This window comes from Aricia agestis, chromosome 8, assembly GCF_905147365.1.
Source record: "Aricia agestis chromosome 8, ilAriAges1.1, whole genome shotgun sequence".
Lineage (NCBI taxonomy): Eukaryota > Metazoa > Arthropoda > Insecta > Lepidoptera > Lycaenidae > Aricia > Aricia agestis.
In genome coordinates this window covers 2969819-3113997 of record NC_056413.1, presented here as the reverse complement: position 1 = coordinate 3113997, position 144179 = coordinate 2969819, and the positions used below count along the sequence as shown (strand labels likewise).

Below are 144179 nucleotides of genomic sequence, written 5' to 3'. Positions count from 1 at the left end.
ATCGTCAACGTCGCGAAAACCGTTTATATTCCACGCACATTTCACTAAAGCAATACCGCAAAAGCTTTTTTTTTCTAAATACCTATGGCTTAGCCTTTAGGTTCTTCTGTAATTTATATGACTGGTACTCACGTATTTTTGCCAACACATTTCCCAGTACAACGAAAAACACAATATACAAAATTCGTAACATATTCATTGCAAGTCTTTAATCAGACTAAAATACTTTAAAACTATTTTGAAAATAAGTTATTTTAATAACGTAATGAAGTCCTGCAAGTTAAGTATATATACACTTGCATTTTTATATAGCTATTAAATACGCAAACTTAAGAAATATGGATCATATAAAATAGTTTAATTTATAATATGTTGGGAAAGATCATATCTGAAACAATAAAAAGTATTAAATTAATGGTAAAGTAAAAATAGAATTCTTATTAGTTGTTACCTACAAAGCAGTAAGTACACTCATATAATAAGTCACTATATAGTATATAGCTATTTGACCGTACTTTGCTCGGTATTCAATAAAACACGAATAAAATGACATTTTTTTTTTAATTTTTTAAAAATTGTAAAAGGCTTACTTTTGTCTATTTAATCGCCAGGGCCGTCTCTAGCCCATGTGGCGCCCGTGTGCAAACATTACCGTAGCGCCCCCTAACAAGCGCGCGCGCGGTCAAAATGAAATGGGTACAAAGTAAAAGTACAGTTTGTCCGGCCGCTTAAGGGTAAGGACTCTAAGCGGTGGCTTCTTTCGTTCCACCAGACGAACTATAACAGCACATAAAGTTACCACATAGATACTGTCAAAGAACAATCGGACAAAATATATGGACTCCGTCCCCACTGTTGTAGCAACAGAATGCGATGGAATGAATGATTGTATGTATGAATATTAAGATATGAATAAAAAAAATAATGAAATCAATTTAAAACCCAAGAAAAAGTTATATCATTTTTTTTATGAAAAATGTTCGGACCGCGGCTCTGTTATTGGTGAATTTTGTTTAATGAAAGAGAATAAGAATAAAGGAAAGATATTATAGTAAGGTGCTTCTGTTCATTACATACTCAGTACCCACACTAACACTTTAATATATACTTACTTACTACCACTTGTACGTTAGTATTTACTTTTCAAAGTATCTACATTATGGTTCCCACACATAAACGATGCTGCTTCGTTTCACGATACGTCATCGCGTCTCTTCTGCTGTTAATATGAAAACGTGGGAGAGCCATGCTTCGGCAGGAATTGAATTCGGCAGAAATGTGAAACATGCTTGTATTATTTAAACATAAAAGTTTAATATTTTAGTCTAAGCATGCAGCCATGTGATATGCTATTACATACAATCATATTCGCACAAAATCTTCATTTAATACAAAAATACATAAATCAACATACTGCTTGTTATACATACATACATAAGCACTATGTATACTCCGAGGCACCCAAGGACATTTTGTCCTTGCTTGCTGCACAAAATAGCAACGAAGCAATTAACTTTTTGTTTTGGTCCACATAAAAACTTACGATTGTTTTTGTTATAAATATTAAATCAAATTCAAACGTCCATTTATCATTTTTATTCGATTGCATTCCAAACTTTAAACATGTGTAGTGCAAAAACAAATCATTATCATGTTAATCGTTTTTGAGATGTAAAACAGTTTATTACCCAACGAGCTTTTGCCCGCGGCTTCGCTCAGCTCAGCAGAAGTATTATTATATACAAACTTTCCTTCCGTATTTTAACCCCTTGGAGGTGGAATTTATCAAAATCCTTTCTTAGCGGATGCCTATGTCATAATATTTACCTGCATGCCAAAGTTCAGCCCGGTCGGTCCAGTGGTTTGGGCTGTGCGTTGATAGAACACCATGTCAGTCAGTCACCTTTGAGTTATATATATATAGATTACTACTTACGCTACTTAGTACTCAATACCTGCTTAGTAATAACGATTTAGTACTTAGCAACATAATCCTAATCGTCATACTTTGTAACATGGGCGTATATAATGGGGGTGTCCTGGGGGTCCGGACCCCCCCATTACTATCCATCTTAGGCCCACTTGCGCCAGACTGGGTTAACAGGCTTAACTCTGAGTTAAATTATACTTCGAATTTAAATTCACATCATGTCTTGCACCACCAAGAGTCAGGAGTTAACCTCGAGTTAATTTTTTAAATTTTTAACCCACCGATGTCGGAGGGCTAAATCAACTAACTCTGGGTTAGTAATATCAAAACTGAGATTTTTCGGTTATGACTTATGTAGTTTCTTGTGTTCAGTAATAGGTACCAGTTTTATTTTGTGTTTAACCATGATAAATGATCAGTGGTTGTTAGCTGATGATGATGAAGAAATTATCGAATACATTAGTTCAAACTCGTATTACAGAAGGATTGTAGAACGGGCCGATCTGTTTAGGGTCCCGTATTTACTCACAAAGAGACAAAGATTTCCATCGAAGATATCGCCTAGAAAAAGAAACTGTTCTCTTTTTATTAAATAAAATTGAAAATAATTGCAATATACAAATGAGCATAAAAAGTAAGTCCCTACCAAAGTTTAATAATCATATCATTGGATTAGTGCGTCTTTAGTGAACTCCTTTATAAATAGGTAGACTAGATAATACACAAGTGTTTCTTCCCAATTTTTATAATTTTCCGCTTAATTTATTTGCACAAAATATCACAACACGCACGCACAATGCGACATAGAACCACGTGTCATTTCAATCTGACATAAGGAGATAGCCTTATTTAAAGTACTGTGGAGCGAGAGAGAGCAGTACACTTAAATTATTCAGCATTGGCTCTATCATATTTGGCTGGATGTAAAAAGAATGAATGAACATGACATAAGCCCGGGTTAGTTGACTCTGGGATAAATTCTTCTGGTGCAATATGTAGTATGAGTTAAAAATTAAAAACGTTAACACTGAGTTATTAAGCCCCGGGTTATTTATTAAACCAAAGTTTTGGCGCAAGTGGGCCTTACTTGTCCAATTCCGACAATAATATATGTACCTCGCCGATTAAAATCGGTGCGGTACATGTATAATTTTTTTTAATTTCCTAAACACGTTGCCTATTTACTGCTGCGGAACCCATCATGGGCGATTCCAACTCGCACTTGGCCGCTTTTTTACGTTAGGGAAGCTTATCAAAGCTATATAAACGCCCGTCTTGTAGCACCTTGTATGCCATGCATGATGCATGTAATCATTATTGCTGGTAAATACTCCATTTTAGATTGATTTTGTTTCAAAAAGGAAGGCCAGTAGGAACGATTGTAACGTTATAGTTTGTGCGTTCTAAGATGATATGGGTGACAGTTTTCATGTTCCTTGCTACTGGTTTTTTTACAAGAAAACAAAAAAATCAAAATGTAATAAATTATATTCCATCTACAAAAACAAATGTTTCCTATAATTGTAAATGAATAAAAATGAAAAGATGCTAAATGATAACTTATTAATAAAAATTATAAATATTAACTGTGAAATAGGAGTATAAAATTATTGTTACGAAAACATTTGAAAAAAATGTCATATGCATGAAACGGAACTTATGTCAATAGAGATTGACTCTGTTGAATCGAAATCAAATCGATAAAAAAGAGCAGCCATCTTAAATCGCCGGCACCACTGAAATGTCCGTACGAAATCGATAATTTCGATTGCAATTCCTTTACGAAGTGATTCGATATTTTTAAACTATCGAATAATTTTTGTTAGGTAACTTCCCTACTATTGTCAATTATAATGTGTCACGCATATCATCAAAACGCACAAGCTATAGTTGGAAAAAAAAGCGCGGGAACTTGAATAAGGCGGTCGCGGTATTTTTTCTTAAAATTTTAAAATTATTTTTTATATGTAAATAGTTAATTATATAGTTTATTTTTAGTCATATTTTCTCTTTTTAGTAGTGTAGTTAAGTTTTATTTAGGTAAGTTTTCTTTTATTTCTGTTTCATAAGAATACCATGGAGGAGCCCGACCCGGGGGGACCTGGTCCCCCCGTGGGTCATTATGTGACCATTTCAAACGACTCTAGTATGGATACAGATGCTTCATACTCAACAAATTCACGGAAACGTCCAGCGATGTCTAAGAAGCGCTGTAGGAAATGCATGAAAAAAATTAAAAATGACCCAAGAAAAGCTAAAAAAGATATTAATTGCATGTGTTCTAGCGATTCAGAAAACAACGTAGTTTGTAAAGAAAATGATATAATAACTGAGACACAAACAATTAATAATACCGCGAAAAACCAAAGCTTAGTTGATTCAAGGGTAAGTAGGATAATCTATAAAGACACAGACTCGACTCCATATGTAGTTCACATACAAAAAGTCACAAAATCACCCAATGAAAATGTAAATTTTCACCCGATTGTTTTTGGACATTACTTAAAGAAAAACAACATTCAAAATATAATTAATGGTAGCATAAAAAAGATAGCCAGAAATAGATTATCTATTTCCTTTTCTGTTTATTTGGATGCCAACAACTTCATAAATAGTGAACAATTAAGTGCAGATCAATATAAAGCTTTTATTCCATCTTTCCAAGTCAGTAGAATAGGCCTAGTCAGAGGGATTCCCGCTGATTGGTCCGATGAGGACATTATTAATAACATAACAGTTCCCTTTGGCTGTGGGGAGATTTTAAAAATCAGAAGATTAAAGAAAAAAACTGTTGTCAATGGAACATCTCAATTTAATAATACTGAGTCAGTTGTAATAACTTTTGATGGACAAGTACTACCCAAAAGGGTATTTATGTGTTACAATGCTCTGCCCGTAGATCTGTATATATTCCCTACCATACAATGTTATAACTGCTGCAGGTATGGTCATGTAAAAAGTCAATGTCGATCCACACCTAGGTGTTATAGGTGTGGTCAAGGTCATGCTGGAGAAAATTGCTCAGTGGAGGAGGAATCTGTGTACTGCTGTATTTGCCATGGTTCTCATATTGCTACAGACAAAAAATGTCCTGAGTATCAACGTCAAAAGTCCATAAAAGAGTCAATGGCTCATAATTGCTTATCATATTCTGAAGCCTCCAAACTCCATCCAACTGTATCTAAATTATATTCAGATGTACTTACATCTTCCAATTATTTGTCAGCACCTGTAAATATGCATAAATCAAGCACTGTAAATAACAATATTAGAAATAATAGTAGTTTAGCTCAAAAATCATATAAAAAAACAGTTTTTAAGCAACCCAAATCTCCTCGTAGACAGGAGTATGGGTATGATAGACAAGCTCATAATACTTTAGTAAAGGAATATAATCCTCCATCAGGAAGTAATGGTTCAGCCTATCCTTCACCTAATTTTGATGTAAACTCTATCCAAGAAACCATTTTAGCCTTAAACAAACTAATAACATCGCTATCTACTTTTTCACCGTCCAACGTAGCTTTATTGAATACAGAATCAAATAATAATAATACATCCAATAATGGACCATATAATACAGTGGAATTGCCGAAGTGTAATTAGTAAAAAACATGAAATCTTATATCTAATTAATAAATATAAACCTTCTATTCTTGCCTTACAAGAGACATGGCTAAAACCGGAATCTCCCTTCAAGATTTCCGGGTATACCTGTCTTAGGGAAGATAGATCTGATGGGCATGGTGGTACAGCTTTGCTCATCAAACATCATCATTTATTTCATCACATCTCTCTCCCTCCACATCACTCAGACTTTTCAATCATTGCTGCATCTGTAAATAACATATGTTTCGTTTCATTGTATATACCTCATCCTTCATACAGTATTTTTTCTGATATTCATAATTTGATTGGCCAACTACCCAAGCCAGTAGTTATACTGGGAGACTTAAATGCACATCATCAATCATGGGGTAGTCATAAAGACAATCCATGGGGACGGGAATTACTAGACCTTGTAGATTACCACCAACTGTGCATACTTAATTCTGGCCAGCCAACCCGTCATACTGCCCCTCACGAAGGTTGCAGTGCTCCAGATTTATCCATCTGTTCTCCCAATCTTTCTTCTATTTTTCACTGGCATGTTTTAGAATCTAGTCACGGAAGTGACCACTTTCCTATCATAATATCATTTCCAGGTAGAAAAACTAATAAACCATCCAATCATAATCAATCATCTATAAAATATCATTTAAACAATAGTTCAGACTGGGATAAATTCAAAAATTTACTTTTAGATCAGTTGCCATCTCTCCCTGACATAAAATCTGAAAATGAATCCATTTGTGCAGAGGCCTTGGCCTCAGCATTTATTCAGGCAGCTGATGATTGCTTTCCTAAAAAGATTTCTTCATCTAACCATAATATACCTTCTCCACCTTGGTGGGATCACGAATGCACAGTTGCTATTAGGGACAGGAAAGAAAGTGAAAAACAATATAACAGAAACCCAAATGTATTTAATTATCAATTTTATCTTGACTGTGTTCGTGAAACAAAAAAATTGTTTAAGAGAAAAAAGGCAGAAAGCTGGAAAAAGTTTTGCTTATCTTTGAGTCCAGATGTACATCCTACCACAGTGTGGAACAATATTAGGCGATATAGGTCAGCATTTAAATTTTCCTTCCATCCTATTCCTGAACCTTTGTCTGATAATTTTCTTGATAACCTAGCTCCTCCTTCAGTTTCCCGTCTATCTCCATCTCCACTAGAAGATGCAAGTTTCAAGGATTTAAACTCTCTTTTTACTTTAGAAGAACTTAAAGGGGTAGTAAAAAATTTAAAAGACTCATCCCCTGGATTGGATGGCATTCCTTATAGTTTTTTTCACCATGCAAATGACGACATTTTAGAATATTACCTTAAATTAATTAACCAAATTCTATTATCAGGGAATATACCAACTTCATGGAGAATGCAAAAAGTAATTCCTATATTAAAACCCAACAAACCACCTTCTTCTGCTACATCGTATCGTCCCATAATATTATCTTCAGTATTATTAAAAATTGCCGAACATTTAGCCAAAAATAGGTTAGAGTGGTTTGTTGAAAAACATAACCTCCTGTCAAATTCACAATTTGGATTTCGGAAAGGTAGAGGGACCATAGACAACATCGCCATATTAACCACAGACATTCGTATTTCATTTACAGACAATAAATTCGTCGTTGCATGTTTTCTGGACATAAATTCTGCATATGATAATGTGAATATAAGTATACTAAAGGAAAAGTTAATTCTCTTAGGTGTACCAACAATTTTAGTAAATTTTATTATAAATTTATTGTTAGAAAGGATTATAGTTTTAAATTTAGATGACCGTACACTAACAAGAGTAGTCCGTATAGGAATACCGCAAGGATTTGTTTTAAGTCCTTTATTGTACGACTTATACACTGCTGATATGGAAAAATGTCTGGACTTAAATATAATAAAACTATTACAATACGCAGATGATAAAGTTATTTATATAATTTCTCATTCTTTACGTGATGCTTGTAGATCTGTCAAATGCCTTAACAAAACTAAAATCCTGGATGGACAGGAATGGCCTGGAGTTGTCAGCCAATAAAAGTTCGGTAGTTTTATTTTCACGAATGCGTATGCCACCTCCCGTAACAATTCTTTATGATGGAACTCCAATTCCTGTAAAAGATAATGTAAAATTTTTAGGGTTATATTTAGATTCAAAATTAAATGGTAACGCACATTTTGACTACATCTATTCAAAATGTGAACGAAACCTAAATATGTTAAAAAGTCTTTCCGGTGTTTGGTGGGGATCCCACCCATTTACAATGAAACTAGTTTACAATGCGATGATAAGAAGTGTATTAGATTATGGGACTTTTCTTTTAGAACCATGTAACTTGAGTGGATTACAAAAAGTTGATAAAATCCAAGCCAAAGCTTTACGCATAATCTGTGGGGCTATGAAATCATCTCCGATAAACGCTCTTCAGCTGGAGTGTTGTGAACCCCCTCTTCAACTCCTGCGACAATACCTGGCAGATAAATTTTTCCTTCGCTGCTACCAATTTCTTAATCATCCTTTAATTCCTAAACTTAAAACTCTATATCAACTTTGTTTCAATAATAGTAAATACTGGCTTCACAAATCTAAACCCCCACTCATTCATAGCTATAGTAAATTTTTGACTTTGGACGCTCCTACTTTTCGCTCCCCATCTTTTCCTTTATTTGAATCATCATACGAAGCTCTAACTCTTATACCCGATGTTCGTTATGATATCGGTATCAAGAAGTCCGATAAATATTTTGCTAGTAATATATTTCAATACATTATTAATAACAATTGGCAGGGATGGCATCATTTATACACTGATGCATCAAAGAATGCTGCAGATAGTCATGTAGGAGTAGGGATCTACCATTTACAATATAATATTGTGCAAAAAGTTAAATTTCCTCCTGAATCCTCCGTTTTTACTGGAGAGTGTTATGGTCTTTTTAAGGCTATTGAGTACATTCTACTCGGTAGGCTTGAGAGGGCACTAATATTTTCAGATTCCCTAAGCGCTTTACAAACTCTAAATAAATTTCCTTTCAAATTAAAAAATTGTTTTCCTATCATCATTCAAATTCGAAATCTTCTATATAAATGTAAATCTAAAGGTTACTCTATAACATTTGTATGGATACCTAGCCATTGTGGTATTATAGGCAATGACGTAGCTGATAAATTGGCAAAAGATGCTATTTTAAGTGGGGATGTATTCCCCTTTCAAAATTACAGTCACGATTTGGTTTCTCTTGCCAGGTGCTCTCTCGTGGACTCATGGGGTGAGTCATGGAGACTGAGCAGTCAAACAAAAGCAATTCATTACCAAAAAATTCAACCCGTGATCCCAACTAAGCCTTGGTTTTCCCGAATTAATCTTTCAAAAAATGTAACAACATCCATTATTCGAATGAGACTGGGTCATTTGTGCATTCCAACGCATCTCATGAGAATTGGCGTACGACGTGATAATTTATGCGAATGTGGTGAAATTGGTGATTTAAACCATATAATTTTATCCTGTCCCCTCCATGATCATTCCCATTTATACCACAGTTTATCATCTATACCTATCCCATTTCCTACTTCTGTAAATATATTGCTAAGTTATAATAATAAACATGTATATATTTGTTTAAGTAAATACTTATCTTTAAATAATATTAATATTTAATTTTTAAAGTTGTATTATATTACTTACTCTTTTGTTTTTTAAATTTATGTTGTATTTTAAAAACTATAATAATTAACTTTTCCAAATTCCGTTCCTGTTATTCCTTCCGCTAGTTCCTTACCTTTTACTCGTCTGTGGCACAACATACGCAAAATTGTGTCAAGTTGCCAAGAAAAAAAAAAAAAAAAAAAAAAAAAAAAAAAAAAAAAAAAGCTATAGTTGCTACTAATTTAAATGTCACGTAACCGAAGAGTAGAAATGTCTATAGCACATAATCAACAAACTCGATTAAATAATATTTTGAACTAAACATAAATATGGGGGCGACTAATCCAACATTTTCGATTTTATAATTCATTTTTATACTTTAAAATAAGCCCCGAATGGGGATTGTCCATTTTTTTTTAAATTTGCTCATTACAAAAACATTTGGAGGGATAAGGTCAGTGATCGTTTTTCTGTATATGTCGTAGGATGATTTGATAAATCCGTGTTTTCGCGAAATCCCTAGAATTTTCGCGAAAATTCGATTTATCAAATCATCCTACGATGTCGTAGGATGATTTGATAAATCGAATTTTCGCGAAAATTCTAGGGATTTCGCGAAAACACGGATTTATCAAATCATCCTACGACATATATAAACGAAAAAAATACCCATTAGTTACTTATATTTTTGAACAAATATGTTTAACCTTTGTTTGACCTTCAATGGCGTTAAATTAGCAATAAATTCGACCAACATTACGTTTAGAACTTTTGGTAAGCTTCTCGTATCAGCTTTCACATAATGAGAACTTGCATTTGACGAACCAGCCATTATAAATAAGATTGAAAGGAAATTTAAAACATACTGCAGAGGTCAATTGCGGCCGATGATGACGTCACAGCGAAACTTTAAAAATTTATTGAGAAAAAACTAGCCAACGAATTTCAAAATTATTTAATTTATATTCTTAAAATACCCTATTTTAACGAAAAAAAATATAAAAAGTGCATGTGATTTTTTTTGGACAACGCCCATTTTCTAAAATTAGATACTACATTATATTTCCAAGAATTCGATCTGAGCAAAGACACGATATCTAAAAATTTCTCGATACACAAAAATCAGAAAAATGCTATGCTGTAGTTGCAAGTAAATGGACACAGTAGACTCTACCAAGATGCCTTCAAACATGAAAATTTATCTCTACATAGTGAATATTGCATACTTCAGAATAGTATTGTATGACATTATTGTCAATTTACAACGAAAGCATCTTGGTAGTCCATTTACTTGCAACTTCATTTCTCATTTATTGCCATAACCGTGCATTGAACTAAGTTCATATTTTAACACGTTGTATAAAATCTTCGAGAAACCTAGCTGATTTTTAAATGTTGTATATTTATCGAGTCATTGAGAAAAAACTAATTTGGCGATGAATCCGCATCGTTCTTTTTCACCTGGCATATGAAAGACGGGCGTGAGTGTGAAGAGAAAAGAGAGTAGGACGATGTTTGATTTTTTTGGTTAGTCGCCCTCTTGAGGTATGGCATGTAAGACTGTAAGGATGGAAGGTAAGATTTACGCCAAAAGTCAATAACTAATTATAAGAACTATTTTTAGTAGAAAATTATATTTACATAACCAGATCATGTATGCAGTATGATTAATGCGTTTACGTCATTTGGTTGCAGAGGTTATATGAAAAAGTTCAGTCAAAAACTTGATTGAAAATAAAGATCGGCTACGTAACCATTCTTCTATTTTTACCGACTTCCAAAAAGGAGGAGGTTATACGTTCAGCTGTATGTATCTTTTTTTTTTGTATGTTCAACGATAACTCAGCAGTTTGTAATCCAATTTTCAAATTTTTTTTTGTGTTGTATAGGGTTTAACTCGAATTTGGTACCATGTTCACGAAAGTGGTAATCTGATGATGGGATCCTGAAGGAATCGAGGGGAATCCTTGAAATTTGTATGGAAACATATAGTGATTTCAATTTTTTCTGAAGTATTCGTATAAGGTAAATGCTACCAAAAAGTAAGATTTCGCACCAGGTTATACCCTGGATCCGAAGGTACTCAACATAACTTTTGAATCCTTATAGATACAGGTTCGGGGATTTCGGCGTTATTTAAACAACTGAAAGCATAAGCCAACACATCAATTTATTTGAACATCATCATCACAATCATAATTATGCCATGGGTCATCACATTATAACCCAATTATTGATGCTTTTCGTGATATTTTGCACCGAAGCAGATGTTTTTGATGATTATTTCGCAGTTTGTGGACCGATTTTCACAATTCTTGTGTTGTTGTATAGGATATAATCTTGATTTCGTATAATAATTACGAAAGTGGTGAGCTGATGATGGGATCTATGAGCAATCGAGGGAAATCCTTGAAATTTATCAAAAGACTCATAGTGGTTAAAATGTTGTTTCTAATAACTTAAACATATGTTACGAATAAGAGAAAGTTCATACGTCTCTTGGTCCAAAGGCAGTGAACAGAACTCCTGAACCTTTAAAGATAAAAGTTTTTAAATTGCAGCATCGCTTAAATAACTGCAAGCATTTAAGCGATGCTGCAACGACGACCTCTGTGGCTCAGTGGTGAGCGCGTCGGTAGCTCAAGCCGGGGGTCGCGGGTTCGAATCCCGCCGACGGAACAAAAAGTTTTCAATGTTCCCGGGTTTGGATGTGTATTAAATATATTTGGACTTTGAACTTTGAAGTCGGTACCAGTCCCAAAAGCTTCAGATAGTCTGACATTGACTGAACTCACGATAAAATTAGCTGGTACCGACTTCAAATAATGAAGACTGTAGTATGTAGAGAAATAGTTGAGATTTAGACGAATTCTGAAAAAGGCACTAATAAGGAGAAAGAGTTATTTAATACTTTTTAGTTCATATTATTATTGTTTTTACCTTGGAAGTCGGTTTTAATTTTTTGTTAAAAATAATAATTTCATGGAGTTTAGAATTATTATTACTATTAATACAGTGCTAACAAACAATTTGACTGGCGAAGAGCACATGACGTCTCTACGCTCTACTCGATAGGTGTAACAAGGCCTTTAGCCCGGCCGCACATTGTCCGAATTCTGATCAGAAACAGTTGAATTTAGCCGGACCGCCACCCCGCACACTATCCGAAATATGCTTCCGGCGAGTTCGAGCTCACTCGGCTCAGTACAAAATGTAAGAGACAGCGTGGACGTTCAACTGTTTCGTATCAGTAGGCCTACTACGAAACCATTTTGAGACTCAAACAATTGAACGAGAATGCCGCGTCCTGCTCTAACAACGTCATTTCACGTTTGTTAGAGTAGGATGCGGCATTTTCGTTCGATTGTTTGAGTCTCAAAACAGTTTCGTGGTACGGCCCCAGAAATTTCGGACAATGTGCAGCCGGGCTTAAGGTGAACGCACACTTATCGGAGCCGAAAGAATGGAACGAGCCGAAAGAAACAAATTTTAGAATTCTATATATGAAATCCTATGAAACCTCGCACATTTGCCCGCGTCGAATCGGTCGAATCTGGCAGGATCCCAGTAAGGCCTTATGGAAATTCGATTCGTTCGGTTCGGCTAAGTGTGCATTCACCTTTAGAAAGAGTAAACAACCAACACGGAGTAAGAGCGTATTGTAATATCCAGCTCTATTTAAACGGCGCTTTGAAAATATACGCCTGCTGCCACTATTTAGTTTTCATTGCAACCGGCATTTCCGGAGCGCAACGCGTTATTCGAATTTCAGTTTGATCCAATAACATTTGAAAAAAAAAGAACCTTCTACTTTTTCAAGTCGGTTAAACACAGTGACGAGCATTTTGTTCGACAATGGTCAATGATAATAATGGTATGTTAAACACGGTATAACTAATTACTTGAAAATCCCTCGCGTCACAGCTTGTCACAGGAAGTTGTGTTTTTGTAAACTTTAAAATACACATCATTAGAGGAAATTGAAAAATCACTAGTAATATTTAAAAGAAATCAAACCGACTTTAAATTTCCTGTCTCGAAAACAACTGAACTGAAAGTGGAAATTTCATAATGGGATCCATGAGGTATTGAATAAACTCCTCGAATTTTAGAAAGTGTGACTAACAGCCCCCGCTTATTGTTTTTTGGATATCTTTAATGTACAGAATTGTCATTTCTACAGTTTTATTATATGTATTGATTTTGCTATAGCTTAGTAGTCACAATTATTATTATTATAGTTTATTTTCGTGGTGCTTCCCCTAAGTTATTTGAAATTCGGTCACTGCAATTTTTTTCTGTCTCCGCTTTGAATAGAAAAAGGAATTACAATTCTTCATACTTCTATTTTCTTCTGATGAATTTCGTTGCGGGTCCCAAACCATTTTGAGCATGTCCTTCATTCTCCATGAGATCATAATATCAAAGGGTTTTCGTGGTTGGATACCGCTGTCGATCCTGGTGACAGAGGAGATACAATAGTGGGAATGTGTGGAGGCCGGTGGGCCAACGCCCATAAATAAATTACCTTTTGGGTAAGTAAGTAAACAACTTAAAGCGTTATTTTATTCTGATTTAACTGTAGGTTAGGAATCTGAGAGTAAGAAATAGGTTAAAGAGGGATATATGCCTACATTAAATCCCGTCTTCTGTAGTCTATCCTCCATCTCCGTCACATGTTCCCTGTCCTGTGGCCCCCATCCTCTGTTCACGCCAAGCGGTCTTCAAAGAAAGGATTTTTCAAAACGTATCTGTGGTTCAAGATTCCTGGGTCTTTGATGTAAATTAAAAATGTTGTGTGTAATATTATAAATCCAAATAAAATAGTCGTAGATGGGTGTTCAATTTTATAAATCTCGATTATAATAACATACATTCACGCGGACGAAGTTGCTTCAAGGTGAGACTGCACAAAAGCGACACTTCACGTTTCATAGAACTGAGGTATTGCAAATGTCATAATTTCCTGGCTAAACGCCATCAGGAGACCCGTTTGCTCGTTTGCCCCCAAATCTTATATTAAAAAAAAGTAAGGACAGTGCGACAGATCGATATTCGACTAACTGTAAAGGGATCATACACATGCGCCCACCCTATAAATGGAAAAGGCGTAAGCGACAAAATGGTTTTTGTCGCGTAATTTAAAAACCATAAATACATTTCATATAAGCTATGGGAAAATTAAATTAAATTGAACCAATTTATGTACAAATTTTGGAAGCTTAAATCACTCCTCTATTGGCAAAATAGGAGTCCCTTTTTTTACAGAGGTCTTTTTGATTAATTATTATTATGTGTTATAAAAGTTGACCAATCGTGTTATGCTATGGGTAACAAAGACAAAGACATGATGAATACTGACAATGAACTTTAATTTCTTAGCTTTAGTCATTGCTGAAAAAAATCTATATCGCTACAGCCAAAGTATCAAGGCATCGCCTACACATTTTGCAAAGGCGGTTGAAGGTATATTCGAACATTTTACAAATATGTACTGAATTACTTATACTTTGTCTGTATTTTAATAGTTACATTATTAAAATAGATAAATATTTAAATCATTATTGAATATTAAAAGCAGTGATTAAAATACTAAATAATTTATTTAATGATATCCTCGTGGACGCCATAGAATAGATATATTATTATGATGATCACATGTTGTTGCAAAAACCTCAAATTGTTTTCATATTACCTGTTACAAAGAATTGTGAATAAAACTTTAATGCAAAATAATTACCCAGATATTTAAAGTTGCAGTTTTAGTATCGAAGGATAAAGTTATAAAGCACTAAATGCTAAATAGCCATTTAGTAAATAATAAAATAAAACAAAAATTGTTTTATTTCTGAATAAATTTGAAACAAATGTTATTTTTTCGGGAATTAGCCCGGCGAGAAGAACCGGCGTTAGAAACTCGCACGAGGCCACCATTTACCAAAAAAGTGGAAAATAAAAAAAATTACACTAGATAATATGTAAAAATGTGGTACATTTTTATAAAAGCGGCCGATGTTTTGTTAGCTTATTACAATACATAATTGTAAGTCATAATATAATAATGTAGAAGTAGCCTTGCAAGCAGCCATCTTTCTCCCATGATGTGCCATCGTTCATGAAATAATTATTGACCTTGTAATAGGCTTTCGCACACAAACGCTCTTTGACTACTTTTGTTTTATGAATGGAAAGATTTCGAATGTTTTACGAAATAGCTACTAAGTATTTAGTACAAAAACTAAATCATAGATTACACATTGGTCTCGCTTTCAATTCGTCAACGATGCACCTATAATAATTAATCTACAAAATTTTATTTTCATTTCCGCTTAATAAAATTTAAATTAAACCTTTGTTTTAACCATGTGGTTAAAACAAAGTTTTATGTAAAAAAACAAAGCGTTCATAGCAATGATTTTAAGAGGGCGACTAACGCAAAAAATCAAACATCGTCCTTCTCTCTTCACACTCACGCCCGTCTTTCATATGTAACCAGGTGAAAAAGGACGACGCGGATTCATCGCCAAATTAGTTTTTTTTCAATAACTTGATAAGTATACAAAATTAAAAAAAAACCGCCCGGTCAGATTCTCAATTATAGAATTTTATACAATGTGTTAAAATGTTATGGCAATATAATATGAAAAATTCGTGAAAATTAGATGCATCTTTGTGATTTTTTTCTATCGAAAAATTTTTAAGATACCGTGTTTTCGCTAGGTCGGATCCTTGGGAATTGACGGTCTTAACTCTTACCACAAAAGATAAAACAGTTTACATAATAGTAAACATATTCTGTTGAACAGTTGTTTTGAGACCATTTTGTATTGTCTCTAATCAACTGTTCAACGGGTGTTTAAATATTTTGTAGTAAGACCGATAATGTTGTATCTATGTTTAGAAAATAATACAATTCGGTGCTTAATATTTTCAAGCATAAAAATGAATTATAAAATCGACAATTTAGGGTTAGTCGCCCCCTTAAGTAATAATTGATGAACTTATAAAACGAACAGAAAGTTACGAGACTGCCGATGAAAGCACCTGTAGAAGTGATTATAGACATAGAATTGCATAGGCATTCCATTAAAGAAGAATGTTATTGACACACCGCCAAAGTTGCTGAGCTTGAGCTTGGTGTTTACGCTGAAAATCAGTAGCCTTTCAAATAGGGCACTAAGGGCCAGTTTCACCACTTCCTGATAAGTGCCGGATAAGCTATCCACAACTTATCTGACAGATGAGTAATGCAGCGGCACCGCCGCAGCACCGCCGCGGTGGCGCGAGGTGCCGCTGCCGCTGCGGCGCGTGTGTAAGCACCCTTAGTTAAGTACTAAACAAGATAATTAAAATTTCGTCTATTTTAAGTTGGCAGCATAAAGTTTTTTTTTTTTTTTTTTTTTTAATCTACTTTCCACGTGTCGTGAAACATGGAATTACAGACAACAGTCTATAATAATTATGATGATATGCTGTGCTACAATTATTAGTTATAATACCCAAATCCAGCAAAACTACGCTATCCTGAGGTACACACACATACGGTAAGTAAGTACATTTTGTAAGAGCCTTCTTTCTGATGGAGGATCTTACTGCTTACACCTTACTAGTCTTATTCTAATTTTTACTTCTTGTTTTAGCACCCATCTTAGGAAGCTGGAAGATTTGGATGAAGTTGCACATGAGTTATGACTTGAGGTTATTCATGAATACTACTTACATATTTTATTATCCTGACCACTACAACAAAGACATTTTAAACTTTCGCGTTGCATTATAATTAAACTTTTTAATCGGGACTTAACGCGTCCCGTAAAAAAAAAAAAAAAAAAAAAAGTATGTACTCGTAGTAGCATTACTACTTAAATAAGTCGCGTTAAGTCCCGATTAAAAAGTTTAATAACAAAGACATTGATGGGTAAATATGAGTTATCCACTAATTTTTTCATAAATTGTACACCTATTAGTAAACTTAATGCTAAATATTAAATGTAGTAAATGTTAATATACTTTATGGTTGGCAGGCACTTCAAATTAAGTTGAAATTTAGTTGACTACCTACATATCTTATATCTTTAAACGAGCAATTCTTGTATATATATATATATAATTGAAATATCGGAATCGGCTCCAACGATTTTCATGAAATTTAGTATATATGGGGTTTCGGACTTTCGGGGGCGAGAAATCGATCCAGCTAGGAATCATTTTTAGAAAATGTCATTTTCATCGAATACCAAGCGAAGCTCGGTCAAATAGCTAGTCAACTTAATACGTGTAAGCCGGCCATTATGTGATATCCCAATTCCCATCCTTGACAATTTACATTCTGACCTACGACGAAGCACAGACGAAGTCTCTAGAGTCTAGACTATAATGACTTGATTACACCTACCGAGTAGAGTGGTGAGAAAGTGCAAACAGACAATTTGATTCGCCGAGAGCGTACTGAGCATAGTGCATACCGAGGCCTAGGTCACTGTCACGCCAGTCGCCACTCCACTCGGTAGGTGTAACAGCTGTAGCTGGAGATTCGAATTTCGAACACAATAAGTAAATCACCTAAGCGAGGTTCCTTAAAGGTCGACGTCCGCTCTTGACGAAATATTTCCCGGCCTAAATGTCGCGGTCTCGTTTTAATTACGCCACCAGTGTCAAGTCAATGAACTTCAACTTGATTTTGCGGTGAGGAAGTGAGCGCTACCGGGAACTTTCGACAATCCTTCGCTTGCGGTGGAATTCTCAAACGGACCTAAAGGGTCAGCAGTACTACCGGGGGCAAATCCCTCCACCAACCCATGGCCCTATCAACCGTCATGGTTATACGGGCCAAATCAGGCCAGAACTACCGGGGGCAGAAGCAAACGACAATTCTTCAGTTGTGGCGGAATTTCCTTAACTATTAACCATAGAGTACGGTTCTTGGGCGAGTTTCGCCGCGCCGGTTCATCTCGCCGAGTTAGTTCCCGAACCGGTGGTAGCCACCAGTAGCACCAACATCCTGAAAGCATTTGTTTCGAATCTATTCAGAAATAAAACAATTTTTATTTTATTTTATCACCTTTAATGACAAGAATGTCACGGGTTTGAGTGCGTCTTTGGAACTTAAGTGTTAGAGAATTCTGGCAGTAATCATCAGACAGGGTTGAGAAATGGACATTAGACACCTATGACACACATGACGTGATAGGAAAGGAAGAAATAAGTTAATTAACGCCTATTTTGTACTAAGTATCTCTCTCATCTCTTTGAAATGTACGGTACATTTCAAAGAGATGAGAGAGAAATGTAAAACTAAATACAAGTCAAGATAAGCTTTCTTCTTGAGCTTCTGATCCAAATTCAAACCGCCTGCCGGAAGAGCATCAATATCTACATTACACATGTTTTTTTTATCAATGTTATTCATTTATTCCGTGTAATGAAGACAATTATTAATTATGTAGAGGCAAAAAAATCCTCACAAATATTATTATAATGTAACATAATCTGATACAATATGTGTATTGTGTAGTAACAAACTAACTATAGTGCCTACCTACCTCGTTGTCCGTTGAGTCATCACGCTTTGTGCTACATTACTACTCTATTAATTTAAATTATTTATTCGTGTCTAATTAACCAAGGATTATTCTAATTTTTAAGTTTGTTGTTTATAGTGTGGCTATTTTAAACTTTTCTTGTCTTTTGCAGAAGTCTTTACATAAAGCTAATGCTCGTATTAAAAAAAGTATTACATCTATTGTGTAACCATTCAACTATAAATCTTTTGAAATTAAAAAAAAGATTTTTATAATACTTTATACAGTAAGTTACTTTCATATTTTCATTGGAATAAACGTAATAATATCATTTTAGTACTTATATATTTTCTATTTTGTATTATTTACAATTTGATTAAGAAATAGTTTACTTTTAAAGGCAAATATGTAACTTTGTCATTTATTTTAATAACGCTGGGGCGCTTGCCCATACTATTCACAAAAAATACTCCTTCAGCCCTGCCACTTTCACAGTAAACTCCAATGTTAAACTCTATTTAACATACACACCCTTTAAAGTAAGTTTAGTATTATCACTTAGTTTTGTTACAGCCCTGTATACTTTAACTGAAGTTCAGTCTGATGCATAAAGTTAATATACCTTCCGCTAGGTACTTATATTAACTTTATGGTCTAATGATGATGTTTTGAAGGATTTGCGTCGGCTACCAACAAGAAACTACTAGGATGTTAAACCGCAACTATTATTATGTAAAGATTTGTTATAATAGGATAATACCCTAAGGGATAATAAAACCGATTAAATAGCAAATTGATTGACTGGCTAACAGTGTAATCGACCTCTATTATTATTGGTTGCTGTGGCTATACACTATATAAGTATATACAGAGTGAATATTTACTGATTCTGTATAGAGATTTTGCAGAAAATATATTTTTAAGCAAAATCATTTTTTTTCATGGCAGCATCATTCCAATTCAAAAAGTTAACACTAACGCCGCCTCAACACGTACGTAACAAAATATTAATGCTATGATGTATGTATTTAGGAGTTTTTTCACTCTGCAAGGTCTCGTGTATTTTATTCAGTGTGTTTATTGTATTATCTTATTAGACAAAGAACTGACTAGTCAGGAAAAGTAGACGATGATTTGACCTAAATTTTGGTCACATGCGCAAAATTAACAGAATTTTATCTAATCACAGCTGTTCACTACAAAATGCGCTAGGAGAAAAGGTCAATAGTAATCTAATAGTACATTAAAAATATAATGGAGACTAGTTTAAACACAGATTCTGCTACTCTATAGTCTGTCAAGAAAATGAAGAAATTAAAAAAATGGCAACATCGTAGTGTCATCCCTTTTTTCTTTAGATTTCGTTGCCACTTTTTAATTTTTATCACTTTCTTGACAGACAATACTTTAATTTGATTCAACTGTAGGTAGTTTTTTTTACATTTTACATAGTACCACAGAATAGATAATAGTACAAGTAATTGTACCTAATAAGAATTTATGCATGAAAAAACTTGTATCAGCATTCAGCGTCAACTAAGCTTTCGTAGGCGTTATAAACTATGAAACTTTTACATACTTACCTAATAAGTATTTACTTATGCGTACAACTAATGTAAATTATATTCTGTGCTTATGCATGAAAAAACTTGTATCAGCGTTAACTAAGCTTTCGTAGGCGTTATAAATATGAAACATAACATTCTAATGAATCGTTTCCGTAACAATAAAACTAAACCAGGAAGCTTTATAATTCATTCACGTAAGGATATCTCATTTCGTATGAATTAATTCAACTGCCGTTCAGAATAGTTTTACGTTCATACGAAAAGGATCCTTATGATATTGGCAAAAAAGTTTTTATTTGTAAAACTAGATGACGCCCGCAACTCCGTTGCGCCAAAATCAGTTTATCGCGCGGGAACCGTACGATTTTGCCGGGATAAAAAGTATCCTATGTCCTTTCCCGGGACTCAAAGTATCTCTTTACCAAATTTCAGCCCAATTGGTTCAGTCGTTTAGGCTTGATGAGGTAACAGACAGACAGACAGACACACTTTCGCATTTATAATATTAGTATGGAAGTATGGATATCTAGAATCACACAATAATAATAATAACTAGAGATCGCCCAATGATCGAAATTCGACCTTAGTTTCAACGACATTAGGACTACTACCTATATTTTGTAAAAAAATATTGACTTTATCAACGAATAATAAAAACTAAGGAAAAGTAACTCCGTCAAAAAACATGCTCCACAATACTTGTCAAAAAAGTATACCTTAAGAGGCCCATTCACGGCAGGACTGCACGGCAGTCCTGCAGTGAATGGGCCCTTTAAGGTACACATTTCAATACATTTGCAATATTTAGGTGACCTTGAGCGGTACTAGGCTGACGTTTCATGACAGATCAAAAGGAACCAAATTTAAAACGGTAATAGTATGGGAGTTACGATTCCTTAGTTTTTATTATTCGTAGGACTTTATCATATTTTTTTCAACTCTTGTCTCTGGGACTCAGCTGATCTCAGACTGGCCGTGTATGTATTGTCTGATCCAATAAAATAACTATAATCCATTTTCAATTTCTCACCTTGTTGTCAATAAATAAAAGAGTATATTCGTATGTATAGGCTGGTCACTCAAAAATCTGTCATTTTTCCTAGTGTGTGTAATGTTTTATTTGTAAAAAAAAATGTATCATAAAAGCATAATTTTAAAATAATATTAGCTCGATGCACTCCTTCAGAATATAAATACTATAATAACTGTGCAAAATTCACCTACGTTTCCCCATTTTTCGTCAAAAGAGATACAAAGTTTTTGGCTCACGTATATAGGGTGTAACAAAAATAAGTGATAATACTTTAGGGTGTGTATGTGTTCCTTGTAGAGAGTTCACTGTGAAAGTAGCAACGCTTAAAGACCAAAATATTTTTTCACTTTTGTATGGGGAAACTCGTGACGCTCGGGCCCACCGCCCATGCCCATACAAAGTGAAAAAAAATATTCGTTTTTCAGCGCTGCTACTTTCACAGTGAACTCTCTACAAGGAACACGTACACACCCTAAAGTATCATCATTTATTTTTGTTACACACTGTATACTGTATAGATAATAACTCCCGCACCGGTTTCGGTGCCGCGGCCGGTGGCCGGTTACAGAAAAAACTAGACCAGAACTTACGCAGGAGTAATTTTATAGTGCCAAATGCCAATTCAGTTGTGTGCGCAGTACACAAGATACTCCCTATTCCTTTACTCTCATAACCCAGTGGGACGGACGACCGATACGACCGGCGAGAGATCAGGCGCAGGATCGACTTTTTACAGGCCCATCGGACGCATGGATCATCTTACTTGACAGACAATCAGGTGATCAGCCTGCATTGTCCTAATCAAACTTGGAAATAACATGTTTCCACGCGGGAATCGAACCCACGACCTCCGCGAGTCAAGAGCCACGCTCTAAACAACTGGACCACGGAGGCGTTATTCACACATTATAGGCTAGTGAGCAAACCAGAATATTCACAATTATTATTCTGGTCGCAAAACAAACCTGAGGAATGTTTTATAGCGTTTTTCATTGCTCAACAGTAAACCAATAAAAAACGCTATTGAGAGGATAAACGACTGTTAAAATAACTTTAAAAACTGGGTATGACTCATAAGACGTTTAAACCTTAATGAACAAACAATTATTAAACAATAATGTATTTTACGCTCGTTTATCTCCGGTTCTCATAAGTTTTAACATGTCGATGTATATCCTCGAAGGTATACATTTTAAAAATATAATTAATAGGTAAAAAAATTATTTCTTAATTGAAATGTCGGCTAGTCTTTACAAGGTAAAGGCTAAGGTTGGCTGTCTTTCTTTACAATTATGTTGCTAGCCATGGCAAATGATGGACAATTTTAGGCTTTGTTAGGCCATGATGGGTAACCACGATTGCCAGCAGGTCTTTAGAGGCCTCACGGCGCTGTGACCAAAATGAATTATTACTTCTTCGCATAATACTTATTATACGTGGGAGAGCCATGCTTCGGCACGAATGGGCCGGCTCGACCGGATAAATACCACATTCTCACAGAAAACCGGCGTGAAACAGCGCTTGCGCTGTGTTTCGCCGAGTGAGTGAGTTTACCGGAGGCCCAATCCCCTAACCCCTACCCTATTCCCTTCCCTACCCTCAACTATTCCCTTCCCTTCCCTACCCTCCCCTATTACCCTATTCCCTCTTAACAGGCCGGCAACGCACTTGCAGCTTTTCTGATGCTGCAAGTGTCCATGGGCGACGGAAGTTGCTTTCCATCAGGTAACCCGTTTGCTCGTTTGCCCCCTTATTTCATAAAAATAATAATAATAATAGAGTATCATCCTCCATTGCACCGAGTCTCCGAGATGGTGACGCACCGCACTGTGTTCCTGTGCATCGCGATATCAACGAATATGATCGGCCTATGTTCAGGCTAGGGGGCCACTGAAGACTTCCAACAGCATGGGCCTGCTAGGGGTAAGTAAGCAAGCGAGTGCCGGTGGAATCACGGAAGCCATGTAAAAGCGCTCGTAACTCCGTCCAGCGGCTTATGTAGGGCTGCCATGCGTCCGGGTTTCCCCGGATTTGTTTCCTAGTTTGAAGGGCGTCAGGGGTACATCAGGCCGGGTTTTTGAAAAGTGTCCGGGTGAAATCAGGAGACTTTTTTTGAGAGAAATCCAACAGGAGGCAATAAACGAAAGATAAAAACTCGCTAAGCATTCACACAATTTCTTGCACGGACTTAAGTTAGTCAGATTCAATTACAAATTACAATAGACAAATTCTTGTTGGAAAAGCAAAAATTGGCAAGACGTTATCGTAAATACTGTTTAAAAGAGGTGTCCGGGAAAGTAACCACATTTCGGCCAAATGTCCGGGAGTTTTGTCGTGCCTGACCGGCGAAGGTAATTTGGGTAATGGCAGCCCTAAACAGTATGGAACATCGTCGGTTTTTTGCCCTTTTTCTGAGGTTTTTTGACAGGAGTTTATCTTTTCACTAGCGTTGTTGATTGGTTAACTTTTTGACGCTAGCCAACCGAAAGCAATGGTAGGAAGATAAACTCCGGTAAAAAAAATTGTGAGGTAGCCCCGGGCGACTCTAAATGCATAAAAATGTTTCCAGACGATGCGATGTGATCGAACATAAAGGGCCCCACACTTTAACAGTTCGCCGGCAGTTAATCGGAAAATATCACAGTCTCTCAGTTCCCCTGACAATTTTGTAGATTCTGTATCGACGGTCAATGACTGTCAGGCAGCCTGCCGGCCAGAGTCTGCAGGCGGACTGTTAAGGTGTGTGCCCTTTAGTGCTACGAATTTTCTCTGTATTAGGCTCAGCGCAGACGTTTTATCCGTGTCGCACTTTTAAGTCCGTGGAAATAGAACCTATACAATTATAATATGCAGTAACGCACACGACGCGCGCGAGTGCATCACGGATAGTCTGTCATTTGCGCTGTGCCTAAGGTATTCGTGGCGCCAAAATTTTCTCCTGTTTCTTCTGTATTTGTCCAGATTATTGTGCCTATCGCCTTTAGAATTTATCACCTTTTCGGCGATTCGTCGTAGAAGTATTTTTTTTAAATAATGCTACAAAATTGGAAACAAAAAAGTGTTAGTAAGTTATTGCGGAATATTTTTAACAAATCCGCCTTTTGCGCGTTGTAAAGTTTTGACGCCATTGTTGTTCTGATCCTGAAGTGAATTCGTTCAATGGATTATAGGATAATTATTTACGCCTTCAAAAACTGAGTTAAGTAAAATGATACACGGAATAAATCTGAGAAAAACACATTAGTTAAATTATTTTATTTTCAAAAATAATCTTTGCACTTTACAACAAGTTAACACGATAAGTGGGTACGTAATTAAAATTAAAATGCATTAAACAAGCTATTTTTTGTTTCGAAATGTGTTTGACTTTTAAAACAAAACAACGTTTTTTTTTTCAAATACATGGCTAAGCCCGACTTGTTTTGTTAATTAGGCCTCGTAATTAAAGTAAAATGAGAACAAAGAAGCTTGTTGACTCAAGTATTACCATCGTGATTTACAAATATTTTTGAAAAATTTAAATGATCAAATTCTTTCCTACTACCGTTAGTAGGAAAGAATTTGATCGACGACCCCGTGGTCGCAATTAGTATATTACTAGCTGTGCCCCGCGGTGTTACCCGCGGTTTAAGTGATATATCATAAAAGACTATGAAAATTACCAATAATAGGGTCAAAACGGGACGACACATGGTTCTATAACGGTTTATGGTAATGATGATTAAGATGAAGGTAATTTGCATAGTAGCATATGCTTTCCTCTCTAACAACGTCGAAACTCCAAAATTTGTATTTATAAAGAGTCAGGAGTTCTCTCAGCACCTTCCGAACCATGGTATACCTTGGTGAAAAATCTTACTTGTTGGTAGCATATGCTTAGAATACTGCTCACGAAACCGAAGTCACCACATATTTCCATATACATTTTAAGGAGTTCCCTCGATTACTTATGGATCTCTTCATCAGGTCACCACTTTTGTGAATATAATACCAAATTGGGATGATACTCTACATACCAAAAGAAAAATTTGAAAATCGGTTAACAAACGGCGGAGTAATCGTTGAACATAAAAAAACGCACATAACACCTCCTCCATTTCGAAATTCGGTTAAAATTGTAGCCTATGTGTTATTCTGATGTATAAGCTATATTATTGTAAAGTTTCATTAAAATCCGTTCAGTAGTTTTTGCGTGAAAGAGTAACAAACATCCATACATCTATACATCCCCACATCCATACGTCCAAACAAACTTTCGCCTTTATAATATTAGTAGGAAGTAGGATTATGTAGATCTGACGGAGGTCATTGATCAGCCATTGAAGGTTATTGCCGTATACGCCTACTGCCCCTCTAATTTCGCTTAGCGATCTAAAACTTATGCTCTTCCTTTGCATCGATTCAGACAGTAACAGAAGAACTACTAGTCTGAGACTGAACTGTACAGTTACATCGCTACGTCTGCAGTTGGCTCACTAATTCGTGTATTACATTAAACAATAAGCAATAACAACAAATTACTAAACAATTCCCTAAATACGTAATGAGGACATTATCAGTGGCGATAACCGGCGGACCCCTGACTTTGGCCGGACGCGGGCGATCAGTCACGATGTGGGCAGCCGTAGTACTCGTCGCGACCCTCGCGCTCGGACACTGCCACGGTACGTCAGCAATCAATCAATCAATATTGTAGTGCGCGAGCTCCGACGAATTAAGGTGGAGTGTCACTAGTGCTGAGTAGTCGAGGATTGTGGGGAGTGCGGAGTAGTCGAGTTACTCATAGTGCGGTGTAGTCATAGTCGAGATAGTTGAGTGCGTGTGACGATTCGCGTCAGTCAAGACTCAATAGCACTGTCTCTTCAGCCCCCGATTCCTTGGAGCTCGCGCGTAACAAGACTCGTATTCTTTTCTCGCGACAAAACGAGAAGGATGCGATATCACTAATCACAATGAGGTGATAGTATGGCGGGTTATTGTTCAATATCAGGCCAAGTCAAGACAATCTTAAGACAGACCATCACCATGCAAAACACATGACGATGCGCACACTTGAAAGTTGAAACAAATATTTTGTATTGGAAAAATATCTCATCGTAAGCGAGTAGACTGTAGTATTCGACCATTACACTGAAATCACTTCACGTATTAATAAATACGAAATGCCCTTAGTTATCTACTACAATCTACAGTAAGTGGAAGTGTGTACGAAATTATTGTGATGATGTAGCGCATGTGCAGTGTTCTAGTTCGGTCAATAACATGATACGTCACAAGTCACAACATAATCTAGACACGCGGTAGCGCGTCAAGCCAAGTTCCAGCATAACAGAACTGGCGAGCAGCACCGTGTGTAATACTAATTACATTATTATTACACGATCATCAGCGTTTAAACTATAAAATGTAAGAAGTAAAGTAATCACTAGTCAAACAGAAATTTGCAGTGCCGACTTTTGGCAAAATTTATAGTTATTAAAGAAACAGCATAAATAGATTTTTACTTAAATATAGCGCACGCACTTGAAATATTTTGGTTATGAAGCTCAGTAGACACTATATTCTGAATAAAATGCAATATAATTAGATACCTGATATTAGTGCGTCGTTCAGTTTATAACCAAGTACCTACTAAATTTACGTTTAGTAAAAACGTGTGATTTTGTCAAAGCAATCGTCAAAATGAGGTCATAATATTATGTACAGAAAACGACATTAAAAACACAAAATTATTAACATAATATTACAAATTATTATCTTTGTCGTCAGCCTGGAAACGTCCTAGTCTGCTAGTATAGCTAGTCAATAAAATAGCTCTATTTACTATGAAGCACGATTTTCAGATGTTACATGCCAACCAATATGAACTAATAAACCCAATTTTCATATACTACCCAAAAGTACCCGATCCAAAATAATCTATGGCACCTTATTTCAGATGCGACGCAAACACAACTTGCTCACGGCGAGCAAAGGATGAGCGAGTACATAATGCAAGTGCTGGACCACTTCAAGCAGCCGAACCCTGAGGGGTTACCAGGAGCGGAGGTGCCTGACCCCTACATGGTGCCCAACATGCAGCAGTCCATCACAGTTGCAACACTCTACTTCAAGAACACAACCCTGCACGGTCTGAGCAAATTCAAAATACTGTACGTGAACGCTGAAATATCGTCGATGAAAGTGAGCGCCTTATACTTTTTAATAGTTTATCGTGTTTTGTAAGTGAACAAACAAGTGAAGGAACTTGAGATTGTTGAATATTTTTATGATATGGAATACTGACGATTACAAGAGGAAATTTTATGGAAGATAATTAGCAATTTCTGTGTGTTCTTTCTACAGTATATTTATCATACGCTACATAAACCATAGAAGGACTGCTCAGTTTTCTTTTTAAATGCACTGTATGAATAAAATAGTAATAGCAATAACATAATCATGCACATTTATGTACTCTGTAAAATAAAATATTTTCTTTATTTTTTCTAGTCTGACATATTTTATAGTGAAAAGGTTTTGGAAACACATTACAATATACAACTGTTAAGTTTAACTATAAGGAAACTTACTCATCGTTTAAACGCATTGCTATAGGAAATAATTTATAACTTTCAGGTGGTTGCTGGACTCGCGATAGATCACCTGGAAGCAGTAGGCAACTGCACCATTAGCACTTGGATAAGTAGAGTGAACAGTCCATACACAGTTAATATAAAGGGCATAAAAGTAACAGCAACAGCTAATCTCGGAGTAGAGCGTGATGGAAAAATACGAGCACAAGACATGAACATTGACATAGCTTTTAGCAATATTGATATGAACATAGCGAACCCTGGAATGCTGGGAGGACTCATACAAAACGCCGTGAACACTATGGGAAGTGTCCTTTTCGATTCTATAAAACCGTACGTACTTAAAGAAGCTTACGTAAAGGCCAGAACAGAAATTAATAACAAACTAGATGAGTTCTCCGGGGACATGGAATTCCCAAATTCAATATCGCCTTTGGACATGGTGATATCGGACCTCAGGAAGAAAGTGAGAGAAATGAATTTCGACCCGTACAAAGTCAACGACTATAATACCTCAGCGAGTATATTTACCATGACACTCAGTAACACCTGGCTGACTGGAATATCGTCCTTCCATCGGGTGGGTAACATTACACTCATGTTAGTCAACAACACCGTTTTAGCCGACTTCGAAATTGGAACACAGAAACTTGAGGGCATGACGCACTGGGAAATATCTGCGCTGAACGGCATCACGTCTCGAGCAGGCAGCACATCATTCTCCGTGGAATATATCAGTGGGCGAATAGTGCTCGGCCAACCACTAGACACGAGAAAAAAACCTGAGTTCAGAGACTTAGATCTCGACGTTGGGAACATTCAGGTCCGATTCGATGGAGCGGGGACCTTGGACTATGCCGTTGAATTCATCATTAACATTTTACCGAATCTCTTAAGATATCAAATAGTCAATGCTCTAGAGGGGCCAATTCAAGATAAAATTCAGCAGGAACTAAACAGTATAAACGTGGAGGAGATGATTATAGATGAATTACCAAAGATAGATGAGCTCCAAGAAAATGGATTTAAGTTGGATGCTCTAAAGCCGACCGCATTGAAAGAAGATATGTATGGAGACGATGATTTTTTTAATTTTTAGATAATAAATTTAAGATAACTTTTAGTAAACTTTTATTTTTGTGATTTAAATAAGATTTTTCATATAGGAACTGTAAATTAAATTTCTGTAAATATTCATAAATCAAGGTGACTTATTTTCAAAACAAATGTGATTTGGATTATTTATTACAGTGTGTAGGTACATAATTTTAAAACAAAATAAGAAAAAAAAACCTTAGTATTTTTCATTTGGTCTCGTTATGTCAAAATCCAGCCACGATTTTGACATAACAGATCACAACCATGACCACAACTAACGTTGAATTGACATAATATTATCATAAATATTATGTTTATCGACCAAATTACGTGGGAGTTGGGACTGCCATCTGCCTATGAATTAACTTCTCTGAAAGTACATTGAAACACTAACTTGTAATACGATAAAATATGACCTATGGGCTATGAACTATGCACGACCATCTACTGAGTACATAGACCTATAAACGATAATAGAAATGTCCGATATTACGTTATTTGGAAAACTAAAAATATTTAATATGACCAATTTAATCCTTCGATGGTGGATTCTTGGAAATATATTGTTATTCTATTGTGTCTCGCTCACCTGTGAGCTTATGGGGCTTGATGGGTTAAATACTACTTTGTGCTACCAATTTAGATTTTTATTAAAACATCTTGCATAAAAAGTCCTTTAGCTACATTGTAAGTAAATTATGTAAATTATAAAATTATTATATAAATTATTTGAGGAAGACATCTTTTTCAAAATTGAAGTTTTGCAAGTGAGACAATAGGAAATAATATAAAATATTTGAAATAAAGGTATGGGATGCTTAGCGTGTCTGTATAAAAGATTTAAAGTATTTTGCTACTTTCAATCTTATATACAGACAGTATAGGTATAATATGCTACCACAAAAATTACATTTCAAAACACACTACTACGACAAACGTTCAAACATTTCTCGCTGATCCATGGTTATTCAGTAATCTAGATTAACTGCAGTCAATGTCTAACACAGTAGATAATATTACAGGTCACTCATCAATGCTTAGAGTGAATGTTAGTTAACACTATTATAATTTAAAATAAGTGCGTATTTCTAACACGTTAATATTGGACCTTAGTTGCTTCAAAATGTGGAACCAGATTGTTTTTCTGTTGTGTTTGTTTATAGCTGGACAATGTCAAGGTAAATTGCTTATTTTTTGCTTATTTGCGCTTTTGTTCTCCTTTTGATGTGGGAAATGAAAAATGGATTTTATAGGAATATAGAATTTTTTTAGAAATATATAAAGGAATTCCCAATATTTTAATAAAATATACATTTTTAGAAACACCCCTAACGCCCGCAGAAGTTTCCCAAATTTCGAAAGGGGAAGAGAAGATGAGCGAATATATCCTCCAGCTGTTGGAACATTTTAAACAGCCCGATCCTGTGGGGCTCCCAGGAGCAAAAGTTCCTGATCCGTACATGATCCCAGATAACAAGCAGTCAACTTCCTTCGGAACGATGTACTTTAAGAAAACTGGAGTTCACGGAATTAGTAAATTTCGAATTTTGTACGTAAACGTTGACATAGCGGAAATGAAGGTATCTTGTCCAATACTGTAGTAGTTTCAATTAATAGACTACTAATTGCTCGGAATGGTAATTTATTTTTACATTTTATAGGTGGTGGCAGGCTTGTCGATGGATAAACTTCAAGCTCGAGGCGATTACACGATGTCCACCTGGCTAAACAAAGTGCAAGGACCCTATACAGTGGACATAACAGGACTAAAACTAAGTGCTCTTGCCACGCTAGGTGTCGAAAGAGATGGAAAAATCCGAGCCCAAAATATGATCATCGATATCGGCTTCAACAGTATCGTTATGGATTTTCAAAATGCAGGCTTTCTGGGCGGGATGTTACAAGGCCTCGTCAATACTATGGGCCCCGTTCTCTTCGATTCTATTAAACCGTTCATCCTAAAAGAGGCGTACACAAAGGCGAGGGAAGAAATCAATAAGAAAATAGAGGAGATATCTGGGGACATGCAGTTTCCAAATTCTATATCGCCCTTGGACATGTTGATCGTTGACGTTAGGAAAAGGGTAAGGGAAATGGACCTGGATCCGTACAGAGTAAAAAATTATAATACCACCATGAGCATATTCACGGTCACACTCACCGACACCTGGATAATCGGCATCTCGTCCTTTCAACGAGTCGGTAACATAACATTGAAGTTAGTGAATAATACAGTAATAGCGGACTTCGAAATAGGCACCCAGAAACTGGAGGGGATAACGCACTGGGAGATATCGGCGGTCGGTGGTCTAGTGTCCAGGGCTGGAAGTTCTTCGTTCTCGGTCGACTACATCAGTGGTAGAATAGTTCTAGGGCAACCCTTGGATACACGAAAAAAGCCAGAATTCAGGAATTTAGAGCTAGACATAGGAAATATTCAGGTTCGCTTCGACGGAGCAGGGACGTTAGATTATTTAATAGAATTTATAATAAACGTCCTTCCAAATATATTAAGGTATCAAATTGTAGACGCTCTAGAAGGTCCCTTACAAGAAAAAGTTCAGCAGGAGCTCAACAGAATGAACGTTGAAGAAATGATTAAAGATGAATTGCCCAAGGTGGACGAAATGGAGGAAGCCGGCTTTAAGTTGTCAGCTCTTCAGCCGCAAACTGTCGAAGAACCTTATGACGAAGATGAATTCTTTAACTTCTAAATAATAGGCCAAGTGCGAGTCGGACTCACACACGAAGGGTTCCGTACTATTTAAAAGCAAAAATAGGCAATACGTTGTATTTTTATGGGAGCCCCCTTAAATATTTATTTTATTTTAATTTTACTATTAATTATTAAACTACAAATACTTTTAAGTATTTTGTGAATATTTCTTTTTGTCCCAGGATGTACATGTATGTGTGTAAATGTCCGGTTCTCGCGCGATGAACGAGTTTTGGGTCAACGGAGTTTCGGTCATCATCTAGTTTAAATTGATATAAAGCAAAAAAGGAAAAAAAATACGTTTGTTGTACTATGAGAGCCCCCTAAATATTTGATTTATTTGGTTTTTAGTACTTGTTGTTATAGCGGCAACAGAAATACATAATCTGTGAAAATTTCTACTCTCTAGCTACCTATCACCGTTTTTGAGATACAGCATGGAGAGAGAGAGACGGATACACAGACGAACAGACAGACATTGAAGTCTTAGTAATAGGGTCCCGTTTTTATCCTTTGGGACGGAACCCTAAAAAAGAAAATTTAACCAATTTTATAGGTCTACACATATGAATAACTAGCTGTTGCCCACAACTTCGTCCGCGTGAATGTATGTTATTAAAATCGAGATTTAGAAAATTGAACACCCATCTACGACTATTTTATTTGGATCTAGGTATATTACACACGAAATTTTTAATTTACATCAAAGACCCAGGAAACTTGAACCTCAGATACTTATCGTTTTGAAAAATCTTTTCTTCGAAGACCGCTTGGCGTGGACAGGGGATTGGGGGCCACATCCCACAGGACAGGGCAAAGGAACATGTGACGGAGATAGAGGATATACTTCAGAAGACAGAATGTAGGCATCTATCCCTCTTTAACCTACCTCTTATTCTCAGATTCATAATCTACAATTAAACCACTATTTTCGAGGAGTTTCTTCAATTCCATTATTTATCAAGTGACCGTTTTTAGGGTTCCGTACCTAAGGTAAAAACGGCCGGGGCTCTATTACTAAGACTTCGTTGTCTGCTCGTCTGACTGTCTCCAGGCTGAATCTCAAGAACTGTTACAGCTAGAGTTCGGATTTTTTTACAGATTGTGTATATCTGTTGCCGCTATAATAAAAAATACTGAATACAAAATAAAATCACTATTTAAGGGTGGCCCCCATACAACAAACATGATTTTTTGGCCTTTTTGCTCGATATCAATAATGACAACAGGCAGGCAGTTGAAATTTTACAGAATCCTTAATTATATGTGTTATTTAATAATTAATAATAAAATAAGAATATAATTAAAATTTAAGGGGGGCTCCCATACAAAAACACAACTTTTGGCCTATTTTTTCTCTAGAACGGTACGGAACCCTTCGTGCGTGAGTCCGACTCGCACTTGGCCGATTTTATTGTAAACATGGTATCAAATTCGGGCAATCTATACAACAAAAAAAGAATTTTGAAAATCTGACCACAAACAGCAAAGTAAACATTAACTCCTCCTTTTTTGAAAGTCGGTTAAAAAAAAGTATCTAAGATGTTGACCAGGGATGTAAGGTATCATCATGCCAAATTTCATTTAAATCGGTCCAGCGGATTCAGAGATTAGCCTGTACAAACAGACAAACAGACAGAGAAACAAAAATTTCAAAAACAGTTAAAATGTGTTCTACTACTCTTCTAACATGCACCTGACTCGTTTTTTCAAGTTTATTTTCAATGTACAAAAATTTTACCTCTACGATTTTATTATAAGTATAGATTATTAATTATATTTTCGTCTTTCAAATCTTAAAAAAAATATATAAATAGTAACTCAGGACAATTATTTCTAAATTTTATACTTTATATATTAACTTTAGGACTTTATTGGTTGTCCTTACATAAAATAATAAAACACTTTTAATTATTAAGGTATTCTGTTTTTTTGTATTCTTACAACAATAACCAATTTGATGTCTTTTAACAAATTATTTATTTTCTGTTCAATTCATAACAAAATTTTCCGTCCTGTAGAATATTTCTGTTTGTATGTAGAAGATCAATGGGTCATGTACACTCAAGATAAGCTATAAGGATAAATGCAATAAGAAAGACTACTGGCGTGAAACCTAAAATAGTAAATAGTGAAATAAACATCTATTACTTATAAATTATGATAATAAGCAAAGCATTTTGATCCTATTGAATAATTTCGGCTTAACTAACCACAACAAAACAAATCATAATAAAGAATTCATTTTAATTTTAAGAATTATAATTTCATTGGTAAATTGACGAACTTAAGATAACTTAATGCACTAATTCTTCCCCGAAACGCACGTCTATGTCGTAAACTTTTTCTCTTGGTACTAATTTAATATCTCCGTCATCTTTAGGGCAAAACTGCTTTTTATCTTCGACGAAAGGGATGATGATGACGACGCTGTCACTAACGTAATTCCACGTCGCCCGGCCGACATCGGCATTCATCGGTAGGATCCTCAGGTCCCTAAACTGGTCTCTGTCGTTGACGGACTTCTTGGCGATGGTCTGTATGACTCTGCCCTTGATCACCACGTCGATGTAGTCCACCTTATACTCCGGCAGTTGATGGTTTATAACAAACTTCTCGGCCTCGAAAATTTCCGTCGTGCGATCGTTGTCGCAGGCGGATTTGAGGATTTGGTTCAGTCGGCTCATCTGCTCGGTGACGTCGTCGAATACATCGTTATCTCTGAAGAGGTGGTGGCGATGCCATCCTTTGTGCTTGTGGTGGCAGAAGCCGCTGGCCACAGTCAATGTCACGAGTAAACACAGGACTCGATACATCATCTACGATCTCTCCGCTCGGTAGTATTCGGACAACTAAAAGTATACAATACACATTATCTAATTATATTTATATACATGTCCGTTCGTCGTGCTTATCATTAAAGTTGCGTTGGGTTATCCCCTTTAAATGTATCATCAACAACCTCGACAGCTAACTTATAATTTGAAAATTGCCAGGAAAGTCCAGTCGGAATTTTTTATCCGACTAGGTTCAAATGGGTTTTTGGCAGGTTATGTATGTCATCAGTATGTTTGTTAGAGAGTAACTTATATATCTCGATTAACGCATGTCGCATAATATTATAAAGACGCTACGAAACTACAAGTAACGTAACTATTTTTATTTATACTACTAAAGTGATACAATAACTAGTAATTAACTTTTTGCGGTGCGAGACGTCAATCACCTCATCAAGTATCTTCACGTCACGTTCACGTTTTATTAAGTTTACGTCTCGTCTCGATGCATGTGAACTGACCCTAAAGAAAACATGCCATTTTGAACGAAACGGTAATGATTCGTCTCTCGAGTAGCGACAACTTTTACTATGGATGTGGATTGTGGATGTGGATATAAAACGGAACTCGGTTATCGACGAACCGGTCTGTAACGGTTATTTCATGTCGGCTCAGCTGACGGAGACTCCGTCACTATTGAGAACCAGATGGGTACCGAGTACATTCTGCAGTTTCAATAACGGAGCTAGTAACCAAAAATGTATGGGGTTGGGGAGCGAATATACAGCACTTACCGTCCGTGCTGTCGACAAGTGCCGTTCGTCTGTATGCGCTCTAATTTCAAAAATTGCGCTCAAAAATCGAATGACCATTTTAATAGAAGTAGGTACCCTGAAACATTACTTAAATTACGTAGCACAAAAAAATATTATGTGCTGATTGTCGCTGCAAGAAGACACGTAAATCCTAAGTTTTTCAACAATTTCCCGTGAAAATCAAATTTAACTATTCTCCCTATTTAGAAGATTGAGGCATAGAGAAATTATACAATCACTTAGGGTGGGTTGCACCAGAGGCGTAGTTGTAGTTAAGGTTAAAGTTATCGTCAAATATGGCGTCCATTATGGACTTTTACTAGGGATTTGACAGTTCATTTGATATTTTGTTATGGTTAAAGTTAAAGTTATAGTTAAAGTAAGTTGGTGCAACCCACCCTAAGTCAGTAGTCTATGGTTGATATGGTTTAGTTAGGGAAACTTATTTAAGGGTGGAAAAGTCTCATATCTGCGATACAAAAAATAAATTTTGTCTTGGCTCTTGATTAACAAGAAAATGATAAAAATTTTCTTGGTTGACATGAGTAAATAATTGTTTTATCCTCAGTATATAAATAACATAAACTTAGCTCAACTTTATCTGGGGTTTAATTTTATTACCTTAAACGTACTGGTAATTTAACAAAGTAGTAAAACGAGGTATATTTTTAGCTCTACATAGAGTTATTCGCAGGAGTTGAGATGTGACAAAAATACGGATAGTTTGATATCATGGGTAACCTTCAGTGGACCTTCCAAGTACAAGGTTTTCTTCTAATATTAACATTAATTTGGATGCAAGTGAGATTAAAGATAACTAGCTGTGCCCGCGACTTCGTTCGCGTGGAATAGTTACTATGGGCAACATAATATATTTATTTTGGCGAAAAACTTCCTCCTTTATAAATTATAGCTGTTATCCACGACTTTGTCGGCGTCTATTTCATTAATTGCATTCATTTCGACCAAATTTTATTCTTAGACCACTGCATAAAAACGATTATAGTGAGTTAATCTTATAAGTAAATCACGAACATTTTTTAAAGAGGAAAAATTCTTCCATACATATTTTTTTAGTATCTTGATTCTTGGACCGTTTTTGCAGCGCACGCAACGGAAGCTCTTAAAGATGAATAATTTTCCCCGCTTTTTCCTACACTTTCCTGTTTCTTTGCTCCCAAAAGTCACAGCGTGATGTTATATAGCCTATAGCCTTCCTCGATAAATGGCGAGGTTATCTAACACTGAAAGATTTTTCAAATCGGACCAGTAGTTCCTGAGATTAGCGCGTTCAAACAAACAAACTCTTCAGCTTTATTATATTATATAAGTATATATGTCGCAGCCGACTTGTTTAAATAGCCGTTCAATCAAACAGCTAGCCCATTGACTGAACAACGCCACTCAATCACACGTCTAGCTTTTAGATTGAATATTTTAGTCGCTCAAAACGTTCAACACTACAGCTGATTCAAAAGCTAGACGTGTGATTGAATGGCGTTGTTCAGACAAAGGGCTAGCTGTTTGATTGAACGGCTATTTAAACCAGTCGGCTGCGACATATAGATAATCGCGAATTTATACCGCATACAAAAAGGATAGATATAATGAATAATAATTGGAAGAGAAGCTAATTAATAGAAAATAGCACAAGTAGGAATCGCAAAAGAGAAACAATTATTGTACAAATAATTTTTTATTTTTTATGTATGTTACCTCTTCACACCCAAACCGCAGAACCGATTTTGCTGAAATTTGGTATCGAGATACTTTGAGTCTCGGGAAAGGATATAATTATTATGATACTTTTTATCCCGGAAAATGTACGTGTCCCGTGCGATAAACTAATTTTGGCGCAACGGAGTTGCAGGCGTCATTTAATAACATTAAAAGGTATAGTTACCTGTCCACAAAGGTAATATGGTGAGTGGTCGTGTGGGCAACATCTCAGCCCCATTGCACTCTCCAAGCGCGCGGCGGTCGAACGCTGCGTCAACTCGTGACCAGTTTCTTTTTTTTTTCTTTTTTTTCCAATTTTTTTTTCAAATATTCAAAATGAAGTACCAAGTTTTGTTAATTTGTTTGGTGGCTTACATCGCGCCGAGCTCGTCGAAAACAAGTGAGTAAATGTAGAGTTTTAAATGTAATACGAAATTTTCTCCTTTTTGAAAATTGCAAGCAAATCGTCAACAACTACTGAAGTATGCTTAGAAGAACATATAGTTCACAATCCTATTTTTTACAAACAGAAGAAGAATTAAACAAGAAGAACATACTTAAATCCTAATGTTGCAAACTCTATCTATTTTCTTTTTGTACAAAACGATCGTTTTTTTCGTAAATTTAATCGTCACTTGTCAGAAACCTATCTATGTGTATGTGTAACTTACTCTCCTGTATAGGAAATTCCTAAAATTACTGTTTAAACACCACAAGGAAGAGATTTTCACTTTCACGGGTAAAAGTGATTACATTTCTACTTATTCCATAATGACAAAAACACGCAACTTTAATAGCTATTACAACTGTCTTTACTGTGCTATTTGCCACTTGAGTTCTAATGAAGGAAATAAACATTCAATAAAAACTTTAATGTGAATCAATGATGTGAATGTGCCCAGATCAACAGAAGATAGACAGAAGCGCCATATAGATCTATACTAAATCAACAATGTATTTAAAGTATTTAATTGAACAAGGATTAATGCCGTATTTGTTGAAATCGCTTCAAAATTTCGCCATTATTTGTAGTAAGTAAATGACAAAAAAATGTTATTATGGGATTTCTGTTGACCTTTTCATTATGTACAATACTTATTTTGATAAATCTCGTAGGGTTGAGCCTGCGTTTGCAATGTAAGCGGAAATTTTTTTAATTATTTACGACATCAGATTAGAAACCTCAAAAATATCAGTATTTTCCTCTATTTAATGACTGTTATTAATTATTATAGTTATAAATCTTCCTCTTTAATTACTCTATCTATTAAAGAAAACCGCATCAAAATCCGTTGCGTACCGACAGTTTTAAAGATTAAAGGTACATGAGAGACGAAAAGGCAACTTTGTTTTATACTATGTAGTGATTAGCCCAAAAGAATATTTCCTCCTATATCCCTTAATTTAACCAGCATACACATTTTAACAAATTTTTAAAATAAGAAATTACAAATTTAGAAATTGTTTTCAAAACAAAAATCCTATTTTTGGGTACAGCGTCCGAATTTTTCTGATCAGAAATTCGGATAACGTGCGGCCGGGCTTAAAAGTAAAAAATAGAAAATAAATAAAAAGTGACAGCCGTGAAAGTCCTTGAATCATCATTCGAGCACTTTCTTCTTTCTTCGGTGCAGTGTGACTTGTGAGTAATATGGCCGACATTGTGTACGACACTTGATGATTAATGTAACAAAATTATAATATTAAAAAATCCATGGGCTAGGTCAGAAGACTTCAATAGACTAATGAACTGGCTGGACAAGAAAGATCCTCACAGAAAACCGGCTAACGTGGAGGGTACGATATTATGATATGTCACGAGATCGGCAGAACAAAATCGTCCGACACCCGCAGAACAAGTAAAATTTCGAGAACTTTTTTTCCACTACCTTACCTGATTTATTTTAAAAATCGGTTGGCAGAAATGCTGCATTTAGGTTAATAAAAAATCCTATTTTCGGGTACTAAGCATAATCTTAAGCTGGAGTTGATCATGAGAAATAACTAACTCCACCTACCTAAACTTTCGGTCTCTGCGACTTGCTTTCCCGTAATGATGCCGTGAAGATCATGGGAACGCATAGTTGTAGTATTTTTAGTGAAGTTTTATTTGATGTGTACTACGTTAGGATACTGTTTTCATAATAATTAATAATTATAAGCCCGGCCGCACATTGTCCGAATTCTGATCAGAAACAGTTGAATTTCGCCGGACCGCCACCCCGCACACTATCCGAAATATCCTTCCGGCGAGTTCGAGCTCACTCGGCTCAGTACAAAATGTAAGAGACAGCGCGGACGTTCAACTGTTTCTGATCAGAAATTTCGGACAATGTGCGGCCGGGCTTAATCATCCAAGGTTTATTCTTCAATTGGCCTCTTTTCAACTCAAGCTTACTTCAAACCAATAGACGTTTTCTCATGCCTCTTTGCCTCCTTTCGATACAAGCCGAAGCCTACCTCTATAGGTAATGCTAATGTCATCAAACGTCAGTAGACTTATCTTATAAGTTGCCTCCATTGTCCTGTTTGTTACAAGCCGAAGTATGTCTCTATAGGTAATGCTAATGTTATCAAACGTCACTAGACTTCTCTTATAAGATAAGTTGCCTCCATTGTCATGTTTGATACAAGCCGAAGCCTATTTCTATAGGTAATGCTAATGTTATCAAACGTCGCTAGACTTCACTTATAAATTGCCTCCATTGTCCTGTTGATACAAGCCGAAGCATATCTCTATCTTAAAAGTTAATACCTCGTTATCAAACGTCAGTAGACTTCTCTTATAAGTTGCCTCTATGATTGTCCTGTTTGATACAAGCCGAACCATACCTCTATCTTAAAAGTTAATACCTTGTTATCAAACGTCAGTAGACTTCGCTTATAAGATGCCTGCATTGTCCTGTATCATGTATGATATAAGCCGAAGCATATCTCTATCTTAAGAGTGAATGCAATTGTCGTCAAACGTTGCACAAACTACACACGGTACGGCACTAACCCGGAAGGTCTACGAACTGTGATATAACACTGATTAATATACATGCCGTTTACTAACACTACATTAGCCGCTAACGGCTTTTAGGACACACTTTTTACCTAGATTACTGATCACCGAATAAACAATAAGATGATGATACTCTTGCGTATTTGCTGATGAAAGAACGAAAAAAAAATCCTAATATAAAAAATATATATCTAGAAAAAATAAGAGAAGAAGCGATTCATGTTTTTAACATCAACGAATCGAAGAATTTTAAAAAATAATTGTTCATTAAATTTATATGGAATAAATTCTATGTTGTAAAAACTCCATGCGTGCGGCAGACAACACCTAAATATTTGTGGCTAGGTCCAAGGATATATTTTTTCGCATGTGATATATTTGTATACGTATGTACGAACATATACAAATATATACTTTTCAAACATGAAGCCGAGAGTCTGCAAAATATTTTTTAAATCTTCTACGCATTTGGAAGTTGCGTCGTTAGCATGTATAATAAATAATTATTATTTAGAGGTATTATGCTGAACTTCTTGTAAAGAAGTAAAGATGCCCATGTAAATGTTTAATTTTCGAAAGATTTACTACCACGGCTGCTTAAAATATTAACACCTCTCGTAGACTCGTACATTGAATACGCTTTTAGAATACAAAATGAGTTGTAATGAATTACCATAAGAACTAGCTATACATCTCCTAAGACCATATGCTTTATTGCCTCACACAGGTAACATATGAGATAGGTTGATTCTGACTATAAACCTTATTTGATTTTCAGTGTTATGTAATCTCTTGTATCCATACTAATATTATAAAAGTGTCTGTCTGTCTGTCCCTTGATTCTCAATGATACGATTTTGATGACATTTGGAGATACTTTTAATCGCCGGAAAGGATATACTTAGGGCCTGTTTCACCACTTCCTGATAAAGCTATCCACCATTTAACTTGACAGATAGAATATGGAGAATCTGTCGAATAAGCCTATCCGGCTCCTTATCAGGAACTGGTGAAATAGGACCTTAGTGTAGTTTCTAGGAGAGGAAGAAAGCTTAATTATTCGCGTATAAGTCCGCTCAAGTAACATCTAGTGATATATAAAATGTATGATACCTGTTACGACTTACGTATTGGCACAAAAGATTTTAGTTTTTAGGTTTTATATTATAGTGTCAATTTCCAAAAGTTTAAAAAATAGAACGACAAGAAAAATTTGGGAGAAACGACGTGTCTGAATGTAATGTTGGTTTTGAACCTGAAATAAATAAGAATAATTATTATATGTTGTGTTTATTCTCAACAATACCTATATGAAATGTATGGTTTAAGTCAGCCTTTCCCAAAGTGGGCGATAACGTCCCTTGTGGGCGCTGACGGTCTGAAGGGGGGCGGTGTGGGACCCAGAAAAAAATGGGGGCATAGAGGCTTGGGGGTGATTTATTTCATCAAGATGCATTTTAAATTGAACCAATGGGGGCGCTAAAATATAATTCGTTCTTAATGTGGGCGATAGACAAAATAAGTTTCGGGAACCTCTGGTTTAAGTTGTCCAGAAAAATAACTTAAATAGGCTCTAAAATCCGCAATATTCCTACCTCAAAGTACATCAGCTTTGCTAAATGATTTGACCCTGAAGATGACTTACCACCTCATTCTTACCACATTTTTTAATATCGTATGAATGTTTGTAACTTTGTACTGCATTGTGACAGACTTGCCAAAGTTATAGTGCATTCTACAATCTAACTTCTACAATATTGGATAGACTAAAGAGAGTGGTTAAGCTAAACTAAAAAAATAATGTGATAATATTATTATTTTAGTAATAGTTATCTCTAATCTTGCTTTCACTGTATTACGTATTTTCAAAAAAAAATAACTAATTATAGATAATGGTCTTCGTAGCAGCGCCCAGTCGTCATATTATCATCATTACTGAATTTTTTTGTACGAACAATTTTTCAATCTCTTTCTCTTACTTTAATCTCTCGTTTGCAACTTAAGGGCTTTAGCTTCTCTTAGGAATAACATTGACATTTGAGACGGCTTATTATTAAGCTATTGCAAGCTAATCGAACAAGGGAGCCATCTTAGATCGTCTTTCGCGACAAGCTCGGCCATCGACCTCCGTGGACCGTGACACAGGTTCGGTTTTTATAATCAGCCGGCCTGTTTGGATCGAACTTCTCAGAATCCATATTTAGTACTTACTAATATTATAAATACGAAAGTGTGTCTCTCCGTTACCTCTTCACGCCCAAACCGCTTAAGCGCGCGTTCAGACGTGCGCGTTTTCTGCGCGTTTTTTTGCTCGCGCGGATCAGCACGTGTGAAATTGCAATACTTACCTATATAGCGGTATTTGGAAAAATACGAGACGCGCGCTGAATGATGAATCCGCGCGAGCAGAAAACGCGCGCCGATTTTGCTGTTTGGTATGGAGATACTTTGGGTCCCGGGAAAGGACTAGGATACTTTTTATCCCGGAAAATGTACCTACGGTTAAACGAATTAATGAATTTCGACGAAACTCATCTAAAGTTCCGGGCGTCATCTAGCATCGTATAAAAATATTTGATCGTATTCCATATCCTTATTACTGCACTAGAATTTGAACGTGACATACATTTTAGCTTTTTGTGTCAAGGCTTTGTCTCTCAATATCTAATCATAGTTTCTACTTTCTTCTTCCACAACAAGAATAGTTCTTGCTCCTTCTTGGAAAACTTGAACTACATAGACATGCTGAGAAGAAGGTGTTTTCTGGATTCTATGACCCAGGAAAAGTTGTTTACTATTAACTAGTTACCCATGTGTACCCTCCCAAATTCCTGATTCTTGATCAGGCTGTTTTTTGGAGAAGGACTCAAACTAACGAAGATGACTCTACAAAATGTTTTGGCATTTTATTGTAACGGCGACAGGCCGAGAACTTGTCAATCTAGATTATATTTGGGTCTCGAATTCTTATAACTGTACTGCCCAAGTGGCTTCCGTAAATACTCCAAACATTTTCTGATTACCTGGTAGTTTACAATTTTAAAAATTATTGTATCTTCAATAACATGAAATAATTAATAACATCATGTATATTCTCATGAATTGTATAGAATGTGGATTTTGTTTCTGTGTCAAATTAAATTGACATCATTATGCTTTGGAAAATAATTATTATTAGTCTCCAAGTACAGATGGGTATTACTTTAATAGCTCAACGAACTAGCCCAGTCAAGGTCCTATGTAAAAGGAGACTAAATATAGGCTGCATTCAACAGTTATCTAGGCTTCCATCATCACTTTGAATTACCTTTAGGACGTCGCACAATATAAAAGATTTAGATAGCAAAGGCACTATTGTTCTACCTTAATCCTTGACGTTTTCGTAGATTAAGATAAATTAAGGTAATGCTACAAAATTTACCAAACTTTCTCGCATAGAAAAAAAAATGAACGCCTTTAAAAGAGTACCTGAAATTGTATTTTTAAGTATTTCTCAGCATACGCGTACCTTTAAAAACATTAGTAAGTTTATTTCAGTCCATCCACGCATCCACTTTATCTGACAAATTTCACATTCCTCCGTAGGCTCAAGTTTATCGCTTGCTTACCTTTTATAATGATACTTTATTGTGTTAATAAACAAAGAACATGATAGTATCTGACGAGACACGCAAACTTTGAAAGGTTTGAATCATTCCCATACGTCCCGAAGGCGAGTCTTTGTTTCATGTCAATGTCTTGGTCACCGTTATGCACGGCTCCTGCATACTAAACAAACACCTGGAGCTTTGTTCGATAAATCGTGGTTATTGACTCAACGCAAATAATAATTCATCACTGGACCGCGTATTTCTCTTGAATTGTTTGTCAAAGTTCGAGGGCATTGGGCAAGACAACGAATTGTTTGAAAGGAAGAAGTCTACATACGAAATTAGTTCAGAAATGAGATAAGGGCTTGCGGCATTATAAAATACTCCAAATCTTTTTTATGTCCCGAATCTTTAGTCATGTCTATTTACAATAAATCTTACTTTTCTCAATTTACGCTTGCCATATTTTATTGTTATTGTTTTGCGACTTCGTCATACAGAGTCTGTCAATACTGATAACGCTTAATTTAATAACATCGCCTGATTAGGTATACAAATATCGCAAAACCACAAAAAACACCATAATAAAATATTGTTTCCGTTCCACATTTCATTGACATAAAGAGTTCGCTTAGTTTAATGACAATGGATTCCTTCGTGAACAATAATAATAAACAAACAGGGACATCATTGATCGTGAAATATTCAGACATGTTGTGAATAAGCACAGATTTTAGAAGAAATGAATAAGACAATGACAATGGATTCCATCATAAAATATTAAGACACGTTGTGAATAATTAAAACATTTTGGTCAGATTTCTTCGGCGGTCGGTGTTCCCAGCAGGACCCTGAGGTGGATGACTGCCTACTGCGGAGCTTCAACTCGCTCGTCGACCATCTGAAGAGGGGCACTCCGGAGCTGGGGATTGAAAGAGTAAGTGTTTCCTCTAGGTCTAGAAGGTCTTCTCGATTCTTAACAGAAACTTCTAGCTTAAGAGAATAGGCATGATGACTATTTTTTTTTTCTTATCGGTAATTGAAAGACACTTAAAAAATAGAAACATCGTTGAAAGAATGACTCTGATAGCTTAAAAATTCACCAAGGTATGTCAATTCAAATATCTCATAAAAAAGACCTGCCCGAAACGCTCCATACAAAGTGCTACGAAAGTATGACGTCAGTCTTTCGTAGTTTGTACGTATCGGGAGACAACTTTTTTCGACAGGTATTTTAAATATTGCGTTTATGAAAGTGGTTTCATAACAAACAAGTAATCGAATTGTATACAAATATTAAGAAATTTAATTGAAAAAAAATTCGACTTGAAGATCCAACTTTGAAGGCGCATAACAAAAAAAAATACAAATGCTATCAAGCTGAAATTTTGGGAACACTTATTTTTTACCGTGATTTCTTTATTTTATTAACAAAATTCGCTAATCTTTGACCTTGTCATCATCCCTATTCTGAGCTTCGGTATTCAGGGTCAGATCTTTGGTAAGGAAGAAAGAAACTCTTTCTTGCTCTACCCTAAACTTTTAAAGGGACCATCCATGTGTGACCTTTTAAAGTTACATTGTTGCCTATAACTCTACATTAGATATGACTCGATAATAATTAACTTTGCAACGCATAACGACGTAAAGCCAAGATTAGAACAGACTCCAAAAACAAACACGATTAACCATTGAGATACTTCAAGGCTTCATTTATTTTTACAGTTACCAATGTTTTAAGAAAACATCAGCTACCTTCTCTACCACTCTACCTATCATCCTCTGTTTTCAGACGGAAACACTCGTGATAGATGAGCTGTCCATCGCCCTGGGCAGCGGGCCCGACGGCTACCGCGCCACATTCAAGGACATACATGCCACTGGTGTGGAGAACATGACCATCACCAACGTCAGGTGGGTAAAAAGTTTTCCTGTAGTAGACATATTATGTTTAAGGAAATATTTGTCCTCTTTTTATTATCAAACCTAGTAATTGGAAATTGAGTGTCAATTTTGTAAGGAAAGTACAATGTTTCTGCCCGTGACGTCATGATTAGCTATGGACAAAATATCATGGGAGTAACATACCGTGCCGTCACGTGGATGGAGAAAGAAATAGACAATAATATTTTGTCTTACGAACTTTAGTCGCGTTAACTGTAGTAACTCTTTCAGGTCTTTCTTTTAAATTTATCACTCGGGGATTTAAAAATTCAGTTTTTAAAAAATCTATAATATGCAGCATCTCTATTACTATGCAAGATGTTGCACTCAGCTGTCTGCAATAAATGTTAGGCAAACTTTACGAAATGTTAAATAATTTGTTTAAAAATATGTAAAAGTTGTGTTTTAGATATAAATATGTTTTGAAATGCACTATTAGCATAACATAGTCAATATTTAACCTTAAATATTATGGTACAAATTACAATACGTCATGAGTCATGAGTCATGACTCTTGACTAATGATTTGCTGTTTAAAAAATTATAGAAGTGTCATTAAAATAATATCAATATAGTAATGGATTAATTAACCCATAAACTAACTACCGCACTCACAGAGGAACATTGATTTCTTAACTGTAATTAAATGAAGATTTTTGGGATTTGTGGTGGTAGAGTCACTTCTTGATCGAAATTCATGTTCAGTCAGGTGTACCGATTTTTGATGACTTTTCCAAACCGGTCGTGTAAGTATATAATAATTTTGTAATAAATCTATTAAAATAAAGTCGAAAAAGTGCAAGGAAAGTGTATAATTATTTAATTGAAGATTTTTGGCATAAGCCCCGAAACTCTATCTGTCAAATTCTTAATTAAATTGAAGTTTAATCAATGTCTCTGGGGCAATTAGTGCTAAAAGCCAATTAAATTATTAAAAATATTAGAGTTTAGACAAAGTATCTTTCCGAAGATTTTGTGATGTTTAATTGTAAAATCTTCGGACTACGAACTTTATCAATATGCATTCGTGTCAATAATAAAGCGGATCCGCTTATGAAAGTGGTGAATATGTTTAAGTTGTGTATGGGTACGGGTAACCTACTGTTCTCCTTTCTGACAACCGGCTGACTGTTTGTTCGCAAGCTATAACTTAGAAGCAAGTGGATTGACAAAATATAATTATTAGGCTATTGCATGGCTTTTATTGATGCCTACAAACTTGCCTCTCAACGCCAATTTTTAAGAATACTCGTTAAAGTAGTTAATCGCTGAAATACTAATTACTAAGTTGTCACTGTCGTTCTTCTTAACAATTAAAATATAAAGATGAGGATATCAACAAATAAAAGACGAACAAAGTGTATTCTACTTTGCTAAGTCGCTTGACATTAGACTAAGTGAAGATCAATATTTGCCATATAAAAATATCTTGATTTTTAATCTTGTTATTCCAATCAGCAGTTATACACAAAATATGGCGCACTTTGCCACACTCGGTATATTATGATCTATTGTGGTATAGAAATAGCTACTATATATATATAGTAAATATTGATCTTAACACTATATATATATATATATATATATATATATATATATATATATATATATATATATATATATATATATATATATATATATATATATATATATATATATATATATATATATATATATATATATATATATATATATATATATATATATATGTCAATAAAAAAAAATTTAAAAAACATTTCTCATAACTCCCCTAAAACTAAGTTTTTATTTAAACTTCTTCAGTCCACAGAAAATTCCAGATTGTTTCTGTGTGCCACTGCGTAACCACCAAATAGCTTCCCAGCAACAGTTACAACACTTTGCCATTAGATGCGGTTTCTTCACCATACTCCATCATATTCAACACAATACATATTTATGAACTTTCAGTTAACTTGTATTCTAAATTCTAATGGTTATTTAATTACTGGGATCTATGTTTTGGCGCAAATTTTGGGGCTAGAATGTGCCCATGAGCGTACCGAGGGGGGGGCAGGGAGGGCAGCTGCCGCCCGCCCCCCCTGGATCATGTTGAGTGTTGTTGACGTCCCTACTGAGTTTTTTTTATATATTTTTTTATGAAATAAGGGGGCCAACGAGCAAACGGGTCACCTGATGGAAAGCAACTTCCGTCACCCATGGACACTCGCAGCATTAGAAGAGCTGCAGGTGCGTTGCCAGCCTTTTAAGAGGAAATAGGGTAATAGGGTAGGGGAGTGTAGGAAAGGGTACGGAAGGGTAAGGATGGGAATAGGGTAGGGGATTGGGCCTCCCGTATACTCACTCACGCGCCGTTTGACGCCGGTTTGTGTGAGCCCGTGGTATTTCTGCGGTCGAGCCGGCCCATAATCATTCGTGCCGAAGCATGACTCTCTCTTTCGCGTGATTTGTGGGATGTTTTGGTACTTAGACACCCTATTTAACACTTTCCCTCGTTTTCAAACGACCAGATTACCGAAACAGTTGACCATATAATAAATACAACGACGCTAAGTGAGCCAAATATGTCAATATGTTAGTGTGCCCGTAGTGTCCAAATATGGCACATTTGTTGGCCGTTAGTCATACTACACCTGTCCACATCCAAGTGTAGCGCATGACGCATCCTCGCGAAAGAAGCTGTATTAGGCACCGGCTTCGTCCTTTGAATAATTATCTGTAATCTTATTTACCAAATTAAACATTTATTATGTCGTACAGGGAGCTGTACTGCAGTCTCTATGTGACTTGGTCTGGGTTGCTGATTGTTCCCTAAAATACTATACAGCCTCTTTTACAAAGAACTCTACATCTACTAGGTGTAAATTGTAACAATACAAAATAATATTACTCTGTGAAAGTTAGACGTGGGAGAGCCATGCTTCGGCAAGAATGGGCCGGCTCGATCGGAAAAATACCATGTTCTCACAGAAAACCGGCGTGAAACAGCGCTTGCGCTGTGTTTTGCCGAGTGAGTGAGTTTACCGGAGGCCCAATCCCCTTCCCTACCCTCCCCTATTCCCTTCCCTTCCCATCCCTCCCCTCCCCTATTACCCTATTCCCTCTTAAAAGGCCGGCAATGCACCTGCAGCTCTTCTGATGCTGCGAGTGTCCATGGGCGACGGAAGTTGCTTTCCATCAGGTGACCCGTTTGCTCATTTGCCCCCTTATTTCATCAAAAAAAAGTAGCAGCGCTGATAGAGTTCATTTTGAATCCTATATTTCTGAGAAATGCTTTAAATTCATTTTTTTTTTCATTTGCTCATATATCACCTCGATGACTGCATTGTAAAACTCTGGAGCAAATTGTCGCTAGGAGTATTTCCGGACCAATACGACTTGCAAACCTTGAAGAAGAATTATTCATACTCAAAGGCCGGCAATGCACCTGCAACTAATTATAATTATTTTATTTAAAAAATAAGAAAATACTCTTTCAACAGCGCTTTTCTCAGAGTGAACTTAATTGGGACACATACACACCCTAAAGTATTATCACTTAGTCTTGTTACACCCTGTACATGATTACACAGAATATATTATATTAGTAGTACCAAGTATTACATCCTATGGTGTATCATATTGTGTTTTTCACCAGGTCAGACCTGGAGACTCACCAGTTCCAGCTGACGATGTACGGTCCGCACATCAGCACCACAGCCCGCTACCGCTCCTCTGGCATACTGCTGCTGGTTCGCGCCTCCGGCGGCGGCGACTACTGGGGCGAATACGGTACGTGCTCGTGAGGCAAACAAAAATTTTCACCTCGGCTTATCTTAGAAGCCAGCCAGACGCCAGAGACATAGGATACCTTTAACCGGGAAAATGTAGGTTTCCTGAGCGAAAAACGAATTTTGACGCAACGGAGTTGCGGGCGTCATCTAGTTGGAAATACAGCGTAGGACCCACTCTATGGGTCAATTTATAAGCTGAACACAGAAAATTCAACCTTAACTCCAGAGCGTAACGCATACATTACTTCTGCGAGGCCAATCAGCGTTGGTCGAGCGCATTCACGCGAATTCGTGCGGATGCGCGCGCCTTTTTAAATTCTCAGAAGTAATAAAGTGTGTTAACGCTTTGGCGTTAAGGTTGAATTTGTTATGTTCAGTTTTAATAATTCGCATCGATGCGCTTCGACTTTGCGCTAGTATAAATTGACCCTATGTTACCTACACTTCTTACTAATTACATACTACGATGGCTCAGTGACCCAAAGTGGATCTTGACCTACACTCATTAACTTCTGTTATTTCCAGAGGGCGTCAAAGCGAAGGTGTACTTCCGCGGCGAGCCCTACACCAAGAAGGGCAAGACCTACCTGAAGCTCAAGCAGCTCAAGCTGGACTTCTCCGTGAAGAGCATCAGGATGGGAGTCGAAAACTTGGAGAATAGCAACGCTGTACTTGGTAAATATTTTAGTCACATCAGAGTGCTTAGTCTTATTGGATTTGCTAGTTTCGAAGACGAAGTCAGTGACATGGCGGTTGCGATGTATTATGTCAAATCCTATGTAAAGGTGCCTCTTCACAATGGTCTATGCTGGCCCTCTAAGGGTTAATTCAGACCGCAACGCGACACGTAGATGCATTTCTAAATTTGTATGGATTTGACAGATTTGCAAGACGTGTCATGCAATTGAAATCTGTCAATTCAGTACAAATTCATAAATGCATCTACGCGTCGCGTTGCGGTCTGAATTGACCCTAAAGGCCATCGACATTGTGTAGACACGATACTGACATGACAATCGACCGCCATCATACACCAACTACCACCACCACGGAATACGGACCACCCCGTCCACAGAATCATAGTGTCATCATCATTATATTATTATCTTTGTACACAATGGCGATTGGCAATGGCTTTTAGTCGGCCAGCACGGTCCATTGCGAAGAGGCACCTCAACAATTTTTATATATCTTACTACGCTATCGGAACTCGTGAATGCAATATGACTAGCACTCAGGTATTTTATACGTGGGAGAGCTATGCTTCGGCAAGAATGGACCGGCTCGACCGGAGAAATGCCACGTTCTCACAGAAAACCGGAGTGAAACAGCGCTTGCGCTGTGTTTCGCCGAGTGAGTGAGTTTACCGGAGGCCCAATCCCCTACCCTATTCCCTTCCTTACCCTCCCCTATTACCCTGTTCCCTCTTAAAAGGCCGGCAACGCACTTGCAGCTCTTCTCATGCTGCGAGTGTCCATGGGCGACGGAAGTTGTTTTCCATCAGGTGACCCGTTTGCTTGTTTGCCCCTTTATTTCATTAAAAAAAATCTTATAAATCATATTATTATTTTTTATCAACATACAGCTATACCTATACGCTTGCTGTCAATGAAACTAATTTGATGACGCACTTCCACTGATAAATGTTATTTGGCGGAGTCATTAATATGACACCCCATTTACCGGTCTTTGACCCCGGACCCGTAATAAGAACAATACGGTAATCTAAGACAAGTTAAAATCACGTTCCAATTAGAAATAAAATCTGTGTTCTCTTGAGGTCTATTCTTAAGTTATCCTCCGTCCAATAGCACAATTATTATTAAGCTATATAGTTCAGTCATAGTAGACATAATATTAAAGTAGTTACATATTAATTCTTTCTTTTCTTTGAAAGGGATTCTTAGATTTCACGCACGCGAATAAGAACACGTTTATGAGTCTTTTACATTGTGTAACACTAACACACAAACGGCATGAGTTTTTTTTTATGAAATAAAGGGGCAAACGAGCAAACGGGTCACCTGATGGAAAGCAACTTCCGTCGCCCATGGACACACGTAGCATCAGAAGAGCTGCAGGTGCGTTGCCGGCCTTTTAAGAGGGAATAGGGTAATAGGGGAGAGTAAGGAAGGGAATAGGGGAGGGTAGGGAAGGAAATAGGAGAGGGTAGGGAAGGGAAAAGGGTAGGGGATTGGGCCTCCGGTAAACTCACTCACTCGGCGAAACACAGCGCAAGCGCTGTTTCACGCCGGTTTTCTGTGAAATATATGTGTGTGGTATTTCTCCGGTCAAGCCGGCCCATTCGTGCCGAAGCATGACGTGGTACAATAGTAGTTATGGAATTGTCTATACTCTAGTGTTCTTGATCCTGATGTGGAGATAAATTAAAGAGTCGTTTCACATAATTATATAATTTGGTAACTAAGATTATACGTGTCCCCTAATGCCCAGCTCGCACGCAACTGAGGTCCGTGGCCCTACGCCACCTCACCTTACATATTTTGTGTTAGCACTCTGTTTTTCTGCAACTACGCATTCGCCACAGTAGCACTCATTCTGATATGCTTATTGCTGTTACAGAAGCGGCATTGAACCTCTTCATCAACACCAACGCCCAGGAGCTGATGAAGGAAATGAAGCCCCAGCTCAAACAGGACCTGGCTGAGAAGATGTCCAGGTTCCTTGACAGGATCCTGGCCAAGATACCCTATAATGACTTGGTCGTCGACTAGAAGACAAATCCTTCACATGCCCCTTCGACTCGCATTCGGAAACTAACATCCATTACTAATTACTAATATTATATAAGTCTGTCTGTCTATCTGTTACCTCTTAACGCCCAAACCGCTGAACCGATTTTTCTGAAATTTGGTATGGAGATACTTTGAATCCCGGGAAAGGACATAGGATACTTTTCGTCCCGGAAAAATGTAGGGTTCCCGCGCGATGAACGAATTTTGGCACAACGGAGTTGCGGGCGTCATCTCGTAATGCAAGCGGCAAGCGCTTATTGGTTGTCCCGTTTGGGAGGTTGTCGAATTCGAGTCGGATTATGTACTGTGAATGTCTAGGATAGTTCAATGAACATAGAGTCAGTGTCGGATTAGTTTATAGCAAATGCTGAGTTTACCAAACTGCAAGTACCAACTGCAACAGTAGTGCTAGCACGGCGACCAGCGGAAATGCGAAAGTATGGAGAAACTGTGGAAATAAACCTAAGGTGCCGTTCCGATCTTTTTTCGTTCCGAAAAATTCAATTAAAATGCCACTTTATGACAGACTATAGTCACAAACTGTGGAGATAAACTTAAGGTGCCGTTCCGATCTTTTTTAGTTCCGAATAATTCAATTAAAAAGCCACTTTATGACAGACTATAGTTCTAAAAATTCAAATAATATCCTACATTATGACATATACTATAGTGTGTCATAAAGTGGCATTTTAATTGAATTTTTCGGAACGGAAAAAGATCGGAACGGCACCTTAGGTTTATTTCCACAGTTTGTCCATACTTTCGCATTTCCGCTGGTCGCCGTGCTAACACTACAGCAGTATTGATTACGCTTTATCTATCGGTTTTCTATTAAACTTTAACGGTCTTACCACAAAAAACGAAACATATGTTAAACAGTTGTTTTGAGACCATTTTTCACCGACTTCCAAAAAGGAGGAGGTTATATTTTCGGCTGTGGAGATTTTTTATTTGTATGTTCAACGATTACTCCGCCGTTTGTGAACCGATTTTCGAAATTTTTGTTTTGTATATAATTTTTCTGTAATCAACTGTTCAACAGGTGTTTCAATCTTTTGTAGTATAATGACCTATTATTTTTAATCGACTAAAAAAGAAGGAGGTTACTCAATTTGATCGTAATAAGCTTTTTATGTTTTTTCGCTGATAACTCCGTCGTTTTTATATATTTTTTTTTGTTGGAAGGGGACATTTCAAAGGTGGTCCCATGATTAGGAAAAAATGTTCTTTCAACTATTTTTTATTTAATTTAATGTTACAGTTTTTCATTAATATTTTGCTAAGTCTTAATCCGGCACTGTATAGACCAGAGGTCACCAAATGGCGGACCGCGGTCCGCATCCGGACCGCCGACGCATTGTGTACGGACTAATTATGTTCGAAGATGATCTTCCTTCATCTTAGGACTTCAACATCTCCAGGATTTAATGTCAATATCGATAGCTTGCACCAATATTTCACTCCAAACTTTAGAGAGCTACAAAAAATAGTTACTTTTCTCATTGATATGAGATATCTAAAAAATACCTTTGTAATTTCCGTAAAACGTAGGTAACGTTTAATAATTTTTTTATATAAAATGTTTGGACCGCGAAGGTCATTTCATGTCTTAAAATGGACCCTGAGCGAAACTAATTGGTGACCCCTGGTATAGACAGACTTTATGAATTAGGAGAGTAGTATAGGACTTGACTAGTGTTATTTATTTCGCTATAAGCGGTTAGAAGTAAAAGATTTATTTTGTCTTGATTAACTTAATCTAGAACGAAATCTAAATCTAACATAATATTGTTTGTAGTTCAAACGTTTTATAGACTTTTTAGTAGGTAAGTACTTTTTCGAAATTAGATATTTTCTCTGTTTCTGTTATTTTATGCAAACTGTAATAAGTTAATATCTTCACTGTAAAAACTCAAATTTATTTTATCCAAACAGCCTTATGATTGTTGTTTAGAGGTACAATTGTACCTTCGTAAATACGTGCTTAATAATTAATATTATTGTAATAAAATTAAACTAAGTAATAATGTTTGTGGTTTTTATTTATTTTCTGTACACTGCCAACATAAATGTATATTTTTTTGTTCTAAATTACTTCCAGTCCAGCCAACCGATTTATAATTATGTAGACTTACGGCCCGTAAGCCTATAGTAGAGTAGATAAACGAATCTAGTCATCTAGTTAATAGTTATTATGTATTATATTTTAAATGGCCCGTGAATCTAAATAATTAGATGAACCGATGAACTTATTATCACTTCCCTGATAATATAAAACTTTTCCTGGACTTCCACGATAATTTCAAGACTAAAATTATCCAAATTGGCTCAGCCGTTCTCCAATTTTAGCGACACTAGCAAAATTTAAAACGCATTTTATTTATACATATTTATCAGCGATAAATTACTAGGACATGGACAAATCGATCGACTCAATTTCCCGAAAGCAGAGATATATGGTAGAGACCTTAGAACAATTTCTGAAATCTGTGGTAGAGACTGTCCCGAGCCTGTGAAGCAACGATCGATCTCTCGGTCGAGAGTCGAGACTATCCAATTGTTGCAGGCGCTATATATAATAAAGAAACGTATGGCAATTGGCATATCCCATAGGGTACCTATTCCTATTACATCACATACCCTCTGCCTTACAGAACTTAAAAGCTAAACAAGAATTCTAAAACTTTACTAGTAAAATAATTTAAACATTATATTACTCGCATTGCGCACAAGGGTCCGTGTCCGTCCACGGACTAGACGTAGCCTAGTGGTATGGGTAAACTGAGAGTTTAGAGTTCGCACTCGAAAGTTATATTATATTCTGTGGTGCAGGTTCGATCCCGGATGAGGCGTGTACCGATGAGACATTTTCAAATCTCAAGTACATACGGACGCTCGTACAGTGAAGAAGGTAAAACATCGTAAGGAAACCCGCACATAGTTGGTCCCAGACGTATGGAGCTGAGTAATCCAGAAGAATGAATTCCTCTGGAATGGGCCGACTATATTGCGAGAATGCCGTATGTGCTTGGGCAACCATACGGACATTTATTATCTTGTCCCAGGCAGTTAAAGAGTGGTTACTTTGCTCTGAAAATACCTACCTAAGTGCATGGGCGTACCCAGGTTCTGGGCCGGGGGGGGGGGGGCAAATTACCCAGATTCTGGGCCAGGGGGGGGAAATTACGCAGATTCTGGGCCAGGGGGGGGGCAAATCAGATTTTTTTATAAGCTAGGTGTTTATAAAGAATAAAAAATTAATAATTTTTAGTTGTATTGCAAACAAATTGCAAAAACTCGTTATTTTTATAGATGAAAGTACTAGATAATATTCTTAGTAGGGACGTCAACAAGATCCAGGGGGGGGCAACCGCCCCCCCCCCTGCCCTCCCCTCGGTACGCCCATGCCTAAGTGTATAAATCAACCGCAACAGATGAAAACGCCTAGTTTTTACACAGCTTTCTTGGTCCCAAAATTAGGCCGTGGCTGGAAATAAAAGCTGATTTTACTAATTACTGGCCTCGTGCTTGCTTCGGAGACAAGTATTTATGTCTCCACATAATGTAACACCAATAAGTTCGATTGAAGCCTTAACTTGTATGCGAGCGTGCAGATTTCATCACCTGGTAGAGGGGCACCGGTTGACGGCCAAACGTACATTTACCAGATACTCCTCGATCTACATCAACGAACATTTAAATATTTGTTCTATTCTTAATTTAAAATGATCGCGATAAATTATTTTTTCTGTGCCAGTGCCATATTGATTGTATACGTTAACTGTGATGAGGAGGTGACGGAAATTCGTAAGTTTTTGCCCGATCTTATTATGATTTATGGCTATCTACATTCTACTGTTTGATTGATCTAAATATGAGCTTTGTAACCTTGTGTAAACACAATTCAATAGATATCATAAAAGGCCTGTCGTATTTTCATGTTGTAAGAACGTAATTTCAACAGAATGTGGAACTGGTAGCTGCGGTAAGGTAACATACCGGCTTCAATATTTTTATAACCTAAGGTTGGGTTGCACCAGAGATGTGGTTAAAGTTAAAGTTATGGTTATAGTTAAGGCTAAATTTAACTTTAACCTTAACTTTGACCTTAACCGGAGAAATGGACAGATGACAGCTGGTCCAACAAGATTATAAATGAACGTGGGCGGGGGAGCTGCTGGTAAAGGAAAACTGTCAAAAATGTCGTTTTTGTATGATGACAGCGTTAGTTCCTTTTTTCGCCACGTGCATTTAAAACCTTGTCAAGCTATGGTTATGGTTAAATATGGCGTTTTGATGGCGTCCGTTTTTAACGTTAACCAAAGATTTGACATTAAAAGTAAAGTTAGTTGGTGCAACCTTAAAAATTTAGCTTTTACTCGCAGCTATCCTCTGCGCTTGCAAAATCATGACTGTAATAATTGATTTTGCAAGCGCAGAATCTGGGAACGTCCTTTTTTTTAAAGTAACCCATGAGTGATAATAGGTACCTACTTATCACTTTGTTATACCTATGGCTTGTATACCTATGTCTCACTGAAAGTAGTAGCGCTGAAAAAGCAAATTGTTTTTTTTTTGTGATTTGTACAGGCAAGCGCTCGAGCATTATGATTTTTGTCATACAAAAGTTAAAAAAATACTCTTTCAGAACTGCTACTTTCACAGCGAACTCTATATAATATAATAGACAGCTATACACACCGAACCTGAAGTATGCATGATATATTTTCAGAACTGCCCAGTTTTCGTAAATATATTATAATATTATGTTAGTCTAGATATCAGCGTCTGAAGAAATGAGCCTAATTTTAAAAGCGTATGTTTGTAATTATGTATATTATACTGAATATATATTTTTTTATGTTTATGTTCACATAATATCTCCGGCACTACAAGTCCGATTTAAGTAATTACTTTTTTTGTTGTGCTAAGCATTGTTCAACTAAGGAAATGCTTAGCACAAAAACTGCAATTTAAATTAAAATCGGTTAAGCATATAAGTTTTTAAGATTGGAAATTTTAATTCCTTATTACGTACAATTTTGAAGTCGGATTTATCTTTTTAAAATACTATTATTGCTACGATATATTTTGTAATATGGTAATTTTTGATGAATTGTCCGACCTCACGCGGTTCAAACACGTTAATAAAATTTCACATCAGATACAAGATACAACAATCTGGGGCGTTACATCACACACGGCTTCATCTGCAGATATTGTTGCGAAAATGTGACATTCATTATATAAACTTACATTATAATATAACACTACGATTACTGAGTATAATACATTTAAGTAAATATAAATAACCATAATAAAAACAAAATATTATCTTTACCTACTATAGAGTATAGATGGCCGCCGCACGCACGCGGTAACCTTACGTTTTTCCAGCCTTTTTATACTTTTCTGGTACACAAAAATTATCTTCTTAGGTGAATTTTCATCCAAATCGGTTCAGTTTAAACTTGAAAGTTTATGGTAATAGACCCGGAGACTCAATAATTCATTTTTCATCATTCATTCAAACATCGAGTGGGAGCTGAAGTTACAGCACTTGAAAGCCGGCCAGCTTGCTTAGCACGGGGATGAAATTTGTTTCCGATCTTCGTAGACAAAATATACCTAACTATAGTTTTTTTGATAAAAGATCCTACGTTTTTAGTAAATAAAGTCTTAGATTCATTGTCAATGTTATTTTATTTTTAAGTGCATTTTGTGAACTGTTTTTATTACCCATTGCATTGCCATCCCATTTTTATTATCAGTTTTCCCACGCTAAAGCGTTCCACCCTCAATGAATCTACATCGCCAAAGTGCTGGACAAATTATGTAAAATTTTATAAAATGTTTTTAAATCCGAGCTCGCAAGACAATAATAGTTCGTAAAAATTGCTCGAAAAACTTACATAAATAATAATTTCTGTTGTCAATGAATCTACGACCTTATTTACTTTAGAACAGGAACTTTTTTCCAAGAAACTATAGTTATTTCTTGTCTTTATCTATTTCTTCTAGATCGACAATCCCCGTGCTAGGACAGCAGGTTCACATGGCATTGTCCTGCAATTCAAGTGCCTACCTATGTTCATTATTGATATAAAGCAAAAAAGGCCGAAAAAATCACGTTTGTTGTATGGGAGTTATAATAAATATTTAAGGGGGGCTCCCTTGAATATTTATTTTATTTCGTTTTTAGTGTTTGTTTTTATAGCGGCAACAGAAATACACAATCTGTGAAAATTTTAGAAGTCTAGCTATAGCGGTTCTTGAGATACAGCCTGGAGACCGACAGACGGATTTGCTCGTTTGCCCCCTTATTTTAGAAAAAAATCGGCCAAGTGCGAGTCAGACACGCAGGGTTCCGTACTGTTATAGAGCAAACATAGACCAAAAAATCTGTTTTTGTATGTGAGCCCCCTTTTTTATTTTATTTTGATATTATTCTTAAATATTGAAGTAGACAAATAATTGTCCAAAAAAAACCACATGTACTTTTTATATTTCTTTTCGTTAAAATAGGGTATTTTAAGAATACAATTTAAATAATTTTGAAATTCATTGGCTAGTTTTTTCTCAATAAATTTTTAAAGTTTCGCTCTGACGTCATCATCGGCGGCTAATTGACCTCTGCAGTATGTTTCAAATTTCCTTTCAATCTTATTTATAATGGCTGGTTCGTCAAATGCAAGTTCTCATTATGTGAAAGCTGATACGAGAAGCTTACCAAAAGTTCGAAACGTAATGTTGGTCGAATTTATTGCTAATTTAACGCCATTGAAGGTCAAACAAAGGTTAAACATATTTGTTCAAAAATATAAGTAACTAATGGGTATTTTTTTCGTTTATATACAGAAAAACGATTACTGACCTTATTCCTCGAAACATTTTTGTAATCAGCAAAATTAAAAAAAAATGGACAATCCCCATTAAGGCCTTTGTGAAAACATCAAGTGCCTACCTGTTGCCATTTTTGATATCGAGCAAAAAAGCCAAAAAAAAACACGTTTGTTGTACGGGAGCCCCCTTTAAATATAAATTTTATTTAGTTTTTAGTATTTGTTGTAATAGCGGCAACAGATATGTGTAATCTTTGAAAATTTCAGAACTCTAGCTATAGCGGTTCTTGAGATACAGCCTGGAGACAGACAGACGGACAGACAGACATCGAAGTCATAGAAAAGTGTCGAAGTCTCATGAATAGGGTCCCGTTTTCACCCTTTGGGTACGGAACAAAGGACAAAGGACATAGGATACTAATTATTATTGTTAGAATTTACAGTTTCCGCATGACAAACGAATTTCTTTCGAATTGCGGGGGAAATCTACTTCTAAAGGCACTTATTTAAAGATGTACTATCAGAGAAGTTGATTCCTAGGCAGATGAGGGACCTACGCCTACCTAGTTTGGTCGCGTTACGTCAAACCCAGCCGACAGATCACAATTAAATATGGATATTGAATTGACATGAACCGACCAAATGACGTTGGTCCGTCAACTGCCTAGAAATCAATTCCTCGATGGTACATAAGTATTTTAATAATTTATATAACCTGCACTGCGTTTGGTATTAAGGTCGATTTTATAATTCATTTTTATACTTGAAAATAAGCTTCGAATTGTTTCATTTTTTGAAATTAGATACTAGTTACTACATTATATTTCCGAGAATTCGATCTGAGCAAAAACACGATATCTTAAAATTTTCTCGATAGAAAAAAATCACAAAGATGCATGTAATTTTCACGAATTTTTCATTTATTGCCGTGCATTGAACTAAATTAATATTTTAACAGATTGTATAAAATTCTAGCGGATTTTTAAAATGTTGTATATTAGAGTTATTGAGAAAAAACTAACTTGGCGATGAATCCGCGTCTTTCTTTTTCACCTGGCATATGAAAGACGGGCGTGAGTGTGAAGAGAGAAGGACGATGTTTGATTTTTGGGGTTAGTCGCCCTCTTAAAGGACTAGTAACGACCATGTCATGTGCTGGTCAATCCCCGGGACTACCCTAACAAACTCTCTGGCACCTTTGCACCGGTCAGTCGGGTTTACTTAAGTGCTGCTTCCTTGTTGTTTATGAAGATGTATGTGATGTAACGACGAATAAAAATAATTTTAAGTAATCATCAAAAACATTTTTGGGACTTACGACCTTTACTTTCGTGCTATAATGCGGGAACCGTTGTTACGCGATATGGTTCACTATTAGCTGCAGCGCAAAGCACGCTGCGCGGTGGCACGATTCATGGAATCATTATATCACGAATCACGATTGGATGATAGCGGGGTGTGTAGACACAGCCAGCGTGCTTTGATATTTCTGACAGCAGGCTCTTAAGTTCTTGTATTAGTGTAGCGTACCTACTAACTGCTAACTTTGTTTACCCACATTGCAATGTTTACGACGTCTTGTTCAAGGAGAGTCGGTACAAAATTATATTGCATAATTTCACACTCAGGTATCTTGTATATCTACTTGCAGGCTGCAGCATACTTATCTACGGGTTTTTACTTACATTACTATGTTACCTTACTGTATTTATTTATTGGAAGAGAATGTGTTAGGATTATGAAACAAAATATCACTGACCGTGTTAAAATGATTTTGAGTTGTGCAACAAGTTTTAAAAATAAATTTTAATGATGTACTAATAACTTACCGAAATACCTAATTAATTACGTATGTAGGTACTAGGTAAATACTAAATACTTAGATTGTAAGTTGTCTAGCAAATGTTATGTAACTATTATCTAGTACACGGAACAAACTTTTTTCTGATACACACAAATTTACCACTTTGTGAGTGCCTTGTTTACGATGAGTCCGACAAACTTTTCTATGCGAAAAATTTCGGCGCTGCTGCGTTTTCGAATGCTTGACTCCAGGAATTGTCGATATGACGTCACCATCGTACCTACATACCACTTTCATTTTTTGGAATTTGTTTAATAAAGTTAATCAACTTGTCCGACAAGAATCACGCAGCGTTTGGGGTGTCCGACACTCCAAAGATGTCGCTATGACGTCACTATGACTCTTCGTACATACATGTCGGACAAAAATAGCAATGATAGATAATGTTATTCGCTAATATCAACTTGTCCGACAAATATATTGAGTTAAATAGTCAGTCCGACAAGAAAATGAAAAAAAAACCATTACTAATGGTGAACTTCTTTTTGTCAATTTCTGACTGAATAAACTTTAAATATTCACTATAATACAAATTATTTAAATATTATAATATTATAGTTAGGGAGGGGAAGAGGGGATTTCGTGACAAGTTCGAGCGTGTCAGATTAAGCAATAAGCTTGTATAGGCTTCCGACATATTGTGTCTACCCAACAAACATATTAGCGTTAAGACAAGCTTTATTAGACATGTATTTCGGTTCTACTTAGATATTTAAGAGGTAGCGTATTTCTTATAAGAGAGTTATAGAGTGTAATAACACCTTTATACCCTCGATTTTGGCACAAAATTTTGCAGGCTAAGCCTGTATGAATCCCTATATAGTGGTTCTACAAAGCCTTTAGTTGAAGTGTGTAAGAGGTGTTACAAGAACGTCAATTTTAGTTTGAAACTTTATAGCGCCTTTAGAATGGAGTTAAGTTGAAACCTAGAGTTATATAACATATCTATAGTGGCGTTAGTTAGAACTAAGACCGGTACGTTGATACCTTATAAGTCATTTGAAAAGTTTTCTGTGTCAAAATCAGATTGTAAAAGCTTTAAAGTAAAAAGAATTCTATTAATTTATTAAGTTATTATTTGTCTAAATGAGTGCTTCGTTTATCTGCTGACAGTGCCGACATTGCAATATTCTCATCACAAAATGTATTGTGGATTTAAAGTATTTTTGAAGTGTTAAGTTAATTATTAGTGCGCTTGCCAGTTTACTGTGATAGTGTATCGTGTTTCTCATCTCAATTTTAACGCGCCCTCAAAAAATTATGACATAGAGGAATAAAAGGATAACATTTGAAAATGCAAATAACCTAAAATAGTTTTAAACGTCATTTTCAAGTGTTGCTCGGTTTTATTAGTGATTATATACATAAAACTAAGAAAAATAATTAGAAAAATGTAAATATATCGTTATTAGAAAGTGATTTTGTACCAATAAATTTTTAGGTTATGTTTACAGAAAGTAATCAAAATGGCGATTTTTTCTTAAAGTTACAGTCTTCCCTTAAATCAATTATGACACTTGATGAACTACAACGCCGGTGGTAAAGAGTATTATACGGTCTTGGGTTGATATAAGAGAGGAATTATACACTTATCGAAGACATTTACCTGCTGTGGAGACTAAAATACTGATTTTAGCTTTATTTATACATGTTTGGATTAGGGTTCCTTACAAAGTAATGAAACCCCTAATCTTCAAGTCACCCCAGGCGCAAAGTAACCTGCTGGTACCTAGGTACTTAAACTTAAATCACAGATACCGTTTTAACTTAAATTGTTAGCTTCAAGTTTTTTTTCTGCACTATGCTTTGGCTATAGTGTTATTTTCTTTTACAAAAATAAACATAGCAAAAATAACTCAATATAAAATTTTAATTATTAATTTTAGTTATTTTTTGTTTTCACGAATGGCGCCTTCTAAACTTCAGCCAGCCGTTATGCATAAAATAAACTCTTTAAGCGTACGAAACATTTAATGGTGTTTTTACAGAGTTAAAAATAATTCATCTTACACCAAAACCTTTTATATAAGGATCGTACAAAACCACTGTAACTATTTAACCTATGATTGCCTTTAGTATAACAGGCGTAAACTGCATATAAGGGTTATACAACGCATGTAGAGTTTGGTGTTACTACACTCTTAATTAACTCCCTTGCAGAACCGCTAACGTTACTGAAGTTGAAATAAAGTCTTATGATCTAAAAGCAACTCCGTTATAGCAGATTTGTAGCAATAAGAGTTAAAGAGAGTTAATGAAGATCTTTCAACAGGTTTTAACGTTGTAAGCAGAAACAAGCTTTAACGTCTTAAGTATATACGCAGCCACTGATACTACACTAACTACTAAGGAAATTGTGATTCGTTATTTACAGTTGTAATGCAACTTGAAGAGCTGAACTTATTTAATAAGTGTACTGAACCACCTTTAGTGATAACTGAATCCATTATAAATCAATAGTAGTACCTTAAACATTAAAATAGCCTGCAACCAACGCATAATTGTTTGTTGGGTAGTTATCATGGTATAGAAATCAGATTTCTCACGTGGTGACTTAAAAAAAGTTATTTTCGAATATTGAAATGTCATCGGAAAGTAATGATATCCCACCAAAACATAAATGTAAAAGTGGAAAGCCAAGCTCCATACAAACATTATTCTTGAGGGTAGAGGGGAAGGAGGGTAGAGGGGAAGGGGAGAGAAAGCCCTTCAATATTTAAATAATCGGCCAAGTGCGAGTCGGACTCGCGCACGAAGGCTTGTGTTTTTTGTATGGGTGCCACCCTTAATTTTATATTTTATTTTAATATTATTATTCAATATTAAAGTACACATATAACTAAGGACTTTGAGAAAAAATCAAGTACCTACCTGTTGCTATTAATGATATATTGTTGTATGGGAGCCCCCCTTAAATATTAATTTTATTTTGTTTTTAGTATTTGTTGTTATAGCGGCAACAGAAATACATGGTCTGTGAAAATTTCAACTCTCTAGCTATTACCGTTCTAGAGTTACAGCCTGGAGACAGACGGACAGACGGACAGACAACGAAGTCTCAGTAATAGGGTTCCGTTTTTACCCTTTGGGTACGGAACCCTAAAAAGAAATGACACTACGATGTTGCCACTTTTTAACTTCTTCACTTTCTTGACGGACTATATAAAAAATGCAATAACTCGATTAAACGGTTGAACTGATGTGGCTAATTTTAGTCTTTAAATGTTCCTGGAAGTCCAGGGAAGGTTTATAAGTGACACGAAGTTCACCGGGACATCTAGTCACTAGTGCTACATATTATTATGAATTTATAACACCTGTTATTTAGGTACCCTCTCCCTGAGTGCTTCAGAGCTACTTTGATGACCAGTGAGAGCTGAGAGAAGCTCACTCCTTTTTTATTATGGAACTACTTAATTAAGAAAATACAAAAAATAAATAAGTGAAAAACAGGGTTTTGTTATTTTAATAAAATATGATCAACCAAATAATATTCTACAATGCAGCCGGAAACAAAATCATCGCCACTTTCTAGGTCCATGTTATCATCCAGTTACAGCAGTGGTGTCACAGTGAAGAGGCACTTTCATCTATACTAAAATTATAAAGAAGTAAACTTTGTTTGTTTGTTTGTTTGTTTAATTGTAATGAATAGGCTCAAAAACTACTGGACCGATTTTAAAAATTCTTTCACCATTCGAAAGCTACATTATTTACGAGTAACATAGGCTGCTTTTTATTTTGGAGAATATAGGGTTCCGTAAGATATTTCAGTTTTTCGGAAACAACCAGAAAATTTACTTATACTACTATACTACGAAGAGTCATAGTGACGTCATAGCGACATCTTTGGAGTGTCGGACACCCCAAACGCTGCGTGATTCATGTCGGACAAGTTGACCACAGTTTTTAAATTAACTTTATTAAACAAATTCCAAAAAATGAAAGTTGTATGTACGAGCAGCCATGGTGTCGTCATATGGACAATTCCAGGAGTCAAGCATTCGAAAACGCAGCAGCGCCGAAATTTTTGGCATAGAAAAGTTTGTCGGACTCATCGTAAACAAGGCACTCACAAAGTGGTAAATTTGTATGTATCAGAAAAAAGTTAGTTCCGTGTACTGGGGACTATAAGTACCTACTTCAGTAATATTTATAATAGTTACTTAATGACTTACTTAGATAATATTTGGTAGTAGATAGTAGTAGTAGTTTCTCCCATTTTTATTGAAGAGCCGTCCCAAATTATAGTAATAGGTGGTAATAGACTAATTAAAACTCTTTGATCTGCCTTTTGGGGCGATTTTGAAGGTGACGCCGCGTTAAAGTAAAAAATCGTTTTGGATATTATGTTTTAGATCGCTTGTTTTCTATGAGAGGCCGGGCCGGGCCGGGATATATATATATATATATATATATATATATATATATATATATATATATATATATATATATATATATATATATATATATATATATATATATATATAATTTGCCCATATCTCATATATATATATATATATATATGAGATATGGGCAAATTATAGTGTATGCTTGAACTATATTAATCTCTCCGTTGGCAAAGTTAGAATCCCTGTTTTTATAGAGGTATTTTTTTATTAATTATATTGTGTGTTATAAAAGTTTACCCATCGTGTTATGCTATGGGTAATTCAAAGATAAAGACATGATGAATATTGACAATGAACTTTAATTTCTTAGGTTTAGTCATTGTTGAGAAAAATCGATATCGCTGCAGCCAAATTATCTAGGCGTCACCTTAATTTTAAGGTTTTTAAGGTTTTACACTTTATAATTTTTTTACTGATTGTTTTTCACAGAGAACATTTTTGCAAAATGCAAAAAGTCATCACCAGAATTTGACGGCTGTGTGAAACGGGCATTAAATAAAGTGCGGCACTATTTTAAAAAAGGTAAAACTTATTTATAATAGGTATTATGTAATTTATAAGGCTAAAACGTAAGTAGACCTAAATAAACAGACACTGAATCCAACATTATCTACACCGAGGATCTAGTATCTACATACTAATTACTTACTCTATATTCTTAGTAGCTACCAGCCCCTTTATCATAGCCACAGTATCTAGAAATGCGAAAGAATAGAAACACTAGAGATAAACTAAAGGTACCGTTCATCTTTATCTACTACATAGACTATACAGTATACAGGGTGTAACAAAACTAAGTGATAATACTTTAGGATGTGTATAGGTCCCCTGTATAGAGTATACTGTGGAAGTGCTGAAAGAGTAACCTTTGTATGGGAAAATTCATGACGCCGGGCGCTTACCCATACAAATCGCAAACATTTTTTTGCTCTTTCAGCGCTGCTACTTTCACAATTAAATGTTCATGAGAGACACATACACACCCTAAAGTATTATCGCAATGTTTAGTTAGGTAAACCCTGTATTCTATATCATAAGTGGCATTTTATTTGATTTTTGTCGGTCGCAGTTAGCCGCGGTAAAGATCGGTACTCGGTACGGTACCTTTAATTTATCTCTACAGTATTTCTGTTCTTTCGCATTTCTACTATGGCCATGCTAAGTCCTGAAATACTTAAATCAATAATTGTAACTTGTCTCCAGGAATACCTGAATATGGCATAGCGCCTTTCGACCCGCATTACGCGAAGGAGGTGAGACAGCAGCGGTCCATATTCGGGATGGGCTACACTCTGACACTCCTGGACACATACGAGCGGGGCTGGTCGAATTCCACCGTCACTAAGTATAAGTAAGTGTTGCAGATTCGTTGAATATCAATGTTCTTGATGTACCTAATAAAATATATAATATTAATTCTGTCTGTCTTATAGCTAAAAAAGATAAATTTTAATTCCTCCTAATCCGGTTTGTTCTCAAATCCGGCTAAGCAGAAGCAGTTCGGCGGGATTTAGCCTCCTCATCTATGTAGAGTTATTTGGTCATGATAGTAATTTTATATTTTTCAGAACAGATTGGGCAAACGAGAGAATAATTTACTCACAATACTTTCCTGAAAAGTGGCTGGAAGGAGACTACGAATTTAAGGTAAGAACACAAAGAACCTAGAATAATTAACATACATTAGGCCCAATTTCACCAACGACTGTTAAAGTTAACACTATGAATGAACGAGAAGACATGACATTTTAACAAGTTGTTAACACTAATAAACAGACGGTGAAAATGTGCCAAAATCTTTTAATCAGGGGAGGTAGAAATTCCCTCCAATAATATTATTATATTGTATTTCATAACGTAACGATTACGTAGAACTCAATCAGAGATACTATTTTTTCATAACATAATATTTTTTTGAAAAATATCTACATCTAGAACATATTTTTCACACATAATATTATAATTTTACTCTTAAATAAAATGAAAGTAATTTTGTATCACCACATCAGGGTGACGCGCTATTCCTGGGCGTGGCGCGGTCCGGGCACTGGAACCTGACGCTGCGGGACTACTCGCAGACCACGCGCATCAAGCGGAACGGCGCCGGCCTGGACGTCCACGTCGAGATAGACCACATCGGCGACATGGAGATACACGTTGGCAATCTGCTGCGGGGCAGGAGCGTCATGGGTAACCGACCAGCTCTGGATTTATGTATAGGCAGTATAAGCAATGACCTATGGGCGGCAGCACAGATTTTAGAAGTAAACTTATTTTCCTGTTCTGAGGGCGGCAGCGTCCTATGGCGGTAAGATGTCGGCAGAGTTCGTACATAGGGGCGGCAAAATTAAAATGGACTATACTCAAAAAATATATAGTAAATACGGCCCTGTAGGCTGTAACTAACTGTTAGTTATTATATTGACACAGTGAACATACTATAACGTACACAACCTTAAGTATTATTACCCAGCTTTGTAACACTTGTATACTAGTTACCAGTAGCTGTTTGTATGTGTAGCAGTTAGTAAATACCTTTTCACATGCTTGCAATGCGACCTAACTCTTCACTAAGTATCTATTTTTTTTAATTACGATGTGTATGTGTCCCTTGTATAGAGTTCAGTGTAAAAATAGGAGCGCTGAAAGAGCAATTTATTTTGTAATTCGTATGGGCAAACTCATGACGCTGGAGTCCATACAAATAACAAAAAAAGCTTTACTCTTTAAGCGCTGCTACTTTCACGATGACCTCTATACAATAGACACACTCCCTGAAGTATCACTAAGTTTTGTTACATCCTGTATAATATCAAACATCACCATAGCCCATAATAAACTGTATGTTCCAGAGCGAGTGTTGGACGGCATCATCAACTCGACGTGGAAGCCGGGCTTCGCGGTCATCCGGCCGCTCATCAACGACCTGGTCAGCACCGCCTTCACAGACATCATGACCAACTCCTTCAAGTCATTCCCTCTCGACAACTTCATCAAAGACTGACCAAATAATCCACTTGTTACCATTGTTTTGTTTTCTTGTTTTAAGATAGAAAATAGTTATGTAAATTAGACATGAACCAAATTGTAGGAATTAATGTAAGTTACACCCAGAGAAGTGAGAGAGGCGTGGCCGTCTGCGGCTGCTCCTAGGGCGAACTGTTAATGAAACAAGCAAATATATTACATATCTCAATATTATATTTATTAAAAAATATAACCTAACTATATATATGACTTTATATTTAAATTCAATCAACAAATAACTCGCACGTCCATTCACAACTGGAATAATTCAACCTCAGTCTTCCGGCCGACTCGCAACAACAACGGCGCGGCGTCCGCACTCCGTACCACTAAATAACATTGCACCTTCACTATAAACACGGATCGCTACGTAGTACGTAAAAACTTGCTGTCAAAAATTTTACAAAATTCTGCCTTCGTTAAAAATAATCGAATCATGTACCGCAACGAAATCACCTCAAACATCTCGCGAGCTCCCCGTAATTTTTTAGATTTATCCGAGACTCTGAGCTCCGGTCGAGCGCTGTAGTGTATAGGAACATTTTAATAGTAAAACTTGTGTTTGTAAAGGCTATAAATCGGTTGGGGTACATAATTTATACATTCGTATTACAATATTTGTATGTTCGTATATAAATAAGTACAGTCTGTGGTCGTGCCCGGGCACGGTTTATGCGAAAGGAAACCGACATAAAATATGATAAAATTGAATCTTCACCAAACTTTCACTTTTATAGCAAAAACACCTCATTCGTTTTTTGAGATCCTAAACCTATACTACAAACTGAAACAAAAGGGCAATCAAATTTGAGTTTTAACTCTTCAATGTAACATAGAAACATAGCTCATGCAATTCTCGAGTGCACATAACCTTACATTATAATGTATATTGAAACACTAGTATAGATGGTTCAGCATTTGAAACACGGCCATGTGTGGTCTAATATAATACGTAATAACACAATGATTCATAGGCTAGGGCCAATGTCACACAAACTAAAACTTATTACAAGCACGCACACATAACCGCATGCCTGAACGTGAACTATCTTTAGCCCGGGCGCACATTATCCGAAATTTCTGATCACAAAAATTCGGACGCCCCGCCGGAACGCACTGTTCATACATTTTGTTGTAGACTCCGCATACTATCAGAATCAGAAATTCGGATAATGTGCGGCCGGGCTTACACTGCTGTCGAGTTGTAAGACCTAACACAATTTCTCAAAACATTCTCGAAAATGATACAAACTGTTCTTTATATTACAGATCACAGATAACATCTCATGTTTAGTACACAACTTTTGCTCGGTTACAACAAAAGCACCATATGATATTACGAAAACTTATCTAGCCGGGACGTGAATGTCCTATGCAATTTCGTCCGAGTGTAAAATTCTTACTGATACAAGCATCGAACCTATTCAGAATGTAATTAAGACAATTTCAATTTACATTCGATTGAAATCCACAAACATCTCGATTAATACAATGTAACAAATATTGTCCGGAGCGTAAATACCTTAGGACCCTGTGGACTGTACATGTACTATCATATAGAAATGTATTCATAGGCGGATAGTGGGCTTGCATTATTTAGTTATTTAAATCGACTTCACAGAGCCTAACTATATGCCGTAGGTCCGCCATTTGCTATGAATAAATTACTCTGATCGTACACGCATACACTAACTCGTTGTACCGATTTTAAAACAATGATAGCTCTGGCAGCCTCACTTCAAAGGCGTAAGAGCCGCGAAGAGGCCTACGGGCTAGCAATATCTGACAGTGTAAAACATTTACAAAAATTTACAATAATTTCACTTTTGCTTCTGGACATCATATCATATAAATTGGTATCAAATTCTAGCGTTCGCTTTAAAAATATTTCTCTCGTACGATATTCGTTACACTGTCAAATATTAAGTCGTGTTCTGTGTCACAGTACATACAATCTATTTTATAAGCGTAATGTATGAGGTGTCTCAGTCATAATTAATTACACTGTATGTCTCAGTACCATAAAACAGTTGAAATAATATTGCTTTTAAATAATAAATAATCCCCGCAAAAATAACAATTACAGCGATATGTCGGAAAATAATAACAGAATGCAGCATGACGATAAAATGACACCAATGGAAGTTTCAACTCAAGGCGTAATATATTTTAAAAGCTTTTTTTCGTTTAATTTGTACTTCTTATTTCTGTTCCATTGGCCCCGTGAAGTATTTAGTCAAAACTTTAGTTAAAATCAGGAGATAAAGGGCTCAACGTATCTAAATTTCTGCGATTGAATATAGTCTAAACTCGAACTGACTCAGTTGTATCAGAGAGGTCATGTTTAAATAAAAACTTAGAATACACAAATCTACACTATTCGAATAAAAATAGAGAGTTTTAAAAGCTAAACCAAAATTTCGAAATACTTATAGAACCGAAAACATAAAACTTAATGATTAACGATATCAAACTATTAATTCATTTGAAAATTGATTCAATAATGATATAATATAAAGCGCTCCACAGCAACAATACTAACAGAATTTAAAAATTATTATAACGCGCGAATGAAATAGAAGTGACCAGGGTCTTTGGCGAAACTAGTGCTGTTATTTTCAATATAATAAATTAATGGAATAAACTTTATAACTCCGACAGAGTCGCTCTAGAACATCACACTGGAGAATGGAGATATAGTGGAGAAAACTAATAAAATAAATTACCTAATGTTTCTATCATACTATTTGTATAATACTAAATACATACAGAGCATACAAAATCAATAATACAAATGTCTTATTCGACTCCAGTGAGACATACTAAAGAAGAAATATTAGTCGTAAAAATGTTTTCTAGTATTAATCGTAAACGGCGACAGTACCACTGAATGTTAAAACAATAATAAATAACCAGCCCGCCAGTAAATCAGTCTACACCCCGCGCCAATTCTTGCTCACACACATACTTTTCCACGCATAATAGCATGTACGCTCGTACGCACGTATGCACGCACACCCGCACGCACGAGCGTACACTTCACATACCCACGTGCATTCTACCGACATTAAATTTATTTGATATGCACTTACGTTTATATTTTTACAATGACATTTGTGCTGTACACTAAAATACAGATTTTAATACCACCTTCATGTTTCACGTTAAAATGCCAATACATTTAAAAACAAGTGTAAACCAAATTCTCGATCGTAGGTGTGGGTAGAGACATCCACGCTTTTGAACTATATTTTATTATGCACAGAGGTGGTATTAAAACCAGCAAGTGTATAGCTGAGGCGAGCCCGCAGCAATGAGATGCGCGCGATATTTACAACTAATGTGACACTGATTCCTGATACTTTTGTACTTTACTCGGACGTGAGGCGCGCTCACCTCAGCCATCTTATTTACAATACATAGTTCCAGACATTTGGTGAATGGCCGTACGCACTTGTTATTGAGTTACTCAATCGTGTTATCTTGTCAGTGAGATGCAAACCAAGAAAAACAATCTTTTCGGTATTTTTTAATTGCATGTCTATTTCCAGAGTGAAAATGACATTAAGGTTAACTTATAAAATATGAAGCCGAATATTGCAAGACCTACTATATGATCGATTGGATGATACGATTGTTCCAAATGGAACACACAATCCTCTGTAAGGTCACAGACACCTCCGAATCAAATCATGCATGCAAAACGAGTGTTAAATCACCCATTATTATTTACACTTTTAATTAAATTTACATTTAAAAAACGATTTACGATTTACACTTACAGTATCCGTCTTTCCAAATTATATGAAGCAACACGAACGATTACGATCTTTTCAACTGAGACATCGGTTGTCCGAGACCGTACAAACTATGACCTGACGAAAATACATGGGCTGTTTACTGGGCTAAAACTATCTTTACAAGTATAATCGAAGGCCGCTAAGATATCACCGTTCATTATAAATTAATATGTACAGAGCGGGCCCGCATCCAGCCTCCAGTGATTTGAGCGATACTATATACTATATACAACGACCCGCACCCTGCGAGCGCACTTTCTACTAACCTCATCGTTACCCTACTGTTATCAAACGGAAAACACCTTTGATTTACCATACAACTCATTAACGTTCGCCCCACGTTTTACGACTATTAAACAACAAAATACATGGTACAATTTGATATGCAGTCTCTTTCACACTGTTGCATCGCTATGAAAACAACGAAAAGTGAATGAAATGCACTAACGTAAATTAACTTTCACATTTAATAACGTAGTCTTTGTGCATAAACTTTACAGGGTTAGACCTAGTGTAAAGTCACTGTTCGAATTTTAAAAAATGAGTTTATTCTGCGGTCGCGTACCATAAACGATACCGACCTATGTTACTAGCGCGCACGTTCCGCACATCTGTACGACGATGCATTAGCACATTGCAACCCAGACTCCTTGCTGCGGCGCGTCACCAACACGCACACGTAGACGCACGCGAGAAGCCCGCACGCACACAGCGGCGTGCGTACGCACACGTAGACGCACGACGCACACCAGCAGCGCGTACGTTCGCAGTAGCGCGTCACAAATACAGCGTACGCACACAGCGGCGCGACACTAGAAGTCGAAGTCGAACAGCTCGGACAGACCCTCGTCGTGGTCGAGGCAGAAGCCGTAGTCGGTGGCGGACATCGGCGGCTCCAGCGCCAGAAACGGCTCCAACTCCAGCGGCTCTGCAACACCACATGACACGAGTCATACACACGTAGTAAGATACGGTTCTGGTGGCCTGGAACGAAACCGCTTTGAGACACAAAGGATCAAAACGGAATGCCACGTCCTGCTCTAACAACGTTATTTCACGTTTGTTAGAGTGGGACGCGGCATTCCGATTCGTTCGAGTCTTAAAACGGTTTCGTGGTGCGGTCCCTGTAATGTCATCTAGTAAACAGAAAAACATGTTGCCAAACATTCACAAGACTTAATTCAATTATAGTCATCATACTGTCGATTTGTATTGATACAGTGGCGCCGCCAAATACTGGATATTGCACTACAATACAATATTGTTAATATACATGATTCATCGCCTGATGGAAAGTGATTACCATCGCTCATACACTTACAACACTTTAGTTCAGTACTGATCCATAGATACAGAATCCCCTGATACTGCTACGAGCAAGTGTAATCCAGACTCAAGTGTGTGCGATGACTAACAAATACAAAATCCTTAATCAAAACACACAATATAGAATAACAAAATTAATCAATTTAACATAATATTATGTAACCAGAATAAAAAATATTCTAATATTTTTACAGTAGGTATACTATACTTTCAACGTAAGGTCCAGAAGTAGTTTTTAAACAATATTTTACTTACAAAGCTTTTTAGAAAAACATTATAATCGAGGTGGAGGAGTTCTGGCCCGCCGGTGTAGTGTAGCGGAGGTTCCGGGGGAGGCTCCCGAACGAAGCGCGCATCACGTCGCCGAAAGAGACTTTACGTGATAATGTGTAGTGTGATTGTGTGTGTAAATGTGTAAATAATATATATTAGGATAAAATTGTTCGGCGTGCATCCGTTGTCGGATTGCTATAACACAAGTTTTTACTTAGCATGGGATTAGACGACGTTATGTACGCTGTACTCTACGTAGCTTTTATAATATTGTATATTATGTTATGCTTAATAAAGAATTTGAATTTGAATTATATCAAAAATATACAGTAACATGAGTAAATAAGTAATAATTATTGTATTCATTTCCACCACCAAACATTTAACATAACAAGTAAAGCAACATTTATCCTTACTAATAAAAACTAGGCCTTTACATCCGTTGTGGATGATTTATACAGTATTTTTCAGAGCGAAGTAACCACTCCTCAAATACTGTAGTGCCTGGGACAAGATTTAAATGTCCGTATGGTTGCCCAAGCGCATACGGCATTCTCGCATCATAGTCGGCCTAGTCCAGAGGAAAGAACTAGTCAATACGTCTGGGACCAACTATGTGCGGGTTTCCTCACGATGTTTTCCTTCACCGTACGAGCGTCCGTATTATGTACTTGAGATCAGAAAATGTCTCATAGGTACACGCCTCCACCCGGGTTCGAACCTGCACTCTCTAGGAGTGTGAACCGAAGGTCTACCCATTAGGCCACGGACGCTCCTAATAAAAACACACAACAGACAATTCATATATTATTGTTAATGTTTTTGCTATTGTATAAGCATTTTGACAGACAAAAACGGCAACATTGCAAATGTTAACCACTGTGTTTATATTTTTTTATTAGTATCGTGTTAAATTAGTTACATGTAAGATAATATCACATTAATAAAAGGCGCAGAAGTTATAAGTTGGGTAAGAGTTAACCCTGATTAAATATCGTCATAAATCGAATGATATAAAACGATATTTCACTCACTCCTTACTAATAAATATTTTTACAATTACTTACTTAGTCTTTGTCTGAAAGATTTCTATTTGTCAAAAATAAGCAGACATTGTATAATTATTTGCTTTGTAAATATTTATTTAATAAGGGGTTAATAAAGTACGAAATAAATGGGCTAACCCAGTGACTTAAATCCAGATCATTGCAAGTGCATCTATAACACCTTCGCCATTTCCTCCGTATTCAAAATGAATAGATTCATATTAGAAAACGAGCTTTTGCCCGCGGCTTTGCTCGCGTTAAGAAGTATTATTATATACAAACTTTCATCCCCTATTTTAATCCCTTGGAGGTGGAATTGATCAAAATCCTTTCTTAGCGGATGCCTACGTCATAATATCTACCTGCATGCCAAATTTCAGCCCGATCGGTCCAGTGGTTTGGGCTGTGTGTTGATAGATCACCATGTCAGTCAGTCACCTTTGAGTTTTATATATATAGATAGAAGATAGATAGATAGATAGAAGATAGATATTAGAACGACTGTCTAGACCAGTTTGTTAGAAATAATGGAGATAGAAAAAAAACTTTTAAGGAATTATAGCAAGGTGAAAAGACTAATCACTGAGGTTACAGCCATTTTAGGGACTGTCCACAAATTTTCGAGATCGTATTACGATATATACAACCCCCTTATAATAATATAGTTGTTGGCCTATAGCTTTGTCTACTCTGTGTCTTTTTCTGGTCATCAAGGGCATGCGTTATAGCGCAGTCAACACCGAACGTGAGGCATGCCCGCGACGCATGCCCTCTGACCGTATCCAAAACGTTCGCTTTGTTATTAAAAATGACAGTTGGCGTTGCGTTCATTGACGCATTCAATTAATTAATGCGCCAAAACGAAAGTTGAATAAAAGAAGATATGACGAAAATTGAAAACGAAAGCGCATAGTGTGAACATAGCTTATAGTCAATATTATTAAACGATTATTATTAAAACAGAAGACGATTTCGATAACGAAAAAATATAAGTACCAAAGGTCGTATAATTAAATGTGTCTTCTTGTTGTAAGGTCCGGAAAGGAAATAAACTGCACCATTAACACTTAAATTACGTCAACCCTTACAACCTTTTTATTAAACGAATAACAGGACTAACATACACAAGTGGTTGTCGTCTGTCAAATACCCTTTGAAACAAATACAGCAACATATATTGCTTAGCTTTATCTTATGCTAAGTACTCACATACGGTTTTGCTCGATAGTTTTGGAAATGACATATTTGACATATTTAATTCCATCGAGCAGGCTCGAAGCGAGCCTTCGAGCTGTCAGTTTTGCGGCCCACATGGTGGTTATTGCTCGATTTGGAGTAAAACTATCGAGCAAAACCGTATGTGAGTATTTAGCATAATTCTTCGTTTATTAATGAGGCCGCAACATGTTAAAGCTAACATAATATAATACACTTAAGAATATAATAGTAAATATTATTTACACAAAACACGAAGAACCAAAACAATTTCTTGCTTAATATTATTTGTCCAATAACAGTAACATCTTGTTCAATTATACACACAAAAATGTTATTCTATGTTGTTTTAGTCCACGCAATTCTACACTTCAGATAATAATTAATAAAACACAATGTCCGTGTGAGATAAAACCTTTCAAAATGGTCGTAGCAAGATCTTTTAATTAATAAACTGTATTTTTAATAAGCAAAACGATGGTACCATATCGTCATGACAACACTGATCATTTTTTTAACCCTGAGCCAAATGATATTAAGCCAAAAATGTTTAGAATATTCAGTTAGACAATGAGCGTTGTGTTACACGATGATGCGTGGTATTAGTAGATGAGTTGTTAGTGGGGGCGGCCGTGAGCTGAAATCCCATGGTGCTACACGCGCACTGCAGCCCCATTGGACCTAGCTCGCCGCCGCCCCGCCCCTCGCCCCGCCCATGTGTGACGTCACACGTGCCGCCATATACATTGCACGCCCACAACATATCCATACCGAATTCAAATATTTACAACATGAACAAATATGTACAGAAGAGTAGAACGAAACGAGTTATTTGTAGGTTAGGTTACTGGTTTTAAACGTGTATTTTAGGGCTTGAAATACTTACAGAATGTGAACAGGGAAAGCGGTCGTTAGAGAATTAGTAGGAGGCTTTGTGTAAAGTATAAGTAAGCATTCCAGTAGTACACAGAATCGACACCACATACATACATGTCTCGCTGTACGCCGTCTTCTCCGATGCCAGCGCCGCGCCGCGTAGCTAGAACTCTGACTGTGATGTGACTAATACACAAATCACAGTCCGAGTACTAGCCACAAGACACGTACGTTTCGTCCTCTGATGAATTTTAGTGATGAATCACTTAACACCGCTATTACATACAATGATGTCCGATATGCCACAATTAATGTAAGTCAACAAGACATGAAAGTAACAAACATAATATTATAATGTTATTATTTAAATCGACGAGTCAGCCAGATGTACCCACAACAAGCAACATGTTAATATTAATGTTGATGATTCAAAACATAAAAATGTTCAATGATCATATTATAAATCTAAATTAAATAAATAAAAAAGCCTTATATTTCTCGTAAATTAAAAGTAAATGAATAAACTTTTGTAAAGTAATGGTTTATGTGTTTGCTTTTATTTGGTCGAGATTAAATAATAGATTTTCACGATCTCCACTACAAAGCTAATTAATAAAAACTTAAAAAATTATGAGGATTACATATTAGTCTACTTTAAGATTAATACGTAATCCTCATAATTTAAGATTAATTACCTAAAATAAATGACACAAAAGGAACATATAATAAACCTAAGAATAAAATAGTGATAAATATATTATATTTATTGTAGTTAGGTAGTTTACTGTATTATGTATAATATGTAAATTAAAGGGCCAAGCCCCAAGGCGTTATGGACTTTAACAGTAGATTAAGAGAAAATGTAATCTTGGTACGTGACAAAATTATGTAAGAGAGACAAACAGAGGATAGACGACCCTAATTATTATTGTAATAAAAAAAAACAAGCATTCTTCACCAGGCAGTTTATTTACAAAATAAACTATCGATTGGAATAAATTAACGCAAAGAAAAATAAATTGTGCGACTTAAACGGCGTAAACGGCGAATTGAGGCAAAAAAATGTCATACTGCCGAAATTTTCATAAACTCCTTGCCTCATTATCTTGATTATAGTTTAGTAAATTATATTTGTGTTCAGTCGGTGATTTGGTGCGTTAACGCGGGCGTGTGCTTAAACGTTTGACGTGTGCCTGTTTTATAAATATGTGTGTAATATCCGCGTATATGTCCTATCAGAGAAGTTGATTCCTATGCAAATCGGGGACCTGAGTAGTTTGGTTGCGTTACGTCAAACCCAGCTGACAGATCACAAATAACATTGAATTGATATATTCGACCAAATAACGTTGGTCTGTCAATTGCATAGGAATCAACTACCTCGATGGTACTATCAGAGAAGTCAATTCCTAGAGCAGATGGCGGACCTAAGAGCCATTCCACACGGCGCATTGCGTCAGCGTTGCGCCAACGCATAGCCGGTCACAGGGGCGCTGCGTCATTGCATCGTTATTACGAAGCAGTCTTAACGTCAACTCCCCCTCCCGCTTCGTCTCGGGGGCTGCTGTCCGTCATGTGTGCGTTGCGACGAACACTTTGGTTATTTGTATCTAAAAGCAACGGCAGCGCTGCGTCGACGCAACGCTGACGCAACGCGCCGTGTGGACTGGCTCTAACAGGCCTTTAGTAATTCGGTCGCGTTAAGTCAAACCCATCAAACCGATAATTAATGAATTGACATAAGCCGACAAACAGACGGAGGTCCGTCAACTGCCTAGCCTAACATAGCATATGAATAGCCGCGTACTGACCAAGCGAGCAGCCTCGAGAGGCTCGGGCTGCGACACGCTCGGGCGAGGCAGCGCGTGCGTTGGTCTCGGGCGAGGCAGCGCGTGCGTTGGCCTCGGGCGAGGTACCTATTGACCGACCTGAGATTTGCCTCACGAGGCAGCCTCCCGAGGCTGCTCGCTCAATCATTACTCGGCTATTAAACAGCAACATACCGGCCTCCTGGTCCTCCGTCTGCAGCTGAAATCGGCCGCCGCCCATGATGGGCGCGAAGTCGTCGCTGTCGGCTATCAGCGCGTTGCGCAGACGGCCCCGGGCGCTGCCACCTGTTGCACAAATGTCGTTTAATGGTGTAGGGAACACATTTTTGTTTATATAGCAGTTTTGCCCGCTTGAGCTCGGTGCGCTGGAACATACACAAGTAGTTCCGAGCCATAGCCCAGTCAGGTCGTGTAGTATGGGCATTGTCCAAAAAAAATCACATGTACTTTTATATTTTTTTTTTTTGTTAAAATAGTGTATTTTAAGAATATAAATTAAATAATTTTGAAATTCATTGGCTAGTTTTTTCTCAATAATTTTTTAAAATTTCGCTCTGACGTCATCATCGACGGCCTATTGACCTCTGCAGTATGTTTTAAATTTCCTTTCAATCTTATTTATAATGGCTGGTTCGTGAAATGCAAGTTCTCATTATGTGAAAACTGATACGAGAAGCTTACCAAAAGTTCGAAACGTAATGTTGGTCGAATTTATTGCTAATTTAACGCCATTGAAGGTCAAACAAAGGTTAAACATATTTGTTCAAAAATATAAGTAACTAATGGGTATTTTTTTCGTTTATATACAGAAAAACGATCACTGACCTTATTCCTCTAAATGTTTTTGTAATGAGGAAAATTAAAAAAAAATGGACAATACCCATTAGGTCTTAAGTAACCCCACATAATTTGAACTTGTTTGGACTAAAATAAACGCACTCTAAGAGTCTAGACACTTAAATGTTTTATTTAGTGACACTTAACGTCAACCATATTAAGTAGTTACAATGGATTTTCTATGGAATAGATCAGTAACTGCCAATTATATAGAGCCCGATTCTAGGCCCTTACCACCCGGTTTTGAGACTCAAACAATCGGACGAGAATGCCACGTCCTGCTCTAACAACGTCATTTCACGTTTGTAGTAGGACGCAACATTCTCGTACGATTATTTGAGTCTCAAAACCGTTTCGTGGTACGGGCCCTGATATCTAGTCTTGGACCGATTGTTAAACAACCCTGCTGCTGCCCCAACAAACAACTCGACGTTTTAGACATACGAGCAGGGAAGACTTATAAACGAAAATCGTTACGGGAACGAAGATTTTTAAGTTCGTGACGTATAAGAGCTGTTCGACACGATAATTAGTACAAAGCTCTACCTGGTAAGTAGAAAAGTATTGGAAATTTCATACCAACACTTGAAAACATTAGCCGTCCAGGCGGTGCTTCGTGTGTGTCGCCTAAGCTTTAGTGGCAAATGTATTAATATAAAATCCTAATGAGTTCCCGAATTCTGGGATTTCCTTTTGAACCAACTTTTTTAAAAACAAGCCGAAACTTACTGTCGGGCGTAGACAGGTGGGGCAGGGATGGCGGGGGTGGCGGGGGCAGCGCTGGCGCGGGGTTGGGCGTGGCCGGGGCGGGCGGGGCGGCGGCGGCTACAGCGGCGGGCAGCGGCATCGTGGGGTCCGTGACACACGGCGACCGCACCACCAGCCGCTCCGCCTCCATGGGCTCGCGCTTTACGGGGGTCCTGCAACACACAGAACCATTAATCACTTTAAGTGACTTTCCTATATTTTACACTTACGACCAACAAATCTTGTATCGATTTTTATGAAATTTAGTATATAGGGGGTTTTGGGGGCGATAAATCGATCTAGCTAGGAATCATTTTTAGAAAAAGTCGTTTTCATCGAATACCGAGCAAAGCTCGATCAAATAGCTAGTATTTAACTAAAATGCCACTTTATGACAGACTATAGATATCATTTTCTGATGACATTTGTGTAGGGACCCATCATAAAGTTAATTTACCTAGCGGAATAGAAAAACAAAGGCCTGAGCAAGAGAGATGTCACTATCAGTAACACTGCGTGGTAAAAAGAGACGTGTGATACATGACAGCAGCACACTTTTTTGACGTCCAGTCGGCACGTGCCGCACGTTGACAATTTAATCTCATATAAATCATATTCAATCATACTTATGTAAGTGTATACGTACACATATTTTTACACACAGATAAAACCAATTTCGGTAGCAAAAATGTTGGTTCGGTTTATGGGACCCATGTTGCCGCCACTTGTGAGTTGTGGCGTAGAGTAAAATGAATGTCATAAAGTGGCATTTTATTTTTAAGTTATGACGGTCGCGGCTAGGCGCGGCAAAGATCGGATCGGTACCTTTACAGATAAGAAGAATTAAGCTTTGAACTTGTTTATGATTAAAAATTTCTTCAACTTATTTTTTACTTCTAATCACGAGTATATTTTGACACTATTAAGGGCGGATTCGACCAAACTGGACTAAAATTTTACTCGAGTATAACTGTCTCCTAATCTAAGAGTAGCTGGTTTTGAGTTTTTCCAACTTCTAATCCAAGAATGAGGTAATTATTTACACGGGCTATTTTGGTAGAGTAAATATTAAACTGAGAATAGTTGCACAACAGGGTTCAACTGTCACGGTCGGTGTCATTGTGAACTATAATTGACATTTTATTTCATACTCTTTGAGTAACTTGGTAAAATGTAAACGATAATACCCTAGAGTAAATTAAAGGAGTAAAATTATTCTTATGATAGTTATACTCGTGTAACTTCAAGTTTGGTCGAATCGGGCCTAAATGATACTATTTTCCTATAGTCTAAAATCCAAGGTAAGATCTACGTGTCAAAATCATCTAGCTTACACAATGGTGAAGTATATTAGTATGTGTCTTTATACCTTACAATGTCAACTATGTTAAGGTTAGTCGACAGTGTCTATGTGACGTTATCTTCTTGGTTCCGCATGCATACTCACGTGAATGCAGCAGTGATGGAACTGGAGGGCATGGACTGCAGCTTGGCTATGAGAGGCGCTAACAACGCCTTATTGTCTTCCAGCAGCGGATCCGAGGGCAGTAAACCTGATACTGTAAACACAATCGAACTATCAATAAAAAATCTCATTAACCAGCTTTATCTACATATTACACTTTCACAATAAAAATGTAAAAAAACAGCAACAACTTTCATTCATAATTATTACAAGGTGTAACAAAACTAAGTGATAATACTTTAGGGTGTGTATGTGTCACTTATATAGAGCTCACTCACAAGTAGCAGCGCTGAAAGAGCAATTGCGATTTGTATGGGTAAGCGCTCCAGCGTCACAAGCGCGCGCTACTTTCACAGTGAACTCTATACACAGCCTAAAATATTATCACTTAGTTTAATTACACCCTGTATACATGTCTCTATTATGCACCATCCAAGCCCAAAGCTCTTATTGCTATAATAGCCTTCATAAAGTATACAACTTAATTTAAACTCACATGGTTGAGGTGATGGAGGCCGCTCTTTGGGACAGAGATAGACTTCTATTTCACCCGACATGGATTTCAAATGTATCGTGTACCCTTTCTCGTCGGGATGGGGTACCTGAAAATGTATTAAAAGTATTTTTCCATAACATGCAACCAATATCTGAGACTAATATCCCATCAACTCCCAAGCGGCACCCGGGTGCCGCATAACAATTTAATATCTGTCTCTGATTCCCACGATCAAGGTACTATTTACTATTACTAGCGTAAGGACATGTTTCACAAGGTGACAAAAAATATACACATAGCTTATCTGGTAGTCTTATTACTGCTTACTATGTTATTGCTACTTAGTGATAAAGATAAACTTCTGACTGAGGCTGTATTTTCACTGAAGCGGAGCGGAGCTTAGCGGAGCCGAATTGACCAATCACCATGCTCGAAATCTTCGCTGTCATTCCGCTGTAATAGCACGATTGGTCAATTCGGGCACCGCTAAGCTCCGCTCCGCTCCGCTTCAGTGAAAACGCAGCCTTAAACTGCGTTAGGATTCGCTGCATTTGCCCTTGCATGCGCAGCGACTAATAGAATCACTGCGCATGCGAGGGCGAGGCAGGGCTGCGAATCATAAGCGCAATCGAAACGCACCCTTAGGCGATTTGCAGACGACGGGGCCGGGCGGGCTTTTTGTCCGCGGACATGCCGCGCCGCCAGTGCTCGCCGGGCACCTGCGGCGCGGTCTTTTTGTCCGCCGTGTGCGTTGGTAATATAGGATTCCCTTTGTGCTATCGTTCGCGGCGAAATTGACCGGCCCGCCCCGCCCCGTCGTCTGCAAAGCGCCTTAAAATATCAAAGCGTGGCAGAAGCGTAGCGGACCTTGGGAGGGTCCCATATAAAAATTTGTTTGGGTCCCTTAGGAAAAATTCATACAGCAGATACGGCGGTGGCTACGCCCCTGGTGCCTGGTATCTGGCTTCGCTAAGGCTTCGGCCAAACTACGGTGGAAAACCGTAGATTATTCCCGCTCTGCCGACGCGAACGTCCCGCTTTGCAGACGCTCCCGCTTCGCAGTCGCTTTGGTCGCGTAGGTTAGGCGGAAGCTTAACTGTGAAAGTTTAACTCACACTGAGCCTGGTGTCGGGCGGCGCTTTGATGGGTATGACGGTCTGGTTTCGGAAGTCGCGTATGCTGCGCAGGTCGGCGTACGTGATGTATGCGCGCGCGCCGTGCTCCGCCGACAGCCGGGCTAGCGCGTGCTCGGCCGCCGTCAGTGCGCGACCCACCTAGGGGTTACAATTAGAAGAGTTAATCACTACTAAAAAACGAAGTTGGTTTCCGCTGTCTGTCCCTATAGAGGCTTAAATCTTCAAAAATGCAGAATATTTTGCTAATATGTAGCGTACTAGATGACGTCAAATCCGTTGCGTCAAAATTAGTTTATCGAGCTAGAGCCGCACGTTTCTCCCTTGGCCAATTTTGACTTTTGACTGATGAGTGATGACATGACAGTCAACTCATCAGTCAATCCAGCCATCTCCGGACTATAGTTTGTGCGTTTTATGATGATATGCGTGAATATAATTTATTACATTTTGATTTTTTTTGTTTTCTTGTAAAAAAAACCCGTAGCAAGGAACATGAAAACTGTCACCCATATCATCTTATAACGCACAAACTATAACATTGGATTGACCTAACCTGACTTCATTAACTTCTTTGATGGTATTTTTTTTTTATTTTATTTTATTTTTATTTTATTTTAAAGGAAAACTTACAGCTAGTACAAAGGTAGAATTCAAGTGTAACAATACAAATGCCAATTAAAAGTTTTCGCGACTAGGTATTTGTTTAGATTGTACATACATTTTGTTGACGTCAAATTGACGCACTGTGGTGAATATATCTAATATCATATTATATATAAAAGAATAAAAAAGAAAGACAACAATAAAAATAATAGCCTAAACTTGGATCATCATGTATCAGTAATGTGCAAATTATTATCATAAACTAAATTAGCTTTTGTCAGTAGTATTAAAGAAATGGTCTGTTAACACTTTTCTGAGACTTCTAATATTAGTATTAAATAGATCTACGTCGGTACTTTGAGACGCTGTATTGTACGCTTTGCTAGCTCGCACGATGTACGCATTTTGCCGGTAGGTGGTAGGGGCATATGGAACGTGTAGGAGTTGACGTCTTCTAAGAGAGCCGGAGGGTATTTTGAGCTCAAATTTACTGACTAGTTCCGGGCAATCAATTGAACCACTGAATATTTTGAAGAGCAACGACAAGTCGGCAATGTTTCTTCGTTCGGCGAGAGGCAAGATGTGAAATTTTTTGCATCTTTCGATATAGTTAGGTAGGTGGGTATTTGACTTAAACTGTATGAATTTTAAAAACTTTTTTTGAATATTCTCAATTCTATCAATGTAGGTAGCGTAGCTGGGGTTCCATACGGGCGAAAATTTGTACGCAAAATAATGTATTTTGTACATTATTTTGCGTTAAGAATAAAGACGGCTGGCTTTGACATCACGCGACCAAATTACGTCCACCATCTGCCTATGAATCAACTTCTATGATAATAATACATCAAGATTCTATCTCAGGTGTGTCTAAGAGTTTAGCATGTCTCTTGGGCACCCTTGAAATTATATCAAGGGGTTTTTCGTGGTTGGTTGGTGTCTATCCTGGCTCACAGGAGTAGCAGTGCTGGGAATGTGTGTTGGACATCATCATCTATCGTGGAGATCAGTACCTGAGCCTCTCGCTCTGTCAGCGCGCGCACCTCGCGCCGCAGCCGCCGCGCGCGCCCCTCCTCGCCGCAACCACCGCCGTCCACACCTATACAAATATAGCTTTAAAACATGTATAGAAAATCTACTTTTTATATTGATAAGTACACTTGTTGAATAAATAATAGTAAATTATTACAACTCGAGACTGACGGCGACCATTGTTTGTGTGACGGGATAGCGATGGACGTTGCCATGGTGACATACTTATTTAGTCACTTCAATAAAATAATATGGGAGAAATCCTTTATATGGCAAAACAACGTTTGCTGGGACTGCTAGTTTTATACGGATATACGGACATTTCATGCTTAAACGGTAAACATATCTGTTAATATACAGTTGAATGTTCTTGCATGATTTCTAATAAAAATTAGAAGCCAAGAAATATTTATAATAAATTTATTATAGTATATCGCTTCAAATACAAATGATTTTCTACACAAGCTCAAGTTGTACAATATAAGTACATAGAAGTTAGTAGAGTACCTATGAAGATTTATTTTTGGCGCAAAAATCAACAAAACGTACATTTAATACTGGTACTACTGTTGTGTACTTACACAAAATTTCATTAGCATCGACGTCTGATTAGATCTAAAAATGTGTACAACAAGTCACACATTTAATTCCGTACCCTTACATAACGTCGTCGCGCAGTCAACAGATAATAATTTGGGCATGTAATTACGTCGCTAGCGTAGGGAATCAGGAGTGGTCGCGCTCGAGCGAGTCGCAAGTCGCAGCTGTCATACAAGACGACCACCTAATGTTTTACACACCTAAAATTTTAGTATAACGACTCCTTCCGACTTAGTTATTACTGCTACCCTTACCTTAAGCTCTGCATACGAGCATAAACTCAAGTCTCGATTTTAATGCGGCAACAGTGTAAAGCTACGCTAAAAACGCTGAATCAATTTCAATAAAATGTGGTACAGAGATATTGTGCGTCCCGGAAAGGGATATAGAAACTATCAAACTACATACGTACGGATCCCGCGCGACATGCGATTACGCGTAGGAACAACGTCTACCCAAATATAATATTAGTACAAGTTTCGTACTTACCGCATTTCCATTGTATATTGTTCTTGGACCTCTTCTCTAGTATGCCGATTCCTTCTAGAACATTAGTGATATCGTATATACGTCGTTTTTGTACTGAGAGGCGCTCCGCTGCTAGGTTCAAGTCCAACACTCCATTTTGTGAGGATTTGAGGAGGGCTACAAACTTTTTGGTCAGGAGACCGAGTGATGTATCAAACCTGTAACGATAGACAACCTAAAATGAGCATTAATTCGATAATAATTAGTAAATTATTAGACATTAGAAGAAATCCTTCAGAAACCTAGATTTTTTCTACTCTAATGAATGTAAAACTTAGCCTTTAACTATATTTATGGACAATAAAAATACGTTAACTAACGTAAAACTCACAAACAAACATTCCAGCATCAATGAGAGCTGGACACACAAAAAACGTCGGCCATTTGCCCATTCCTGTCGGCCTCTGATGGCGCATAGAAAAAAAATATATACCTGGAGCGTTCTGTGTATTTTTTCATAGAACTGGACGGTCGGCTGTACGGCGTGAGCACTTTGACGCGCTTCTGCTTCGGCGTTTTGAAGTCCGCCTTCATCGGCACCACATGGCCCTGGCTACCTGAGCTGCTCTCGCTCAGATTCAGTCTTCTTTTCACCGCCTGCCAACAAAGATAGAGATCATGAGCATTGAACACAAACATAAGGACTAAGGAGTCGCATGTAATGTAAATGTTTATACGGATTCGATAGATAATTGAGATTTCTCTCGACCTAAATACAATATGGTCTGTTATTGTATTCTCAGTCGAATCTGTCATTTAACGTTGCTCCGTCAGTCAGAAATAGGATGGAACAAATTGGATGGAGAAAATTGAGTAACAAATTTAAACATCGCTCCAGTCGATATGTAATATTGGAAAGATAAAAGTAACGGAAAAAGAAATGTCTCTTGTGTGTAAATCGACAATAATATGAAACTTTCCATTAATTACTACTTAGGTGTTTACAATTTAACTGAATCTAATTTATTTCATTTACGACTTACGAGTCAGGTAGTAGTAAGATAGTCGTCTCGATATCAATATGATAATATAATTTCCTCACTTCCAATATAACTATTATATTTTAATTGTGAAGAAAATACTCCAACCATTATATTATTATACTAGACGTTCCGTGTGGCTTCGCCCGCGTAAATTAGATATTTCACAGACAAATTACTCCACAAAAAATAGCCTCTTCACGTGGTCTTCTTCTTATCTGTGTCAAATAACATAAAAAATGCTTCAGTAGTTCGTGAGATAAGCTCTTTCAAATAATTCCCTCCGCTTTTTCCACATTTTCCTCTATTTCGTCGCTCCTATTAGTCTTAGCGTGATAAATATATCCTTCGATCACTAGTATATTAGTGATCGAAGCCTATATCCTTCCTCGATAAATGGGCTATCTAGCACTGAAGGATTTTTTTAAATCGTACTAGTAGTTCCTGAGATTAGCGCGTTCAAACAAACAAACTCTTCCACTTTATAATATTAGTAAGTATAGATGGTAGTCTCCAGGCAAGGGCGGTGTACTACGTAGCATAGAAATGTAGAGGTAGCTTGATAAACTACTGATAGGGAGGCATTATACGTAAAAGACGCAGTAAGCGTAAGTCGTAAGACCACGCCCATAGCCGTGAAAAGGAAAGGATATTGACCAAATCAAGGTGCATATTATCCCCGCGTTCCATTTGATGCTAAAAACGATCAAAACGCTCAAAATTCCTCCTATTTTGAGCGTTTTGATCGTTTTTAACATCAAATGGAACGCGGGGTATGTAGTTCTTTTCTTGCAGTTATAAAGATGACCAAGTTTATTATTTTTTATTAGCAGATTTTAGGGTTTCATTGTCAATAAATGTATTAATTAAAGTTTGAATAAAATTTGAAAATAGTATTATTGCTTGGATCAAATCACGGAAAACAGATGTTATATATAATATGATTAGAATGTAATACTATGTAAATAATGGTGGAAGATATTATTTTATTTATCACTGACTGTTAAATATATTATGTCGTATTAGATACACTATCGAACACATAGCAGACTGAACAAATCGAGGTTACGATAAACTCAAAAAGAATTGAAATGGCAATGGTCAGTTATGCAGATTATATTATTAAGTAGAGCTACGATCCTTGAAATACAAACATGAGGCTAGATTTCATAGATTCTTTAAAAAAAAATATGAAGTTTTGTGACACGTTTTATTTCGGATAATATGGCCAATACTTTAATATTATAAGACAAGGTATTACTAGACTAAAATGAATGCAGATGATCTTATAATAATATAAATCAACTAAGGCTGACTAAAATACTACAAATACTACAATATAAGAGAACAAGGTCTCCAGTCTCCATATTTATGATGAATAATCACGAGTTTCACTGTCATAACATAACTCATAAGCGAATATTTGGTCTAGAACTTCGTAATCGCTTGTATTAGTCAATCAAAGGCCAACGCAATGCCGAATTTATATTTTAAATGAGAGTAGGCCACTTTGTTTCCGCCGCCCCGTATAATATGTGGGCATTTTCAAAAAAACGTGTACCCTTGCAAAAATATGTCTATATTTTTTAAGGTCATTTATTTACCTTTTTTTGAATGTCATATACAAGGAAAAATATTGAACTAATGGAATAAGTTAAAAAGAACGCTGAAAACGTTATATTATTCTGATATTATTGAAACAAAATCGAATTTTCGACGAAACAGATTCCGTTGTGCGACTAAATGTAAAATATAATTTAATACAAAAAAATACAGCAATAAATGGATTTCTTCGTTAATTTAATCTAGTGAAATGCATATTTAATTGTTTATTAAAAAAAATTTAGATAATTTCAAGGATCAACAAGAGTAGCAATTATTTTTAATCCATAGTGTGACTATGTGACCCAACCACTAGGTTATTTTTCATTTTTTTACATGAGTAAGTAATATTTAACATATTTAAAGGAGTTTTTATAACACAAAAACCTTTTATTTAAACATTTTTATTGTTGCACTACTTATAAAAGTAAAAAATTCTTTGATTTCATAGATTTAACTTCAATAATTAGAGGGACGAACATCTCATAATCATAAAGATGTGTTCACATGTCTACGAATTCCTAAGTTATTAATGACATCGGATTATATGCACGATCAAAGTGCCGAAATATCCATGCAAATATGCACGAAAAATGGTCGAAATATGCACAAAATATGCACAATCAAAAGTCACTTAATATTAAAATTTATTATTTTTTTGAAGACTTTTCCGGTAGTGACATTAATAAAAGCGCCAATTTTTATAATTTCATAAAATCCAGGATTTTTAATTTCTTGAAATAAAGACTTTTTATTTATTTATTATACGCCAATAATAATTTTCTACCAACATTTTCCGATTGCAATCTTAATGCCCATGGAAGTTAAACTACCGAAATATGCACTATCAACGAAAAATTGCCAAAATATGCACTATCGCCTAAAAAGTGACATTATATGCATTTGCATATGCAAGTATGCAAATGCATATAATCTGATGTCTAGTTATTATAAATCTGCAAATATCAACGACACAAAATGATTTTCAACTTTACTGATAGAAAAGTAGTGGAAATAAAATCAAAATTTTTAAAAAACATAAAACTTTTAGGTACTTAAATTTTAAATAGTATATTTGTTATTGTTAAGTAAAGTCGACGCCTTTATGATTTGGCTGTAGCGATATCGATTTTTCTCAGCAATAACTAAAGCTAAGAAATTAAAGTTCATTGGCAGTATTTATCATGTCTTTGTCTTTGATTTACCCATAGCATAACACGATTGGTCAACTTTTATAACACAGAATAATCAATCAAATAGACCTGTGTAAAAAAAAAGGATTCCTATTTTTCCCTACAGAGGAGAGTGATTTAAGCTTCCAAAAATGTACATGGATTGGTTCAAGCATACACTTTAATTTGCCCATAGCTTATATGAAATGTATTTATGGTTTTTAAATTACGCGACAAAACTATTTTGTCGCTTACGCCCTTTCCATTTTTTGCTGTTCCATTGCTTGTTTTCTGTGAGAGGCCGGGCCGGCCTTTCATAGAAAACTAGCAATCTAAAACATATCCAAAACGGTTTTTTACTTTAACGCGGCGTCACCTTAACACATAAGTAATAAAAAATATATTTGTATGTTAATCGTACCAGTTTAAAAATCTCCAATTTTCTTAATAAAATCTGTGAATAAAAAAATAATTTATTTAAAATGTGAACTAAGCCTTATGCTTTCCGCCTGTTGTGACTTGTCCGTTCCATTATATGTGACCATACGAAAAGTCACAAGTCGGAAGTCACGTAATATTACTTTCTTTTACTTTTAAAGTGTTTGTAAATAACCGATAATAGTTATCACAATTTCATTTTTTATACTAAATACTAAACTAATTTTGCAACGTGTCAACAGTAAAAACAGTTGGAGAAAGTATAATAATGCTTACAAAATATGGTCACTTATCTGAACAAATAAACCGTTCCTGAAGAACCATCCAACCTGCGTCCGCGTCTTGTAGCAGATTTTTAACTACTAAATTTAAATTGAAGTTTCTCGATGTACAATGAAATATAGTGCTATCATTTAGTGCCGAAAATATTTTTGTAGTATGTTTATAAAACTAAAAAAAACGGTCACTAAACCGAACATTCCGGCCGGGTTGTTTTTTCATGATTATAATTTTAATTAATTTGTAGTTAAATTATGTTAGATTTTTCAATAACAAGACATTCAATTGATACATTAAGTATTTAAGAATCTAACATATGTTTTTTAAGTAACTTACTTTAAGAAAAAAAATAGTTATTAAAGATTTTGTTACAACTTCTGGGAAGGGGACAGGTGAATTTAATAGGTTTCGGTACTTAAAAACCCTTATAAATCTCATACTAAATAAAATTATATACAAACGTGAATGTATTTTAATAAAAGAAAACTTGTTTATGCTCCTACATTAAAATTACAAAATGTTAGTATGTAATTTTTTACAAATAATCTGTAGCGAAGTCAAGGGACAAGGTAAAAACCAGGGGTACACATTTTTTTGAAAATGCCCATGTACGTGATCAGTAGGGCCTCTGGATGCTGCCGCCCCTAGGCCGTGAGCTATAACGGCCTATTTATAAATCCGCGGCTGGGCCAACGTAGAGGCCGCATAAAACGAGTAAAAGAGATAAAATAGAGGTGAAAACTATACCAAACAATATTTAATCTGAATAATGTCAATGTATTTACTATTTACAATATCGTCAATAGTGTGACGATAATACAGATTGTCGAGTCGTACGTCACGCTCTCGCGTAGATATATAAAATAGGTTAGTGGCAACATAATTATGTTAATAAGCAGATTTCTCTTGCTTTGTAATTCTTCATCGGCAGTATGTTGCAGCTAATCGTTGTTTGATTTGTCCTGATATACTACCTATAAACTATAGCTATGTTTGTAGTATCTTTAATAAGGTTAGTAGTAGTAGGTTTCAAAGTCAATCAAACAAGAGAACCAACAGTTACGACTTCAATCTTAATTCCCTTGTCCACGAGAGAAAAATAATTTCTTCTCTCTTCTTCCTTTAAATTTTCAAGTGCAAAAAATGAGCTTTTATGTCACGGAATATATAACACTAATGTTATATATTTTGTAGTGTTATATATTCCGTGTTTTATGTATACTTAATACATAAGAAGTGTGTATTGTGTTTGAAGTAATCACTATGTATCAAGTGAAAATATAAAAATATGTAAACAACAACCATTGCATCAGCTAAGGCATACCAAGAATTGCTTTCTTTATTGAAGACATCCAACGAAAGCCTACCTAAAGAGACCTACAGTGATCCCATTACAATGCACACATTGTTAGAGTTAACCGAAAATATGGAACAATCGGCTGCCGCTGGGTCCCCTCGAAACTAAGTCACTTGTATCACGCCGGGTTAAACCAGATATACTCACTCTCAGGACCAAGTAAGTCATCGTCACAAGTTCACAACACCATTTTCACAGAACACAAAACAACACACAATAACGCGGGGGGCACGATCTTATCGAACTTTTTAAACGGATGCAAAATTAAAGAAACACATTTAGACAAGAATTCCCAATGTGCTGATGCATCGTGCAACTAGTTCGACGTACGGCGGCGCGGGGCCAGAGCCCCTTCGAGGAAGTGTGTGGGGAGGGTACCGGTACACAATACACGACATAAATTAGAACCAACACAAAGCCGACGGGCTCTCGGAAGGGACTCCGGCGAAAGAATGCCAATTCCTTATCTCAAAATTTCGAGTATTATTACCGGTGATCTGACGCGACTATTGTTAATTTGCGGGTTGGCCGTTTTTTTCGTGAGCTCGGCGTTGTAAATCAGGGCAGATGTGCGAACCCGAACATCTAAGATACACTTTTCAAACCCCTGCGATCTATTTACATAATCAATTTATGCCCTTCCATTGCCCGAATGCAGCCTGCTGCCTGCATAATGCGTACCCGACGACCGGATAAAATAATTCATTTAAAAATACAAAAGGATTTTTTAAGCCAAAATTATCTTGATATCCCACAACCCTTACATTTAAATGATTCATCAGTCAATTGTCATCAACTCAGTAACGAAATCTTCATGAAAGACTGACTACTTACCCGAGAGTCATTATCAACAATTTTTTTATCTTAAAATTGTCTAAAAATTGACTTGAATTTGATTTAATAACTGATTAATTACTTTTTGACCGACTTCCAAAAAGGAGGTAATTTTCCAGAACATTCACAACTATGAAAATCGGCGCAGATCATAACATTATAAAACTATGTGACAGAGTTTTTCCGTGACAATCAAAACAGAGTATTTAGTATTTACCTCCTCTATTAAAGAGAAACAAGATGTACATATAATGTATTAATATTTCGTCATATAAAACGTAAAAATTCAACACGAATACTGTCATAAAAGGTCAGGAAGTGTTAGAAGTACTTATGTCCTTATTAGATGAACCATTCCGGTCTGCTTGAAAAGGAGAACTTATCAACAAACACTATTACGTATAAACTGAATTACTTGTTTTTGTCAAAGTAACCATAACACATGGCCCTTACAAATATATCATGATTCATGACATTGTTTCATGCACGCATCTCAATTCTCAAGATGTCCGCCGAAACGGCCGAATACGCTCCACTTGCGCACGGGTCCCCGGAATAAAAAGTCAAAAGACGAGAGGGTTGTATTGCTGGCGAAATTTTAATTCAGGTTCATTGACCTACAACAATTCACTTATTGAAATCTTCGATAAAAGAACTTTTTAAATACAGTGCGAACTTTTGTTCCTTACTTTTTAGGCAACAATAACAGGGGAGGTGTTTATTTAAGCAATCTATAAAAAAAACATTCCCATTGTAAGAAAACATGACCAAAAACTAAAACATCTATCTTTAATTTTTAATAACCATTTCAACTGTTTAAAACAAAGCTTTCAATCCTATTGGTCAAATTATTTCCACCCCAAAATATTCGGGTCAAAACCAAAGCAGTCTATAACTTACCCAATGGTAAACTACATCTAACAATTTTACCCAATAATATTCAGTGAACTAAAGAAAACGTATAGATTAGGGGCGCAACCCTTTCGTGTAGCATCAAACTAGTATTCTTAACCAACGGGGAAAAATATAATTTATGTCGATGCAAACAACAGAATCTAATGAAGAATCAAAACAAGGTAGGTATTCACTCCAACAGAACGAAGAGACCGAAATACTTTATTTTCTTCGCATTTTATATAAAAATTTAAAAGGTTTTTATAAAGACTAAACTGCTAAAGTATATAGGTGCAATTTTATTCTATAACTTTTTGCCATCTTGTTGGTATGATTCCATTGCTATAAAAATGCTAGGGCTTCTGATGAAAAAACTGAGACAAGTGGTTTTGGCAGTCTTCTTGTGATGTCAACCTGACACTGCCTAAGGAATTCTGCAGCGACCGAAACAGGTGGAAATCTGAAGGTGCAAGGTCAGGACTATACGGCGGATATATTAACACCTCCCAGCCAAACTCTCGTAATTTTGGCTGAAAGATGTGTGAGGTCTAGCGTTATCAAGGTGAAAAACCACACCCTTCTGTTGATTAATTCCGACCGCTTTCTCTCAACTTCTTGCTATAATCTCATCAGTTGTTCGCAGTACAGTTCAGAATCGATGGTCCTGTCTGGCGGTAACAGCTCATAATGAATGATGCCCTTCCAATCCCACCACACACACAGCGTTACCTTGTTGCGAGTTAAGCGGGGAATTGACTACCGGGCCGCCCGTCACGGGCAGGTCTGTCGCATGTCTGCTCGTCAATTCTTAGGTACGGGCACAGACATGCCCGTTGGCCCGAGCCCGCAGCCGGCCCGCGAGATCGCATTTTTCCCGCGCGGGCACGGGCAAATGTGAACATGAATGGTCGCGACGGGCGGCTGTCGTCATTCGCGCCTTGGAGAGCGACTGGAGTGCTCTTAAAATAATATTTTAAAACATATTATTGTAAACAATACAAACCCTAAAGTTAGGAATGAAGGAACAAAAGCAATTTTGACATTCGTTTATTTCCATTTACTGGTCGTATCCTTGTTTGTGGAAAGTTAAAAGCAAGAATTACATGAACACCGATCTACGTAATGCTGCTAATACAGCGAACTTATTGAAAAATCCAAAGAACTCAATGCCGATGCTGATCTATCATTTGTTACAAAGAAGATCGAGTCCATTAGTCCACGACCGAGCTGCAGCCGTCTATCTATTCGACTGACTTGCCTGTTCTGTGTGTGTTCAATAGGGGCAAGCGGCAGACTTGTCCCAGACCGGGCGGCCCGCGGGCAGCCCGGTAGTGAATTCCCCGCTTTAACCCGGGTTTCGCCACAGTCTGTGAAGCCTGACCGGCCTTTGACCACTCTCACAGATACTGCATTAGGTCCATAAACATCACAAATTTTTTTCGCGGCATGTGTTGCATTTTTACCTTTTTTATAATAAAATTTTAAACTGAATTTATTCATGAGAATCACTAATTTTAACAATAAGAAAAACAAATGAAAATCTCACACTTACCGAATTTGGAATTGTCTTCTGTAAAATTAAAACTTTTTAATGATACCAAAATCATCCCCAGATACAATTGGTGTAGCCCAAGAGATTTTACGACAAGTTCATATATACTATAATGTGAAAAGATTTTTTCCTTAACCTATTAGAAACTACTAATGAAAGAACGATCTTTGGAATGGGTAAATTATTACTAACAAGAAAAAGGCAAAAGACAAAAATTAGGAATTAAACAACTAAAAACGTCATAGTTGTTATTCAAAAACAGGACAGGTTACCAAAAATGACGAGGAAGAGAGAAAGAGACAGGCGAAAGTCCAATGACCCCACACTAGGGAGAGACGCGATGGCCTACGGATGAAGTGACGTAAGTATATAAATTTCAGCACCAAATTATACATGGTTTACTAGAAACATCGATACATGAATACCTGCATGTACTATCAGTGAAGTTGATTTAGGCAGATGGCGGACCTATGTCATTTGGTCGCTTTGTGTCCAACCCAGCCGACAGATCCCGATCAACATTGAATTGACATAATTTGACGAAATGACGTAGGTCCGTCAACTGCCTATGAATAAATTTCTTCGATGGTATAGGTACCATTAAATCAATACATTCAATCTCGGAGGCCACATTAGGATGTGGCCTCCGAGATTGAACGCTATAAAAATCAGCACGTTTGACGCCTCACCAATCACGTAAAACACCTCAACCAAACCCCCAGGAACTGGCGAACTGCTTGACTCCCGCAAGGTGGTAACAAAATTGAAAAGAAACCACTCACTTAAGGGGGCGACTAACCCTAAAGTGTCGATTTTATAATTCATTTATATACTTGAAAATAAGCCCCGAATTGTTTCATTTTCTAAAATTAGATACTACATTATATTTCCGAGAATTCGATCTGAGCAAAAAGACGATATCTTAAATTTTTCTCGATAGGAAAAAAATCACAAAGATGCATCTAATTTTCACGAATTTTTCATTTATTGCCATAACCGTGCATTGAACTAAGTTAATATTTTAACACATTGTATAAAATTCTATCATTGAGAGATCACACATTGTATAAAATTCTATCATTGAGAGATCGACCTAGCGGATTTTTAAAATGTTGAATATTTATCGAATTATTGAGAAAAAACTAATTTGGCCATGAATCCGCGTCGTTCATTTTCACCTGGCATATGAAAGACGGGCGTGAGTGTGAAGAGAGAAGGACGATGTTTGATTTTTGGGGTTAGTCGCCCTCTTAACTGATTAGAGGCTGAAGCATTAGCGTAATGGCGTTTAATAGGATCAGAATGCTCTTAATTCATCAAGCCTCATACGCTCAACGGTGAACGAGACACAATAGAATATCTATTGTGTCTCGTTTTCCCACGATCCACGGGTTAAACGCCATTCAATCAGTCAAAATATCTCATTATAGTCTGGCCACTGATTGTATATAGGAAAACAAGGGAAAAATATACGGGTTATATACGATAATAACTAATAAGTGTTATAATTGCACTTGCGCAACTGGAGATAGACCACGTGACCATCATGCCCACATGGCGTGGGTGAGCGCCCTACGACTTGCCATGTGCGATGCCCGTTAGACCCCACAAACACTATCGAAGCCATGCCTATTACAATATTGTGCTTTGACCTATGACCTTGAATTGCAGATGGCAAATTCGGGACCCATACCGTAGTTCGACCGACAACGTCCCCAAACCATCAAACATCGCAAAAACAACTAAATGGAAATTATTATAATCTAATAGCTTGCAATCAAGAACATGGATTGTCATTTGTCGTACCTACTGATTAAGAGGCCGGGTGCCATCGAAATTCTCATACATAATTACATACGTAATAACAAAATCATTTTCTCATACGAAAATATTTAACATGTTTGAGTTATTTTTCAGCTTAAAATAGATTTTTTTAGTTAAGGAACCTAGGTAAGGTTCCTACTTCCTGCACAAAAATTTACTACAAAATATTTAAACTCAAAAAAATATTTTTAGTGTTTAAATATTTTGTGGTAAATTTTTGTGCAGGAACCTAGGTAGTTACTATTTTAAGCTGAAAAATAACTCAAAACATGTTAAATATTTTCGTAAGAGAAAATGATTTTGGTATTACGTATGTATGAGAATTTCGATGGCATCCGGCCTCTTAAGTACAGATTTATTTTTTATCAGTGGTGCAGAAGTCAAAAGTCAATTGCAAGTATTCTCATTCTTTTTTTAGTTCTATAGAACTTGCATTGAATTTGGAATATAATATTATGCACATGTAAGTAATTTGAAAATGTTCAGAATATGCATACAGACTACAGCTAAGTATAGTCTATACGCATATTCTTGGGTTAGATGTTAGATCCAACTCAGATTTATACCTAATTTCATGTAAGGTAAAAATTAGTAAGTATATTATGTATTTAGCCAAGTGCAAAATCATGCAAGGCCTTCCTTTAGAAAATATAATATGCTTAATCAATATTTTAAATTGTTATCTAAATTATCAATGTTTAAACAATAAACACAATATTTTATAAATATTATTCTTTACTACAGTACAAGCATTAATGATTAAGCTCAAAAAGTATACTCCGGATCAAAGACAGTTAACACTTCATATTTTGTAAGATATCCATGGCAAGGCACAAAGTTTATTGACCAGACAATAATAATTGATTCATTAAAGAAATGTAAAATATTTGTATTATTATTAACTGCAATACAATATGTAAGAAAAATACAGTTACTTAATAAAATTTCAATAACAACATCCAAGGTGACACGCCTTATTTTTCTAAATTATACATCAAGGCAGACAAAATGTATAGCTTCTATTTATGCTCATTACCAAATCAATATGTAAAAATTGTATAAAGATTAAAGATGTATGAGATTTTAATCTCATTTACTTCATTATAATATATCAATGGTATAAAAATAATTAATTGAAAGGACAGAACCGTGTGAGAAAATTGTAAGTAGAAAAATAGCCTTGTTTTGGTACTCATATTATTAATATATATAATATTATATTCTAAAGAATATAGTAATTTAAGCCAAAACCTTTGAATATAAATAGACCATTTATGGTCAAAGTATCTTTCAATTTCTAAATATTAATATAAATGACAAAATAATATTATATTAAAACATCACTAAGAATGTTGAAATAGAAAACCATTAAATAATAATTTTATCATTTGCCATTATTATTAATTACAATTTTACATATTTTATATCTTATACATTTCCCACTAGTTGAATGACCTTATAATTTAATGGTATAAAAATTATTATTATCAGGTGCCACTCTCAAAAAAGAACATTTTAGTGGTTATACTTTCTACTTACTTATATATTTTATAGAAAAACTATAAAAACAGATCAGATGCTAGCTAATAATACCATAACCTTAAAATTTACATTACACATTCACGAGTCATTGTACCAAATTGTTCATGCATAAGTTTCAAAATTGCATAAGCAATCAATGAGCAAATTCATATTTTGTTTGTCCGTGAACAGGTTAAATGTGATATAAAACAAGCCTGAAAACATGCAAACAAAATTACAAGAAATCATAGTTAAACTATGATTTGAAACATAGTTCGATCTTTGACTTTCTTTGGCTAACCAATACTTTAAATACCGTTAAACTACCAGCCAAATGTGATGCTTTATATGATGAGTATTTCCCTAATAAGTTCTACCTGTATTATAAAATTAAAATAGTTAGAACTATCTTGAAATATAAAGACAATCCAATGTTTCAGCCGAAATCAGCTGATATACAATTGTTGATTACACACATACAGATATGACATTTATGATAGTAATCGAAACGAGACTCACTTCCGAAGTCTTCGGCGGTGCAGTTGGAGCCTCCCGCCGGATCTGGTGCTGCGGCGTAGCTCCGTAGCCATGGTCGAGAAGGTGGTAGCTTATGGGCTGGCTGGGGCTATCGTCGAGGAGTGTGGTTTGCGATGGAGACGCTCCGACGCGGACCACCACTTCGGCTTCTCCCTCCGCCTGCCCTCGCTTCACCCCCCTCGGCATCGCTGCTCAGTAAAATGCAAAACATCAAAAAATACTCAAAACGATCGTATCTCACCCGAAGGTGTCGTCACAATCTAATTAGTGAAGAGGTTAGGGGCGCCGTGCGCGCGGAAATCTCTACCACGAAGCCTCCGAGTCGGAGTGGGTCGATAGAAGATGAATGTAAGTTTATGTAATGTTGAGGTATTTTACGATACCTGTAGACGTCCAGATTGCTTACGTCACGATCTCGACGACTTTTAAAAAAATTGGGCAAGCTAGCGGTAATTCTTGGATATAAGTAACCGCTTTTACAATACGTGCACGAATCGTTGCCGATTTTTCACAAAGTACCTAGCGAAAATCAAAAATACTCACGAAAGGTGTAAGCGCACGATATCCGAATACAGAACCATAAAACGACATTTAATTTTTTCGACGCAAACGCTACATTATCGAGTACTCAAAATAAAATGTCCGCCGCTTTGTTGGTTTCGAGTGAACTCGTGGACATCGAGACGCTCGATAACTTTAGTATTAACGTTACGAGTTACAAATCACATAATATTAATCTCCGCACATAATACTTCACAAAAATTAAATAATATAAAACTAAAACTAGTCCGCATTTTCTACTTTTTTAGTAAAAATGCAGAGCTGTTTAACGACTACAGGAAGCTTTTCAGAACATCTGGCTTGCAAGCAACGTAGCAGTGGCGCGAACTACGCGCGCAGGCGCGAAGCGGCCGTACAAAATCAAGCATCCCCTAGCCGCTAGCGGTCGCCGTTCTCCAAATTCCTCCCCTTGTTGGGAAGCCATAAAAAATATAACGAATTTTTTAATTTCTCATCGACGACTGGTTTTGTTTAGAGCAATGTAGCGCAGCCGCAGTGCGCAAGACGCGTACAATAAAGGCTATGTTTGTATAGCAATTTATTACGATGTTAATCATAGTTATATTAATCATAAAAATATGTGTATTTTTTATGTTAGGTATTTATAATACATATTTATATTTGGTTACAATTCTTAAGTCCAAGGCACAATAATAAAAAAAAACACTCAGGCCTATGTGTAATCAACTAATCACTAATCACTGTAATGTGGTAATGGATTTTATAGTCTTGTTTGTACTTCTTATATTATATTTAATTAATTACGGTAAGTAATAGGTAGGTACATATATTATTAATTAAATTAATTTGGATTCTATTTTAATTTGAACTATGTATTATAATATTTTACATTTTAATGTGTAGTTAATACAAGAACTAAGCAATGACACTCTTAGATAATAATTATTAATGCTGATAATAATAATAACAAAAATAAAACAGTAAAAAGTTTTAAACCTACTAAAGCAAAGTCTGCAAAATAATTATTCTTCAAAACTTTATATAACATACCTAAACAGAATTTTGTATATTATGAAGGTAAATAAAATATAAATAGATAATTATATTATGTACAAGTCGATTTGATTTAAAAATTACCTTACAAGTTTATGCAGTTTTTTTAAGTATAATATTGGACTGTTTATGAATTTGAACATAATCTTGTATCATACTTTACTACGTTCTTGGTTTTAGGTTTTAATAAAAATAACTCTATACTCCAATTATTTTTTATAAACAAACATCCACGGACGTAAAAAAAATACGGACGGATCGCCATTAAGAAATGAGTGAAGCACCCTTAATAAGCCCAGGCGATCATACGTACACATCTTGCACACGCACTCGCACTGTAATAAGCCGATCGTACCGCCATTACGCAATTAGACTGCATCGCGGTGACACGTCTTTGTCATTCATAAATAAAAATAAATATGCCATCTTGTGTTGTAAAATGGTGCAAGAACAATACAACCTTACACAAAAAACATCAAGGAATAATATTTCATAGGTAAGATAACATATTTTTAAAGTATTTTGATAAAATAATGTAAATATTAATTCAACTTCAACAGGTCAGTAATGTCCATAACAAAGTGGGGAAATTTTCCCCAAACCGGGGAAAATTTTAAATTATTTTTAAATAATCAAATAATTAATTTTATTGTCTTTTATTAGTGTCATGTAAGTATTTAGCATACTATTGACCAGTAATTAGGCAGGAATACAATAATAGGGATGTAGACAGTAAACGAAATCTAATACAAATTATTGTTTTTTTGAGATGTATTATAGAATTACCGAAAATGGACATATTTTACTTAATAACTTTATAATATTTTTTATATTTAATAAGTGTTTTTTTTAATTGAAATAAGAGTGTATTTATTTTTTATACATATTTTTAGGTGTAACAAAATACTTATGTACTATCAGAGAAGTTGATTCCTATGCAAATCGGGGACATAAGTAGTTTGGTTGCGTTACGTCAAACCCAGCCGACAGATCACAATTAACATTGAATTGACATAAGTATTCGACCAAATAACGTTGGTCTGTCAATTGCATAGCAATCAACTTCCTTGATGGTACATCTGTAAAATAAATATATTTCCTAAAAATAGTCTACACCCCTATTAATTTCTTAATTTACAAAAGTGGATATAATTTTGTTTGACGACCTCTGTGGCTCAGTGGGTGGGCTGTCGGTAGCTCAAGCCGCGGGTTCGAATCCTGCCGACGGAACAAAAAGTTTTCAAAGTTCCTGGGTCATGGGTGTGTATTAAATATGTGTATCATATAATAAAAATCTTAAATATATGTATAGTATAACAGTATTAAATATATTTCCGTTGTCTGGTACCCGTAACACAAGTCCTTCAGGTACTTAGCACGGGGTTAGACTGACGTGGCGTAAGCGCCCATAGATAAAATTGTTGTCTTAGATTTCCTTCAGTAGTAGGGGAGGAAAGGTGCTATTGGTGTAGTCACCCGAGCGTCATTGAGACCTAGTAGGAATGAAAATATTGAATGGACCTCTAGACCAGGAATAAATTTAACACCATGTTAGGTGATTTGATTTGACGTTAGCGCATGGTAGAACTCTCGATAGCTCTAACAGGCCGTTAACTGATTTAACAAGCCATTATTTATTTAACATTACTTGATTGTTTGATGAAACGGGTTACGGGACATAAGTATCTTATATCTTTTCGTATACAGGTTTCGTATTTAGGTTTCGCGGGCGATAAATCTATCTAGCTAGGAATTATTTTTAGAAAATGTCATTTTATTCGTGTTTTATCGAATACCGAGCAAAGCTCGGTCAAATAGCTAGTAATAATTTTATTATTGTAAATGTTTGTACATAATCATTATTACTAATAATGTTATGTAAATAATATACTTCTCTGTACGTAACATGTGTTTTTTTTCTATCTTTAGTGTCACAAAAATAATATTTTCATTATGACATCTTTAACAACCGCTTACATTTCTGAAGCGAAAAAAACATAAAAATATGTTTAAGTATAAAAAATACATTTAACTTGTCTGAGTTTACAAAATTTAAAAAGTAGGGAAATTTATGATTTATATGGCAACCCTCATATCACGCACACGTCCTACACGGGCGGCCATAACTAGGCTTCACTCGTGATTATAAGAAGGTTACGTCCGTATTTTTTTTATGTCCGTGCAAACATCATCATTGCTTCTACGCGGTACTAATAACGGAAGTTTAAATTAGGATACCGCCTTTTTACCGGAAATGAAGATAGAAAACAGATTATAAAATCCATTCGTTCTATCCATAGACAGTCGACTTGTGTTGCCAAATTTAAAAATTAACTGCACACTTTAACGGAGCCGGGGCCCGGAGCGTTCCAAACTGCCGGGGCGGGTTGGGGCCGGGGGCTCATCGGCCATCGCTCAGCGCAGCGCTAAATGCGTACAGCTCGACAAAGCTTTAAATGAACGTGGCGAAAAAAGAAACTAACGCTGCCATCATACAAAAACCTCATTTTTGACAGTTCTCCTTTACCAGCAGCGCTCCCGCCCACGTTCATTAGCTATGTCCACACTATGCGCTTTCGTCTTCAATTTTCATCATCTTCTTTCATTCAACTTTCGTTTTGGCGCATTAGCTATGTCCACATTATGCAATTTCAACTTCAATTTTCGTTATCTTCTTTTTATTCAACATTCGTTTTTCATATTCAATAATTGAATGCGTCAAGATCCACCCGCGTTGAAAGAAAAGTGTCATAACTCATAGCGAGCGCTACGATTTTAACGCGCGTCACGGGCATGCCTTACGTTCGCTGTTGACTGCGCTGCCTATAACGCATGCCTTTGATGAACAAAAAAATGCACAGTATGGACAAAGCTATTTAATAATTGAATGCGTCAACGGACGCAACGCCAACATTGTCATTTTTGTTTTTTGGATACGGTCAGCTGAGGGCATGCGTCACGGGCATGCCTCACGTTCGCTGTTGACTGCGCTATAACGCATGCCCTTGACGAACAGAAAAAGGCATAGTGTGGACAAAGCATTTAAAGCCTTGTCGCACTTTACGGTTTAACTAAGCAGTATCGCATTGTCGGATTGTGTGTGATAGTCCGGTTAACGAATGACTCAAACGAGGGTATCTAAGAGTGCGTGACCTAAAGTCCTTATTCCACCTTACTAAATTTAGACGTCTAGATGATTTAGTAAGTAACTAAATTTAGTCAAGTGGAATAGCATATTTTATAGTCTGTCAAGAGAGTGAAGAAATTAAAAAGTGGCAACATCGTAGTGTCATACTTTTCAAATCAATCAGAAAAAACAAAGATAGAATCCTAATTAGTGTACTGAATCGGAAAAAGTATGGCTTCTGTGAGTTCTGACTGACTAAATCATTTAGCATCCTAGTTAGGAAGCTATTTAGAAAGGAATAAGGTTTATAATTTTAGACGCTTCATTCGCACTGAACTGCGTGAGCTGTGAAGACGTACACCTTTATATCAATGATGTGGCATTAATGTTTTTTCGTGTTTATTTTTGTACTCGGAATCACGACGTGACTGCGCCATGTCGACTACTTTCCAATAATATATATACTAGTTTATGTCGACTACTAAAGATACAGTTCGACAAGGCTTTATATGAACGTGGCGAGAAAAGGAACTAAACGCTACTATCATACAAAAACGTCCAAGTTGACCAATACTTGACATGTGTTTGACAGTTCTCCTTTACCAGCAGCGCTCCCGTCAATGTCACCCACGTAACACGTTCATATTCATGAAGGTATAATACTATCCTTAGACCTTAATCTATGTTCATATTATAATGCCTTCAGCCTTGTCGAGCTGTAAAGAAGTTTAAAGTCAAAGAGGATATTATAAAGTCCTCCTTGTCTAGCTGTTGCCCGCGACTTCGTCCGCGTGGACTTCAGTTTATAGCGCGCGGTGTCAACAAGTGTAGGCTGTTGTTTCTGATATCTATGTTGGTAGGTGAGTTCGTGTATAACATTCGAAAGAATCGAAAAATTTTACTAATACATGGTACCACCTTTATAGAAATACGTATAAGCAAGCGATAGCGCGATCTAGGCGACTCTCGGCGCCATCTAAATTTACGCTTAACACCCCCTTACAACCCCCTTTTCCAGTAAAAAAGTAGCCTATGTCCTTTCTCAGGCTTTAGACTATCTGTGTATAAAATTTCGTTACAATCGTTTCGTTCGATTCGTTCAGTAGTTTTGGCGCTGTTGTTTCTGATATCTATGTTGGTAGGTGAGTTATTAATTAATAACGTGTATAACAATCGAAAGAATCAAAAAACTCAACTTATCAATCATCATGGTACCACCTCTTATAGAAATAAATATGAGCAAGCGATAGCGCGATCTAGGCGACTCTTGGCGCCATCTGTTATGAGTTTTTGGAACTAACTTAATTTGAACAAATTTACGCATTTTTACCCCCTTACAACCCCTTTTTCCAGTTAAGTAGCCTATGTCCTTTCTCAGGCTTTAGACTATCTGTGTACAAAATTTCATAACAATCGGTTCAGTAGTTTTGGCGTGAAAGCGATACAGACAGACAGACAGACAAACAGAGATACTTTCGCATTTATAATATTAGTATAGATAAACTACGTTTATGCCGAACCTTTGGGGTAAAAATGAGAGAAATTAATTATAATATAAAAATACCAAACATTTTAATGTGATTTTTTTAAATTAAGGTGTTATGATTTAATCCGCACCGATGCGCCCCGGCACAGTGATCCAATGGTTTCAGGCGGGTCCACACCAAGCGAGCCGCCGCGCGCCGAGAGCGAGGCTCGCCTCACGCGGCATGCGCCGTACGCTCGCTTGGTGTGGACGTTGCTCGCCCGAGGCGGGCGCATGCTCACGCTCGGGCGAGCGCGCGCGCGGCCGATCCGAGCGGTGTCGGTTTTTTGAAATGCTCAAAGGTGCCTCGGTCGTTTGCCTCGCGCAGTATGGACGTCAATGTTTTGGTTTATGCCGCGGTCAAAAATGAACGATCAGAATCGACAACTAATAAGTTTATACGCCGCAAATGTATGGCTTTGGGATGCCAGGGATCCCAATTACACTAACAGAGGGATGAAGGAAGATACTTGGAGAAAAATCAGCCTGAAAATAATATTCCTGTCAAGGATCTAAAAAAAATGGAGTCTTTGTTAGGATCATACAGATGAGATTCTCCTATTTTTTATAGTTGTGTATAGCAAAATAAAAGCATAAGCTGCGACGGCTGTGCGTATGTGCGGTGCCATCGTGTCTTTGTGAGCAATGGCTCGGGCTGTTCGAGCGAGGAAACCTTGCTCCGCCTCGCCCGCGGCTGCTCGGATTTTTGCGCTGCGCCACGGCACGCTGCGGCCCGGCATAGTTTGCTCACTATTTACGATAGTCGATACCGTACCATAATATTTTGCAATAAAGAAAATGTTCATGCATGACTTTTTGTAGCTTAGCCAAATGCCGCGGCCGCACATGCATCTATCGTCACGAAGCTTCCTGTTAAATACGACGATACCATTGGACCATACACGCAGATCGTCCAATGGTACCGTATCGTCTCAAGCACGAAGCACTACGCAGTATACGGTTTTGCTCGATAGTTTTACTCGAAATCGAGCAAAAACACCGTGTGGACCGCAGTGTTGCCAGATGGTCTCGGCGCCGTACCCCTGAACTAATTTGATTTCCCCCTAGAAATCCCCTAGATTACTTTTTCTTTTAATATTTAATAAAAATATATTACTGAACTTTATTACAGCTCGACAAGGCTTTAAATATATGAACGTGGCGAGAAAAGGAACTAACGCTTCTATCATACAAAAACGTCTTCTATCATAAAAAAAATTTGACCGTTCTCGTTTAAAAGGCCCATTCATGGCAGGACTGCACGGCAGTCCTGCAGTGAATGGGCCACACTGATTGGTTCACACTCGGTGTTTCCGGCCGGCAACACCGAGTGTGAACCAATCAGTGAGGCCCATTCACTGCAGGACTGCCGTGCAGTCCTGCCGTGAATGGGCCCTTTTATGGGACGTTTACACTCAGCCCTTGCCACTGCTCCTGCCGCTGTCGGAAATATTGCCTTCTAAACTTCTGCGGCATTATAGAGGCGAGTGGGTGGTCACACTCAGCCCTCATACTCTTTTACGTAACGACCCGCAACGATGGCGGATATTGTAACTGTTGCGGCGACAGCATTATGTCTGCTGAATATATATAACTAGCATATTTTAAAAATAGATCAAAACAGATCGAATCGAAGACGCCGTCGTCGTAGTAAAAGGAAATTGTGGATGAGGGAAATTCATTCATTTTTATCACACGGATCCCATATTATCCGTTCTGTTTCATAAAGTTCCAAAAACTTAATGATTTTCTCGTTACTCCACTCAGTTGGCGGCGGTGTTGTATTTTAGACGTGGGAGAGACATGCTTCGGCACGAATAGGCCGGCTCGACCGGAGAAATACCACGTTCTCACAGAAAACCGGCGTGAAACAGTGCTTGCGTTGTGTTTCGCCGAGTGAGTTTACCGGAGGCCCAATCCCCTACCCTATTCCCTTCCCTACCCTCCCCTATTACCCTATTCCCTCTTAAAAGGCCGGCAACGTACCTGCAGCTCTTCTGATGCTGCGAGTGTCCATGGGCGACGGAAGTTGCTTTCCATCAGGTGACCCGCTTGCTCATTTGTCCCCTTATTTCATTTTAAAAAAAGGCGGTGACATTTTTGTGAATTTTGTCGCACGTGCTTCTCGTTCAAAACACTGGCGGCAAGTGAGCGGGAGAGCTGAATGTAAACACTCACTCGCGCTCGCGCTGCCCGTCCTTTGACTTCCGCCCGAAAAACCGACACTCGAGGGAGCGCCGGGCAATGGCAGCGGCATGAGCTGCAGTGGCAGCGCGAGTCACCTATTTACATATTCACGCTGCCCACTTCCCTGTCCAACTTCCCTGAGTGTAAATGTCGTATTACCAGCAGCGCCCATTGACATCATTGACATATTCATTTAAAGCCTTGTCGAACTGTATTCATCTTTTCAACATCTTGAATCTCGACCTCGATTAAAAAGTGCCATTATATGCATTTGCATATGCAATCCGATGTCTACTAATGACTAATAAGTAATAGCAAAGAAAATTTTATTTATTTGTTCATGCAGTGGAAACATCTTATCCTTAGGTATCAATATAATCGAATTTATGAAGAAAAGCAGATTCGGTACATATTATGTTCAGTACAAAAAACAGTTTTCTAAAGACTTTGTAAAAAAGTAGTACTTACTTTGGTTTATGTTCTTACTTATTTTTATCATGAAGTAGTATAAATTTTTAACTTATTTATAATCAACAAAAAAAAACGAAAATAATATTTATATATTTAAATATCAATAATTACATACACTTCATACTTATTGTCCTTTGGTTCATCAATGATCTGCATGGCGGAGTATGTTATTGCTTTAACTTCAGTTCCCTGGGGATGTTTACCAATTTGAAACTCTTCCCCATAGCATTTGCAAACTATCCTAAATTCTTGAGTGTTGAATTCTGTTATCACTAACTTCTTACAGATTAAGAACGGCTCAACAGAAAACAGGAAGAGCAGTTCATCCAGAAAGTGATATAGGAGACCCATCAGATCATCAGCATTTGCTTCAATAGTGTGAACCTCTTTTATCTGCACATAGTCCATCTCAGTCATGTAGGCGAACATTGCCATTCCACACTGTTCAAATGCTTCCTTTAAACTGTCACCCCATGCATGTAATCTAGAAATAAAAAGCAAAAATTTTTTTGAATTATGACTGGCTTACATTTACATTATTTCAATCCAGTGATTTAATCTTTATCTGAATTATTTCATTCCTTTAATACCATTCCAGTAGTAATCCAGCACTGAAATCGAGAAGTGGATTGGAATAATGTAAGCCCACTATTAGAACAATTACGACTTAAGGTGACGTGAAGTAAAAAACAGCGTTGGATATGTTTAAGATTTGAGAAAAATGGTAAGGGTGTAAGCGACAAAATGGTTTTTGTCGCATAATTTAAAAACCATAAATATATTTCATATAAGCTATGGGGGCATTTTCAAAAAAACGTGTACCCTTGCAAAAATATGTCTATATTTTTTAAGGTCATTTATTTACCTTTTTTTGAATGTCATATACAAGGAAAAATATTGAACTAATGGAATAAGTTAAAAAGAACGCTGAAAACGTTATATTATTCTGATATTATTGAAACAAAATCGAATTTTCGACGAAACAGATTCCGTTGTGCGACTAAATGTAAAATATAATTTAATACAAAAAAATACAGCAATAAATGGATTTCTTCGTTAATTTAATCTAGTGAAATGCATATTTAATTGTTTATTAAAAAAAATTTTGATAATTTCAAGGATCAACAAGAGTAGCAATTATTTTTAATCCATAGTGTGACTATGTGACCCAACCACTAGGTTATTTTTAATTTTTTTACATGAGTAAGTAATATTTAACATATTTAAAGGAGTTTTTATAACACAAAAACCTTTTATTTAAACATTTTTATTGTTGCACTACTTATAAAAGTAAAAAATTCTTTGATTTCATAGATTTAACTTCAATAATTAGAGGGACGAACATCTCATAATCATAAAGATGTGTTCACATGTCTACGAATTCCTAAGTTATTAATGACATCGGATTATATGCACGATCAAAGTGCCGAAATATCCATGCAAATATGCACGAAAAATGGTCGAAATATGCACAAAATATGCACAATCAAAAGTCACTTAATATTAAAATTTATTATTTTTTTGAAGACTTTTCCGGTAGTGACATTAATAAAAGCGCCAATTTTTATAATTTCATAAAATACAGGATTTTTAATTTCTTGAAATAAAGACTTTTTATTTATTTATTATACGCCAATAATAATTTTCTACCAACATTTTCCGATTGCAATCTTAATGCCCATGGAAGTTAAACTACCGAAATATGCACTATCAACGAAAAATTGCCAAAATATGCACTATCGCCTAAAAAGTGATTATATGCATTTGCATATGCAAGTATGCAAATGCATATAATCTGATGTCTAGTTATTATAAATCTGCAAATATCAACGACACAAAATGATTTTCAACTTTACTGATAGAAAAGTAGTGGAAATAAAATCAAAATTTTTAAAAAACATAAAACTTTTAGGTACTTAAATTTTAAATAGTATATTTGTTATTGTTAAGTAAAGTCGACGCCTTTATGATTTGGCTGTAGCGATATCGATTTTTCTCAGCAATAACTAAAGCTAAGAAATTAAAGTTCATTGTCAGTATTTATCATGTCTTTGTCTTTGATTTACCCATAGCATAACACGATTGGTCAACTTTTATAAAACAGAATAATCAATCAAATAGACCTGTGTAAAAAAAAAGGATTCCTATTTTTCCCTACAGAGGAGAGTGATTTAAGCTTCCAAAAATGTACATGGATTGGTTCAAGCATACACTTTAATTTGCCCATAGCTTATATGAAATGTATTTATGGTTTTTAAATTACGCGACAAAACTATTTTGTCGCTTACGCCCTTTCCATTTTTTGCTGTTCCATTGCTTGTTTTCTGTGAGAGGCCGGGCCGGCCTTTCATAGAAAACTAGCAATCTAAAACATATCCAAAACGGTTTTTTACTTTAACGCGGCGTCACCTTAACACATAAGTAATAAAAAATATATTTGTACGTTAATCGTACCAGTTTAAAAATCTCCAATTTTCTTAATAAAATCTGTGAATAAAAAAATAATTTATTTAAAATGTGAACTAAGCCTTATGCTTTCCGCCTGTTGTGACTTGTCCGTTCCATTATATGTGACCATACGAAAAGTCACAAGTCGGAAGTCACGTAATATTACTTTCTTTTACTTTTAAAGTGTTTGTAAATAACCGATAATAGTTATCACAATTTCATTTTTTATACTAAATACTAAACTAATTTTGCAACGTGTCAACAGTAAAAACAGTTGGAGAAAGTATAATAATGCTTACAAAATATGGTCACTTATCTGAACAAATAAACCGTTCCTGAAGAACCATCCAACCTGCGTCCGCGTCTTGTAGCAGATTTTTAACTACTAAATTTAAATTGAAGTTTCTCGATGTACAATGAAATATAGTGCTATCATTTAGTGCCGAAAATATTTTTGTAGTATGTTTATAAAACTAAAAAAAACGGTCACTAAACCGAACATTCCGGCCGGGTTGTTTTTTCATGATTATAATTTTAATTAATTTGTAGTTAAATTATGTTAGATTTTTCAATAACAAGACATTCAATTGATACATTAAGTATTTAAGAATCTAACATATGTTTTTTAAGTAACTTACTTTAAGAAAAAAAATAGTTATTAAAGATTTTGTTACAACTTCTGGGAAGGGGACAGGTGAATTTAATAGGTTTCGGTACTTAAAAACCCTTATAAATCTCATACTAAATAAAATTATATACAAACGTGAATGTATTTTAATAAAAGAAAACTTGTTTATGCTCCTACATTAAAATTACAAAATGTTAGTATGTAATTTTTTACAAATAATCTGTAGCGAAGTCAAGGGACAAGGTAAAAACCAGGGGTACACATTTTTTTGAAAATGCCCATGGGCAAATTAAAGAGTCATGCTTGAACCAATCTATGTACTTTGGAAGCTTAAGGATGTATATAAGGTCAAATTCCATCCTACATCCAATTAAAATATGTAAAAAATTGGACACCCAGACACTTATTATTAATTATAATGATTTTTTATAATAGATTTTTAAAGAACTATTCGATATTTAATTATTATTGAACAAAATTTTGTGTGAGTGCCAAGTAAGCTCGGCAAAGCTTTAAATGCAGGTGGCGAAAAAAGGAACTAACGCTGGCACATACAAAAACGACATATTTGACAGTTCTTCTTTACCAGCAGCGCTCCCGCCCAAGTTCATATAAAGTCTTGTTGCACCCTTCGAAGGATAATTTTCATAAATTTCAATTTGAAATATTTCCTCAGAATAACCGGTGAACCCACTTTTTTTGGGCTTAAAAAAACGCAAATCGTGCAAAGAAATTAATAAGCAGTTTTTTAGCTGTTTATCTTTGATAAAAAGTTCCCAATTCTGACGAATTCTCAAAAATTTTAACACTTCCGGCAAACATTAAAATGAATTATTTCACGATCAGTACAGTGTCAGTACAGATCAGTACAGTCAGTCAGTAAGATATTGATTTTTTGGTATCAATTGATGCAGGGTGTTTTATTCTACTATATATTTCGAATTTAGGTCAGAATCTTTGAATTTATAAATGTTATATACATCCTTAAATCACTCTCCTCTGTTGGCAAAATAGGAATCCCTTTTTTTATAGAGGTCTTATTGACTGATTATTCTGTGTTATAAAAGTTGACCAATCGTGTTATGCTATGGGTAATTCAAAGACAAAGACATGATTAATACTGACAATGAACTTTAATTTCTTAGCTTTCATCATTGCTGAGAATCGATATCGCTTCAGCCAAATTATCTAGGTGTCGCCTTAAATGTCTGTAGGCATTTCCGAGTACACCTTGAACATAATAATATTATGCAATACACAACATCATTTTTTTATCTTATGTATTACTTACTGTACATCAGCTGTGTGGTCCAAATCTGCAACAAATATAATTTATATTAAAATCTCACCAATAACTAATAAGAAACTCTTTTGAGTGTAGACAATTGAAATGTTCATGAAAATATTTACATTCATATTTGATGGGTGGCAATATAAAATCTTCTTGTACAAGTCCTCCCATTTCTTCATCCATATTTGTAGTGAATTTAAGCTTAAGGTTTCTTTACAAAACAACAAAAATAAACGAAGTTTCCTCGATGAAAATTACTATTAGTCATACTATAGGAACAGTAGATTAATCAAATTTTTCTTCTAGATAGACTTTCACAGTAACAAACTTTTTACAATTTAATTTTATTTCTAACACTTTTTAATAGAAGTTAACTTTGGAAATACAAAAGTAAGAGCTAATTATAACTTTATCAATTTGTTTTGACATTAAAAATTTGAGGTTAACTTTTTTTTTTTTGGCTTTTGGGCTTTGGCACTGACACCGGGGGTGTAATTTGCCACATACAAGGGTATTTTTTAATGAGGAATTTTCATTTATATTTTTTAATTTAATTTTAACAATCTTAACTAGATGGCGTAAGAATAGACACTTTTAGATTTTCTATTGGTTCCTCACCTGAGTTCCTCACCGATCTGAAATTATCTGCAGGTTGGCATCACTGACTACATATGGGTTGTGTTTCCAAAAAATATCAGTGTACTGTCAAGTGTGACATAAATCAAAATATCTTAAACCTAAGCGATCATTGGCCTAAGCGATTAGGCCAGTACACTGGTAATAGTTTAGGAACACGCTGACATAATAAAAACTTGTCAAACTGAAACTTGACAACTGAAAGAGTTTTGGCGGGCATGTCACTTTCAAACTTCTTCTAGTTTTTATTGTTGGTGTTTTTATTATTTTTCCCAAATTGTGGTTTTTGATATTCATTATTGGTAAAATATTAGCCATTAAATATCCGTTATCTTGCACAAGTGCAGGTAAGATGTTGTCAAAACCAAAATGTATAATTCCTGTGACATTTGGTGTGAATATCGGTAAATAGGGCTATTTCTTCCGTGAATTTTAGCTATTCATTGGAATATTACTGCGCCTTTTTCAAGTTGAAATGTATCAAGTTTTACATTCTTTTGCCCAGTTTTGTAGCAATTATTGATGGTATTCCCTGGTATTACCAAAAGTTGTCTACCCATACGCCATCTAGTTACTAAATTGGAAACTTTTTGACAATCAAATTAAAAATATAGGAAAATCCCTCATTTTGGTAATATTCCTGAATCCTGGCAAACACCTGCCTACCTAGCATACGCCAACAAGATATCTCACTCTACATGTTTTCTCGATGTTTGATGGTTTGTCTCTTCATCTCTATTCACCCTAGCATGACAAACATTTTTTCTCGCGTAGATCTATCATCGAAATAACACATTTTTATAGAGTTTGGTCAAGATAATCTCGAGAGTGAGATATCTCGTTGGCGTTGCTAAGTAAGCTGGCCTAGCCATTGAGAAAAATGGCCACGTGGTGAGGGACAGAAAATAATTATTTTATCTCTTTTCTCCACAACACAAACAAATAGCAATACGTAATTAATCGATTCGTTGCGATGTCTAATTTTGCTAACTTCTAACTGTGGCGTTGAACAAAAATAACGTGACACTGTTCACTGTTCAGTGCCTAGTGCCGTACGCGGTACGATAAGATAACCAACATATATAAATAAGTCTATGCACGCATCTGTATCTTCAGCCATGTGGCTAAGAAAATAGTATTTTGATAATTTTTTTACATGTTCAAAGCTTCAATACTTTTAACTTACATTCGAAATCTGACGTGAGTACTGAGTGGTCCGGCACACTGTTTTAGGTGATTAGAAGTGGCTAAATACGTGTATTTCTGGAAATGGACCGTAAGTGATTTTTTAATTATACAGTTATGCTGAACCTTTTTAACTTATTTTGCAGTTTCTAATTATTTGCTTGATTATGAGGTATTAATTATCACGATTCCGTGATACTATTGATGGTGTAATAGGCCAAATCGCAGTATCGCAGTAGTACTTGTGAATTACGTCCTCCCCACGCTGGCCCATCGTGATGGGCCACTACGCTGGCCTATCTTGTAGAGCCGGCGCTATAAGAAAGAAGAAGTTGAGTAGGTACTCGCTTCGGCCGTACAATAAACTAAAATTGGAACGATACAGAGTACATCAGCATGGCCCCTGCGCAAGGACACGCAAAATCGTGAAGCGTTCCACATTTTTCGTCATAAATTATATTACTCGACACTGGCAAGTGGCAAATGACAGTAGTTTTATGCTAGTCGCCATGTTAAAAAAAAAGAAGAAGTTGAACCTTCGTATTTATTAGATTTTAGAATTTTTAAAAATTGTTAATTGTTTTCAAAATAAAATTGAACACTTCTCGTTTCGTGTTTGGCTAAAAAAATAACAAACTTATAGGTAAATTATTATATAAACTAAGTTTATCGTTTTAATTAAAATGGACCCTATTGCAGTATTACAAAATCGCATTGAACAACTAGAGGCAAAATTAGGCCTTGGATCTCACGCCCAAGGCTTGGACGGTCAACACGGTGATTCCATCGCGACCAACTTGTTAAATGCAGCTCAAGCAATTAACAACGCAACTGCCGGGCACGAGAAACTATCTGCAATTAAAAGCATAGCAAACGAACTCAATAACTATACAGATCCAAATTTAGTTGAGAATGTAAGTGAAAGTCGTGTTTCTCTTTTTTATTCGTTACTTATCAATAATACGATGAACAACTGAAAGTTTTTATGATTCAATTTTAGTTGCAACGGAATAACAACAACATGAACGAGGTGGTGGCAGCTGAACCAATGATTCAACACCATTGTCACTGCATGCAGAGATGCAAACAGGTATTTGTATTCATAGGGGGATATTAGACTATCATATAATATATTGGATCCGAGATCATTGAGTCAATGATATTGGATAATGTAATATAGACATATGATTCATATCTTCCTTGATCATAGATTTTTGACATTTGCTGAGAGATTGGATCCAATACGGTCATAGAAATAGGTGTTGCCAGTTATTTAGTATAAAAAGAGTTTTTAATTTCTTGTTCGTTAATATGTTTCAAATAATGTAATGTAATTATTTTTCTAATTATATACTTGGATAATCTTGCTGAAATAACAAAAAACAAGCCAAATTAAAAATGACGATGTCTTTTGACACATCGAATTCTCTGAGATCTAGTAACCCTGACGTCAATACCTGTCAGCGTTAGCACTCTCCATTGGCTATTGAAACCACATATGACGTAAAATAGGATCAATGAAATATGATAATGTAATAAGCAGATATGATCAAATGATCATATATATTGGATCCTATATATGATCATAGAAATGATCCAATATAAATGATAATGTAATACCCCCCATAGGCGTACGAGGGGGGGGCAGGGCGGGGCAGCTGCCCCCCCTGGATCATGTTGACGTCCCTACTAAGTATATTATCTAGTACTAATTATATTAAAACCATAAACTAATACAATAAAACTAAATTACAATAAAAACTAGCGTAATAATAAGTAAAAAAAAAAAAAAACAGTTTAAATATAAAAAAGGTTGTCATCCAGACTGCTGCCCTTAGGGAGACTGCCCAGAATACTAGCCACATTGCCCCGCTGTAAGGTCAGGCTTAATCGCTGGCCAAAATACGCTCCAGCCCTCTGGTCACCTGTGCGATCTATGAGGCGGGATGATATAAGATTAAAAAACTTTTTCATATCATCCCCCCATGGGCCTAACGTTTCAAACGCAAGCGGCAAAAATATGTAGTCACGGCTTAAAGATACATATTTTCTCCGCTTACGCGTTTGCGCTTCGGACGCCGCCGCACCAGCCGTCACTGAAGTTCCATGTAAATAGGAGGCCGCCAGTGTGTCGACACATGTTGCGTCCCACACCAAGCACCTCCCACTTTTCCATGGAACTAATGTTAAGCCGTCGGGTCTCTTGCCATCATCACGGGCAATACCATTCGGCTCTAAAATAGCCGGAACGTTGATGGAGACAAGATCCCGACGAACAACATCATTCAATGCCACGTGGCGCGACAGACGACCAGCGCTCCGCTGGCAAGAAAGCCCATGGTGACCCAGACGATCTACCATAGATCCACAAGGGCAGCAGTGTGGATGGTTTGTTGGCAAACCTAGTCGCAGACTGATGGCAAGGGAGAAGGTGGTATTGTCCAGTAACGTGCCTAAATTTGGAGATGGAAGTGCTTGGAGCCAGAGTCCAGATTCCCAAGTTGCAGCAGCCAGAAGACGGGCCCGCTCAGCCGCGTCGGAATTAGAATAGGCTCAAAAAGAATTTTTAAAATCGGTCCAGTACCATAGGTACTGAAAGATTTTAAAAATTCTTTCACCATTCGAAAGCTACATTATCCATGAGTAACATAGGCTTAACTTTATTTTGGAAAAAAAAATAGGGTTCCGTAAGATATTTGGGATTTTCTGACACAAGGTGTAAAAAATCAACCAGAAAAGTTACTTATTTTGCGTACACTGCCTAAACTATAAGGCCGTGTTCAGGAGCCACGCGCTTCTGCACCCGCGTCAAACTCGCTTTGAAATTTGTTGATTTTATTTGAGTCTTTTGGCACATCAATAGATCTCAAATTGCATTTATTGAATCGCCTCGCGCTTACCCCGCATACGCGCTGGCCGCTGCACATCCACGCGCTGTGGCTAGTCTACTGAACGAGGTAAAGCTTGACCGCTGTAAAGTCGACCCTCGTAGCATACTCGTAGCATACATTTAGTATGCTACGAGGGTCGACTTTACAGCGGTCAAGCTATAGTCCAGTCACTAGTAGTTTATGCGTGCATAATGCGGGCACAACGCGTGTGCGGGTCCTACGCATGTCATCTGAATGTCGACGCGCGTCATCTGAACGCGGCCTAAAAGAGAGAACCAGTAAATGTTCTAATTAATTGGAGATCTTATAATTATATCTACAAAAAAGTCTGCGACACACTATACCTATCTATGTCGAGTGAGGTACAACAACCATTTTTTAGGGTTACCGTACCCAAAGGATAAAAACGGGACCCTATTACTAAGACTTCGTTGTCTGTCCATCTGTCTGTCTCCAGGCTGTATCTCAAGAACCGCTAAAGCTAGACTTCTGCAATTTTCACAGATTGTGTATTGCCGCTTTAATAACAAATACTAAAAACAAAATAAAATTAATATTTAAGGGCCCCCCTTAAATATTAATTTTATCCCATATCCCATACAACAAAAGTGATTTTAAGTACTTTAAATTTTCACAAGGACCTGAATTATATGTGTAGGCACATATAATTAAGGCCTTTAATAATTATGATAATATTTAAATAAAATAAAAATTTAAGGGGGGCTCCCATACAAAAAACACAATTTTTGGCCTATGTTTGCTCTATAACGGTATGGAACCCTTCGTGTGCGAGTCCAACTCGCACTTGGCCGATTTTTTTACTTAAAAATCTTGAATTTTTTTTTTGGACTACATTTAAATTTTTACTCATGCTGTTAATTCTTATCAAAATAAATTACTTCATCACTAAGTACGGCTTATATATTATATATAATATTTGGTATGTGAATGATTAAAATAAAATTGGTACGTCAGGTATTGAAGTTATGGCGAAATTAAAATATTACGATTTCTGCTGCATGAGTTTAGATATTCTATGGCGGGCGCCTGACATGTGATCAAACACGCAAATTCGCCAAGTGTGGCACTGAAATTTGCCTATTTGTGCAAAGTTAATTGCTGGCATTTTCCTATTTGTGCAAAGTTTGCTCAAACTTTGAAGCCTATGTCTGGCGCCGGCTTTTGAGTAAGGTACTTTGATACCTTATTATTAATAATATTAAGTACTTCTTAACGCAAGCGAAGCTGCAGGAAAAGCTAGTTAGAAATAAAGATGATTTTATCTTGTGCTAGGCTGCTCCTGTACTTGAGTCTGAGCCGCTGCAGCAGGTCCCTCAAATGCAGACTTTGGTGGACAGCATGTATAATGCAGCTAATGAGGTCAAAGCAGATGCAGATGTGGTAAGTAATATTATTTTTACCATATTCTAGGAATAGTTAGGTAATTGCACATTTAAGATTACAGATTATCTAGTTTTGTTGCTAGATTTCTTAAAAATAAAAATTGTATTATTTTATTTTTTTGTTTACCTTACACATTTTTAGCATACCTTAGTCTACCCATATTTTTGATAATCCAGCAATTCGAAAAATGCCAAATAATATGCACACTTTTACAATAATACTGTTTTTAAACAGGTTGCACAAGGCATTCAAGAATTGGCTGAAACCTGTGGCGCTGCAGCATCAAACGCTTCTGAGCAACTGGCCAATGTGGCCAAGAAAGTTGACCAATTAGAGGAGAAAAAGTTCCCGAAGAGAAGAAATGGCCTTGACTAGAATGCCCTTATGCTATGTTATTGTAGAATAATTATAATAATTTTATTTATAATCATAATTATTATAAACGCAACTTTATACTAATAATGAAAGTCAGCTCTTATTATATTTATTTCAGCAACATAATTTGTCTTTTTTGCTTAATTGTTTTAGTTACTAAAATTCTAATTTATTTTTAATAAAATATATTATTTTCTACATCAGTTTATCTTGTGTTTATCTTATTTTGTTTTCTGATAAGTACAGCTCTGGTTTTGGATATGGCATAGGGATATGGCATTTACACCAAACTGTACCGAAACTGTTATAAGCATAAAGTGGTATACCATATGGTTATAAGCCTGATTCTATAAATTATAAAACATCAAAAATCTATACTTTAATGCGTTGACCGGGGGTGTGATAAATTATTAGTAAAAAGTCTATATTACTCCTTTTATTGTATTCAACACATATAAAAATAATCACTCTTAAATCTTAATTAAGTACGGATTTTACTATTAACAAGATAAAAGAACTACGAACTAGTCGAGCCGGAAGCGCGCGGGAATCTGGCGGGTGCGTCTCGGACGCGTCGCCTGTTGGGGCACGCTTGGGCTTTCCAAAATTCCCGGAATATGCGAGTGAGAGGGCACGCCATGTGGTGCCCTCGTTACAATACTAATATTATGAATGTGAAAGTGTGTATGTCTGTTACCTCTTCACACAAAAACTGCTGAACCGATTTTGTAGAAATTTAGTATGGAGATACTTTTACTCGTTACTTCGACTCGGAAGTTTTTAAATGTACCGATCCCGCGCGATAAACGAAATTTGCCACAAGGAACTTGCGGGCGTCGGAGACAGGGAGAGATAGTGTAAAACGTTAGAGTTTAGACTATCTCTCCCTGTATTTCAGACAGCGTGCTGTGTGATCTGCGTCGTCAAAAAAACCTTTTTAGCAATTTGTATATAATACGGACTAGTGACTACTACTAGCAGCATATAATATGGACTCCGTGGTTTCGTGCCATCGCTCATCAGCTTGCCATCAATCAGCCATCACTCATCAGCAGCATTATCAGCAGCCTGCTAAATGCTAATGGCATGAAAGTTAGAAATTAAAAAAACAATTTGTCATTTCTTCCTTGTCTATTTCTTTAAAAAGAAGAAGAAGAAGATGTTTTATTTGTCAAACAAAAATGGCAGACGTAGCCGTAGAAAATGCTCCAAATGATGAAAATGATGATAATTGGTTATACGGAGAGTCTAATAATGAGCAAACAGAACAAAACGAAGAAGAAAATAGTGAAAATGCAAAATCAGCACCACTTGCACAGAAAAATAATACGGTAACAATTTAAAGTTTTTGTTGAATATAACCTCTAACAGCTTCTTTGTAAAAATTATATTTCTTACAAGTAGTATGAATGCGAGAGTTAATCCTAATAAAACCGTAAATTAACCTACAAATCTTCAAGTATGCTACATAGAATATAGACAAAATTTATGACAACAATTAAAAAATATAGGTATCATATTTTCTTCCTTATTTTAATGCATAGGTTTAAATGTAATAATGTTGTAGGAGACAGAAGATAAAGACGAGGAAGAAGGCAATAACGAGGATTCACACTTCAACGACGAACATTTTGGTGAAGTGACTCGTGATGAGAAGGAGAATGCCAACGGTGATGCAGACAGTCAAGAAAATGGAGATTCAGACTCCGATGACAGTGATGATGTTAAAGTTACTATAGGGGAAATCAAGTCCGGCCCACAGGCATATGCAAGCTTGAACATCAAGGTTTGTTTAAATATCAATTACTTCACCTATATAATTTTAGTACTTTTTTGTTGGACTGGGTTTGGTGGGCTGTCCGTAGCTCAAGCCGGGGGTCGCGGTTTTGAATCCCGCCGACAGAACTTAAAGTTTTCAAAGTTATTGGGTCATGGGTGTGTATTAAATATGTGTATCATATAATAAAAATCTTAAATATATTATGTATAGTATAAAAGTATTAAATATATTTTTTAGTTGTCTGGTTGTCTGGTACCCATAACACAAGTCCTTCAGGTACTTAGCACAGGGGCAGACTGACGTGTTGTGAAGCGTCCATAGATATTATTATATTATTATTTGCACAATTTCCTTTCTAACCTAAATGATATGATACCTTTTAACTAGTTCCACTGAATTTCATGGTGTTTAGTGTTTACATATTTTGTATACATTTGTTTACAAGTGTTGTATACTTTAATTTATAAATGCATGTATTCTATCCAGCGTGGTGTGGGAATTGTCGGTGCAGCTGGTGCCGAGAAGCCCCGGCAAGGACAGACAGCAGGAAACAAAGTAACATTAGAGGATTTGGAGGGACCGGGAAGCATAAATGGAGTGCCTGCCCTCGAGTTCAATATTGATACCATTGAAGATAAACCATGGAACAAACCTGGAGCTGATATATCAGGTAAATATAATTGGTCCATATTTAGGGCCTGTTTCACCACTTCCTGATAATTGCCGAATAGACTATCCACCATTTATCTTGTCAGATGAAGTATGGAGAATCTGTCAAAAAAGCTGTGAATAGCCTATTCGGCACTCTGAAGTGGTGAAACGGGCCCTTAATGTTATGTATAAAAATTTGATGAAATGATTTGATTTGAAAAAAAAACATACATTTTTATGCTAGAAAAATAAAACAGGCAGTTGTATGAAAAGATGGAACATCTTTGTATGCAATGCAACTGTATTTTTTTATATAGTACATCAGCCATCCTGCATGTGTGCTCCACAGAGTCTATAAGGACTCTGCAAGCAATACTGTATGGAATTGTAGGAATATCACCACACACCATGCATGCATGGGGACAATTCATTTAAAGAAGTACATTCTTAATGTCCCATCAAAAATGTAACTTTTTAAAAGGCCACCAAAAAATAGCTAAATAAGAATTCTGCTTTTGCTTAAAAAACTTTTACTAGTCAGTTCTTTGAATGACAAATCACATTTTACCTAATTTTTTTAAAATTTTAAAACTTAATATTTAATAATCTTAAACCGAAATCTGGGGTACATAATATTATTCATGGCTATAGAGGAAGATAGGCTAGTGAGAAGTGTCCGACCGAAGGTCTATTTTTGCCGAAGCCGAAACCTTCGGCTGAAGCCGGAGGTTTATAATCTTATTCTTAATCTCGACTCTCAGTGATTAATTTTGTTCAAAATTGTCTACAAGCTACAATGAATATCGAAATTATTTCAAAACTTCAATATTTAAGGTTTACCTCTTATATTGACTGTTTTCTACGAATAATAAAAACTAAGGAAACGTAACTCCCATACTTTGACCGTTTGGAATTTGGCTCCTTTTCGAGCACTAAAATATGACAATTCAGATTTTCGCCAAGGTCGTATCCCAGGTAACGTATCATAATAGTGCGCGCCGGACGACAGCCTGTGCGGTTATTGTCATTGTCATAGTTGGCAATAAGTGTCAAAAGCGGATAGTATTATGCAGTATACACCAAGCACATCTACTATCATGAAGAAACGAGCACATAATTATTAAATACTAGCTGTTGCCCGCGACTTCGTCCGCGTGGACTTCAGTTTATAGCGCGCGATGTCAACAAAATTGGTGTCAAAAGCTTTTATAAAAAAACCCTGGTACCCCTTAAATCAATACAGCTGTGCAGTGTGCAAACAATAAGTACTTCATTTTTGTATGTTAAACTTTATATATTATGCCAAATTTTAAAGCTTATTTAGCCCCCCAATTACACAACTTTACCCATAAACTATTTATCATTGATAGGCTTAGCCCCAATTTCACCAACGTCTGTTAGTGTTAACAGCTTGTTAAAATATCCTGTCTTCTCTTTCATTCATATGAAAAACAAAACAGCTAACGTGATACTAATTCGAGCATTAACTTTAACAGTCGTTGGTGAAATTTGGTCTTAAGGTTACGTCACTGCCTGCACAGATAAAGTACTGAGTTATTTAATACCGTAGAATAGATATAACAATCGAAAAAAATCGAGACTTAAATGTAAGATGATACCACCTCTTATAGAAAGACTTTTGAGCAAGCGTCAGCGCGATGTAGAAGACGCACGGCGCCATCTATTATGAATTTTTTGAACAAATTTACGACCCTTACAACCCTTTTTTCCAGTAAAAAAGTAGCCTATGTCCTTTCTCAGGCTTTAGACTATCAGTATACAAAATTTCATTACAATCGGTTCGGTAGTTTTGGCGTTTGGCGTGAAAGCGAGACTGACAGACAGACAGACAGACAGAGATACTTTCGCATTCATAATATTAGTACAGATTATGTGCATACTGCACAGCTGTTTTTGGGTATTTTGATTAATTAAGGGCCGCGCTACACCGGAATGGCAGCGGCGAGGCGAGCACTTTCAGCGCTGCCATTCCGGTGTAGCGCGGCCCTAAGAGGGGTACCACTTACCAGGGTTTTAAAAAGTTTTTAAATTTGACACAAATTTTGTTGACACCGCGCGCTATAAACTAAAGTCCACGCGGACGAAGTCGCGGGCAACAGCTAGTTATGAATAAAAACAATAATATATAATAAAGTAGGTATGATTAGTTCTGTTATAATAATGAAGTAAAAATTAAAGCGCCATCTGTTTTCATATATTAGAATTAAAATGTTGATTGCATTGATATATTTTCTGGATGGAATAATATAGGCCAACACAACACACTCGAACTCCTTAGAAATGCAGTAGGAGTTCTATAAGATAAGATAGATTGATTATTATTATAGCAAGTGATAATATTATTAAATATAATATTCTAACGTATTAAAAACTATAAACAAAAACATAATAACTAATAAGTATGATTAGTTCTATGTTCCAACGAAGTAAAAAAAGCGCCATCTGTTGAATCGTATTAGAACTAAAATGTTCATTGCATCGCGTCGATATATTTCTGGATTTTTTATAATATTATACATAAAATATATTTAAGATTTTTGAAATATTATTTTAATACACATCCAAGACCCAGGAACATTGAAAACTTTTTGTTCCGCCTGCGGGACTCGAACCCAGGACCCCCGAGATGAGCGCTGGCCACGCGCAATGCGAAGTAATTTTCATCGATATTTTCATGGAAATAAGATATTTTCCCACATCAAAATGTAGCCTATGTCCTTTCTCAGACTCTAGAATAACTGTGTACAAAATTTCATTGCAATCGGTTCAGTAGTTTTGGCGTGAAAGCGAGACAGACAGACAGACAGAGATACTTTCGCATTTATAATATTATAATAAATAATAAATAATAAATATAATAATATAATAACTAATAAGTATGATTAGTTCTATGTTCCAACGAAGTAAAAAAAAAAGCGCCATCTGTTGAATCGTATTAGAACTAAAATGTTCATTGCATCGCGTCGATATATTTCTGGATTTTTTATAATATTATACATAAAATATATTTAAGATTTTTGAAATTTTATTTTAATACACATCCAAGACCCAGGAACATTGAAAACTTTTTGTTCCGCCTGCGGGACTCGAACCCAGGACCCCCGGGATGAGCGCTGGCCACGCGCAATGCGAAGTAATTTTCATCGATATTTTCATGGGAATAAGATATTTTCCCACATCAAAATGTAGCCTATGTCCTTTCTCAGACTCTAGAATAACTGTGTACAAAATTTCATTGCAATCGGTTCAGTAGTTTTGGCGTGAAAGCGAGACAGACAGACAGACAGACAGACAGACAGACAGACAGACAGAAAGAGATACTTTCGCATTTATAATATTATATAATATATAATATATAATAATATACTAACTAATAAGTATGATTAGTTCTATGTTCCAACGAAGTAAAAAAAAAGCGCCATCTGTTGAATCGTATTAGAACTAAAATGTTCATTGCATCGCGTCGATATATTTCTGGATTTTTTATAATATTTATACATAAAATATATTTAAGATTTTTGAAATTTTATTTTAATACACATCCAAGACCCAGGAACATTGAAAACTTTTTGTTCCGCCTGCGGGACTCGAACCCAGGACCCCCGGGATGAGCGCTGGCCACGCGCAATGCGAAGTAATTTTCATCGATATTTTCATGGAAATAAGATATTTTCCCACATCAAAATGTAGCCTATGTCCTTTCTCAGACTCTAGAATAACTGTGTACAAAATTTCATTGCAATCGGTTCAGTAGTTTTGGCGTGAAAGCGAGACAGACAGACAGACAGACAGACAGACAGACAGACAGACAGACAGAGATACTTTCGCATTTATAATATTAGTATAGATTTTTCTCTGAATCTTAAGACATCGATAACAATAATATAAGTACATGTAATAATTATGAACAAACCTTGTACAAACCTCGGGCCAATCTAAAACTCTCCGAGCACCTAGAGAAGACGTTTTCAGATTACAAAAATCTATGTGCTAAATTATTACAGAATTGAAATAAAAATTATTAGGTAATATAATATTTTAATAACGGTTAGCAGTTTTTTTTATTTTTGTTCATGTACAATATTAAAGGAAATGTTTGTTTTTGTTGATTGAACGTAATTTATTACATTATGTTTTTTTTTGCTTTGTTGTAAAAAATCTGAAGCAAGGAATATGAGAATACTCATATCATCACATTTAGTATTATGTCAGCCAGACCTTAAAATTTCGTTTATGATAAAATTGTTACATCTTGCATAACACTGTCCATGGCGACTTTGTAAAAATTTTGTAATTATATTATTTTTTGATTATTGCACTTTTAGAGTAACATGTAAATTTAATAAGACAAACGCAAAGAGACCAGCATAATTTTACGCAAATACCCTAGAATCCAAATTAAATAAACCATCTTTTTTGGGTCGACAAAAATACAAAAAAATTAAGCATAATTTTAAACAATTCACTTACAGATGAAAAATTATTCCTGTATTAAAAGTCGTATCTGTATGACTTCTACACCATTTCACAGGGCATTTAGGCATTTTAACAACAAAAATATTGTAAAAAGCTACGTAAAAATTAAGTAAACAAACCTATGTAAACAAATTGTAAAATGAGTTTGACAATCATTGTCATGTCAACCTGGTTGAAAGAAGAAGAAGAATGTCACTTGAGTAATGAGTATACATACACGAAAAATGTGTACCGAACACATGCATTAATATGCATGTATTCGGGTCACATTTTGTAGCCTTTTGGTGCACTTTTTTTGACGGAGTTACTCTTCCTTAGTATTTATTATTCGTAGACTGTTTCATATAGAAGTTGATTTAGAGATAGTAATAAAAGCTTATGATTTTGTGATTTATTTATTAATTATTTATAGTCTGGTTAAGAAATGACTCAAAGGAGGGTATTGAGTGCGTGAGCGGGAACCTAACGATTTCTACTGGAACTTCTTTAGGGTGCATAGGGGCAAAACATACTAAAAGTCCTGACGTCTAGGAGGTGAGCCGGAGGGAAGGGAGGGTGACAAAAGTCTCAATTTTTAGTTTTTGGCTAATACCTTAAAAACGATGCGTTGTGGCAATAAAGTTCTTTAACGAAACAAAAGCTTATTTAATTCTCTATAATTATTATTCTTTATAGTTTTTCCAAATTCTCATCCTTTTTTTTAACTACGCGCCCTGGAAGTTTCACAATCGCTCTCTGGCATCTACATTAGCCACTGCTACAATCCCTGGTGCAGTGACAAAATATATTATTATTGATTTAGTGAAGCCTCAGGCGCTGGTAAGTCGCCTATTGTCCTTGGCGTCAAGAAATTACCTACATTTTTCCACCCCCACTCTTGAGGGGTCAGCTCATTCCCGTATGTTTTTTATACATTTAACAAAGCAGGCTAACAATTAGTGTATGTTCCATCTGATGGAAACTGGTTACCGTAATGCCTTGCGTCGTCTGCAAACTAGGGGTGCTACTGGTGCGTTGCCGCGTCAAGGGGTGTAATGTGTTCACAGCCCTCTCACTTACTGAACGAAGCATAAAAGCGGTAAAGCTACTATTCAATCAGAATTAGAAAGGAATATTTAAAAATAAAACACTTTTTATTTTCACTTATCCTGAGCGTGTAGTTCGAAAACGGATCAGAATTCGGAAAAAAGTGTATAGAATCAAAATTATAGAGAAAATTTAATAAGTTTTTTTAATTGTAGAACATTTTTGCTACAACGTATCGTATTTTAGTTATTAGCCAAAAACCAATAATTTTGACTATTGTCACCCTCCCCTCACTCCTGCTCACCTCCTAGACTTAAGGACTTTTAGTCTGTTTTGTCCCTAACCACCCTGAATAAGTTCCAGCAGAAATCTCTTAGGTTCCCGCTCACGCAGTCTACAACTACTTTATTGACTACTATTGTAAAGAGTAATAATTTATTTATTATTTCACAAATAACAATAATTAGACCAATCAATCAGTCTTTGTTTTACTCGACTAGACTGAATCTAGACTAAAAAATAAAATAAACAAACACCAACTTCTTATTTAACTTCTAAGTAAAAAATTAAATGATTTATTAAGAAGTTAGTGTTTTTTTATTGTATTTGACAGTGACTCCCAGCGCCCTCTCCATACACGACCGGTCCGTCGCGTCGCTCTCTCACGATTCACATTTTACAGTCTTTCGTAACAGTTCGTTCAATTTCGACGGTTGCTCAAACCTTCGGCGAAACCTTTCCGCCGAAGCCGAAGGTTTCGCCGAAGATAGTTTTTTTGGCCCAAGGCTTCGGCCGCCGAAGCCGAAGCTTCGGTCGGACACTAGTGAGAAGGTCTTAAAATTAAGAGATTATTTAACACCTCTTTTTTGTCATGACAATAATTTGGAGTGAAGGACTTAATAAACATGTAATTATACAGTGTGTAGTTGTGTTATAGTTAAGTGTTTAATAATTCCCACAGACTACTTCAACTACGGGTTCAATGAGGTGACGTGGAGCGCGTACTGCGAGCGTCAGAGGCGCATGCGCGTGCACGAGACCGGCGTCGGCCTGCACGCGCCGCCGCCGCGCGCGCCGCCGCCAGACTTGCGCAGACCGCCAGGTACGGTGTTTGTATAGCGCCAATCGGTGACGTGGAGCGCGTTCTGCGAGCGTCAGAGGGGCATTCGCGTGCACGAGACCGGCGTTGGCCTGCATGCGCCGCCGCCGCGCGCGCCGCCGCCAGACTTGCGCAGACCGCCAGGTACGGTGTTTGTATAGCGCCAATTGGTGACGTGGAGCGGGTACTGCGAGCGTCAGAGGCGCATGCGCGTGCACGAGACCGGCGTCGGCCGCCGCGCCGTCACGCGCCGCCGCCAGACTTGCGCAGACCGCCAGGTACGATGTTTGGATAGCGCCAATTTTTATATATCTCTTGTGTATTACAATTACAATTAAATAGGCCATCTACACCACAGACATATATTAAGATAGATACCGCATGTCCCTCCATTTGTATGAAAACGAGTGTGCCACTTTTTTCCTACCTACTGTGACGTACCTATGATAAGAAACTTGTCCATTATCTAGATTCTAGGCCAACGTTTCTATTCGAATTTCTACAGCTCAATACGGCACAATTACATATTTTTCAATTCGAAAGACGAGCATTGCTCGTCGTTAGGGAACGCGATATGGCACGGGAAGTACATACTATATACACATGCGGTATCTATCTGGATCTATGTCTATGATCTACACCAATATCTTGCTGTTATTGTGTATTATTTGTTATATCAGGCATTGACCCAGCACATATTCCCACGTCCAACGCATCACGAAAAACCCTTCGATGTGATCTCGGGGGTACTTAAGGCACGCGCTAGAGACATCTCGGTGCAGTTAGTACCGAGTTTTCTTGCCTCTAAAGCTGAAGGACTGGTCGAACATTATTAACACAATATATTTGTAGCATAGATTAAAATTTAAAAGTATTTTAACGTTGTTAGTGGCGGCCGAAAAGGAAGATCTTCCGACCGAGCGAGATAGCATGCTCGGTCAGGCCGAAGCCCACTGACGTCATTTCAGACGTTGTATATTATATCTTGCCGTTCTCCGAAACTTCGATAGCGCGATGCAGGAATGTTAGGCGAATTGTGGGTACCGCCACAGTATCATTCCCTTTCAATGTTTAACTCTGGCAAGCTACATTACCAGGTGTCTCAGTGCCTTAGCTCTTATATTCTATTGAAGTCTAAAATCATTATCATTTCATTTGCAGGTCCCATGAGACACGAGGAAATGCCTTCAGGGAATCAAGGAAATTATCAAAATAGAGAAAATACTATTCAGGTGTGTAATGTGAATCCTTTACTTTTTTATACGTACTTTCATAATCAAAATCTTTGTTGAATTAAAGTTGAGTGATCATTTTAAATGTCCCTGATTTAGACTGTTAGAGCTTCCACTTTGCTGAGGCGAAAGCTCTCCAAAAATATATACAGGGTGTAACAAAAGTAAGCGATAATACTGTAAGCAGAGTATGTATCCCTTGTAATAGAAATCGTGAAAGTAGCAGCGCTGAAAGAGCAAATTTTTTTTGGATTTGTATGGGCAGGCGCCCCAACGTCATAAGTTTGCCCATAAATATAAAAAATTCTCTCTTTCAGCGCTGATAATTTTACAGTAAACTCTATAGAAGGGACACATCCTAAAGTACTATCTATCACTTGGTTTTGTTACACCCTGTATATAGTTTTGTAGAGCTTCTCAGCTTATGAAATTTCTAACATTTTAAATCAGAGACATTTAATGATCACTTAACTGTAATTTTGAACCCTGTATGTCAAAATTTGAAAAGTTTGACAAACAGGATGTATTATTATATTTGTATTATTATATTTGTATAAAGTTTAAATGACTAGTCATTGACAGTACCAATCATTCGACGTAGCAATATTTATTAAGGTTGCTTTAAAAACTGCCTGTTTTTTAAAGTAATAGAAAGCCTTATTTTAAAGAAAAGCAGGTAGTTTTAAAGCAATCTTAATAAATATTGTGTTTTTGTGCTCTATCCAATGACTAGTACTGTCCAATCACTAGTAATTTCACCCTAATATGTAATTTAATATAATATGTGACGTAACGATATTGCAGGTGATGACGGCGGAGCGGCGCGAGTACGGGCGCGGGCTGCGCGACGCGCCGGAGTACTTCGCGCCGCCGCACGACCACTACTACCCGCCGCCGCTCATGCCGCCCGCCTACTCAGAGCCCTGGGGTGAGACTTATGGAATTTACTTTTGTCTTAGATAAAGAACCATTTACACGTCGATTGTACTGCACTATTTGTTGCAGTACAATCGACGTATGAATGTTAAGAATTATACTGCAAGAAACGTGCAGATTGTGCCGTGTGAACCTACTCTAAGGGTGCATTTTTAACGGAGCAATGTGTTTTTGTAAACCAACAGAACCGCTTTATTTACTTGATCTCGCCAAACGTAACAATTCCATTGGATTTTATAAACACGTTTCATTGAATTGTTGAAATTTACTTATAGAATTATTTTATGGATTTTCAGGAATAGTAAGTTACGCGCGTTGGGACCCGAGGGCCCTGTACAATTGATACGGCAGATATAGCAGTAGCTAAGCCTCTGGTCAGAATATATTGTGACTAGATGACGCCCGCAACTCTGTTGCGCCAAAATTCGTTTATCGCGCGGAAACCGCCCATTTTTCCCGGTATAAAAACTATCCTATGTCCTTTCCCGGGACTCAAAGTATCTCCATGCGAAACGTCAGCAAAATCGGTTCAGCGGTTTGAGCGTGAAGATCTAAAAGACAGACAGACAGACACACTTTCGTATTTATAATATTAAGTATGGATTACCGCAATTCAGGTCACGGGGGTCACGGCCTGCCGGGGCAGGGCCCGCCGGGCGAGGGGTGGGCGCCGGGCGACATCAAGGAGCTGACGCCGGGGCCTATGGGCCCGCCGCCCGGCGCTCCGCCCCCGCTGATGCCGCCGACGCCGCTCGTGCACTACCGCCCGCCCGACCGCCACGACCGCGACCGACACGAGCGCGACCGCCACGAGCGCGACCGCCACGAGCGACATCGCCGTGATGAGGTAATAACACTTTACTTACATTAAGTGCCGGTGAGTACCGGGACGCCACCATATCAACGTCCAAGCAACGTCTGGCGTCTCTACGTCGCCGCAAGCGCTGTTTTTCTTGATTAAAGTTAAGTTTCAAAACACCGCTTTGCGGCGACATGGAGGTGACAGACATCACTGGCTACGTCGCGATGGCGTCCCGGTGAGTATGGCTCTTCTAAGGCCTGTATTCACTTTGATTAGTGGGAGTGCAGGTGATTAGTGTTTAGTTGAAAGCAATCAGTCGCTCTACACACTTTTTCTTTATGAAATAAGGGGGCAAACTAGCAAACGGGTCACCTGATGGAAAGCAACTTCCGTCGCCCACGGACACTCGCAGCATCAGATATTTTTTTTAGAGCTGCAGGTGCGTTGCCGGCCTTTTAAGAGGGAATAGGGTAATGGGGAGGGTAGGGAAGGGAAGAGAGGAGGGTAGGAAAGGGAATAGGGTAGGGGATTGGGCCTCCGGTAATCTCACTCACTCGGCGAAACACAGCGCAAGCGCTGTTTCACGCCGGTTTTCTGTGAGAACGTGGTACTTCTCCGGTCGAGCCGGCCCATTCGCGCCGAAGCATGGCTCTCCCACGTATTTTATCTCCTAATCACTAATCATCTACACTAATCACCTGCATTTATCACTAATATAGTAAATACAGGCCTTTAGAACGCGTCGATGCGATTAATGCCCGGTTTCTAATGTTTTTTGACTGAAGTTATATCTGATGTGATCTTTTCACTGGTTTTGTTGATTAGCTAAACGAGACACCTTGCTAAGGCTTCTTACTGCAGACGAACGACACTTGTTGGCGGGTGCCGTCGACGCGTGCCGACGACAAGCGCCGTTCGTCTGTCAAAAATTAACTGTAAAATCAGCTATTTTGTAAAACATCCCTGTAATCATAGATTTTGTCGAAATTTTATAATTTTTACTGGTTTCCGCTTAACACTGGCATTTCGTTGAAGTATATTTCACTGATCTACTAAAACTTGAAGTGTGTAAATGCGTAGTATATTTCGTTACAGGAGGAAAGAGAGAGGGACCGGGAGAGAGAACGCTCGCGGTCCATAAAGCCCGATAGAATAAGAGAAAAGTAAGTATAGTCTTAAATGTATGGACAAGTAAAACAATATGTTTTTTATTTCTATGCTCCAGTTATACTTCAGATAATATTTTATAGATAATAGAATAGAAGATTATTACATACATAGTTAAATATAACTACAGTGAAACCTAGTTAATTGGGATCTCAAGGGACCAAGACTTTTATACCAATTATTAAGGGCTCCCAATAGTCCAGTTATCCAATTAAGCAGGTCAAAATTATGGGTGTCTCATTTACAGAGGCCGGCACTCTCAGAGGTCAATATGTGTCGCTATTCAAGTTTAAAAGCTTTTATTTTTTCTTTATTCGTTTTAGTTTTCGTTTTCCATCAATACACTGAGACCGAATTTCCTTGTTGTTTTTAATAATTTTACATAGGGTCGACTTTGGTTATTATCCCTACACAGTTCATCACGCGACTTTTCACTATTTCAACGTCTATCAGATTATGCTTAATCTGATAGACGTTTATACTGATAACGTTTTATATTTACGTTTCAACATATTTTACTCTTTTATTCTTTTGTTTTTTTTTTGAGATCAAAAACTGCACGCATGCATGCACAATAGGCGACGCGAAATGTATGTAAACAATCAAACTTGATCGTAATTTGTCTCACTTATACAGGTTAATGAGCTACAGAGTCTTAATTATAGAGTTAAATATCGAAAAAGTCTTAGAATTCAAAGGGGTTTGGGTAATATTGGCGTCATTTTCAAATTTCGCGGCCACTAACCAAACCGGCATATTATGAAAGAACATATCAAGGGGAGTAAACTTTATTATGGGGGACATATAGCTAAACTATATCGGAGCCGAGATATTAGATATTTTAAGTTCGTATTTTCAACTAAAAGTAAATTCAATCCTAAGGTAAATACTTAAGAAATTAAAAACCGGCATTATTTATTAGCTTAAAGCCTCCCTCAATATATGGGCTAACCAACACAAAAATAATTTTTCAAATCGAACAAGCAGTTCCTGAGATTAGCACTTTCAAACACACAAACACTTCAGCTTCATAATATTAGTATACAGGTTATAACAAAACTAAGTAATAATACTTTAGGGTGTGTACTGTGTATGAGTCTCGTGTATAGAGTTTAGTGTTAAAGTAGTAGCGCTGAAAGAGAACATATTTTTTTTCACTTTTGTATGGGGAAACTCTTAACGCCAGGGCGCTTGCCCAAGCAAATCACAAAAAAAAATGTCTTTCAGCGCTGCTTCTTTCACAGTGAACTCTATACAAGGGATACATTATATATACTCTAACTAAAGTTTATTATTACGAACACACAGAGCCAGCGTACCTTATCGGGGGGATACACTATACAGACAACATAAATCCCCTACTCGATACTAGATGGCGTTAGGTGCGCGAGAACATGCTCGAACTTTGTAGAAACATTCTACACTTGTTTACTTGTTTACGCGAATTGTGTACACTCGGGAAAGAATATTCTCGTACAGTCTAGGGCTCGCCTCGACCCATATAAATTGTCACAGGAGGACGGGCCGAAATTCAGTTCGATACGAGTTATCATCAAGGCGACTTCGGAGTGAAAACAAGTGATCAATAGTAAGTGAACCAGTGAACCTACGACTTGGCTACGACCTAGGACAGTGATAGTGCTTAGTGTATTGGACATAGTGGTTTGTGTAGACCTAGTGCTCGTAAATAAAGTCTTCAAGAGAGTCGGCAGGTCTTTCTATCCAAATCCTTCGAACCCTAGCACGTAATAGTATTATCACTTAGTTTTGTTACAACCTGTAGATATAGCAACAAGTACAATTCAATTCATCATTTATTTTTATTTTTAGTTATTCGTACATTTTAGAATAACCAACATACAACTACGCGCCGTCATGTAATGAGTTTTTTAACTACTTATTTATTTTTCTTTTGCAAAAAATGCAAATCCATTTTTTCTCGAATTTCTTAAAGAAGTTTTGATTTTTTTATATTGTTTGTGTAAGTAAATAGATTCTATACATATTATAAAACAAAGTCGCTTTTTTCCCTCATATCCCTTTGTTCCCTTTAATCTTTAAAACTACGCAACGGATTTTGATGATTCTTTCAGTGTTAGATAGCCCATTTATCTAGGAAGGCTATAGGCTATACTTTATTACATTAAGACTAAAAGGTGCGAAGAAATAGTTAATAGAGAATAATGTGGAAAAAACGGGGAAAATTATTTGAAAGGGCTAACTTGAACGCGCTAATTTTAGGAACTACTGGTCCGATTTGAAAAATTATTTCAGTGTTAGATAGCCCATTTATTGAGGAAGGCTATAGGTTATATTTTATCACGCTAAGACTAATAGGAGAATGTAGAAAAAACGGGGGAAATTATTTGAAAGGGATCTCGCGAACTACTGGAGCAATTTTATGTTATTTGGCACAGATAAGAAGTAGACCACGTGAAGGATCATAGGCTATCGATTTTAATATTTTTTTCAGTGGCTATATATTTTATACCCGTGCGACGCCGGGGCGGGTCGCTAGTATTCTATAAAACATTCCTGCAGCTCCACGTGTATGAGCCGGGAAGTAGATTAAAAGCTAGACTAAAAATTCTGCCGAAAGGTGGCGTCCGGCGTTTATGACTGAACTATGGCCAAAATTCGCTAAATAGTGGAAATAATCGGCATTATAATATTATGGGAACAATAACCCTAGAGTCATTTTACCTACAACACATTAATAAACTCAAACTCAAAACTCAAACTCAAAATTTTTTATTCAGAAAAAATTTTTTCAAATATTCTCTGAACGTCGGGGCTACACAGATGCCTACCACCGGTTCGGGAACTAACCCGGCGAAAAGAACCGTAAGAAACTCGCACGGGGCCATCTTTTTCTAAAAAGATGGAAAATTACAAAAAATATATTATAAAATAACAGTGTGACTAAATAAAATACAACGAGTGTACAATTATTATACATAATATTATATAGAAACAGCTCTGCAGGGGGCGACCTTATTCCTGTTAGTAAACTGTCAAGGCTGTGTATATAAATATATGTATGTTTTCCTTAGGCACCCTGTAAATACATATTACTATTGTACCCGAAGAAACTAGTTCTACGCCACAACACTCAAATACAAGCTGTTTTGCAAATTTTTTTGTTATTTCAAGGACTTTAAATGGTAACTCATTCCTAACCAATATGCATGATCCGCCTTTATTTTTCCGTGAAAAGGAAGCCGCTAACTTATAATTATTTAGTATTAAATTCTTTTCTGTGTTTTAGTTTAAAAATGTTTCGCTTAAGCAAATAATGTCAATAGTACCTACTTTATCTTTTAATGTCGTTGATAGTGTTACTTGTAAAATGTCTAATTTATTTAAGATTCCCGCAATATTTTGATGGAACAAAGTCAAGTAATTCTCTAATCTTTATAAAAAAGATTTGGTAATAGTGTTCTTTTTATCATAAAAATTACACGGTTTGGACTTGCTACGTATTATGTAATTTTTATCGTTTATTTTTTCCTGTGTACTCTCCATTACACATTTCCTGCCACAAGTTATTTCATTTTTTTGTTTCAAACCGCATATAAAAGTTTTGTCGTATTTTTGACTATCTATTAATAAATTTATTTTGTTTCCTATTAATTCATTTATTAACAAATTATTATGGTATAAATATTTATTTATGTAACTAAGCACTTTAACGTTAGTAAATTCCTTTAACAATGATTCTAATCTAAGCTGTAAGCTCTTATAATGTCATTTTATTATTTGTGTAATATGGTAGGTACGATTATTACATTGGTCTGAGCCAATTTAGGGAGAATTAAAATAAGATTGTCGATAAAAGAATAAATACTTTTTTCACAAACCCGTGATGCTAGAATAATATAGTCAGATTTTGTGAATTTCTTAGCCGATTCATTTGTAATGTTTAAAATCTCAGAATAAGTTGCATTAACAATACCTGATACCGTAAATATGTCATTCCATTTATTTTGAATCCTATATTTTTGTATAATATTGCTCAGTCCTTTTGTATATTGGTCGCCAATAATATAAATTTGTGGCTTATGAAGATTCAGTTGTCTTTCTGATTGTTTCTGTTTACAGTTTTCTAAGTATAACTTTTTACATAGTGTGTATTGTATATTTGAGAAAATTTTATTAAAAATATAGTTTTTACTGTTTGGTGGTATGTATTTACAGTTATAGTTTTTTAGTAGTGAGTAAATAGTCGTGTTAAGAAAATCTGTATTTAAATAAGGATTTTGTTGTACACCTACTACATAAACCTGTGATGGTGTTAGTTTGCTGAGGGCATTACATATGTCAGTAAAAAGTTTATATGGATTTTTGTCATTACACCCAACGCCTATAATTACAATTGTATTCTTGTTCAATAAATTAGAATTATATAAGTAGTCACAATAATGAAGTATCTTGTCGCCCGTTGCCTGTGTCTTAATATTTCCATAAACACTAACACTATTCTTAAAGTCTTTTAAATAACACAATTTGTTGTGTATGCGTACTGACAAGTTTTGCATTTGTTGATCGCCAAGGCCGTAAACAGTGTACTTTTTATTCGCACCGTCGTCAGTTGCCAGATGCCCTTGGGAAGTGATGGTGTCGTTTGTAGCCGTCAATGTCTCATTAGAGTAATTATTATTGATTAAAATATCTTTGCCGGTCAAATCTTGTGAATTTTGAGACTTATTAATCGTAGTTTCTCAGTAATTTGTTAATTTAATTGGTGAAGACAAGAACTGTGATGTTTTTTCTGTGATTTCTTTGTGAGTTTGGAGTGCTAATCAACTTAAGTGGTGTACCTAACTGGTGAATTTTTTGAGACTGATTTTAAAACCGATATTTTTGCTTTGGATCCCTGTAACTCTTTTTTCAGTGTTATAATTTCTAAATTTAAGTTTCCAATCTCTTCATTCGCGCTGGTAAGTTCATTTTGTAGTCTGTTTATTTCCGACTTAAGACTTGAGACCTCCAAACTCTCAGTTAACATAGGTTCTCTCGTCGTTGAAATATCTAATCTGGATGTAGAAAATGAGTCATCGTCATCGTCAGAGATATCTTGATCTGATTTAGATTTAGTCAACTGTTTTTTAGTTCTATAGGTTATGTTGTCTATATAAGAGTAATCCATATCTGCATCAATGTATTTTAATCTGCTTGTTGTAGTGTAACCAGTAGATATTTTAAATATTAGAATGTCAATAAGTTTAAAATAAATCTTTCTGTTAGATAAAGTCCCTAATCTTACTATGATTCAGTAATTAAGTAGATCAGCTGTTATAGTATACACATCAAATTCATCAATAATTGTATAGTCATTCATGTAAATTGTTGAGTATATATATTATTAATTTGATATTAATAGTATATATGCTCTATATACTATTAAAATGCTAGTTTTGCTATAGTTTATTAGAATTAACACCTATTTTATGTATATAGTTAGTACTTAGTAGTCACTTGAATCGATATTAACGGTCACTTTTTTATGTCAGTTATTTTCTTTTCGTCTTGTAATATTTCACAAAACATTATTGTTACTGTTGCACTACACTAAAAACTTGATATTTTTAAACAGTTTACTGGGAAATAACTTATAATTCTATTTTAATTTTAATTATTTATCGGACTTGATGTGATTCGTGTCACTGCAGCGCCCTCTCTCTATACCTGTTTGTTAAGGATAGCTCCATAAGGTAACTTTAATTACTATTGATTCTAATGTAGTGCTACAAAATAGTATTGGTTTCATCCCTGGCCGCTGGAAAAAAAAATGACGCCACAGGTCCATACAAAGTTACTCAATGCCCTTTCATTTAATCAGTTTCAAAAAATCCATTAACAGAGGTAATTTAATGAAATACTGCCAGGACCTCATTGCAACTATCAAAAATAGGGGTTTCTCGCTAAGCCAGGTCCCGCTTAACCAGGTTACACTGTATATGTACAAATAAGTAGATACTATAACTACTTTGATGCCAAACAATTAATTATTGTTAAACTCACACTCAACCTGTTGTTAGCATAACATTAATATGTTATTTCTTTCATTACTTAAACTAAAATATTATTTAAACTTCCGTCAAAACTATTTACTTTTTGGAGATTGCTATGTACTAGTAAAATAACTCTTTATAATATTACTAGCGGCCCGGCCCGGCTTCGCACGGGTGGACATTGGTTTTTAAATTATTTTTTTTAAATAAAGTTTCAATCTTTAAGTTAAGCAGAACATAAAAATAGTTTACATTATTTAGCCTGCAACTACTATATTATAATTATTATGTACATATAACACATTTTTATTGTATTTTTTTTTATATTTTTATATTTTAAGTGTTATGTTTGATTATTTTATCCTTACCTGCAGAAGATACTATTATTTATAATATTTTGCAATTTCTTCATGTTTTTTTTTGTTTAAAATATTTTATGTTTTTTTTTTGTAGTTTTATGCTTTATTATTTTATGCTTACCTACATCTACTATTATATACATTTTGAAATTTTATATTTGTTTTTGTATAAAGTATTTTTGTTGTACTTTTGCGCTTTATGTTTTTTTACACCATACTTCTTTTTGCGTAAAAGATTCCATTAAAATTGGGTTAAAGCTTCCCTGTAAACGATATTTGATGTTGTTTTATTTTGTGGCAGCAAAATAAATTGATTATCAGCAGCTCCAACTCGGGATAGGCCAACGTATAGTTGACCATGAGTAAAACATTCTTTTCGTAGGTCGATGCCTACTAATTTGAAAGTTTGACCTTGGGACTTGTTAATAGTCAATGCGAAAGATATTTTTACCGGAAATTGAAGCCGTTTAAATGGGATTGGCAGATCAGTTGGAATCATCGGTATCCTCGGTATATGAGCTAGTTGACCAGCTGCTGGGCCGGTGATAATGGTAGCTACAATTAAATTGTCCTTTAATTCTTTAATAAGCAGCCTTGTCCCATTGCACATATTTGGTGGGCATAAATTTCTCAAAAGCGTGATTGGAATTCCGATTTTTAACGTCAGTTCGTGTGGTGGAAGTCCAGAAGGATTCAGCGAATTTAAAAACTCCTGTGGATAATGGACTGCATCTTCGATATTAGTGACGGTGTCGATCGATAGCATTTATAAAGCATAAGCAAGATGGAATATTTTGGTAGATTTTTCACACAATTATTAACACTTAATACGGTTCCCTTTTTTCTCTCATTAAATATAACCTATATGCAGCAGAAATAGTGTGGATTAAAAAATATGCTTTAATACTTCCATCGTGCATCGGCATCGTGGGTATCGCAGACACAATAGATCTTCAATTGTTATGCTGGCAGCCGGCTGCCGCTATTGGAGATTTATAGTTAAAGAAATTAATTAATTATAATAGCAATCAAAAATAATAGGTAGTCATTCAAAACTTATTTTAAAGTATAGTCTATAATTTATAAAGCATAAGCAAGAAGGAATATTTTGGTAGATTTTTCACACAATTATTAACACTTAATACGGTTCCCTTTTTTCTCTCATTAAATATAGCCTATATTCAGCAGAAATAGTGTGGATTAAAAAATATGCATTAATACTTCCATCGTGCATCGGCATCGTGGGTATCGCAGACACAATAGATCTTCAATTGTTATGCGGGCAGCCGGCTGCCGCTATTGGAGATTTATAGTTAAAGAAATTAATTAATTATAATAGCAATCAAAAATAATAGGTAGTCATTCAAAACTTATTTTAAAGTATAGTCTATAATTTATAAAGCATAAGCAAGAAGGAATATTTTGGTAGATTTTTCACACAATTATTAACACTTAATACGGTTCCCTTTTTTCTCTCATTAAATATAGCCTATATTCAGCAGAAATAGTGTGGATTAAAAAATATGCATTAATACTTCCATCGTGCATCGGCATCGTGGGTATCGCAGACACAATAGATCTTCAATTGTTATGCGGGCAGCTGGCTGCCGCTATTGGAGATTTATAGTTAAAGAAATTAATTAATTATAATAGCAATCAAAAATAATAGTCATTCAAAACTTATTTTAAAAAGTTCTAAAAATATTACTTTCGTTGTCGTAACTTTTAAAGCTTTTTTGAAATTAGGATTATAATAATGAAGCACGATAGTCTATATCAAATCAATAAAGCAGCACCCGGCTGTCGCATAACTATTGAAAATCTATTGTGTCTGCGATTCCCACGATCGAGGTAATATTTACGTGGACTCTCCGGGCGAGTCTGTGGCACTGATAATTAAATCTCTCCCCTACCGCACGTACACCCGCGCATCGCACCTTGACGCCCAATTCGCAACGTGCAGCAGAAATCGTAATATTTTAATTTCGCCATAACATTAAAACCAAACGTCCAATTTTAATCATTCAAAGACCAAATATTATCTACATTAACTGTACTTAGTGATGAAATAATTTATTTTGATAAGGGTCAATAGCATGATTTAAATAAACGCATTTAAATATAGTCCAAAAAAAATTCTAGATTTTTTAATAAAAAAATGGTTATTGTGCCTCACTCAACATAGATAGGTATAGTGTGTCGCGGACTTTTTTGTAGATATTTAAAAGATCTATAATTACTTAGAACATTTTATGCCTCTATCTTTTATAGTTTAGGCAGCGTACGCAAAATAAGTAACTTTTCTGGTTGATTTTTTAAACCTTGCGTCCGAAAATCCCAAATATCTTACGGAACCTTATATTTTTCCAAAATAAAAATTAGCCTATGTTCAGCAGAAATAATGCAGGATTCCAATGGTAAAAGAATTTTTCAAATCGGTCCAGTAGTTTCGGAGCCTATTCGACTCAAACAAACAAACAAACAAAAAATCAAATCTTTCCTCTTTATAATAGTAGTGTAGATGAAATAATATGGTTTAATTTTCAGATCGTACAGACGCGAGAGGTCTCGATCGCGTTCGCGCCGCCACAAGTCGCGGTCACGGTCGCCGCGCATGCGCGAGCGTTCCCGCGACCGCGACCGCTCGCGAGACCGCGACCGGTCGACCGCGAGGGAGCGCGAGCGCAAGCCCAAGACGAAGGAGCCGAAAGACAAGGAGGACGACAAATAGTCACACAATTCCCGTATTGATAGTTAATTATAAGTACCATTAAGACTACCACTGTATAAGTAAATACACGAATGCTAAAATGTGTTGTTTTTATGTATGCTACGTAATGTGTTATGTGACCCAAGAATCTATACTAATATTATAAAGCGGAAGAGTTTGTTTGTTTGTTTGAACGCGCTAATCTCAGGAACTACTGGTCCGATTTGAAAAATTATTTCAGTGTTAGATAGTCCATTTATCGAGGAAGGCTATAGGCTATAGTTTATCACGCTAAGACTAATAGGAGCGAAGAAATAGAGGAAAGTGTGGAAAAAACGGGGTGAAATTATTTGAAAGGGCTTATTTGAACGCGCTAATCTCAGGAACTACTAGTACACTATAAATAACGAGCAGAAGCTGCGCCAGTCGTCACACATGCGCTGTCAGCGCCTACGCGTCTGGCGCGAGCTTTTAAACAAAACTTCTGTATGATTTCATAAAAAGTGTCAACTTTCCCTTAAAAGGCCTTAAAAGGCCAAAAAAATTTTGTTGTCTCACGTCGACGTGCGCTAGCATTTTTTTCATAGCAGAATATTGTACTTATATATTAGGACAATAGAGCCGAATATACTGTAGTCGAAATTATGACGCGTCGCGGCGCTTTGATTCTGCGCCAGTGTAAGTGGGGCCTAAATGTCATCGCTGAGATGTTGCTACAAATGAAAATCACAACACAACCACGTCGACATTTTGTCGGTGCCAGCATGCAACTACAAAAAGCTGCAGCGACACTATTTACACGTATGACGTAACCTTTGCTTGACAGCATTTTGTCGTTGAGACGCGGACGGACGTGGTGTGCCCTGAATAATGGTGCACTTATACGGGCAACGAAAATTGCTCAACTCCAGTCAATTCTCGTCAACTTTGACGTCACGACTACATCAAGCAATTTGCGGCAACAAACAGCAAATTGCGCAATACAATATTGATTGATGTGGCCATCGAATATTTGAGCGATATGAAATAAATTGCTCCATATTGCTCCACTAATTGCTCCAGATCGCTCCATTCGTGTCGCCGAGCAATTATTGCCGTAATTATTGCCCGTGTAAGCGCTTTTTAAAGTTAATATACCTAGCGAAATAGAGAAACAAAGGCCTGAGCAAGCGAGATGTCACTAGCAATAACACTGCGTGGTAAAAAGAGACATGACAGCACATAGAAAAAAAGAAAGAAAGAAAAAAATTATTTTCACACATCTCTTTTTTTGACGTCCGGCAGTTATCAGCACGTTAACAATTTAATCTCATAGAATTCATGTTCAATCATGCTTGTTTATTGTATAACGTGGGCGGGAGCGCTGCTGGTAAAGGAGAACTGTCAAAAATGACGTTTTTGTATGATGGCAGCGTTAAGTATAGTTTTCACAGAGCCAATACTGGCTGCCAGTCTTATTGGCAGTCAGTACTGGCTCTGTGAAAACTATACTTAAGTTCCTTTTTTCGCCACGTTCATTTAAAGCTTTGTCGATTTGTACACATATTTTTACACACAAAATAATTTTATGGGTGTGCTTGTGGTACATTTCGTACGTTTGGCCCATTGACCTATGATTGGTTTGGCCTAAGGGCTGGTTTACACGTATTAAGTTGATAAGTAGTTAACTAAATTTTAAGTTATTTATTGCATGTAAACACAAAATTAAGTAGCAAGTTAAAATTTAGTTAAGTACTAAACAAGGAAATTAGAAATTTGACTATTTTCTATTATGCTGGCAGGCGGGGCTTGTCACTTGACACATTTCGGGCAGGCACTTCAAATTAAGTTACAATTTAGTTACTACTTATCTACTTAATACGTGTAAACCAGCCATTAGTCGCAGCTTCTTGCGCATATCAAAATAACATTGTCATGGCAATGCTTTGACGTGTAAACAAATAAAAACAGAGCTTTGTGGCGTTGCCATGACCCTACATGCGCAATAAAAAATTTAATGGCGCAATTTCAATGGTCCGCATGCGTGGTGCGGGGAAACGCATGCCACAGGGCCCGCATTCGGGGAACCCGGGTAAATCAACTTGACACAACTGTACACGCTCGTGATAAAAATTAATAACGACAATCATAATTATGATTGTCGTTATTAATTATAATTATTAATTAAGCGCTGCGGTCTAACGACGCGTGCGCCCGCGCCCGCCCGTGTTTTAGGCCGTGTTTCCACTGACGCGGAGAGGAGCTTAGCGGTGCCCGAATGGACCAATCGTGCTATTCCAGCGGAATGACAGCGAAGCGGAGATTTCGAGCATGATAATTGGTCAATTCGGCACCGCTAAGCTCCTCTCCGCTCCGCGTCAGTCGAAACGCGACCTTAGCGTTGGCCCGGGCCAGGCTACAACACATTTCTTTTCAAAGGTTGTTTTGGCGATACAACGCTGCAACGCAGTGTTATGGCCTGCCCTTAGCGTGCGCGCTTAACGATGCATAACACTGCGCAGACGCAGCGCATGGCAACAGAGTTATGTGGTTTATTTTTTACTTACTTAGCTGCACATGTACCGTATGTAATGCATAACCGTTTCCGTGCGGATGTCACCGATAGGCATCATGGGTAGCTTTTCTGTATGGCGGGTGACGCCCGAGAGGAGATAAAATGTTTACCTGTAAAACTATGATAAAATTACATTTTTCAGAGGTTTCCCCTCAATGAAAGTGGCTTTATTTGTCACGTATTTTACGTGTACAGTGTTAGTTTTAGGATATTGCATAAAAACTTACACTTCAAGAGTCCTAAACATTTTATAAATATATAACGCCAACACCAGCAAAATCTCACATCAACATAATTTATTCTTATAACTAACTAGCAGCCCGCCCCTGCTTCGCACGGGCATGAAACAAACATAATATTCTAAAGTTGGTGGTGTTATTAACCCGGCGAGAGTGTGGTAAGATGGTAGTCTTAGTGTCTACCCACTAAAAAATTGTGAGTGCTCCGCTGTCGAGTAAGAGTTTTCAATGCGAACTACCCTGCCAAAATGAACCTTTATTCAAATGGATGTATTTGGATAATCCACGAATAATAAAAACTAAGGAAACGTAACTCCTATACTTCAACCGTTTTGAATTTGGTTCCTTTTCGCACACTAAAATATGACAATA

General features: G+C 36.4%; 9 protein-coding genes, 1 long non-coding RNA gene and 1 other non-coding gene across 13 annotated transcripts; 8 read left to right on the top strand and 3 right to left on the bottom strand.

Annotated features, from left to right (window-relative positions):
- The first annotated feature begins 25817 nt into the window (after positions 1–25817).
- Positions 25818–29050, top strand: LOC121729684. Its single transcript, XM_042118282.1, has 3 exons — positions 25818–25969; positions 27244–27488; positions 27924–29050. Exons 1-3 carry the CDS (start codon positions 25849–25851, stop codon positions 28977–28979), a joined length of 1422 nt encoding a protein of 473 aa, XP_041974216.1. The 5' UTR covers positions 25818–25848; the 3' UTR covers positions 28980–29050.
- An 889-nt stretch (positions 29051–29939) lies between these two features.
- LOC121729737 lies at positions 29940–32258 on the top strand. 2 transcript variants are annotated; one of them, XM_042118345.1, is made up of 4 exons: positions 29940–30156; positions 30299–30558; positions 30640–31695; positions 32227–32258. In XM_042118345.1, exons 1-3 carry the CDS (start codon positions 30102–30104, stop codon positions 31690–31692), a joined length of 1368 nt encoding a protein of 455 aa, XP_041974279.1. In that variant the 5' UTR covers positions 29940–30101; the 3' UTR covers positions 31693–31695; positions 32227–32258. The 2 variants fall into 2 exon arrangements, with proteins under 2 accessions (XP_041974279.1, XP_041974278.1); XM_042118344.1 differs by lacking the exon at positions 32227–32258 and having other exon boundaries at positions 30640–31696.
- Positions 32259–33991: 1733 nt separating this feature from the next.
- On the bottom strand, positions 33992–34510 carry LOC121729488. The gene has a single exon (XM_042118011.1). The coding sequence runs from the start codon at positions 34508–34510 to the stop codon at positions 33992–33994; it is 519 nt and encodes a 172-aa protein (XP_041973945.1).
- A 2742-nt stretch (positions 34511–37252) lies between these two features.
- LOC121729395 (protein takeout) lies at positions 37253–52125 on the top strand. Its single transcript, XM_042117897.1, has 6 exons — positions 37253–37405; positions 44421–44539; positions 45395–45516; positions 49163–49296; positions 49824–49973; positions 51882–52125. Exons 1-6 carry the CDS (start codon positions 37342–37344, stop codon positions 52031–52033), a joined length of 741 nt encoding a protein of 246 aa, XP_041973831.1. The 5' UTR covers positions 37253–37341; the 3' UTR covers positions 52034–52125.
- Positions 52126–55069: 2944 nt separating this feature from the next.
- Positions 55070–68361, top strand: LOC121729487. Its single transcript, XM_042118010.1, has 7 exons — positions 55070–55074; positions 55812–55861; positions 65602–65694; positions 66376–66523; positions 66741–66819; positions 67182–67362; positions 68025–68361. Exons 1-7 carry the CDS (start codon positions 55070–55072, stop codon positions 68174–68176), a joined length of 708 nt encoding a protein of 235 aa, XP_041973944.1. The 3' UTR covers positions 68177–68361.
- Positions 68362–72099: 3738 nt separating this feature from the next.
- Positions 72100–100766, bottom strand: LOC121729297 (transcription factor E2F2). 2 transcript variants are annotated; one of them, XM_042117769.1, is made up of 11 exons: positions 100658–100766; positions 98981–99186; positions 86442–86605; positions 85970–86166; positions 84862–84947; positions 83225–83383; positions 82110–82215; positions 81596–81707; positions 80131–80321; positions 78739–78849; positions 72100–72927 (listed from the first exon to the last, which is right to left on the bottom strand). In XM_042117769.1, the coding sequence occupies exons 2-11, from the start codon at positions 99182–99184 to the stop codon at positions 72812–72814; spliced, it is 1446 nt and encodes a 481-aa protein (XP_041973703.1). In that variant the 5' UTR covers positions 99185–99186; positions 100658–100766; the 3' UTR covers positions 72100–72811. The 2 variants fall into 2 exon arrangements, with proteins under 2 accessions (XP_041973703.1, XP_041973702.1); XM_042117768.1 differs by lacking the exon at positions 100658–100766 and adding an exon at positions 99542–100003.
- LOC121729298 lies at positions 83109–101247 on the top strand. Its single transcript, XR_006035946.1, has 3 exons — positions 83109–83213; positions 87240–87242; positions 101237–101247. It is a non-coding gene; the product is annotated as an uncharacterized LOC121729298 (long non-coding RNA).
- Positions 101248–107951: 6704 nt separating this feature from the next.
- On the bottom strand, positions 107952–112649 carry LOC121729422 (protein archease-like). Its single transcript, XM_042117939.1, has 3 exons — positions 112370–112649; positions 112251–112275; positions 107952–108367 (listed from the first exon to the last, which is right to left on the bottom strand). The coding sequence occupies exons 1-3, from the start codon at positions 112431–112433 to the stop codon at positions 107977–107979; spliced, it is 480 nt and encodes a 159-aa protein (XP_041973873.1). The 5' UTR covers positions 112434–112649; the 3' UTR covers positions 107952–107976.
- A 1761-nt stretch (positions 112650–114410) lies between these two features.
- Positions 114411–114516, top strand: LOC121730021. Its single transcript, XR_006036058.1, has one exon. It is a non-coding gene; the product is annotated as a U6 spliceosomal RNA (small nuclear RNA).
- A 116-nt stretch (positions 114517–114632) lies between these two features.
- Positions 114633–118880, top strand: LOC121729421. The gene is made up of 4 exons (XM_042117938.1): positions 114633–114985; positions 115072–115161; positions 118256–118363; positions 118601–118880. The coding sequence occupies exons 1-4, from the start codon at positions 114755–114757 to the stop codon at positions 118739–118741; spliced, it is 570 nt and encodes a 189-aa protein (XP_041973872.1). The 5' UTR covers positions 114633–114754; the 3' UTR covers positions 118742–118880.
- Positions 118881–119890: 1010 nt separating this feature from the next.
- Positions 119891–141111, top strand: LOC121729420 (pre-mRNA 3'-end-processing factor FIP1). Its single transcript, XM_042117937.1, has 9 exons — positions 119891–120072; positions 120309–120527; positions 121008–121191; positions 127657–127797; positions 128956–129026; positions 129831–129954; positions 130580–130809; positions 131860–131927; positions 140852–141111. Exons 1-9 carry the CDS (start codon positions 119923–119925, stop codon positions 141033–141035), a joined length of 1371 nt encoding a protein of 456 aa, XP_041973871.1. The 5' UTR covers positions 119891–119922; the 3' UTR covers positions 141036–141111.
- The last annotated feature ends 3068 nt before the right edge of the window (positions 141112–144179 follow it).

Coding starts and splice junctions, on each gene's coding strand:
- LOC121729684 (XM_042118282.1), top strand. CDS start 25,849: ATGAGGACATTATCAGTGGCGATAACCGGCGGACCCCTGACTTTGGCC. Junction 25,970..27,243: donor CGCGCTCGGACACTGCCACG/GTACGTCAGCAA, acceptor ACCTTATTTCAG/ATGCGACGCAAACACAACTT. Junction 27,489..27,923: donor CTGAAATATCGTCGATGAAA/GTGAGCGCCTTA, acceptor TATAACTTTCAG/GTGGTTGCTGGACTCGCGAT.
- LOC121729737 (XM_042118345.1), top strand. CDS start 30,102: ATGTGGAACCAGATTGTTTTTCTGTTGTGTTTGTTTATAGCTGGACAA. Junction 30,157..30,298: donor TATAGCTGGACAATGTCAAG/GTAAATTGCTTA, acceptor ATACATTTTTAG/AAACACCCCTAACGCCCGCA. Junction 30,559..30,639: donor TTGACATAGCGGAAATGAAG/GTATCTTGTCCA, acceptor TACATTTTATAG/GTGGTGGCAGGCTTGTCGAT.
- LOC121729488 (XM_042118011.1), bottom strand. CDS start 34,510: ATGTATCGAGTCCTGTGTTTACTCGTGACATTGACTGTGGCCAGCGGC.
- LOC121729395 (XM_042117897.1), top strand. CDS start 37,342: ATGAAGTACCAAGTTTTGTTAATTTGTTTGGTGGCTTACATCGCGCCG. Junction 45,517..49,162: donor ATGACCATCACCAACGTCAG/GTGGGTAAAAAG, acceptor GTTTTTCACCAG/GTCAGACCTGGAGACTCACC. Junction 49,297..49,823: donor CGACTACTGGGGCGAATACG/GTACGTGCTCGT, acceptor TGTTATTTCCAG/AGGGCGTCAAAGCGAAGGTG.
- LOC121729487 (XM_042118010.1), top strand. Junction 55,862..65,601: donor TGAGGAGGTGACGGAAATTC/GTAAGTTTTTGC, acceptor TGTTTTTCACAG/AGAACATTTTTGCAAAATGC. Junction 66,820..67,181: donor AAGGAGACTACGAATTTAAG/GTAAGAACACAA, acceptor TCACCACATCAG/GGTGACGCGCTATTCCTGGG.
- LOC121729297 (XM_042117769.1), bottom strand. CDS start 99,184: ATGCCGAGGGGGGTGAAGCGAGGGCAGGCGGAGGGAGAAGCCGAAGTG. Junction 78,850..80,130: donor CCACCTGTCTACGCCCGACA/GTAAGTTTCGGC, acceptor TTTGTGCAACAG/GTGGCAGCGCCCGGGGCCGT. Junction 72,928..78,738: donor GACGGAGGACCAGGAGGCCG/GTATGTTGCTGT, acceptor GTGGTGTTGCAG/AGCCGCTGGAGTTGGAGCCG.
- LOC121729422 (XM_042117939.1), bottom strand. CDS start 112,433: ATGGATGAAGAAATGGGAGGACTTGTACAAGAAGATTTTATATTGCCA. Junction 112,276..112,369: donor GCCACCCATCAAATATGAAT/GTAAATATTTTC, acceptor TATTTGTTGCAG/ATTTGGACCACACAGCTGAT. Junction 108,368..112,250: donor GACCACACAGCTGATGTACA/GTAAGTAATACA, acceptor TTTTATTTCTAG/ATTACATGCATGGGGTGACA.
- LOC121729421 (XM_042117938.1), top strand. CDS start 114,755: ATGGACCCTATTGCAGTATTACAAAATCGCATTGAACAACTAGAGGCA. Junction 114,986..115,071: donor ATCCAAATTTAGTTGAGAAT/GTAAGTGAAAGT, acceptor ATTCAATTTTAG/TTGCAACGGAATAACAACAA. Junction 115,162..118,255: donor GCATGCAGAGATGCAAACAG/GTATTTGTATTC, acceptor ATCTTGTGCTAG/GCTGCTCCTGTACTTGAGTC.
- LOC121729420 (XM_042117937.1), top strand. CDS start 119,923: ATGGCAGACGTAGCCGTAGAAAATGCTCCAAATGATGAAAATGATGAT. Junction 127,798..128,955: donor AGACTTGCGCAGACCGCCAG/GTACGGTGTTTG, acceptor TTTCATTTGCAG/GTCCCATGAGACACGAGGAA. Junction 131,928..140,851: donor CCCGATAGAATAAGAGAAAA/GTAAGTATAGTC, acceptor TTTAATTTTCAG/ATCGTACAGACGCGAGAGGT.